This window comes from Lissotriton vulgaris, chromosome 12 (genome assembly GCF_964263255.1).
Source record: "Lissotriton vulgaris chromosome 12, aLisVul1.2, whole genome shotgun sequence".
NCBI lineage: Eukaryota > Metazoa > Chordata > Amphibia > Caudata > Salamandridae > Lissotriton > Lissotriton vulgaris.
The window spans coordinates 79,927,689-80,046,910 of record NC_141700.1 but is presented as its reverse complement, the minus strand read 5'-3'; the positions used below and the strand labels follow the sequence as shown (position 1 = coordinate 80,046,910).

Here is a 119,222-nt window from a genome sequence, read left to right as displayed (position 1 = left end):
AAGTGCAAATAGCTTCAGGATGTTACAGGTTCATCCAATTCAGCTACTGAGAGAAATGAGAGAAAGGGGAAAAGACAACACCAGGATTTGTAGGGTAAGAAGGCAGCTTGTGGAACCTGTGGAAGCTAGAATATAAAATATCATAACATAACCTGTATTTGTAAGGTGCTCCAATACAACCTGTGAGGAAAGATACTGCTTGTCTTTGTTTAGTTTCACAAAACACACGGAAGCAATAGGTTTATATATGATTTACATTGAAACAAATGCTTTGGTCAAAGACGCACTCCCAGCAAAACATCTGCACCTTTGAAAAGTCCAGAAATATAAAACAATAAATTGTAAGGATCAAAAATTTGAGAAAGCTACTGGCCACAGAGTGGTGCACCTGGTGCAGCTTTTGTGGGCTAATGGTACAGTTAGTGCGTGCCAAAACCACAGGCTCCATTTTTGAGTAACAGAATAGAAACATTTTCTGTTCATAACATGGCATGTGGGTGCTTTGTATGCTGTTTTCCAAGCATCACAAAAAGGGCGAGGACTAGAGCAGAGTGAAGAGGCAGCCGGGACTGCGGGAGAAACAGGGAGGGAGGACAGGACAGAGAAGTGGGAGGTGAAAAAAAGGAGATAAAACAATTTTAAAAACCAAGAAAAAAGAGGATCTGTCAAAAGAGAAAATGGGGGAGGGGGTCCAGTGTTAGGTGGACGTGAACAAGCAAAATGCTGTCAGACAAAGTAAAGAGAGTGAGTGACTGAAGAGAGCTGACCCACTGGTCCATGCTGTGTGCTGCGGTAGGTGGAAGTAAAGGACTGATTAATAAGGGATTGGATGAAGAGCAAAGGCCGCTCTATGTATGTCTATAGGTATTTTTTATGTGCAATTGTTTGGGAAAAAGAACAGCCCTATGTTTAAAAAGTTCAGACCTAAAAACAAAGTGCGCCCATTACAAATATAAATCAGCGCCACGCACCACGAAGCGAGAAGGCCCTGCCAAGGCCGACCTGAGGAACCAAAAGCCACTCCATTCATCTCCTTGTGCAATCTCTCTTTCCATCCTTCCATTCTCTCTCTCTCTCTCTTCCTCTGCTCCCTCTCTGATTGCTTTCTCTCTCCCTTCCCCACCTCCCTCTCCTTCTCTTGAAGCTTCCTCATGCCAGCTGCAATAAACCTTGAGGACCTTGGGAAAGAGACAGCGGCACCAGAAGTTAACTAGGGGATTTCCCTGCGTGTGTCTCACACAGGGAGGCAGTGTTGACAGGCAGCAGCTGAGCCCTGCATGCCTTGGCTTCATCTCAGTAACCCTCTCTTCTCTATAGAGGGGAGCATAGTGGACTTGGGAAGTATGAGACTCATACTATACGGCCATTATTAGGCCTCCCGTGGTAAGTTGCCTCTGGGATGGGGTCAGGACACTTCAACTCCAATGGAGTCTTAAATCTGACCCCTTTTTGTTTAGTGTCAGCGAGACCCAGCCTTTCGCCCAGCCTATGAGGAGGTGGGTTGCGTCCTTGCTCTTTAATAATGGTAGGATTCTTTTTGAAGAATATACGACTAAAGAGCCAACCGATACCCCCTTGAGTGCCTGGGTATGTGCAAAACACAACAAAACCACCCCCCAAAGGAAGTAGATGGAGTTGAAGAACTCATAAGCTGCCGGCGTTAACAGATTTGATGGAATTTCTGAAGGCGGCCCTGACCCATCCTAGTCACTTCAGTGTCTGGGTCTTAATTCTCCAGTGACAGGAATGCAGGTAAACATCCAAAATGAATCCCCATTTGCAGATGCCGTGAGCCAAACTTTCAGTGTGAACATCAGAAGACATCCCCACCGGCATTTGGAGAATCTCCTTTATGATATTTCCATTATTTCCCCAGAATACTTACTGATGTTGATTTGCTCACAAGATTTCTCCTTGCTTCTAGCTTAGGCTAAAGCTCTCAAGTTTTTCCTACTTGTGAGTCCATCCTTTACTTTACATTCCAGCCAATGAATGGATCAGCAGTCCTTGCTGAAACTCTGGTCTAGCGGTAACTTAGTAGTGGCTAGGCTTGATTCTAGTAGAGATGTCCGCAAGAGGTAGCACTTGCCCACACACACCCCCCCACCCTGAATCCTGGAGATTTCACTTGTTCTGAAAAAAAAAAATCTTTCTGTATAATACCAGCAGCGCGATCTTTATTTTCTTTTTTTATTATGCCCTCTTTCCCTCTGAAAAACTTCTGCGGATGCCCATGCCTGCTTTATATTCCTAAAACTCTGCAATGAAAAGTTGACCTTGACTTAAAACTCCTGTTTGTTGGCTTTCCTCTAAATCCTGACAATGGTTCTGTTCCGTTGTATGGAAGCCAGGCATGGCCGGCACAGGTAACAGCGGTGGGGTGAGACGGGGCGGGATGAGATGGGGAGGGAAGTGGAGAGACAAAAGTATAGGGAAAGGGAAAATAAAATAATAAATAAAACCATTTACCTTGAACTCGCCGCATCACCGAACTGTGCCAGATTTTCAAAATAACCACTGACTGGAAGGAAAGCAAACCATCACTAAAATGTGAGTGGGGCAAAGGGGAAGTAGTGCCTGCAATGAGCATATTTTTCTCCGGGGAAGAAAAAAAAAAAGGAAATTGCACCATTGACCAAAGGAGCTGAATTTTCACAATGACTGGTTGTACAATATGCACAAATACACATTGTGGAAAAGACTCCAACAGAAGAGCAGATTTTGTGTGGCGCACAGGAACAAAAGAAAAACCAGCAGAAAATAAAGCATTACAAGTAAGTGCCCTACTAGGAATTTGGTAGACTGTGTGTATAGATTTGTATGGCTATCTGTGTATTAGTTCCTGCCTCTAATGCACCACCTTTATTCCTTCTCCGAATTAAGTGTTTGATTTGAAGCAAGCAAGGGTTCCATAGACCTTCTCAGTGTAAGCTGGAAGTGTTCACATATTTACTTATGTATATAGAACTAGTGTGGTCTAAATAGGAAAACTTGGTGTTGTGTGTGATCTACAGAGGACACTGGGTGTGTTGTTTGCACAATCAGATTTGCAGGTTTCAAGTAAAAGAAAAAAGTTGAATGCAACTTTAAAGTCAGCATGAATGTCAGTAGTAATTAAAAGTGATTGGTAGACCTGTTGATTAATACTGGTGTTTGGAAACAGGTTTGCTGTCACTGGTGTGGCTTTAGTATTGTAGAGTCTTTGTCTGATTTGGTGCATGTCAGGGCTTTACTTCTAGGATCACCTCGACTGATTCAATTCAAGTCAGATCTTGCATGAGAAGACGGTAGAGTGCAAGGATCTAGTGAAGGCAACAAAGGAAGTATTGTTGTTGGGTGTAAGGTCCCTAGAGGTGCTCCCAATTCTTCATTGAGATTGCATGTATACACGATTGTGCCATGAAGAATAGCTAAGGATGGCTTAGTATTGTTTTGATTCATACTATCACTGTTTCTTTTCACTTGTTCCACACTGGTGCAAACATGGTTGTTTTGTCTGACGCTCTGCAAGACAGAGCCTGGGTGCTTGGTTGCTTTGTTGGAATATGTGAAGAATTGAGTTACTGTGCGTAGTTTCTTCCACTCATTTTTTGGCAGTTGGGCAGCAGAATTTTCATTTTTCTTTGTATATGATACAAACATTCCCGCATACATGTGCATGGTCATAGCTCAAACAGATTGCGTTGTCTTGCCCACAATGTTATGTCATCGATGCACAAGCCACATACCCCATCATAATGAAGAAGTTTAATTAAATTGTGCAGTGAGGTCATAATTCTTCAGAAGTAACTGTGATATCATAATTCAATATAAATTGCAGTATAGTGATTACGACGGGGTTTAAACCAACGTTAAGGACACCCCTTTTGTATTCCTTTCTTGAATATATTTAAGTTAGTGTGTTTCCTCATCAGTCGGATGTTGCAATGTCTAGTGGTCTGAACCGTAGAAACAGCCGAGTCACGGCATTTCCTGAAACTTGAATCAACAACTAATATGGCTTCTTTAGATCTGAGAATCTTTAGTGGGTAGAGAGAGAGCTTTGTTACAGGGCGAGGAGGTCTTCACCATTCAATGTCCGGTGTGAAATCCTGAGAGTCATAGAAGAGATCTACTTGGCCACAGGATCTAGCCTCATGTGTGGAAGACATGTTGTTTTTTGCCGTGTTCTCTATCCATTCAATTTGCTCAAGACCATCTTAAGGATTACCTAAATAGATACCATTGGCTCGGTCTACCTGGAGAAGAAGAGGGGAAGGATTCCTTTAGCTTTGAGAGGAGGCCCATGAAGGATAAAATGCCTTTTAAGGTCCTAAGAAACCGGAAATATTATTTAACACATAGGGCAACGTGTGAGGCAGAGTGACGGAAACTGTTATCTGACTCACCCCTGCCTATGCGTTCAGGCATCCCTGTCACTGGTGGGATCCCACAGAAATTGGTTAAGACCTGCATAGGACTTATGAATAATCAGGAATAAAAAAAAAGAAATAATGCAATTCTTTGTTGAGGAAGTGTCAGTCTATAGAGCTTTAATGTATTTACACTTTAGGTGAAAACGGTTTAATAATAAAATACAAACTTGGATTGGCTGAAAGTAGAAAAGCCATTGACATCCATGCCAGTGAATCCATTATGGCTGTCCCTGGTTTAGCATGGTGAAAGATGAAGGGTCAGGATAGTATACCCAGAGGGTGGAATTGTTTTGCCTCAATTCAAGTGGTTGGGGGTGGAGCTCCAGCCACTGGAGTGAGTAGGATGGCAACAGAGCTACCGTTCTTCCTAAACCTACAAACCTACCTAGGAGGAGACACTGACCATTAGGAGAAGCTCAGTGTGGGTCAAGAGCGTGGGGTGACCAGAAAGCTACTGAAGGACGTTTAGCTGGTCCTGACCCAATGACTGTGTGGTCCTCTAGCCTCCAGTGGCAGCTCCCGATGCGAGCTGCACAGAGGAATATTCACCACTGTGTCACCATAGACGTGCACCACCTGCGTCTGCCTCCATTGCACGTGCAGTGCACCAGCCTCCGCCTGCATTGGCCTCTTGGACCGCAACAACCAGAGGTTTGCATATGCCTGCTGTGGCCTCCAGGGCCACACTCAAATACTCCCGGGCCACACTCAAATACTCCCGGACCACACTTAAAAACTCTCGGGCCACACTCCAATACTCTCGGGCCACACTCAAATACTCAAGGCCACACTCAAATACTCCCGGGCCACACTTAAAAACTCTCGGGCCACACTCCAATACTCTCGGGCCACACTCAAATACTCCCGGGCCACACCTGCTGAAACCGCCCATTCACCTGCATCGGCCTAAAGGGACTCAACTGCAAAAAAGTGGACCTACCTACATCGGCCTCTAAGACCGCAACTTGCAGTGTTGAACATCTAAATGTGCTGTCCCTAGTGCTTAATGTGCAAAATAATGAGTGCCAATACACAAATCTCTGCTCAAAAGCTCACGTCCGGTACAATTAAATGTTGGCACTCGTATACCGCATTTCATTCGATATTGTAAGGGATATACTACTCTGAGCCCCCTTTTGAAATGTGCAATATTTCGTAATGCTGTGCAATTTAAAGTAATTTTTTAGGATAAAAGATAAGCCCTGGACTGAATAAAAGTTTGGTTGTTTTTGAGTTCTGAGCTCTTGTCCCCCACTCTACCCGCCTGAGAAGTCTGTAACTGCTCATCCCCTGCCCCCCACTCTGTGAGTCAAGTTCAGAAAGGGTTAAACCTGACCTGGTGTGCACAGCCATAGTCGAACAGTCCCCTAGACACCAGTGGTGAATGACTTCAGCACCACAGTTCGGGTCCAGTAGCCGCTTTGTGCCCAGAGGTCACGCAAATGTGGCCTGACAACATGATAGCTAAACAAGTACTGGAATAAGTACTCAGGAAGGCACTGCAATGGGAGTATTCATACTCACTGCCCCGTTCCTAGGTCAGTTCTGCTATCACCGACACCAGCACTCGAACTCTCCACCTAAACACTATATCCCATGGCACCTTCGCTGCACGCACACCTGACCCACGGATATCAGTCTGTGGAACAGCAAGAGTATCATTGGCCCAAGGGTGCCACTGCACCAGCTGCACAATTTATAGCTTCGATCTCAACCATAGTTTAGTCTCTTTTTACCAATGTCCACCGAACCCTGCAGCTGATTTACCTTTGTATTAAAGTTTACATTTCTTCCAGAGCGGAGCTACTTTGTATCAATGTTCACATGAACTCCTTGAGTCTCTTTGTATCCATGCTTTCATTTGCACAGAGACTGTGATGACTTGTGACAATATTCACTGTTCCTTCCTGGGCTGAGTAACTTTGTATCAGTGCCACATTTCCTATTCAGGGCGGTTTCTTTTTTATCAAGATTCACACTTCCTGAAAGGCTGAGTCTCTTCACATAAGTGCTCACATTTCTGAGTTACTTTGTTATAAATGTTCAGATCTCTTCCCCGGGTTACCTTCTTTGTAACAAGCTCCACTCCTTAATGGCAGCCTTTACATTTACAAAGCTCAGTTATTTTGTGCTTGGTCTTATCTTAATTTAAACTAGCGTAAACCTTAGAAGGATGATAACTGCAGGCTGGGGCTGAACGTTTAATAAGTTGCCAACATACATTTGTATGATATGAACACAAACTTGTACTAAGTTTTAAATGTGTCTATAACATAACTCCATGACAACAGAGAATATCAGGCAGCCGCCCTCTCTCTCTCTGGACTCTAAACTCTCCACCACCCCAGTTCCTTTCCTAGAGCTCTGATGTCATTGTGAGCTATCATGCAGCGCTGTACAAAACTCCCTAACAAGTAATTAAATATGTGAACTTATTTTATTTTCATTAGTTCTTTATTTTACCCCATTTACCCATAGACTCCTCTCCTCTGATCGTAGAAAATTCAGATTATTTACACCCATTTGTTGAAAATTAAAACAAATACTGATTCTGGTAGACTTTCTTTTTTAGTTTTATATAGTGCGAACTAGACCCTAAGGTATCAGAGCGCTTTACAGGAGTACCAGTTGTGCTACAGTTGGACGCATTCATTTTGTTTTGTTAGGCACCGGGAGATTAAGTGATTTGCTCAGAATCACAGGATGTTGAACGTCCATGCCCAGACTCGAACCCGGTTCCCCAGCTTCCAGGTCGACTGCTCCAGCCCTTATACCACATCCTGAAGAACCAGGGTTTAAACCAGCGGCGTCAGGGGCCCGCCTAAGATCTTCGAGTTCACCTGTCTTGGTATACAGAGACACGGAATACTTCTGGATGGGATCAGAGACCAAGTTTATTAGCTGCAGCTAGTAACAGTGATCCTAGAAATACATCACAGTGTAAATTCTCAGGAGACTGCTCATTTTACTAAGGCGAGACGTCTCCTTTTATACCCAATATTCACATTATAAATGTACACCCACTGCACAAAATTCTAGCCAATAAGGTACATTTTCAAACAAAGTATCACATAACAAAAACTCAATTTACAGTATCCCAACCCAAAAGTTAATTATTAGGAATGTCCCAAATTCAATCTCCACAAGCCGGACAAACCTATAATTGAAAGCATAACCCATGTAATGAAGAAACATAAAAAAGAAACAGTAACAGATGCTGAACAAGATAAGGCGTGTGCAAGGAAACTAAAAGTTAACGATGTCCTAAACATTGATTGGCAATCTCAGACAAAGATCGATCAGGGAAATTGGCTTTGCGAGGTCAGTTTGAGGTGAAGAGGTCAGTTTCTTACAGTTCATTTCAGAGTCAAAAAGAAACCTAGTTAATGTATACATGAACTAAGAAGGCCAGGCCACTTCGTTCGCCAGGCTACCTTCACAGGCCTACGTGAGGGCAACACAAAATGGTGGCACATAACAAAATGGAGTCAGAATCGAGAATTACAGAACCTCAGACCCTCCTTTTGCCGTTACGTAGGCAATAACCTAAGACTCATGTTAATCTGAATCTAGGTCTATATCGATATTCATTAGGTCATCAAGGTGTTGCTGTAGCATCATCTTATTATTCTCTACTTCTCTCTGGACAGGTCTCCGAACACACATAGTAGCACAAAGACTACAAATGGCGGGACCACACTGGATGCAAAGACAACAAGAGAAAAGGATGGTTAAAACCATACCACGGAATGTCAGAGTCTTCCATCCCCATTTGGACAGCAGTCCCCAAAACCATCCTGTCAATGACCAGTCTCCTTCGTCTACATGGATAGACTCAGAGATTTTATACAACCTAGAGATGGCTTGGTACACTGTAGGGGCATTATCTGGTATGTAAACACAGAAACTGGATCCAATCAATTTACATACTCCTCCTCGATCTGCAAGTATGATGTCTAATACCATACGGTTCTGCAAAGTCATAAGGCGGTCCGCTTGAAGCTCAGCTGTAACATTACTAAGAGCACCTTCTGTCTCATTAATAGTAGCTTCAACAACGTGGACAAGCTGTCGAATATGCCTACTATTGACCATAGGACCCCAAAAGGGCAGGAAGCCCTTGAAGAAATCTCCTACTTCGTGTGCTGTAGTATCTTCCTGATTGAAGACACCTCTACCATATCTCGTTCTATGATAGTCTGAAGCAGTAGTGTATGTAGGGGGAAGCAGAAACGCCACATAACACGTTCCTGAAAAATCAGGTGGCAACCATGTGTAGGCTCTGTCATGACAAAAAAAATATGTGCCTTTAGATGGCACAAACAGTGGAGAAGTCCGAGATGAATAGACATAGGTTTGAGCACACACACTCTTGCCTAGCTGAGCTTTCGGAATCCGACCATTACCTTGCAAACAAAAATGGCCTCGGTGGGGTACAATCCAAATAGGGGGAGACCTTTTTCATCTCTTCTTCTCTGTCAAGCTGGTACTATATCCAGTCACGTTCCAACCAATGTAAGCCTGCACCTCATCCTTAGGGATAGCATTATATGCATCAATATCTCGGATCATAGCTACTATTCCACTTATCAAGGCACTATTGCTCGAGTTATCTTTAAGGGAACATAAGAGGTGTACCTCATTTGCATAGATAAACATGGTCTGAAAAGCCCACACAGACCCATTAAAAGAAAAAGGCAAAACCAAATCTGGCATACCTTTATCTGTGGTATGAGGCATAAGACCACAAACCCAACAATTAGTGGTATTTACTACTAACTGATGCTGATGCAACAACTGTATGAACGAGTTGTTGACAAATTCTGATCTCCTTGTCTGTTCATGTTCAGGCAACGTATAAAACTGGTGCAAAGAAACAGTAGTGAAAGAAAGCATAGGTTGGGAGGTGGGAACAGATGTCTGTTGTGTAGCATAGACAGTCCAACCCACACAAGCTAACGTGATACTTAAAAACTTCAAAAAGCACAATATTATAAAACATTTGCTATGTATCAATGTACAAAATCTTGTCTTAAGATCTATTTTCTCAACATCTCTTTCAGTTACAACAGACTCCATCCTCTAACATGCTGCTCGCGGCAATTTTCCTTCTTCACTCAAGTGTGCGTCCAGGCGTCCTAGATGTCCCAAGAACCGCAGACCTTTCGTCAATACGTGGGCCACCCCTTAAGTCTTATACCGCGACCCTACAGCTGAACCCAGATGGTGGTTCGAAAAAGGAAAATAGTCTCTTGTCTGAAAGAGTGTAATTCACAAAAAATTCAGATTTTATTTGTCCTTTTTAGACCTTAAGTTGTAGCGTTCTTTACCAGGCACAGTTTGATCCTGAAAGAGTGTCTCTGGGTGCGTAGTATCAAGTCTCAAACATGGCGGCACAGCTTCTTGCAAGACTTCATCATCTGCATGTTCTGACTGAGTCCATTCCAGATGTGCATCGCTAAAAGCTACAAATCTCGGAACCCTTTCCCTCTCGGAATCGGCAACACCTTCCCGGACCCACTTATCGTACGGTAAGGGCAAAGGTATCTTCCTGCAATGGGTACCATGTACCCAGTTTTTCTTGCCGAACACCTTAATAGCAGTCCGAGTTGTTAACAGGATTTGGTATGGACCGGTCCACTTTGGCTCCAAGTTCTTTGACCTCTGGAAATTTCTGGTTAGAATCCAGTCGCCAGGTTGAATCGTGTGGCCTGCGTCTACAGAAACTGAAGGCAAAGTGTCATGGACCTGTTGGTGAAGAACACGCAATTTAGCAGTCAAATCATGTAAGTAGTCAACCAACATAGGGTACTCGATATCACTGTACTTCTTAGGCCTCAGCACACCCCAGACATTCGCCAGACGTCCAGAAACAATCTTGTATGGGCTAAGTCCCACGCGAGAATGTACTGTCGTTCTCGTTGACAAAAGTGCCAATGGTAAGGCATCGGGCCATGTAAGACCAGAGCTCGCTTGCACCTTGGCCAACTTCAGCTTCAGAGTGCCAGTATAGCACTCGACCAGGCCTGCTGACTGGGGGTGATTCGCAGTGTGAAATTTCTGTTTAATACCCAGACCCGCTCATACTTTCTTCATAATCTGACCCACAAATTCACTTCCATTATCACTCCATACCATCCTCGGCAAGCCATATCTGGGAAAGAATTATTTGAGCAAAACCTTGGCTGAAGACAAGGCAGTATTATCCTTTAGGGGGTAGGCCTCTATCCATCTGGAAAAGGCCCAAACATCCACAAGGACATACTTCAAGTTATTGCATCCTTCCATATGAATGTAGTCTTTCTGCAGCACCTCGAACTGATACGTTGGAGGAGCAAAATGACCCGCTGGAGTTGGGGTTCCCTTTCCAGGATTATGCATCAAGCAAATCATGCAGTGTTTAACCAAATTCTCAGCACACCTAGGAATTCCACAATTCTGCCATACCGGAGCCAAAAACTTACATATCCCTTTTGAACTAATGTGAGCCAACCCATGAGCCATAGTAACCACCCGAAGCACATATGCATCCGGCAACAACCATCGCTGGTGCTCTGACAACTCAACCCAACAGCCTGTTGAATCCAACATTCCTGTACTCTCTCTCCACATACTCAATTCTTTCTCAGTAGCTTCTGCCTGAATCATCTTCACACTTTCTGTTGTATCTTCACACATTCCTCCTTCCACAACCCATCTGGCAGGACCTGCAACATACATCCGTCTCATCTTTTGCCGTTTCTCTCGCTACTTCATCTGCAAACGCATTCCCTCGACCCACATCATCCGTAACCTTCTTATGCGCACTACACTTCACTATCACAATTTGGGTCGGCAAAGTAAGTGATTCAAGAAGTTCACTCACTAATTGTCCATGCTGAATTTTCGTACCATGGGAAGTAAGAAATCCTCTCTCTTTCCACAAGCGACCAAAACTGTGAGCCACGCCAAATGCGTATTGGCTATCAGTATAAACATTCACTCTCTTTCCTTTTGACAACACACACGCTCTAGTCAATGCTATCAACTCCGCTGCTTGCGCTGAATTCTGTGCAATACGTGCTGTTTCAACAATTGTGTGCAAAGTTGTGACAGCATATGCTGCAGTCCCCTCTCCATTCCGAAGCTTAAAGCACGAACCATCTACCCATAGGGTACCATCAGGATTCGAAAGAGGAGTGTCTTTCAGATCAACTCTACCCTTCGTTTCCTCCTCTATCCGGAGTAAACAGTCATGCTGTCCCTGAGCATCTATCTCTACAAAAATCGGCAACAATGTAGCTGGATTCAATGTGTTGAACCGCTTGATGTGCACATGGCTAGCCAAAGGCGTCAACTCATAACCTGACAAACGCGCACTGGTAAGATGTTGAGTCTTCGTTCTATTCAATAGGGTATCCACTGCATGTGGGAGCATCACAATCAATGTATTATCTAATACCAAACCAGCAGACTGTTGGATAGAAATACCCGCTGCCGCTGTAGCTCTTAGACAACTAGGCAACGCCCTAGCTACCGGTTCTAAAGTAGCTGAAAAATACGCACATGGGCGCTGCTTGTCTCCAAATTGTTGCGTCAATACTGACAACGCACAACCTTCTCTCTCGTGTACATAAAGTGTAAAAGGTTTACTGTAGTCGGGGGTACCCAACACCGGAGCAGAACACAATGCAACACGCAATTCAGAACAAATCTTCTGACATTCGTCAGACCAAGGAAGAGGGTGTGGTGTGTCCTTAAGAGTAAGTGCCAACAAAGGTTTCGCTAGCAAAGAAAAATTCGGAATCCACTGTCTACAATACGAGGTGATACCTAAGAAGTCATGCACCTCTCTCTGTGTGCATGGCACAGTCATTTGGGCAATCGCTTGAATACGCTCTGGGGTCAATGGTCTTCCCTCCTTCGACAAGAGATGACCTAACTAGGTCACTTCTTGGAGGCAATACTGCAACTTCGAAGGTGACACTTTATGATGAAGGTCAGACAGGTGTCGCAACAAAGAAAGAGTAACTTCTTTACAAATCTCTTCATCATCAGCAGCAACCAACAGATCATCAACATACTGGATAAGAGTAGCACTAGAAGGCAATGCAAGAGTATCAAGCTGAGTTTTCAAAGCCTGACTATAAATGGAGGGACTCTCACAATAACCTTGAGGAGCGCGCTTAAACCGGAAACTGCGGCCTCCTAAAGAGAAGCCAAAAATATCCCTACTTTCCTCAGCAATCGGAATACTGAAGAAAGCGTTCTTCAGATCAATAAAAGAAAACCAAGCAGCTGAGGCAGGGATCATAGTCAATAAAGCAGTAAAGTCCGGGACAACAGGAAACTGTGGCACAACGATCTTATTGACCTCTCGAAGGTCGATCACAAACCGATACACAGGTGGCTGAGAAGAGTCAGTACGTTTAAGGACAGGCAGAACAGGACTGTTACACACATTACCTCTCGTTTCTTCAACCACACCTTTCTCAACCAAATTATAGATAATCGCTAAAAGAGCTCTTTCGCCATCACTGGAAATTTTGTACTGAGGAATGCAAGGTAATTTAGCATTCGACTTAAGGGTAACAACGTAGGGTGGAATCTGCAAGAGACCAACATCATTGGGACCTGTAGCCCAAAGTGTATCAGGGAGAGAACGCAGTTCCAGTGGAAGGCGATCCTTAGACAGATACATCGGGGAAATCACTTTCTTACCCACCGTAAGATGTACTCCCGAAGGAGAACAATGTAATGTCGCATGCAATCTTTTCAACAAGTCTAAGCCCAACAGATTCTCGCCACAGCCAGTCGTTAGAATAAGGGGAGCCTCCAATTCACAGGGACCAATAGAAAGGGGCAAAGGACAAGAAACCGGGTTACGAACTGGGGCACCAGAAAATCCTACTGAAACATTGGTCAAGCCAGACAAAGGTGCGCCAGGGAGTTTAGAGTGCATGATAGAACTCTTTGCTGCACCAGTATCCAAAAGAAAAGGTTCTGCCACACCTGATGTAATCACTTCAATATAAGGTCCACTCTGGTCTACTGGAACTGACACTACTCCCTCCCTTTGTCCATGGCTGTCCTAACTATCACAACCAGCACTCTCACTTCCAACATAATAATCATCAGTCAGACCCTCCAGGATATCGCGATTTCGCGGTTAGCCGCGTAATCGGCACTTTTGTAAAAATGCAGCGATTTTTACAAAAGTACCCACGAAATCGGCACTTTTGTAGAAATCGCGCGGCATTTTTACAAAAGCCGCTATATCCTGAGGGGGTCTGAATAAGTTCAGGGCCACTGCACTGATTGACGCTGTTCACAGAGCTCTGAGGCGGCGGGATGCTAAAAGACGCGTTATATGATTGGTCAAAACTATAGGACCCGGCAAAAAATCACAGCTAGCTTCAGTGTGATTCGTTAACGAGAGAAACTTTTACCAATAGTAGTCCTCTGCTGAATGTGCACGGATTGAATCTGTGACACGATTGGACAGACGGGAACGGTTGCGCTAAAGAGACAGTTGTGTTTGAAAGAGTTAGTGAGGAAAACGCCTTAGCAACGTGACGTCAATTAGAAACAGAAGCAGAATCCGGTGCCTTTGGTAGTCAGGGGCTCTATTAACTGTTTTGGGGGAATGTTATTTTGCCACATTGTTTGAAGTAAACATTTCCCCCAGTAGCAAAAGAATTAAACGCTGGATTGCGATTTCCGCAAGTAACATGACTGCCCGAAAGAAGATAGTTTGGATAGAAACTAGAAGCTTATAGAAAATCGTCTGTATGAATTTTCAACATGGCCTTTCTCTTTATTTACTTGAATTATCAGCTAGGGATCAAAAAGCAACAGTACAACACATTTTAAAGTGCTTTCTTATTATATTTACTATTTAAAGTATGTATTGAAAGTACAAAAATACCAACTTCAAATGTTTTTCTTCATTTTGGGAGCAGTTGGGACAGTAAAATACTGGTTGTGCCAGTAAAAAAAACAGCCAGTTGCCACTTATCCACAATAGCAATTCAAAGCAATTGCATCATGTTCAGTTTAGTTCAAAAACACGTTACTCTTGCAACTCAGGAGGGTTCCATTTCCTTGTCTCATATTATACGAGCTCTGACTTGCTAGGTTTCAAAGACCTAAAGTCTCACTTGATGTGATTGAGGATCACACATTGGGAGGTCACGCTGAGCTTTTACTCACATCAGTCTAAATGTCACACGTGGTGAGAATGGCTAGAACATGAACTCTAAACGTGACTCTATACAGATCTCTGGTGTGAAAAGTCAGAACCAGGAAGCTGTGCTCCTTTTCCTGATTGCTTCATGAAACACATGAGGAGCCCTCCTGCAGATTTCTTCACTGGATTGAAGGGTCACTTTGACGCATTAGGATCCTGCTCCACCACTTTTGTAAGATAGGCAGGTTTCCTCTCGGCAATCTCAGACATTTGTTTGTCAGCAATGGGATTATGTGGCTAAACAATGTATACTGGAGGCGTGTTTGCAGAACAAGCCTCTCATTTCGCCTGAGATTACAACCTTCTGTTGTTTCTAAAAATGAATGTGGAGAGTGTGGCTTGGGTCCAGAAGCAACACGCAGCCAGCACTTTAAAGAGGCCTAGCAGCTAATGAAGACATCAGAAACACAAGTATGGCCTTTTACTTTACAGCTATCTCATGTTTAAAAGGCCCAGAAGAGTAACATTCGAGAGAATGTGTGCAAACGTTGATGTTTAACCAAAACGTTATCTTCCAGTGGTGTGAGCAGAGCTCTCTAGTTTACAAGCCCATAGGTGAGTGAGTCATACATACCAAGCTTTTTCTTTGGGTTTTGGAACTTGTAGTTCGTTTACCCTATTATAACTACAGAGCTAAAAATTCCAACATGCAAAGTGAAAATCTGGACTAGTTGATAATTCAAGCACGGACCTGGAAACCATTTGAGCCCTGATGGGACTTGTGGTCCCAGGGTGCACCACCACTGAATTGGGCACAGCTGCTGCATTGGGGAGGAGCTGACACCGCGATATAAAGCACCGCCTTGCCGCACGCAACGCGGGACGCCTGTAATGCGGTTTTGCTGCCCTGGGCTGCTGACGGGCAGTCTTTTGCTTTTAGAGGGAAAGAAAGTGTGTACATTGTAAATAAACCAAATATGCATAGCTTCATGTTGTTAAATAACTAAAAAAACTAAGATATCTGTGTTTGTTGTAGGGAAAATGGCCAAATAAAATGCCGCAAAATTGCCGCTAAATTTCCATATTTGTGCCGCTAAATTTCCATTTTTGTGCCGCTAAATTTGCTAATCCATGCCGCTATATCCTGGGGGGTCTGAAATGAGCGGACTGGACGGTCGGAACATTCTGTTGGTCAAAATAATTCATAGAATTCTGAGGGGAAAAGGAACGTTCATTCTGGGGAAACGTACCACGTCCCCTACCCCTAGGTACTTGTTGGAAACCACCACGACCTCTCAGACCAGACATACCATTCGCACGCTGTAGCAAGATCGGGCAACTATTCTTGAAGTGACCTTCTTCTTTACAATAAGCACACTGATTAGGGCCTAGCGGGAGTCCCAAAGCAAAAGACTCAGACTTCTGCCACAGTTTCTGAAACTGTGGGGGTTGCTGAAACTGGGAAGGTTGCTGAAACTGACGCTGATTAGGGCGAGGCGGATAAGCCTGCTGCAGAAGAACTTTCGTTTTTAATGCTCTAGTCTTCTTCTCTACTTTATCCTTCTCATCTTTATCTCTATTCTCATAGTATTGTGCAGTAGCGAATATCTGGGCCGAAGAAGAAACAGCCCATGAACTCTCAGAGTCCTTGGACTTATTAGAAAGTTCAGGAAGTAAATTAAAAACAAACTTATCTACAAACAACCTCTGACCACCTTCTGTACTCATGTCCTGACAACTATGATCAATGAAGGTTTCCTCAAACCTAGTGAAGAAATCAGACACACTCTTGTCTTTCTTTTGTTTGCATGCTGCTAACTTGTCCCAATTCACCCGCAGAGGAGGCATCATAGTTTTCATTAAATTAATAATCCTACCAGGTAGTTCTGCAACTGAGGGTTCAGGTTTGGCACCTCCTACCTGCCGACCATCTGCAGCAGTAATATTAACCCACGTATCTCCTAATTCTGGTGCGTGATTCTCGTGACGGATCTTCACCCACAAGGGTTGAGAAACTACATTACCCATCAACATATCTATGTCAGCTAAATTCATAACACACGCATCAACTGTCTGAGACAACTCCTTGTAATAACTAGCAGGATTTTTACATGGTTCAGGCAAGGTCTGCTTAAGATCCAGGACCTCAGCTCTCTTCCAAGGGACATGCACCCACAATAGCTGAAAATGAGCCGGTGCAGCCGCAATACCATGAGCGGCATCAGCGACAACTGCCTCTCTCCATACAGGGGGAACCTCTCTCATAGGATACTGCTTCATTTTTCTCCTAACAGAAGGGTCAGGTTCGAACAATGACTGAGGTGGAACTCTAGTCCTAAAAGTGAGTAGTGTCTCTACCGCTTCCTCAACATCGGAACCCACTATCGTTCCTTTAGCAAATTCAGACTGAACATTAAGCAATTCCAGTGGAATTGAACCCAACTCATTATCTTCCCACTCCTGATGAAGGAAGGTACACATGACATCAAAAACATACCTTTGTTTTGGTGCCTCCCACTGTAGGAAGATATCCATAACCACTTGTGGACTGTACTTGGAGGTATTCGAAACCCATCTACTAGCAAGGAGATCTAACACTGCCCGCTCTTCGGGACCAGGGAGCTGACTACGTCTCTGCTTACGTTCAGAAACAGGGGTCATATTCAGTGACCCAAAGAAAGGAGACAAAAGACTAGTGACAGTCTCAGTCATTCGTTGCCGAGCAGAAGGAGAAGAAGTTGACATGAGGACAGGAGACAAAGTGTTTTGATGCGACAGAGACGTAGGGACACAAATAAGAGAAGTCGAAGATAAAGGAGTTTAAGGCAAAGGAGTTTGAGGCAAGGCTGGCAGCCCTGGAGAGGGCTGCGCCGGGGGAGGAAGAACCACCTGTGAAGCAATGGGTGACTGAACAACAACAGGGGGTTAAACAACAACAAGGGGTGCAACAACTGGAGGTAACGGAGGTGCAGTAGCACCCTGCACATAAGGGGCTGGTAATCTCAGTAAATGTGACATCACAGGATCCTTTTTAGGGTCTTCAGTCACATTTGAAAGGGGGGGTGGCAAAGCTGGGTAACATTTGTCAATGGCCATGTAATGTTGTCTATCTGACACTTCAATCGCATGATCTTCTTCATCTTCCTTAAACTGCCTAGCAGCTTGCATTACCGATATATTCCTTTCCTTCCTATCTCTCTTAGCTTGTTTAATTTCTCACTGTTTGGCTTCCTTACACCAAAGGCGGAAAGAGTAAAAACATCGCCGGCCGGGCTTTCTTCTTAAATAGCGCTTCTAGGTTATCTAAAACATCTGATTCAAAACTACCATGTTGGGGCCATCGTAAAACACCATCTTTCCTTGTATAACGGACCCATACTTCATTAAAGGTAATGGGACCTGGGGGAGGAGCTTCGCGGGCAAGCAAGATGGCTGCGTAAGCTCGGAGCTCCGCAGACCCTCCGACCCTCCGCATATATCCTGTAAGAAATCCTGATCCACGGTTGTGGATTCCATTTGGCGAGTGGTCGTAGACACGGGACCCGCTTTCCGTTTCCAAATCCGACATTTCCTGGCGGAGTTATGTCGTGTTGAACTCTGTGCCAGGGATGCGCCATTGTCCCGGAGACGGCCGACGGTCGAGACGACGCATAGCATGATCGATATGCTGAGTGAGCGCCTCCAGCTTCTGTTGGCGGAGTGAACGTAACGGCGGAGTTGCCTACTGTTGACTTGCATTCTGTGAGGCTGCGCTCCGCGCCCATCTGAGGGCTCACGGCGACATCGTCCCGCTGCCCTTTGTTCTGCCCGGACCCAACATGGCTGGCAGAGGTGATCCCGACAGGACGGCGAACCGGGTCAGTAGGAAGACGATCCAGCCCCAGACCAACAAAATCGACCGGTACGCCCAGCAAAGGACCTCGCCCACTGTGTTCGCTCAATCTAAGGACTCCCTACGGGCGGGCTCACCCGAGGGGTCGGAACCCACTCTTCCCGACATCATGGGGGCGATCGCAGGCATCAGGACTGAGATGCATAAACAACATGAGGTCCTGACACACAAGGTGGACACCCTGGCTATCGATCTCAATTTGATCAGGGCCGACCTGGGCAAAACGAATGATCGAGTGAAATCTCTCGATATCAAAACCTCCAGCCTCACTACTGATGTCTCGGACCTGCAAGCGGAGGTCCGTACCTTGCGGTCGGTTAATGACATGTTTTCGAGGCGGCTGGAGGATTTCGAAGGACGTGCCAGGCGGCAGAATGTTCGCATTATTGGGGTGCCGGAGGGAGCGGAGGAAGCGGCCGTTGACCTCTTTGTCGAGGACTTGGTTAAGACTTATCTCGCTCCAGCAGGCCTTAGTCACTTCTTCTCGGTTGAGCAGGCCCACAGAATACCGGGCGGCCCTCCGAAGACGGGCGTCGCACCGAGACCCATCATCGCCCGATTATTCAGCTTCAGAGATCGAGATGCGATCCTCCAGTCCTTGAGGCGACATGGGCCTCTCAAGTTTCAAAATGCAGACGTGAACTTTTACCCGGACTTCACCAGGGCTGTTCAGAGACAGCTTCAAAGTTTTGCGGGGGTGAAGCGGCGCCTCAGGGACTTGGGGCAGAAATACTCTATGTTGTTCCCCGCTAAACTGCGCATTGAACGTGATGGCCGCGCCCTGTTTTTTGATATGCCTGAGTCTGCGAGCGACTGGCTGGACACTTTGTCGCATCGGCGGGAGGAGCAGGAGGAACATTCTGAAGGCGCATCTGGTGGCCCTGATCCTCAGGAATAGTACTTCTCGCACTACCTTTGTCGGTTGGTGTGCCCGTTGACTATGACCGATAAAGCCAATGCTGTTGCACTTTAATGGGACTATCCTTTTCTCACATGGAGGATGGCAGGGGGGACTGCGGGGGTGCCTTACTCCTCTAGGGTCTTTTTGTAGCTTAGTTTATGGGGCGACAGGCACACTGCTGGTTGGGGGGGCTTTTTAGTCTGCTGCAGGGGTGCAGGGTGGGGGGTGGTGTTGGGGTTGGTTTTGTGTGCTTTCTTTGTTTCTTTCTTCTTTCTCTTAGGCAATGGTTCGTATGCTATGCTTTTTTTCATGTATCGGTGGGGCCTCTGAGGGCTGGTGAAGGCTTGAGACACGATGATGGGGGGTAGGACATTGAAAGTTCTTTGTTGGAATGTCAATGGCTTGGGTGATCGTATTAAGAGGGGGGTGGTATTGCAGCTGTTTAAAAGACATATGCCTGATGTTGTTCTTTTGCAGGAGACACACTTGGTGGGGAACACGTGCCGAGCGCTCAACAGAAAGGGTTACAAGATGGTGGCTCATTCGGGGTTCTCTTCGGGGTCCCGGGGGGCGGGAGTTATGGTGCGCACGTCCCTTCCTTTCGAGATTGAGTCCACCATTGTGGACGAGAGGGGGCGGTACGCAGCCGTCGCAGGGAGGTGGGAAGGGCGTGTCTTGACACTGGTTTTGGGTTATGTTCCTCCGGGTTTGCAAGATAACACCTTTCAGGACCTTGGAAGCGCCATTTTGAATCTGCCATCTGGGTTGCTTATTGTGGGGGGTGACTTTAATTCTGTATGTTCTGGATCCTTGGACAGGCACCCCCCTAGAGACCTCCGTAGCTCGCAACTGTGGCTGCCCACTTTCCTAGATACTATGGGGTTGGTCGACTGCTGGAGACTCCTCCATCCCACCCAAAGCCAATACTCCTTTCATTCTGGCGCACACGGTAGCCTCTCAAGGATTGATTATGTTCTCGCCTTGGCTGCTCACGCACCGGCGATCTCTGAGGCCCGATTTTTGGCGAGAGGTATATCGGATCATTCCCCGTTGTGGGTCTCATTCGATTTTAATATTGTTGTAACGGAGCGACCGGTGGTGGTCAATCCGTGGTACTTCCGGAACCCAAAGACGCGTGGTCGTTTGGCCAAGGCGATCGAGCTCTACTTTACCGAGAATGTGGGATCGGTTGCATCGGCTGCCACCTTATGGGAGGTGTTTAAAACGGTCTTGCGGAGTGAGGCCTTTGCCTTCATAGCGGAAGCTCGTAGGAACAGGGACGCCGATATGGTGCACATTGAGGCAGAGATTATGGAGTTTGACTCTCGATTGGAGGAGGGCCCTGAGCCCGAGCTGCTACGTAATCTCTCCCTTAAGCAATTGGAGTATCGAGACCTGGCCACCGACGCTGCTCTTGTCATGGGCAGGGAACAACAGGGCCGGATTTACGACGTGGGTGACAAGGCGGGCAAGCTACTAGCTTGGCTCGATAAGAAAGAGAGGGCCAGCCGCGTCGTCCCGGAGATATTGGGTGACAACGGTTTGTTGGTTACTGACCCGAGCGCAATCGCTCAGTCCTTCTCGGATTACCTTCGGGCGTTTACTCCTCGGTCTCGGACCGATCTGAGGCCGACTCGGGCGCTCTCCTGTCGGACATCGACCTCCCATGCCTGTCGGAAGCGGATCGAGACGATCTTGACAGGGACAAAACCGCAGACGAGGTTGCACTCGCAATTCGCTCCCTGAGATCTGGCAAGGCGCCTGGCCCTAACGGTATTCCGGTAGAGCTTTATAAAATCAAGCCGGATATGGTTTCCCCGCACTTGCGGAACATGTTCCTTGAGGCGCGGGAGACTGGTTTACTTCCCCACGACCAGAGGTTGGCCACCATTGTGGTTATCCATAAGGAAGGGAAGCCGAGTGATTTGTGCCGATCATATCGCCCCATCTCTCTGTTGAACGCGGAGCCTAAGATTCTAGCCAAAATGCTCGCCAACCGTTTGATTGGCGTTATCGGCGACTTAGTGCACCCGGACCAGTCTGGCTTTATTCCACACCGCAACACTGCTCTTAACCTACGTAGACTTCATGGCGCCCTGGCCAGGGCCCATACGCTCGAGGAGCCGGCTGTCCTGGCATCGTTGGATGCCGCGATGGCTTTTGACTCCCTTGAGTGGAATTACCTGTGGGCAGTGTTGGCGAAGCTCGGTTTTGGCCCGGAATTTGTAGGATGGGTCAAACTCTTATACGCTGATCCGCTGGTTAATGTAGCGGTCAACGGTCGAGTTTCAGCATCCTTTGTTCTTCAGAGGGGCACCAGGCAGGGCTGTCCTTTGTCACCCCTCCTGTTCGCTCTTGGACTCGAGCCGTTGGCGGCCTGGTTACGCAGCCACCCCAACCTGCATGGTATTCGGTGGTCCCCGGACTTCGAGGACCGAGTATCACTGTATGCAGATGATATTCTTCTGTACCTCACTTCCCCCTGCAAGTCCCTCATTGTGGCCTGTGACGTATTGCGACTTTTTGGTCAGTACTCCGGCTTAGTTATTAACTGGTCTAAGCCACATTTGTACGTCCTGAAAGGGGGAACGCCTCGCCTCCCGAGAAGTTGCGGCATACAGGTGGCGAGCCAGGGCTTTAAATATCTAGGGATCTACATCTCCACTAACTCCAAAGCGCGCTATGAGCATAACTTGCTTCCCCCTCTTCTCCGCCTTCGGCGAGACGTGGAGGGGTGGCGTAAACTACCGCTCTCTCTGCAGGGGCGCGCGGCGTTGTTTAAAATGATGTCCTTGCCCAGGTTCCTTTACGCCCTCCAAAACACTCAAGATCCGGTCCCAGCCCGTTACTTCAGTGAGATCGAGAGCATACAACGCGCCCTGCTTTGGGATGGTCGCCCTCGCATCGCTATCACGAAGCTCACGCTACCGTGGTACGATGGGGGGATAGCTTTGCCTGATGTGCGGAGGTACTATTGGGCCTCCCAGCTAGCGGCCATTAATCATGGTTTATATGGTCCAGTGGACAATCGGGGGTATGCCATGGATCGGTGGTTGCTGGGTGGAGGGAAGTACCATAGGGCACTCTACTCGAGGTCTCTTGACAGGCGGATGTCTGGTCCAACGAAAACCGCCGTCCATATCTGGAGGGCGGTTACAAAGGGATGGAAAGACAGGCTAACAAAGATGACCCCACTCTACGACTCGGACATACTGGGTAGACTGTGGCATACCAAGGGCTTTGATAAGTGGGATCTGATTGGCATCTCCAGGGTGGAGGACATGTTGTTGCGTGGCGAGGTAAAATCTTTTGCCCAGTTACAGGCAGAGTATCAGCTGGGTGGAACAGAATTTTTCCGGTATGCTCAGCTGAGGCATGCACTACTGTCCGCCATGCCGGAAGATGAGGCGGTTCCTGATAGCTCTCCCTTGGAGGATAGGGTGCTAGATGGCCACATGCCAGACAGTGCCATTTCATTGGCATATAAGAAGCTTATCAACGTCCGTACAGACCTCCTTCTAGGAGTGAGGGACCAGTGGTTGCGAGACGGGATAGAGATTGACGACGAAGATTGGCAGAGTGTGGTATCTTCTCCTAAGGAGGTCGCTATCTCTTCCCGTCTTCGGCTGGTGCCGCTTAAAATCTTGCACAGAGCCTATGTCACTGGCCCCAGACTCGTACGTATGGGACACTCTGTTGATGGCCTCTGTAGGCGCGGCTGTGGTGCCCTCGCCACATTCATGCACATTATATGGGAGTGTTCTGCAATAGCTTCTTACTGGCGGCATGTACACTCGATTATGAGCGAGGTAACTGTAGTGGAGGTGCATGCTAAAGCCAGGAGATGCCTTCTGAACATATGGGGTCCGACGGACCATACCATGGCTCAGACCCAATGGGTGACCCTGGGTAATATGGTCGCGAAACGGGACATTGCACAGATGTGGGGGGCTACAACGGCTCCGAAGGTTGTACAATGGAAGGCCAACATGGATTGGTGTATGTTCCGGGAAAAGACTGTGTATGTTGCCAGGGGTAAACCTAAAAAGTGCCAGAAAATATGGGGGGCTTGGAACGAGTACAGAGGGGACATTTGCATACCTCCGGAGTCCGCTCCACAGGAAGAACACTTATCACCATAGCCTATGACTCCAACTGGAGATTTACTATTCTGCTATCCTGTGTTTCCCTCCCCCCACAATCCTAGTGTTTCTACTACACTGATTATTACTGTGTTCACTGTGCTTCCCGGCCCTTCCACTACGCCTCACTGTCCTTTGAATTTCATTGCCTTCTTCTCTGCGCCAGTTTCGGCGCTTCTTCTTCTCTTTTTCTCTTTCTCACATCTTTTTAAAAAGTTTAAAAATTAACCTTTACTCGTTCTGATGTAATGATTCTTGCACTCGATTTACTTTGCTCCGTTCTGCTGCCTCGCCTCAGGGATGTAAGGCTAAATAGCTGTGTGCACTGCTTTGAAATAAAGGTTTTAAAATTTAAAAAAAAATAGTAATGGGACCTACACCATGCTTTGAATAGAGCTCATAAGTTGGAGTTCTAACCGGAGGTATCGGACACGAGTCTTCCAATCGGGAATCTCTATTACAACTTGGTTCTGGCGGGGAGGAGGGGGGACCGGGGGCCCGTATTGGGATGTCCTCCTCCAAGTTTTACTACATTTACTACCTAGTTAGTTGGGGCGACAGGCACACAGCTAGTTGGAGATAGGGCGCAAGCCATATGCTGGGGTGCAGGGTGGGCGGTGGGGTTGTTTGTTTAGTCCGTATTTGTAGTTTTTGTGTTTGAAATCCTTCAAAATCCTGATATAGGTGGTCTTATTGAGTAGCGGAGTTGTGTTAAGGGATATACGGGTTCTGGTGGGGATATCATTTGCGTTAGTCAGTCAATTGCTACGTAATTTATTACTGTGTTCGGTATGTGGATGTAACACTGTAACCTTATTGTCGCTGCACCCTTCCCCCTCCCTCCTACTCTGGGCTTTTACTTAATGTTTATCCTGTTTTCTTGGGGTGGTGGGGTTGGCGGTAGGCGGCTGCTTGACTATCCTGATTGTAGCACGGCCACATTCCAGATGTAACTCGTGATCGTACATTATTGATGATTCTCCGTTTATATCCCCTGAATGTAAATTATTGCTCCTGCATACTACGATGTGAACCACCTGTTATTGTTTTTTCCCTGTTTTTTGTCTCTTCAATAAAAAGATTTTTTTTTTAAAATAAAAATAAAAAAAAAATTCTTTTGGGGAATTTTAGTGTTTTTTATCCTCTGAAAGAAAATATATGTTATTTGCATTAGAATACAAATAATGTTTTGTAAGAGGCAAAACTAAAATCCCCTAAAAAAGTCAGATTGGTCAAGCATCTGATATGTGTGTTTATGTACACACCCACACACACACACACCACCCCATTTAGATATGCAATATTAATGCAATTGTTCCCAATCTTATTACTAGTCATTGAGTATGGTCATGCTACTACCTGCAGATGAGAACAACACATGGCAATGTTACTGCTTTTCTATGTTTTTTATGTTATCGCCCTTCTTTAAATGAATGACGCTAGGATGCTATCTCCAACCCAGCATAGCAGCTCAGGTTGGATACATCTCAGTGAACATGTCTGTTTGGCCGTCCTAAAAAGGCCAGCTAAACTGACGTGTGAACTGACAGCAATGCCCACCACTCCCCCTCCGTCACTGTCATCGCGATGGCCCCGCCCCCAAGACTCAGCCCTTAGAAGAAAAGTAAAACAATAATACTGTTTTAAAATCGTTTTATTTTTCAAGTTTTGCGTCCAGACCTGCTGGAACAGGTTCGAATGATCTTGTGATTCTGGGCGAATTACTTAATCTCTGCATTTCTTACAAAGACACGTGTAATGTAATCTTGTTTTCATGTTAAACCCGCTAATGACCTTGGGCCAAGTTTGCACTATATCAAACTCCCAAAAAGAAAAAGAAAAATATTTGACACTACACAGAAGCCCGTCTATGTTTATGTAAGTAATTCTTTATTGCTTGATTAATAAAAATCTTAGCAAACAGCTGCATAATAAAAACACTTATATTACTAAAACAGCACTTGTTCCGATCCGATAAAAGTTCCAGTAATTCTATAAAATACAGAAGGATACAAACTTACATATAATAAAAAAAGGTACAAATATGATTATGTGACTATGAAATTAGATGTAAAATCCATACCAGTTTAGTGGTGAGTCTAAAATTGGTCATTCCCAGTGAGTAAATGACAGTAAATTACGAACAGTCTAGATTACTAGTCAGTTTGTTGGGAGGTTGCTAAAATTAATTTTGCTTTTACTACGTTCATGAATCGAACAAAGCTGTAGCCTAAACGGATGTCGCTCCCCTCAAAGCAGGCCTTCACCACCTGTCTGCATGATCCTATCTGATTTTCATTCAGACGCGGCTTTTACAAAGGCAAAGTAGATGTAAAACATCCTCTTTGGGGATGCCGCATAATCTGCAGTGGGTGTTGGGTGTGTGCGTTTCCACGGCGGTAAGTGCGGTTTTGCCAGTAAAATTCCCAGCCTCATAGCCAAAAGGTTTTCCTTCATACTTTTCGAGAAACTTGTACCTAAAAATGACTGTGGTGTGCATTTAGAATAGCTCTGAATCACAAACCAACTGTGAGACCTCTTGTTTTGTTTTTTTAAACATCTTTTTATTGACAACAATAAGACATAACACTTTACAAAAAAAAACGACCAGAGTACGTTGAGTGACTGCTGATATTTACAGTGAGAACATAGACCTCCAATAGTTATAATTTAACAGAATACAAGTGTAAAGACTGGGTTTAGGTGTCCTCCGGTTCCACATTGTCTGGATCTACAGCAGGTGGGGTGCAGATATCACCCCTGAAGGCATTCCAAGCTCCCCAGACTTTGCCCCACTTGCGAGGTCGTCCCCTCGACACATACACGGATCTCTCCCGAAACATACACCAGTCGAGGTCTTCCATCCATTTTCCAACCCGAGGAGCTTGAGTCACATCCCAGAGCTGTGCTATGTTACGTTTAGCTATCGCACAAGCAAGGGTGACCCAAAGTTTGCCATGAATCGAGAGATCGGAGGGCTCCCAAACATTCAACAAACAACGGCGCGCCTCAACCTAGATCTGCAATCCCCAGACTTCACTCATCTTCAAATGTATCCTGGTCCAAAAGTCACGGACCCTCTCACACTCCCATATAATATGAAGGAACGTGCCAGGCATTCCACACCCTCTCCGACAATCCCCAGAAGCGGCCAACCCCATCTTCAACAATCCAGGGCCTGTAGTGTAAGAGCGGTGAAGAATCCGCAACTGGACCAAGCGGAGTCTCATCGGGACCGCCACTACTCTAGGGGAGGAGACCACCTCCCTCCAATCTTCCTCGTCTAGGACCAAGCCTTCCGCTGCCCACTGCTCCATTAGTCGCACCAGGGGGTCCCGAAGTGATTAATAACGTTCCTGTAAGTCAGCGATATCGCCTTGGAGGGTAAATAACCATCTAGCAATCTATCCTCCAACGGGGAGGCCACTGGTGGCGTTACACCAATAGGAACCACAGCATGAATGGCGTGTCTGACTTGGAGGTATCTAAATCATTCCGCTTCGTGCAGCTGATACTTGGCCTGCAGCTCCTCAAACGTCAATACCCCATTCTTACCCCACACTTCTCGCACTTGAGTGATTCTAATCAGATCCCACCGGTCAAACCCCTTTGTCTTCCAAAGAGTACCCAACTTCTCCGAGCTCCATAGCGGCGTGGCCAGCGTTCTTTGCCCCCCCCATTTGAGGGCCTTGTAGGCCTCATGCCATACCCTCGTTGCTGTCAATGGAGGACCCACCAAAGGGAAACGACTGCACCTCGCGTACAAAACTCTAGTATACTCGCCACTGGGTACCTGGCCACGATCCATAGCGTAACCCGGGTCATCCGGTAAGCCATAAATGGCATGATTAATAGGAGTCAGTTGAGACGCCCAATAATTTTTCCTGATATTAGGAAGACCAATGCCTCCATCATACCAGGGCAACATCAGTTTTGATAAGGCGATACGCGGTCTCCCAACCCACAACAAGCCGCGCTGCAGGGATTCCACCTCGTTGAAGTATGACGGAGGCACCGGGTCAAAGGAGTTTTGTAAAGCGTAAAGAAAGCGCGGGAGGGCCGTCATCTTGAAAAGAACCGTGCGTCCCACCATTGAAATCGGCAGTTCCTTCCATCTGGCGACATCACCTCGCAATCTGACCAACGGGGGAAGCAGATTCATGCTAAAACGCACCTTGGGATCTTTCGAGATGTGGATCCCCAGGTAGCGGAAACTAGTCAATTCTATCTTTACTGGGCAGCTCTCCGGCACCCTGGGTGGATCGCCACTTAACACAAAAAGGACCGACTTCGCCCAGTTAATGGCGAAGCCGGAGAACCTACCAAAGATGGCAAGGATATCCATAAAGACCACCAGAGAGCTGCGGAGGGAGGTCAAATACAGCTGAATGTCGTCTGCGTAGAGCGAGATTTTGTCCTTCCACTCCGGTGTCCAGCGCAGCCCTCTAATCGAGCGGTCCCATCGGACCCAAGCGGCGAGTGGCTCGAGTGCTAGGGCGAACAATAACGGTGAGAGGGGGCAACCCTGGCGAGTGCCCCTCCCAAGTGGAAAGTCACGATATTTGTGGTTGTTAACGACTACATGTGAAAGGGGAGCAGAGTAAAGAAGGCGGACCCACCCAACAAATACGGGGCCAAACCCCAACTTCTCCAGTACCGCAAATAGGTACGGCCACTCCGCTCTATCAAAGGCCATCGTGGCATCTAGGGACAACAACACAGCAGGCTCGTGAATACGGGAAGCTCCCGCCAGCACCCCGTGGAGCCGTCGAAGATTGAGGGCCATGTTCCGACGCGGCATAAAGCCTGACTGATCCGGATGCACCAGCGTCGCAATGACCTTCACCAGGCGGGTGTTAAGCAATTTAGCCAATACTTTGGGTTCCACATTTAACAGGGAAATCTGACGATACGAAGAGCACTCCAAGCAAGGTTTGCCTTCCTTATGAATAAGTACGATATTAGCTATTCGTTGATCATACGGTAATTCACCCCTTTCCCTGCTCTCGAAATACATGTCTTTCAGATACGGAGACAGACGGTCGGCATGGAGTTTAAACAATTCAATGGGAAGACCGTTTGGGCCCGATGCCTTGCCGGAACGAACCCCCCTAATGGCCATCGCTACCTCTTCGTTTGTGATGTCGGAATCCAAAAAATCTCTATGCTCAGCCGATAGCACCGGCATCGGAATATCACGAATCATGTCGGCGTTTTCTCCCTCTGTGAAGTCCCCCGGAGAGGCATAAACCTCTTCAAAATAACGGGCGAATTCATCTACTATTAATTGAGGGTCCAACGAAACCGCCGCACCCACAATACGCAGCTCCGGAACCAATAGAGATCCCCAATCGCCCTTTTCCAACCATGCAATCAACTTCCCGGCCTTGTCACCATGTTCATATATTCTACTCTGCGTGGTGGCGTATTGCATCTTTGCTCTATCACGTGCCAGGGTCTTGTACTCATCTCGGAGCAAACCGAGGCGGTGCCCCGCCCCAGGGTCCCCCCCCCGGAAGAGACAGCAGCCTCCAAAATCAATAACTCCGCCTCCACTCTATCTATCTCCGCCCTGTTCTTTTTCTTCTGCCCAGAAACAAGGGATAGGACCTCCCCCCTTGCAACAGTTTTGTAGACCTCCCACAGGGAACACTTCGATGTAACCGAACCCACGTTCTCACTGAAATATTGATCTGTAGTACGCACCAATCCCTTCCTGATAGAGGGGTCTTTCAGGCGCCATGCGTTAATGGGTGCCACTCTACCAACATCACCCTGTCCCATCCTCAATCAAAGCCATATCGGTGAATGGTCAGACACTCCCGTGCCAAGTGAGTCACTTCCTGAACAAAGGCCGCTTTAGACGCCGGCAACAAAACATAGTCTATCCTGGAAAGGGAGTGATGCGCTGCCGAGGCGTGCATATAGCTAGCATCACTGGGGTGCCTAAGGCGCCATTCATCCACCAGACCAGAAGCGGAAGTAAAATCTGCCAGCCATCTACGGGAGGGCAACAGCACACGGGAGGGATGCCTATCTAGCACACCATCTAATACTGAATTGAAGTCCCCACCCAGCACCACAGTCCCAATGGGCAAAGTCAAAAACACATGGCTCAAATCACGGAAGGTATCAACCTGCAATGCTGGGGGAACATATATAGACCGAAGGGTGACAGTCCTACCCTCCCATAGCCCTGAGATTCCAACATATCGGCCCCTGTTGTCAGACCAAGTAGACTGGATGGTAAGGGGAAAGGAGTTCTTGACCAAGATTCCCACTCCTCTTGAGCCAGACATGAAGCCAGCGTGGGCCACTAGTTTGTAGCCCCCTCTGTGAAGTGCCATACAGCGCTTACCCATGAGATGGGTTTCCTGCAGAAGCACCACGTCGGGCGAATGTCTTCTGATCAGTTGACTCACCATAGTGCGTTTGATCTTATCACCCAGGCCATTCACATTCCAACTTAGGACGGAAAACCCCAAACCCAAACTAGTGGTGGCCATTCCTATCTCGTAAAAGGTACAGGATAACCTTAGGCACCCATCCCAAACTCTGGTCACACAGAACAGACAACCTAACAAACAAACCCTCCCAAACAAAGTCCCCCAACCCCCGTCCCTGCACCCCTGCATGTACCGTTCGCACATCCCCAACTCGCAGTGTGCATGTCACCCCCAACTAACTACGAATATCTAAATGTAGAAAATGGAGGAGGACCTTACAACAGGCCGCCTTCCCCACCACCCCAAACCAACCATTGTTCCCCCATTCAGCCACGTACAAGTGAAATCCACGGATAATAGTCCAGGAGGGAAAAATGAAAGTAACCCCAACCAGCGCCCCATGTCACTAGTAATGAAAGTACAGTGTTACGATAAGTTATTGTTCCTCCTCATCTGTCCGGGCCCGACCCACAGGGTCCGAGCCCACGATTCGGTCCAGCCAGTCCGCAGCGACCTCAGGATTGCCAAAGAACCAATTTTTCCCCTCATGTTCAATCTGAAGATGGGCCGGAAACATCATTGAACATTTCATCTCTCGGTCCCTCAATCGACGCTTGATGGCCATAAAACTTTGCCGCTGCCTCTGCACCAGCTGGGCGAAGTCCGGGAAAAACGATAGTGATGCGTTCTCATAGGCCAACGGGCCCGTTGATCTTGCTGTTTGCAGGATCGCATTGCGGTCTCAAAAGTTCAGGACTCGGGCTATCATGGGACGGGGGGGGACCCCCCGTCTGCGGACGGCCACCAGGGACCCAGTGGGCCCTCTCGATCGTGGCCCTTGGGCTTAAGATGTTGCATGATGAGTTCCTCCACAAAGAGATCCAGTGTCGGCCCTTCCGACCTCTCTGGTAGTCCCAGTATACGGACGTTATTGCGGCGGGCCCGTCCTTCATAATCATCGAGCTTTCGATCAAATTGCCTCCGTGCCGCCCTTAGGTCACGCACCTCCTTCTGCAACTCCGAGACATCCTCGATAAGGCTCGTTGTCTTGATCTCCAAGCCCTTAACCTTTTTCGCCGTTTTGGTCAGATCCGCACGTATGAGGCCCACCTCAATCGACACTGAGTCCAATTTCGTGTCCATTTTATCCAGGGATGAGTGGACCCCGGTGATCGCCGCCATTAGATCTTTCATTGTGGGGTTATCAACGACCGAATCAATGTCTCGACTGCCAGTCGGAGGACGCCTCGCCTCCACCGGGGACCCCTTGGAAAGGGCATATTTGTCGATTTTGTTGGATTGGACCTGCCTAGTAGTCTTCGATGTTTTCGACTGGGACTTCTCGGAGTCTCCTTTCGACGCCATCGTCGCGACCGATAAGGTCTCTGCCACTTCTTCAGCGACGTGACCCTAAGCCAATGTAGACGGAATCAGGGCATCCGATCGAGACTCTCCCAGGATAAGCAGGATCCGCTAGGCCGCTTCCGGTCCCCGCGGCCGATGTTGTTGCACTACACCTCGGATCCCAATAAATTCAGGGTTCCGGCTTTCACTTCAGTAGGCCACAGAATTGCAGACAATGATATTCGGCCACCAGAGCGTCCAAAAGAGCCAGAATTTCACCTAGTGACTCAGGTGCTGGCCCCCCACCTGTTGGTAGGGACGGGTGACAGGATAGTATGCCGGATGGCTAGTCAGGATGCGGCGGCCGGCGGAGCCGAGACTCAAGCGGCCATCTTGGTCGCTGGCGCGGCTCCTCCCCGAGCCCTCTTGTTTAAGTCTGTTTTATCTTCTTCTAAGGAAACGATCTTTACCGATTTGTTTACCAAGGTCTTAAAACGGTTGTAAGGAAGGCCACAAGTATTGGAAAGTAAGCAACCTCATACCTGACTGAAGATAAACCATAGCGGGGCAATCGTTTTTCCTTGTCATCTCTTTCCACAAGTATGAGTTTAATGAACCAGATTTAGCACTCTTTATTTTATACCAACATTTGGCGTAAGCGCCCTTCTGTGCTACTTGCTGCTTTTGTAGGCCTAGCTCTAGCCTTATTTGTGCTGGAGAGGTGTATTGTGGAAGATTAAATATTATTCTAGCAGCTTTGGCAAACACCTTATCCAAAATTATTTAATCTTTCCCTCTCATTGATTCGCTCCCTTACGTAATTGTGGTAGAAGCTTTGTTCGAAGTACTTCCAATAGAGGGATAAGATTAGGACCCGTTATTTGGTGCGTGATGTTTTTTAGCATAACAGCCAGTAGAGTTCCTTTTCCTTGGATCGCCACTTTTTGTTTGTGATACGTACCGATACTGGCAAAAATGATTCCCAGGTATTTGTAACTTTTAACTGTCTCCAGCTGCCTACCCCCCACTAGCCATTTGAATTGATTCTTGATGCTTCGCTGATTGAATACCATAATTTTAGACTTCTCCTGGTTTATGCTTAATGCAATCTTTTTGGTGAAATTGCTCATGAAGTTTATCAGATGCTGTAGGCCGACTGGGGTTCGGCTGAACAGTATCAGGTCGTCGGCATATATTAAGTTTTAAAGTGTCAGACCACCCAAGTTCGGGCGTGGTGATGACAATTATCCAGCTCAGTTGAGAGGTCTGACACAAAAAAGTTAAACAAGGTTGGGGTAAGAACACAGCCCTGTTTTAGCTCCTTTGTGGTTGGAATCCTTCTTGACAGGCTTTCACCGCTAACCAGCTTGATATGGGCCCATGTTTTAGAGTGAAGTAAGTTTAGCTGGTTCAGACGGGTTGGGGCTATTTTCCACCCAGCTAGCTTATCCCACAGTTTCCATCTATTAACGCTACCAAAAACAGCTTTATAGTCTATAAAACAGACACATAGTGGTTTGCTGATTGCTTTTGTGGCATCTATTAAAAGTGAAAGAGTGAGAATGTTTGTAGTTGTTCCCATATTTTTTTGAAAACCTGTTTGATTGACTGGGATTAGATTGTTTTCCTCTGCCCACTCGTCAGTTCAGCCAGTAGTAGGCCGGCGTAATATTTGGCCTCAATGTCAATGAGTGCTATGAGCCTATAGTTCTTCGGTTCGTTCTTGCTGCCTTTCCTATGGATAGGCGAGATGATCGAACCATTCCAAGAATCTGGGATTCTTCTGGTTTCCTAAATGTTGTTACAAAGTGGTAGCAATGCTCCTTCCCAGTAGGTTGGGTCTTGCTTGTATATAATTGGGGGAAGGACATTTGGCCTGGGTGCTACTTCATTTTGGCCTTTTGAAATTCTATTCACAATCATTTTAATTGAGAAGAAGGATGTGGGCTCTGGACCTTGATGTTTTAAGGACTGTCGTTCACTCTGGCATACTTCTATGTCTTGTATGTTTTCACCAGCTTCCAGGCTGAAATAGCTCTGTAAATATTTTACCCTGACATTCTCTTTTATGTGTGAATTAATTCCTGGTGTTGTTGGGTTCTCTGTACTCTTGACTGTATGCCAAAACCTGGCGCTGTGTTTTGATTTCACATCATATAACAATTGTGCCCATTGCGTTTCAGCTGCTTCCTTTTTTATTAGCCAAAATATTTTATTTTTCTGGGCCCTGAGCTTCCTTAGTTCCAGCTGTGTGTTGTCCACAGTGCAATTCTGATGAAGGCTACGCATTGCTCTGTTTATTTCGCCGCTTATTTGTCTTAATTCGGCATGATGAATTGCTGATAGATGGATTTTTGATTATTTGCTGGCCTGCTAAATGGTTCCTGTTGGATATTTTGCTCAGCTGTCATTTAAATTTGCGTTAGGGCTGGGTGGGCCAAAGTTTTCAGTAAAGCTTTCCCAGGCTGTTAAGATGTTGTCATACAGTAGTTTGTTATCCTCCCACCGTTTTTTTGAAACAGCCAATAGTTTTCCTGGGTCAAGTGTATTATATTTTATTCTCCTGTGGTTAAATGTGATGTCGGAGCATGAGTCTGCAGTTGAGTATGTGAGCGCATTTCCTTGCGTAGCAAGTATAAACTCTTGTGGTTCATGGTCACTGTAACCTAGCAAGCCGATCCAGAAATCGTTTATCAAGAAGTAAAGCTTTAGGGATAAAAAAGTATAATCTATTGCGGTGTCAGCAGACGCATTGTGGAAAGTTGCAGCTTGGGGGCGATCCCCAGTCAATTGACCTCTTAATGCCACCAAGGACAAGCTTTATAGATTCAGTAGTTCTTTGGAGATTTTAGTTGGCTTGCCCCACTTACACTTACCCTGAAGTGGAATCCCCCATGCTGTTAGTTGGTCGTCTGCCAGCCTGTCTAAATCTCCACTCCATGTAAGGTGTTATGTACAAATCTAGGACCCTAGTGTAATTTTCCAGATTCATGCCCATATATAGGTATAAATCACCCAATCCTTATATAGACATAGAAATCATACCCATATTTAGACTGAGCCTATGCAGCCCAAATACGACATGGCTACTTCCACTAAGTTCCAAGAATCCACACCGATTTCTTAGAAAAACCCGCCTTCAGCAGCTAGGGACTTCCCCTTGCCTGAATACTAATCTATCTAGGAAATCATGGAGTTTTCGAAGAATTGAGTCTTTGATGACGTTATTATGTCCAATCATACGTCAAACTCGGCACCTTCAAGGTATAAATATGCCTACATTTGCCCAGATAAACACACAGTGGTTTGGAGCAGATTGACTATGTACTTGCCCAACGCGCCCTGCTGCAGTAAGTGCCGAAGGAAGCCGACCCTCCGGCTGACGCACTGAGAGACACTGTCTTTTCTCCTGCCAAGAAATCCAGCTCGAGTGTTTCCAGGCTACCCTTGTGGGTTGCTGGGAAATCGAGACCTGAGAGAGAGATACAAGACCTCCTTCATTCTAAAACCAAGGTACGGAGCTGATTAGACCCGTAGAGAATTATTGGCAGAAGAAATACTAAACTTAAGCTACACCTCGTACTAGACTTAGGATAGGTACACCGGGGTAGGCGTATTTTAGAAGCAACATTTAAGTACTTTTAATCATTATTTTATCACTGTATGTATTTTATATATTTTAGGCATTTTATGGCTTAGAAACCATATCATGCTCTTACAGTACTATTTTTATAATACTCTTCGTATTATATGCCTTGTACTTTATAACCAGTATTACGATTGTAGCAGTACATTTCTTATGCTTGAGAACGAAGACTATTCAATAAATACTTTTTATTGAAAACGCCTGTCTCTCTATTTTCTCAGTACCTCTGGTGAAACGAAGCATGCACGATTGACTGAGTAAAATAGCCATCCATTGTTTCTGCGGCTCTAGAGATTGATTTCTTATTCTTGGGAAACAAAGTTGTCATGTTTATGCGGTTGTCAGAAACGAATCCCTTCTTGTGAATTCGAGAAAGTTTCTAGTGACCTCTGAGCTAGCTGGCACTCACAATTAAGTTTAATATATTCGATAGAGACCTAGTCGACATCAGTCCTACGTCTACACTATAGTATATATTATTCCAATGAGCAGAGCCTATTGGGAATATAGGAACTACACTACATGGCGCCCAACGTTTGGTAAGGCGATAATTTGACGCTAGATACTAGAGTAACTCAGTCGTGCTTTTCACACAGACCTTTTTTCCGTAAAATATTCCAATAGACGTCTGGAGTGGGTAAAAGGATAGTATCCGCCAAAACTGAGTAAGACGAAAATCCTATGTATTCGTTTTTGGTTTATTCAACGTTGAAGGATACAGTGTTCCAAAATATTGTGCACCTAATCTTTGTTTCCTTGAAACTTGCTCTGCAAACTTTCGGTCAACAAAATGCAGGATAGTGACGACGAGAGAGAAAGAGTAAGAGCTGCAGCAGCAGCACAAGCAGTTTTAGATTACAGAAATCTGCTACAAAATGACCCGGAGGTTATAATCCTCCCGGTAAATGTAAGAAAAACTATAACTTACAAACTCATAAATAATGGAGTATCATCGAGAGGTGGTAAAGTAATCTTTGTTATAGAGGCACATGAATATCAGCAGACAGAAGTATTCTATTCATGGATTCATTATCCTCCAGCAGATGGAGGGACACACGAGTTCCACTACTACAAAGTAGAGGAACCTCCAAAGGAATACGTTCCTTACGAGGACGTTGAAATTCCATTAACTTACCAAGAGCATCAGCTCTGGTTTACTTTAAAGGCACCTACAACATGAAAATCACATAACCAGGCTCGGTTCACTAGGTAGACCAGGAGCAACATGGCCGGTACTAGTCAGCTATACACCACAACCTGACATTGAAAAAATGACAGGTCCAGAACTGTTATTACAGCTAAAACAGTTCATTAAAATTCATAGACAATTGGTTGAATATGTCATGCGGACTTTAACAGTCCAACCTACTGTAAGGATTTCACAGCACACTCCTCACCAGGGGAATACAAACAAAATCACACCACAGACTATACAATCAGTCATTGGTAAATTGCCCGCAAAAAGGGAACAAATTCCTTTTTGGCTAGCACAAAAAATCACTCAGATAGAGGCAGAATTCCTTGATAGTACACCTCATGAGAAACACAGAATTCTGACAATCTGTTTACCAAGGGGGATAGCACCACATGTGGAGGACTGTGACACTTGGGGTACAGTCTTTGCTTCAATCTACACAAAAACACACCGTTTTCGGTCCATGGCGGTAATACCAGACGTTCTGAAACAGATTCAAAATGAATACGGACCAGAACCTGCCTTAAATCTTGGTATGAAATCACTAAAAGATTTCAAACAGGTCACGGCTATACTGTTAGCCAACATTAAAGGTAAAGCAGCATCCGTGGCAATCCCCCAAAAACTAAAAGAAACAGATATAACAGACCAACCATATGAGCTTGCAAGAATTATTGAAAAATCATATGAAGAACTAGGTAGAGATAGTTTGGTTGGGAAACCATTAAAACTAAGCCTGGGCGTAGTTCGCGTAGCCGCACTCCGCGGAGCTACGCGAAGATGCACTTGCACTCCGCGAACTACGCATAACTCCGCGAACATGCGTAGTAGCTTGCTTGACCTGTTCGCGAGCCGTTTTTCGTCTTCGGGAGCGCTGTGGAACTCTGGAACTTGCTCGACACCACATCTCCAGACGTCGCCTTCCTCACGGAAACATGGATGAATGCCTCCTCAGCGCCCGACATCGCCATCCCGGACGGATACAAGATCACCCGGAGAGACCGCGTCAACCAGATAGGAGGAGGCATCGCCATCGTCCACAAGAACACCATCCGCATCACGACCAACTCAGACGACACCCTCACAGCCGCCGAACATCTTCACTTCCAGATACACACTGACCCCAAGACCACACTCAGAGGCACCCTCATCTACACACCCCCAGGACCTCGCACACAATTCAGCGAAGACATCGCAGACTTCATCAGCCCGCACGCCCTCGCCTCCGCTGACTACTTCCTCCTAGGGGACCTCAACTTCCACCTGGAGAACAACAACGACAACAACAGCACCACCCTGCTGGACAACCTCGCCAACCACGGACTCAAGCAACTGGGGAACACCCCCACCCACTACGTCGGACACACGCTTGACCGAGTCTTCTCCTCCAGCAAGTACATCTCCTTCAGCCACTCCACCGGACTCCACTGGACAGACCACAGCTGCGTCCACTTCAGCTTCAGAAAGACCACGACTCACCACCACCCGCAACAGGTTCCCAGCAGGAGCTGGAACAAGATCACCACCGACCAGCTCACCACTTCACTGAGCCAGAACCCTCCCGCCAGCTCAACGGACCCCAACCAAACAGCCAACAACCTCACACAGTGGATCACCAACTGCGCTGATGACCTTGCACTTCTGAAAAACCATCCCAGTAGGCCCGGCAGCAAGAAAGCCTCCTGGTTCAACGATGACCTCAAGAACTCCAAGAACTGCCATACCCTCGAGAAAGCCTGGCGAAAAAACCTAACTACAGACAACATGACCGCCCTCAAGCACGCCACCCGCTAACACCACCAGGTGATCCACACCACCAAGAAGACAGCATTCAAGGAACGTCTCGACAACAACACACACAACAGCAAGGAACTCTTCAGCATCGTCAAAGAGCTCTCCAACCCCAGCGCCCGAAACAACAACATCACTCCCTTGCAAGACCACCGAACCGACACCCCCCACGACCACCCTCCGCGACTGGACCCCGGTCAGCACCGAAGACACCATCCACACGATGAACACCATCCACTCTGGATCACCAACCGACCCATGCCCCCACCACATCTTCAACAAGGCCGACTCCGTCATCGCACCCCAACTCCGGGACATCATCAACTGCTCCTTCAGCACCGCCACCTTCCCGTAGAGCTGGAAGCATGCCGAACTCAGCGCCCTCCTGAAGAAACCATCAGCGGACCCCGCCGACCTCAAGAACTACCGCCCCATCTCGCTCCTCCCCTTTCCTGCCAAAGTCATCGAGAAGACCGTCAACAGACAGCTTGCTGCCTTCCTCGAGACAAACGGATCCCTCGACCACTCGCAGTCCAGCATCCGCGCCCACCACAGCACCGAGACTGCCCTCATAGCAGCCACTGACGACATCCGAGCCCTGCTCGACAACGGGGAAACAGCGGCCCTCATCCTCCTGGACCTCTCCGCAGCATTCAATACTGTCTGCCACCGCACCCTAGTGCAGCGCCTCAGCAACATCGGAATCCAAGAGAAGACACTGGAGTGGATCATCTCGTTCCTCACCGGAAGATCCCAGAGAGTCCGTCTCCCCCGTACAGATCCAAGGCCACCGAAGTCATCTGCGGCGTACCACAAGGATCATCACTCCGCCCCACCCTCTTCAACATCTACATGAGCCCCCTCGCAGCCATCGTACGCCAACACAACCTCAACATCATCTCCTACGCCGACGACACCCAGCTGATCCTCTCCCTCACCAATGACCCAGCCACCGCCAGAACCAACCTACACGAAGGGATGAAAGACGTAGCCGAGTGGATGAGGAACAGCCGCCTGAAACTGAACTCAGACAAGACGGAACGGAAGTCCTCATCCTTGGATCATCACCCTCCGCCTGGGACGACTCCTGGTGGCCCCCTGCCCTGGGCAGCGCACCGAAACCAACGGACCACGCACGCAACCTGGGCTTCATCCTGGTCTCCTCCCTCTCGAAGACCAGACAAGTCAACGCCGTCTCATCATCATGCTTCAACATCCTACGCATGCTCCGAAAGATCTTCCGATGGCTTCCCAATGAAACCAAGGAAGATGGTCACACAGGCATTCGTTACCAGCCTACTGGACTTCGGAACACCCTCTATACCGGAACCACAGCCAAACTCCAGAAAAGACTCCAACGCATCCAGAACGCCTCCGCACGACTCATCTTGGACATCCCCTGATACAGCCACATCTCCGGACACCTGAGAGACCTTCACTGGCTCCCCGTCAGCAAGAGAATCACGTTCCAACTCCTCAACCACGCACACAAGGCCCTCAACGACCTGGGCCCCAGGTACCTCAACAACCGCCTGACCTTCTACACTCCCACCCGCCAGCTACGATCAACCAGCCACGCCCTTGCCGCCGTGCCACGCATCCGAAGATCCACCATGGGAGGAAGATCCTTCTCCTACCTGGCAGCCAAGACTTGGAACTCCCTCCCCATCCACCTCCGCCTGACCCAAGACCACCTCTGCTTCAGTAAGCAACTCAAGACATGGCTGTTCGAGCAGTAGCGGACCCCCCTCCCCCTAGTGCCTTGAGACCCTCCGGGTGAGTAGCGCGCTATACAGATATCCTGATTGATTGATTGCCTGCATGCTCGGGATGTGTAGCGCGCGAAGTTACCCGTGAGGTTTGTCCCGCCCGCTCGCGTCCCCTTATTTTCGGTCACTACTAACGTGTTCGCGAGTTATTCTGTGCCAGATTGCAGTTTCTGCATGTTCGGCAACTCGATCTTACCGACAAGCATCCTCGCGCACGCGAAAATGCTATTGAGCGTGCGAGAACTACGCTACGCAGCAGTTTGCGGAGTATTCGACAACTTCGCGTTCTCCGCGGAGCGCGGAGTTGCCGAAACTCCGCAAACTCCCCGAACGGAGCGTAGTTCTTCGCCCAGGGTTAATTAAAACCCCAACTAACAGAAAATCCTGAAAACGTTTTTATTAAAAATAATCTCACTTCTCCTAAAAAGAAGTGGGAAAATACTAAACAGAACCTTTCTGAAGAGAAACGTTCTCAGTCCAGAGGAAGATCTCCCCAACGGGGAGGTAGGTCACCACAACGGGAGCCCTCTGTAAAAAGATATAACCTGAGAAATAGGGATAATCTGAGAAAACCTGACAGATATCAAGATACTGATATACGTTCCTCTCGTACCTTTCAGACTTCCTCTCAGAAATCCGAGAGGAGAGGACGATCAGAACAAAAAGAAGAACGCGTGAAGTCCAAAGACGAACGGCACGTTCCAAAAAATAAGAAAACTCAATTCACCAAGAAGAAGGTAGCAAGCGTAAAGATCAGACATGCCGAGGATCTTGAGGACACAGCTCAAGAACGGGGAATGGGCCCAGACAATGCTAGACAGTGCAGCAGAAGTAACCATAGCTTGCAAGATCTTGAAGGATCATCTGAAGACCGTGGACTTGAATGAATCCATTCAAGTTGAAACTGCCAACACTAGGGTTAGTGTACCCCACAAGTTATATGAGATAACACTCCGGACGGAGGGGGACATACCTAGAAAAATAAAAGCACTCCTTTGGGAGAAGCTATCAAAGGGTTATGACATTCTTCCAGTTGAACAAGACTGGCCACCTGAATTTGTCAGGGAGTGCCCACATGGTAAGGAGATAATTATGCCAGCCTTCTCAAATCACATTCCAATTCATAAAAAATACACATATGCCAGAAAATGGGCAGTAGCCCAAGCTCCAGCATTATATAAAAATCATGCAGCATGGGATGAGGACTCTCCTCACCATAAAATCCAGTTAAAAAATCAGCCTACTGCACAAAGGCAATATCCTGTTAAACAGGAAGCGAAAAAACAAGTCAGGGAGATTTTAAATCAACTTTAATACCAAGGGGGGATTGAAACATGCACCTCGTCAATGAACAATCCTTTGTTTCCTGTCTCCAAACCAGACAATTCATATCGTCTAGTTTTGGATTACAGACATTTAAACTCCTGTTGCAAAACATTTGCAGTACAAAATGCACACAGTGCAGCATTGATGAATAACATCGTGCGGAAAAAATATAAAACCACATTAGATATTTCAAATGGGTTTTTCTGTCAAAACATTGCACCTGAAAGAAGGCATTTGACCGCTTTCTTAATAATGGAGACACATCAACAATTTTGCCGTCACCCCCAAGGATTCAAGAATAGTCCAGGGTTATTTTTAGCCAGAGTAACAGAGTTACTACAAATGTATGATGATGAGGCATTATCTTATGTCGATGACATCTATCTTACAGACGATGATTTGGAGGTACACTTGAAAAGAGTGAACACCATAATACTTGGGTTCGCTTCTGAAGGGTGCAAATTCAATTTTAAGAAATTACGAATTGCCCACCTCAACGTCCTATTCTTAGGATACAAACTTTCAAGTGAAGGCAAAAGTCTGGCAGCTAACTTTCTAGAGAAATGTGCGCTGCTCCAACCTCTAAAAACACTGAAAAACTTACAATCAATTCTAGGTTTCCTGAATTTCGGAAGAACTTATGTTCTAAATTACGCAGAAAGGGTTAAACCTCTCTACGAACTAATCAAACCTGATTTCAAACCAACAAATTGGACTCAAAACCATACAGAAATGTTGTGTTCAGTGCAAACAGACATGTTAGCAAAAACACAGATCTTGTGATCCGAATCATCCCATGGAGATGGGGATTCACATACCTGACCTTTAATGAAGGTGAAAAGGTACCAATAGCATACACATCACACTTGTACACACAAGCTGAAATAAAATTCACTTCAACAGAAAAAATTCTGACAGCGGTTCAAACTGCAGTAGCAAAAGAGAGTGCTCTCGAGCAGGGAAAACGCATAATGATCATTACACCTGTACCTGCCTTAGAGGCAGTGATGAAAGCAAGCATTCCCAATGCTAAGGCTTTACATCCGACATGGATAGGATGGGTTAACTCTCTTGTTGCAACAGACGTTGAATACATCTTTGAACCCTACTTGAAGACGCAAGAATTCCTACAATACAAACACAAATGTACTCTGCCGACCGAAATTCTGCCTCTAGAACATTACGGATGTATAATCCATACAGACGGATCAGCACAGCCTGCAATTCGGGGTAAACAAGCCTATAGTGCTGCATGCGCGATTGTTAAAGGTCGCTGGCACAAAGGTAAATTTAGACCGATGGTCACTAAAACTCAATCACTCGGAGACTGTACAGCTCAGCGAGCTGAACTACAGGCTTTCAAGATGACGCTTGAAAATACTGATCGCGAATTCCCCACACTGATAGTGTGCGATTCGTATTTCTGTGTTGAATCTTACAACGAGCACTTGCAGAACTCGGTTTGAAGCAGTTTCAAAAATACAAAAGGTGGCACAATCAAGTACAAAATGCTTTGGGAACAAATAGTTCTTTCACAGAAAGAACTACAAAAGACTCACGTGATTCACACATTGAGTCATCAGCGTGATGGCGTTCACGTTGCAGGGAATTCATTGGCTGATGAAGCCACAAAGGCAGCTTTACAAACGGCTTCCGTAGCTACAATCGCTCGCTCAAAAAGAGTAATAGACGGTGAAACGTTACTAGGGGTAAAAGCCTCAATGGAAGGCAACTATGCAGTGTTACCTCTAAAATATCCACTCACGTATACATACATAATTGATGCAAACTCCGTTCCTTTTTCTCAAATCCCTGGAGTAGGGGACAGAGTATTTCCAAACAGGAACCGGAGAGGTGCTTTGGTTCAAGAAGCACATATGGGGGAAGGTCTGACACATCAAGGGATCTTAAAATCTCTAATAGAATTAGAAGAGATGTACTGGTGGCCAGGAATGAGCATCCAAGTTTACGAATTTGGGATAAACTGTGATACCTGATACAGATATCATAGCTTTGAAGATCACCAGATACCTGACTACAGTGTAGCCAGCCCAGTTCAGACACCATTGTTAGACAGCATTAGACTATCTACACGCAGACGTCACCATGGACAGATGCGGTCCCACAACTACTAGACAAGATTTATTTGGATGTGAACCCAGCGCTCGGCTGACGCCAGAACTGTTATAAAGGATTTGCGATTCTTTATCGGCACATACGCAATCGGCACGCTACATTCTGACCAGGGTCCTGCTTTTAGCTCTCGAGCTTACAAAGAGGCCATGGCTATCTTTGGCTTTGCATTGCGGTATTCTAGTCCCTTCCATCCTGAGGGTAATGCGGTAGTGGAAAGAAAAAACCGTGACACAAAGCAATCCATAACAGCTAAGGTATTAGGTTCGGGTGATGGGTGGGTCAAACAACTAATAAGTGTCCAACGTAGTCTTAACAATCTGCCAAGGAATTCTCTTGGTGGAATCACTACATATGAATTACTGTTTGGTACTAGAATGATAATCGAAGACCTCGATTGTCAAACTTCAGTGGTGGAACAAAAACCCTTTGATGTCAAAGATCGTTTGGCTGTTTTACAGGACTTAAATGAAACAAGAAGAAGTCTGAGTAACACGATACAGAAGCCAATGATCACCGAAAAGAAACCACCTGTCCCAGCAAGACCTATCTGGATTCCAAAGATTGGGGATCTAGTCAGGGAAAAGATCGCTGTAAAGAAGGAATTTGGGCCTTCATACAGAAAAGCAGTACCTGTCTTAGCAATCTACGGAACAAGATCAGTATTACTACCACCCCTTGCTGGTAAAAGGGAGAACAGAGTTGTGTCCATCGACCTGGTCAAACCACATCATGTGGCCTATAATAAGTAGTAGGCCCAGTGGGCTCCCAAGATGTAGCAGATGACCAAATCTTGCTACAATCCAAGAGGTTCAAACTGAAAGACGTATCACCTTTGATAAACCTGCAGTAAGAAAAGAAGGACTATGCATGCAACAAAGCCATGGAACTTGTGCCTCTTGAAACCCAAATAACAGTTCATCAAGAAACTCCTGTCTACAATGATGTAGCCTCTGACTATACAAATATGACAAAGGAAGAAGCAGCTACAAAGATTAATAACAATCCTGATGCAATTCCAATAATTGACAGAACTGCCTCTGGCTATTTCATCAACTTTGATACATTTTCTGAGGATCCAAGTGAACCTGAAAATACGCCAGCAAATAAAACTTTCAAAGAAAAAAACAGAACTCTTTCATCAGCTTAAAAAAACATATCTGGTTTCACCATGGGTTGAATTTTGGATTGTGTTAGGTGTACTGTTCCTCCTGCTCTGGCTCATACTAGTGTTAAGTTTGGGAAGAATGATAGATGGAAAATACAGTACAATGGACACAGTGTGGTAAATATTTAATTACCGTCCTAATTTCTATGCAGGTAAGTACTAAAAACAAAATAACTCAATCGGAAAGAAAGACGCAGAGTCTGTGGTGTTAGAGTTCTTAGGGGTTTTATTCCTTAAAAAGGAATGGTTCTTGAACCGGATATCGGGTTCCTGACACCACTGGGGTTCAGGAAGGGATAGAGCAATGCTTTATTGACAATACATAACTTTTATACTCAAATCATATAATGGAAACCAATACAGTAGGCGTAACAGCTGAGAGAAACAAGATAAGAGCACACACGTGTTAGCAATACGTAATCAGAAGGCGTGAACTAGGCGTGAACTAGGCGTGAACACAGAGGTGTGTGCTAGAAACGTCACATGAAAGTGTCACAAGTGGGTGGGTACATAGCAGAATCTTGCAATGTCAGCAGAAATCTGAGATCTGGATGCGCGCGCAGCTGCATGACGTGTGATTGACGTGAAGCTGGAGGGTACAGGGGACTTGACATTTACACTAGAGGAAAGAGACAGAAGTCTGGCATGTCAGATCAACTCGTTCCTATATCATATCTGATATCTGATGTTTGGGAACCATATTATCTAGAGGGAAAGGTCTCTTGGGCAGAGGCTATTCTATACTGACTGTGAGTGCGTGTATAAGCGTCTACGTGTCTGCATGAGATGCGAGGGGGCATGGGCCTACCATGGTAACAGGAGCTATGAATTACTTGCACGGAGACAGTGAGGCCGGGCCCTTTGCTCTGCAGCTCGAAGGATGTTTACTTGAACTAGTAGGCAGGAATGTATTTTTGAGGAGCGGAGCAGATAATTCGAAGGTTGAATACAGTCTTGGCAGGCAACAGGCTGAGCTAAGCGCCGTTAGCCGCGCAGGGAGTAAGGCAGAGGTCACGGGTACAGAGGCAGGCCCAGGCTGAGGCAATCAGAGTCAGAAGGCAGGAAAAGGCTCAATGGCAGAATTCAGGGCCTACTTCGCCTGGGCTGAAAAACGTGTAAAGTACACCACAAAAAGACATTGGCAAGGCATACTTAGGAACGGAATATTCAACCCGCTCAGGGTGGATCTGAAAGAGGACATGTTAACGTTGGACGCAAATGTATTTGCGTCTTCATAGCTGGCACAGGAGGGAAGTTACATGCACTTTAAGCTCGTACATGGAGACGGTGGGGTACACGTTAGGGAACATTTCTTGACCATAAAATTTATATTTCCTCATTTCCTCCTTGTTCCCTACGGACCCTTCATGATATATCGATCCTCATGAATCGATCAGTCTGTTCATGTAACATCATTTGCTCTTCTTTCTTCTTTTCGCGTTTTGAGTGGAAACTTGAATGCGGAATACATGATGTGGCGCACAGACCACAAATCGCTGGCCCACATTGTAGGCACAGGCAGCAACTGAATACTATGACAAGGGCAATGCCTAGGAAGGATAGGATCTTCCATCCCCAAGCGGTCAACGTTGTCCAGAACCAACCGGACCAAGTCCAGGTGCCTGGATTCTGATGTATCAAACTTGCAATTTTATGAAGACGTGTGATAGCTTTATATACTGTTGGTGCGTTTTCTGGAATGAAAACACAGCAACTCGACCCGATGACCTTACAGGCTCCGCCCCTATCTGCTAGGATGACGTCAATAACAAGACGATTTTGAAGAACAACAACCCGCATGGCAGATTGCTCCTCTGTTAAGTTGCCTAGAGCGGAAGTAGTTTCATTCACTACTGCTTCGAGGGTTCTAGTTAATTTTCGTATCAGTTTACTATTAAAGACAGTACCTAAATAGGGGAAGAAACCTTTATTGAAGTCTGTGTATTGCTCCCATGCCGTTTCAGTATAGTCGACAATCGGGAGATCTCTTTGGAGTCTATTGGTTACTAGATTTGTATTTCTGTGATAATCAGGAGGGGCTAGGAAAACAGGTGGCAGAAGGAATGCAATGTAACAGGTACCATCCCAATCTGGAGGTAAGCGTATGTATGCGGTATGGCCACAAACAAAGTAGGAATGACGAGTAGCTCTAAATGTAGACTTGCCTTGATCACTGAATTCGACCACAGTAGTACATTTACTATGACCTAAGTGTACTGAACCCTTCTTTCTGACACATAAGTCACCCGTGACTGGTAATACTGACATAGCAGGGAGAACTGGTGCAGCTTCGGATTCAACAGTAAGAATCATGAGGTTAATTGTATAATTACCTAATCCATATACTTCATTTTCTAGATCAGTTCCTGTCCTAGTGGGAAGTCCCTTCTTGTCAGGGTAACAGGCTTTAAGCAGAACTAAGTTCAGGTTTCCCCAAACCCAATTTCCTTCGAAAACAGCAATATCAGAATCTAAAGAATTAATTAATCTAAACCATGCTCCACATGAGCCATTGTGAGTGAACGGGTATGGAAAGAGAGGCAGAACTCCCTTGTATTTCTGATAGGGAGGGAGTCGGCCACATATCCAACAGTTTGTAGCATTATTAGTCTGATGGGAGTGATGTAACATACTAATGAATGTGTTGTTGCGCAGCGCAAGTCTGTAAGATAACTCGTGTGGCGGTAATTCACTAAAAGAATGTTCGGCAGTGACATTGTAAGCAGATTGGGTACGCTTGAAGATAGGGTAATATATATGCAACAATATACTGGCAGCAATAATCAGAAGGCTTAAAAAAAACATAACCAATAATGTCACTATACAGTGACTACGAAGTGATTTACAATATGCACGTTTCTTGAGTTGTCTCTCTCTCTCTCTATCTCGGTCTAGGGGATACATGTCAGAAACTAATTTAACCGATTCACCTAGGGGAGGACTTAAACAATTAAACTGTCTGACTTGCTAGACCGCAACTTTGATTTATACTCCTCTTGCGTAGTTTTCTCTCTCTTGGGAACTTTAAAGTCACTAGAATCGGGGCAGTCCTTTGAGGGGGTGGAAGAGTCAGTCTCTGGCAACAGTTCATTACACTTTTTAATATGACTCGTATGAATCCACCCCTTTCGGCCCTCAACCTTGATTGCAGTCCTCGTGGTCAGAAGGACGAGCTTCGGCTCCTGCCAACGGGGCTCCAGCGGACTCCTCCTATCGAAATTTCGTATCAGGACAGTATCTCCAGGACGGACATCGTGTGGCTTCACATCAGTGTTGTCGGGAAAGGCTGCGGCAACCTGTGAACGACATGATTGGAGTGCAGACATCAAGGAGGCAAGGTAATCTGTCAGCATATTACAGTCAACATCGGTTATTTTCTTAGGCATGGGCGTCCCTCACATATTTGGTGGTCGGCCAAAGACCACCTCATACGGGGATAGTCCTGATCTCGAATGTGGGACCATTCTCATGTAGAATAGTGCAACTGGCAGGGCGACTATCCAGTCGACCCCTTTCTCTTTACATATTTTGGCGAGACGTGTTTTCAGTGTCTGATTGTGCCTTTCTACAAGGCCAGCTGCCTCGGGATGTCGGACGCAATGGAATTTCCACTGGTATCCTAGCAGAAGTGAAACCTGCTTCATGAGCTCGGATGAGAATGGCTGTCCGTTATCTGAGTACACGATACGAGGCAAGCCGTACCGTGGGAAGAATTCTCGAACCAGCTGCTTGGCAGTGGTCGGGGCAGTGTAATCTGGGACTGGATATGCTTCGGTCCAACGGGAAAGTGCACAAACAACTACGAGGACGTACTTGAATCCTCGACAACGTTCCATCTGGATATAATCCATCTGGAGGACTTCAAAAGGGTGATCGGGAGGATGAAATCCACCTTGCTCTACAGGGACGCTTTTACCTGGATTGAACTGACAACAGATCATGCAAGTACGTACTTTCTGTTTTGCTGCTGCTCGTAAATGTTTGTTGTACCAGAGATTCTGTAAACTGTCTAACATAGCTTTTTCTCCTAGGTGTGCTGGACTATGTGCTGTATTTATTATGACTTGAACCATAGAGTCGGGGAGAAACCATGTAGATTTTCCCTTCGTCATCCATCCCTGATCTGTCTGAATCCCTCCTAGTTCAGTCCATTTCTTGATTTCATCTGGAGTAGCATGTGTCTGAATATCGATTACATCTAGTGTGGGATCCCTAACTGTCATACAATGTGTCGGCACTATGATCTTTGTTACATCAGTTGTCTGGGTGTGAGTCAATGCTGTATGTTTTGCTGTTTGGTCTGCCAGGTCGTTACCCTTGGAAATAGAGTCTGTAACTTTAGTATGTGCTTTACACTTCATGATAGATATGCCTGAAGGCAGATGTATTGCTTCTAACAGTGCTTGAATGAGGGGACCGTGTTGAATCTTGGCACCGTGAGAGGTCAAGAAACCTCATTCTTGCCATAACACTCCGAAGTCGTGTACGACTCCGAAAGCATAACGTGAATCAGTGTATATGTTAACATTTCTGTTCTTGGCTAGTATACAGGCTCGGGTCAGAGCGATAAGCTCTGCTGCTTGAGCGGACAGTGTATCAATACGATGTGTTTCTTTGACTTCAGTTTCAGTGGTCACTGCATACGCGGCCACCAATTCTCCTGTGTTTGTTCTCATACATGAACCGTCCACGTAAAGTGTCAGGTCTGGATTTGTCAGTGGAACATCTGTTAAGGATCGTCGGGGCTTTGTTACTGCATTAATGATCTCTATACAATCATGCGGGGCTGAATCTGTCATAATCGAAGGTAAGAATGTTGCAGGATTTAGAATGTTACAGCGTCTGATTTCTATGTGTGGCTGGAATAACGTTAATTCATAACCTGTCAGTCGTGCTATAGTCAGGTGTTGAGTCTGTGTTCGGTTTAGAAGGACCTCTACAGAATGTGGAACTTGTACTGTCAATGGATGTCCTAATACTATTGAGTCGCTTTGTCTGATTGCTAGGGCTGTCGCTGCAACTGATTTTAAGCACGCAGGCAGAGCCTGGGCCACTGAATCCAATGTACTTGAAAAATAAGCACAAGGCTTATGTGAACCTGCTTGATCTTGAGTGAGGACAGACAACGCTGTACCATCACGTTCTGTAACAAAAAGTGTAAAAGGTTTGCTGTAACATGGTGTCGCTAAAACTGGTGCTTGACATAAAGCTTTCTTTAATTCCTCAAAAGCCTGTGTATGTTCCTGAGTCCAAGGGAGGGCAGTCGAAGTCGCTGCCTCCTGTGTTGTCAACTGAATGAGTGGTTTAGCTAGAAATGCATACTGAGGAATCCATTGTCTGCAGTACGAGGTGAGGCCTATAAAGGCCCGCACTTCCTTTTGTGTCTGGGGTTGTGGCATGTTTACAATTAACTGGATGCGGTCAGGAGTGAGCTGTCTCCCCACTTTGGACAGCAAGTGACCCAGGTACACAACTTGCTGAACACAGAATTGTAGCTTCGAAGGAGACACCTTGTGTCCCTTGTCGGCCAGAAAATGTAAAACTGTCAGTGATGCTTGTTCACATTCGGGTTCACTTCGTGCGGTGATCAGCAGATCATCGACGTACTGTAGTAAGGCAGTGTTAACTGGCATTTGGATACAATCAAGTTGTCTTTTCAGTGCTTGGCTATAGATGCTGGGGCTTTCTGTGAATCCTTGAGGTGCGCGTGAAAATTTGAAACTTCGTCCATTTAAACTGAATCCGAAGAGATATTGGCTCTCTGGATCAATGGGTACACTGAAGAAGGCGTTCTTGAGGTCAATTACAGTAAAGAACGTCGCTTCTGAATCAATAGCAGTCAATAAGGATGAGATGTCGGGAACCACAGGATACTGTGGAACAATGCATTTATTCAGTTCTCGTAAATCAATCACCAGCCGATATACTGGCGGTGCATTGGGATCAGTACGTTTAAGAATCGGAATGATAGGGGAATTACAGATATTGGAGTCGGTTTCTACGACCACTCCTTGGGCAATGAGCTCTTCAATGATTTCCAGTAAAGCCACTACAGCATCGGGTGGTAACTTGTGTTGTCTGATTCGTGGTAAAACAACTCCTGGTTTGAGTGTAACACGGTATGGTGTGATGTGCATGCAACCTACATCGGTTGGGCCTTGTGCCCACAGGTGTTTCGGTACATTTTTCAATCTGACATCAAACTCTCGTAATACATAGTGACCCTTAAAGTCACGTAGAAAAAGTCTAACTCCTTCCGGAGAACAACATATCACAGCTCCTAGAGCCTTCAATGTCTTGATACCTAGCAAGTTTTCTGGACATGATTTCGTGAGTAACAAGTCTGTAACGCGTGATAATGGACCTACTGCTAGGGGGACTGGTTTCGATACTTCATTTACAATAGGCTGTCCTGAAAAACCAAGGGAAACATTCTGTGAGCCTGAGAGGGGTGCCCCTGGGACTTCATCATGGCTGATTGTTGTGCGGCTTGCCCCTGTGTCAATTAAAAACTTTCTATCTTTTCCCAATACTTGACTGTGTACATAAGGACCCTCTTGATCTACAGGAATCTCAATAAGAGGCAAGCCAACCTCCCTCTCTAGGCTGTTTCATGTGTATCGCTGATAATGTGGATAATCAGATTGGGCATACTGGCACATCTGCCGTGAAACTTGCTGGTCGCGGCAATGGGCTGTGGCTGTGGCTGTGATACCGCTGCGGTCTGTACTGTATGTGGTGGAGCATGCATAGGCTGTATATTCTGTGAAGTCTGTTGCTGGACCTGGTCTTGTCTAGGCTGACGCGGTTTTTCTTTAGTTTTACCTGTTGATATATTGTGTTTCAGGACTGGACATTCATGTACGTAGTGACCTGGCTGTTTGCAATAGTTGCATGTCCGGGAGCTGCTGAATTACCTGTCTGGGTCGCACCCTTTCTCTGACCGTCGGCTGGAACCGACTGGGCCACTAACATTTTCATTTTCGTGTCTTTCATACGTCTCTGTTCGTGATCCTGTTCTTCTCTAATTCTGTTCTGGTGATATTGTAACATCTGTAACATCTGGGATGGCGTATTTGCTTGCCATGTACTTTCAACTTTATATACACGGTTCTGAACTTGTGTCAGGGAATTCTCGACTAATTTTGTTACAAAAAGATGTGGATATGACTCGCTACCTGGTTTCAGGCCACTATTAATAATGAAACATTTCTCGAATCTTGAATAGAAGTCACTAGTATCCTCATCGTGTTTCTGTTTACAGGCTGAGATTGCGTCCCAGTCTTCCTTTTTAGCTGTCAATAATCTTGGCAAAACCTGTACTATTAAACCTGGTAATGCTTTAGCTTTGTCCCCAAGGCCTAGCCCTGGAGTACAAGCTTTTTCCTCGTCTTCTATTTCAGTCCAAATAATCTTTTTATCTCCCACCTCCCATTCTTTTTCCTTGAGTTTCTCGTAAATGCCGGTGGGCAGCAGTACTTTTAACAATTTCATAATATCCGTATACGTGTAATCTCCCATGAGTAACATGTCCTTAAGTTCTCGGTGAAAACCTGCAGGGTCTTTATCATGACAGGGTACTAGTTTCTTCATTTCTAACAATTCCAACTTTGTTAAAGGTGTGTACACAAACACACGTTCCAAGGCATGATCGGCATTCATAACTGGGTGTACTTCTCGTAAAGGATTCTGCCTGTCAAAATGAAACATTTTTCTTTCTGGGGGCGGAGCTGAAACATATTGTGGGCCTAAGAAAGCGTTATATCTGCGCCGTTGTTCTAGAATTATTTGAATTAACTTGGTACTTAGGCCTCTCCATCTATTCATAAGTAGTGCTTCTAATGTATCAGGTAAGGGACCTGGATCAGAATGTTGTTGTCTGTATAACGTGATGAGATGCTGAATCATGTACACACCAGCTAATTTCTGCTCGTCTGGGGAAAGGTTCAGAAATGTCTGTGCTACTGTATCATCATTGTATGTGCTAGGATTGTCAGCCCATAGTACTGCTGACCGGGCTAGTTCTTGTTCATCCATAGAATTGAGTACATGATACCCCATTCGTTCTTGAAGAATTTTATTGGTACCTTGAAACAGATATTCAGGAGAACTCGGTTTTGATATGCCAGAGAGAAAAACTCTCTTGCTTTCTGGACGAATGCCTTTCTTAAGGTAATTTCCCTTACCCACATACGCTATCATTTCTTTAGCCGTGTCATGTTTTTCAGGTCCGTCCTCCTCGGAGGAGTCATTCCTGTCACTTTCTTTTTCTTTTTCTTGTTCTTTTTCGTGTATTTCTATTACTGCTTTTCTGATTTTCTTGTACATACTTGCTATACAATTCAATTTCTCATGGTTTCCTTCGGCTATATTTTGACCCCACCTGTTTAGTGCTTCCATCTCTTCCTGGTCTACTCCAGGCCTGTCTCGTTCTCTTATTAAGCAATTTATGAAGAAACGTAATATACAACCTTGAGTGTCAACTTTCTGGTGAGCCAGGGCCTCTTTAATACTTTCAGGATTTTCCCCAGTCTGGATAAAATGATATATTCTATCTAGGTGTTCAGTCATTCCTGGAAATAACACTAGGTAATCCGTAACTTTTCGTAAACGTAGTGATGCTAACAACATTCTATCGTCTTTACCGGGTACTGGATCGTATCTGCAAATTGGAAGGGGATCTTTAAGCATGTCGAAACGTGGTGTTTGGGGTGTACGTTGCTTCATTATGTCCCTAAGGTTTAATCTGTGTGTTAATGGCGGAGTCTGGAGACCTCCTGTCGCACCTCCTGTGGCGGAGGCTTGAAAATTGTGTGTCTGTGGAGTCGGTATCTGTACCTGAACTTGTCTCTTATTAGGATCAGGCGCAAACGGATCTAGTATATTAATCTTAGATGTGGGAAGTGGTGGAGGTGGAGGAGCAGGTGGAGCAGGCTGTCGAACGGGTGAACTTTGTTGCGGCAATGGCTGGACATTGTCTTGGAGCGGGTTGCCACCTCCGTCACCGTCAGTAGGCGGTACGTTGGCACGTGGATTGGTGTAAGCGGGAGCTACATCGTCTAGATAGGAAGCAAGGAATATGTCTTTGGTGGTCTTGTGACTTACTTTAGTTGGAACCAATGGTGGCGGCAGATCTTTCGGTATTTCTGAAGTGGCTTTAGGCAAACCCTCGGCCACAAAGTACATGCCATTTACAAGAGTGTTTCGCATGCGGTCTACTTGTTCTGCTTTTACTCGGATCCCTTCATTAACTAATTCGTTTTCTCGGACTTCATCCGACTCTTCTCTATGTTTATCTTCTTTTCGGAGTGCTTTTTCGGCACGTTTATGTGATTCTTTACGCCACAATTCTATGGCATCTTTCTGGCATTGTCTGGCTTTCTTTTTCCATAGCGCTTCCTCTACTCTCAGGATGCACTCTGCATCCCATGTTCCTGTAACGGGCCACCTGTGTCTCTCCTCTAGGTGCTTGGTATAATCGGCCCATAAATCTAGGTACAGTATGGCATCTAAGCCATGCTTATGGTACATAAAATTTCCAGGAGTGTCCCTAGGGGGGACAGGAATTTCTTCCTCTAGTATCCCTTTCCTAGTTCCTATCTGTCTTAATTTATTGAAAAACGGCATCTTGTTACTTAGTACTGGATACTCGATACTTGTTACTTACTCTGAACACAGCTAGTTACACAAAAACACAGTAATGTACATCAAACAGTCACTCATACCACGACATTAATCACATGAAAACATTTTGAACACATATGACTACCCTCGATACTAGATGTACTGCTAAACAGTACAGATACACTGTTGAGAACAGTGCAAGAACTTGAATACCTGATGTACTGCTAAACAGTACAGATACACTGTCTAAAACAGTGCAGACCGTGTTTGTGTACCCAAACCCGTCTTTACCGGATACATAATAATGCACCCGTCTAGATGCGTCCCCAGCAATGGTACTCACCGGGAAGCACGGAACAGAAGGCCTCGGAAAACTCGACTGGACTGGACCGGACTGGACTCGACTCGGCTCGATACGTGAATACTTCGGAACTGGTGGGCCTCTTGACACCTCGGACCTTGCTTCTTTCGGCTAGGCTCTGGTCGGGATCCTCCGCACTCCTCACCGCCTCGTCTGGGTGCTGATCGCAGTCTCCGTCACCTCCGTAGGCCTGAGGGAGATACAGGAAATCCTGCGGGTACGCGTAATTGTCCGTCTTGACTTATGGCAGGGGGCAAAGGTTGCAACGCACCAACCGGCGCGTGGGGTGGGGGAGGGGTCCCTATTCGGGCGCCAAAATAATGTGGTAAATATTTAATTACCGTCCTAATTTCTATGCAGGTAAGTACTAAAAACAAAATAACTCAATCGGAAAGAAAGACGCAGAGTGGTGTTAGAGTTCTTAGGGGTTTTATTCCTTAAAAAGGAATGGTTCTTGAACCGGATATCGGGTTCCTGACACCACTGGGGTTCAGGAAGGGATAGAGCAATGCTTTATTGACAATACATAACTTTTATACTCAAATCATATAATGGAAACCAATACAGTAGGCGTAACAGCTGAGAGAAACAAGATAAGAGCACACACGTGTTAGCAATACGTAATCAGAAGGCGTGAACTAGGCGTGAACTAGGCGTGAACACAGAGGTGTGTGCTAGAAACGTCACATGAAAGTGTCACAAGTGGGTGGGTACATAGCAGAATCTTGCAATGTCAGCAGAAATCTGAGATCTGGATGCGCGCGCAGCTGCATGACGTGTGATTGACGTGAAGCTGGAGGGTACAGGGGACTTGATATTTACACTAGAGGAAAGAGACAGAAGTCTGGCATGTCAGATCAACTCGTTCCTATATCATATCTGATATCTGATGTTTGGGAACCATATTATCTAGAGGGAAAGGTCTCTTGGGCAGAGGCTATTCTATACTGACTGTGAGTGCGTGTATAAGCGTCTACGTGTCTGCATGAGATGCGAGGGGGCATGGGCCTACCATGGTAACAGGAGCTATGAATTACTTGCACGGAGACAGTGAGGTCGGGCCCTTTGCTCTGCAGCTGGAAGGATGTTTACTTGAACTAGTAGGCAGGAATGTATTTTTGAGGAGCGGAGCAGATAATTCGAAGGTTGAATACAGTCTTGGCAGGCAACAGGCTGAGCTAAGCGCCGTTAGCCGCGCAGGGAGTAAGGCAGAGGTCACGGGTACAGAGGCAGGCCCAGGCTGAGGCAATCAGAGTCAGAAGGCAGGAAAAGGCTCAATGGCAGAATTCAGGGCCTACTTCGCCTGGGCTGAAAAACGTGTAAAGTACACCACAAAAAGACGTTGGCAAGGCATACTTAGGAACGGAATATTCAACCCGTTCAGGGTGGATCTGAAAGAGGACATGTTAACGTTGGACGCAAATGTATTTGCGTCTTCATAGCTGGCACAGGAGGGAAGTTACATGCACTTTAAGCTCGTACATGGAGACGGTGGGGTACACGTTAGGGAACATTTCTTGACCATAAAATGTATATTTCCTCAACAGCAAGTAAGAAAATCAACTTGCTCCTGAAACCTCACAAATCATCCCATCATGAACGAAGAGACCTCTCATGAGTGAACATCACAGCCTTTCCTATACTTGGTGGTATAGCATGGGACAGAACTGATTATGACATCTATGGCCCGGTGGAACTGCTGAAGATTCCACACCAATTCAAGGTTTCTTTGAGTGTCTTTGTATCACCCAGCACATTTTCTGATGATTGGGACTTTGAAACTGTTAATAACATGATGACAGACTTAGAAATGTCAGCTAAATTCACAGAACATGATAACTTAGAAGGTTTATGAGATCATGAACAAATGTATTGTTTTAATCATTATGCTCACCATTATTTGCATAAATCTGCAAACTTTAGAAATGTTTTTACTTTTAATCAATGCGAACATTGTCCAACACCACCAAAGGGTAGCTCAAAAACATTTTATGAAAAGTTTCCATACTTCTCAGGGTTTCATGTTATAAATCCAGAAACATTTTTATTTCAAAAATATGAATAAGACAGGAATGAAAACAATGTTGACCAATACAAAACAAATTTATTCTGCAAACTTTTATGCTCAGCTGTCTACATTAGGTTTTGACTTTTGGAAAGACAACATTGAGACAAAAACTGTCTGGGGCACAAAAGACTGGCAGGTGCAAGGTTTAGAAGCCCTGTTCAGAGCCTGCATTATACCAGAACAAATAATGTTTTTAAATGACACTGTTCAACAAACTTCTTGTCTTGGCCTGGCTAAGATAAAAGATTTAAATAAACCGTCTGTACCTAAATCCACATCTGACAGTAATGATACTACAGAAGAGGAGATAGACGTACCCTATATTTTAAAACAAAACAGAACTAATCCTGATTGGAAAAAATGGTTAATCTGACCCATAGACACGAATAACTGTCAAGATAGATTCCTGAACAAAACACAAGGGTTCACAGTGAATAGGCCAGATCCAAGATATTCCCAGAGACAACATCCAGGGATAGTAACTACTTACAGTGCAGGAGAGCTATGCCTTGAATGGCTACAGAAATCTACACTTCCAGAAATCAAACAACACTTATCTTTACTTAAAGAAGGCAATGATTTGCGAGATTTCTTAATGGGGCCTCGCAAACCACGTCAAAAACATTTCATATGTGCCGGTATATACACTGCGTACAACAAAGCTTGGGAAATAACTCAAATGGAAACTGCAGAAAGAATACGAGAAATTGATCGTATTAATTTAGAGAAAGCTCTCTCTCTCTAGTGGACAATGGGTTAACAACTCTGTCCTCCAGAATATATTCTTTGGACAGCATTGTATCCTCTGCGATTGACATAATAGAGCAGGACTTGCTGATGTTACAACATGGCCAGTCTCAATTACGTTCTATAATGCAGCTAGGCTGGACGTTACAAAATCTTCGTTCAGGCTACGTACCATGGCGTTTAATCAACACAACGTCATTATTTGCTGCATTTAACCTTACAGATAAACAAATCTCTTTGTCACAAAGTGGAGCAGACTATACGGTGCTGAGCATTGAAAAACCAGAAAGATTACCATTGACAGTTTCTGAGAAGCCTGTCATTGAATGGATAAATGCAAAAACAACAGTTGATGGACAGAATGCAGAACAATGTCATACATTCACCCCAGTACAGAGATCTGGGCCTAAATCCTTCGTTTTTTGGCACTCTACACCCCCCCAGTTCAGACATGGCCATCTGCAAATTAGCCTTGACCCTGTGCCTCATGGGAACAGTCAAGCCCGAACTGCCAAGCCATGTCTTTCCTGGGCCGGAATCAAGCATCCTAGGACCGGTTTATGGCTATCAGCTGTCTTCAGCAAGGATAGCTTGACTCCAGTGGTGTGGGGAGCATGGGACTCACGTCTGAGCATACCCATCCCACTCGAGTTTACAAATGCAAAAACAACAGTTGATGGACAGAATGCAGAAAAATGTCATACATTCACCCCAGTACAAAGATCTGGGCCTAAATCCATCGTTTTTCTGCACTCCACACCACCCCGGTTCAGACATGGCTATATGCAAATCCGCCTTGACCCTGTGCCTCATTGGAACAGTCCAGTCTGAACTGCCAAGCCATGTCTTTCCTGGACCGGAATCAAGCATCCTAGGACCGGTTTCTGGCCATCAGCCGTCTTCAGCCAGGATAGCTTGACTCCAGTGGTGTGGAGAGCATGGGACTCACGTCTGATCATACCCATCCCACTCGAGGTGACAAATGCAAAAACAACAGTTGATGGAAAGAATGCAGAACAATGTCATACATTCACCCCAGTACAGAGATCTGGGCCTAAATCCATAGTTTTTTTGCACCCCACACCACCCCAGTTCAGACATGGCCATATGCAAATCAGCCTTGACCCTGTGCCTCGTGGGAACAGTACAGCCCGAACTGCCAAGCCATGTATTTCCTGGACCGGAATCAAGCATCCTAGGACCAGTTTCTGGCTATCAGCCGTCTTCAGCCAGGATAGCTTGACTCCAGTGGTATGGAGATCATGGGACTCACGTCTGAGCATACCCATCTCACTCGGGGTGACAAATGCAAAAACAACAGTTGATGGACAGAATGCAGAACAATGTCATACATTCACCCCAGTACAGAGATCTTGGCCTACATCCATCGTTTTTTGCACTCCACACCACCCCAGTTCAGACATGGCCATGTGAAATCAGCCTTGACCCTGTGCCTCATGGGAACAGTCCAGCCCGAACTGCCAAGCCATGTCTTTCCTGGACCGGAATCAAGCATCCTAGGACCGGTTTCTGGCTATCAGCTGTCTTCAGCCAGGATAGCTTGACTCTAGTGGTGGGGAGAGCATGGGACTCACGTCTGAGCATACCCATCCCACTCGGGGTGATGAATGCAAGAACAATAGTTGATGGACAGAATGCAGAACAATGTCATACATTCACCCCAGTACAGAGATCTGGATCTAGATCCATCGTTTTTTGCACTCCACACAACCCCAGTTCAGACACGGCCATGTGAAATCAGCCTTGACCCTGTGCCTCCTGGGAACAGTTCAGCCTGAACTTCCAAGCCATGTCTTTCCTGGACCGGAATCAAGCATCCTAGGACCGGTTTCTGGCTATCAGCTGTCTTCAGCCAGGATAGCTTGACTCTAGTGGTGTGGAGAGCATGGGACTCACGTCTGAGCATACCCATCCCACTCGGGGTGACGAATGCAAAAACAATAGTTGATGGACAGAATGCAGAACAATGTCATACATTTACCCCAGTACATAGATCTGGGCCTAAATCTATTGTTTTTTTGCACTCCACACCACCCCAGTTCAGACATGGCCATATGCAAATCAGCCTTGACCCTGTGCCTCATCGGAACAGTCCAGCCCGAACTGCCAAGCCATGTCTTTCCTGGACCGGAATCAAGCATCCTAGGACCGGTTTCCGGCTATCAGCCGTCTTCAGCCAGGATAGCTTGACTCCAGTGGTGTATGCCAGCATATTCACTAGGTTTCCGGAGCCCTTGTAGGCAGTTGCATCTGCAATTGCAGCTGGCGTTGTTAGTGTGGAAAGGCGACTTTTGGTTGAATCGGTTGTTTCTCTTAGGATCTTGTTTTTCTTTTTTCTGTTGTTGATAACATTTGTTACAGACTGCCTCTCCTTCCCAGACCACATGGTCACCTATATACTGTCTGTGTTGGAGACGGTTTGTTTTTGTCGATGTTGTTACTTTTGTTGTTACTGTTACTGTTACTGCTGTTGCTGTTGTTGCTATTTATTGTTTTATAGTTGTTGCTATTATTTGTTTATTTGATGTTGTTTGTTATTTGATTTTGTTGTTGTCTGATTAACTTTGATTAACTTTGATTAACAGTTCTTAATGCTGATAGATTAGTTTACTGGTTGATCCGCAGTCCCTGCGGTCCCCACGTTCCGATGCTCCAACGTGCAGCTTCACAGACTCGCATCTGGGGGTAGTGGAGGAGAGTAGTGGAGAGGGAGAGGATGAAAGGCTGGGCAAGGGCAAGTGCGAGGACTTGGACAAGCGGGACTCACAGTGCTGTCTTGCAGGCTGCACCTGAGCTGGTCGGGCCGCCTCCGCAAGATACCAAGGATACACACCTGCGGCGGCCGCCCTCTAAAGGGCAGCCGAGCTTATCTTCAATGAACACTATGCCCTCTGTCGCGAGCTGCTTCTAGCAGGGTCTTTACTAAGTATGGGCGCAAAATCCGCTCCGCTCGCGAAATTTGTGAATTTTCGGCAATTTCGCGATCCGGGAATCTGCGAAATTGCCGAACAATTCACGAATTCGCGAGCGGGCGGATTTTTTTTTTGGGTCCACAGGAAGCACAGTTAAGGCAGGTGCTTGAGTTGAAGCTAACTTTGTAACCATTTTAGAATGGCGCTGGCAAACTGCCAGAGTGCTTGCTGGCACCATTCTAAAATGGTTACAAAGTTAGCTTCAACTCCGGCACCTGCCTTAACTCTGTGAATGCTTCCTGAGGGCGAAAAATTAAACCTCAACAGGAAGCACTTACAGATATAAATAAAGCAGGTGCCCGAGTTGAAGCTCAAATTCAGTAACGTTTTAATCAGCCCAAAACATTAGTGAGCACGCTCGAGGCTGGGCAAGTGTGCTTTAACCCCATATCTGCCGTCGAAAATTAGCTGTAATTCCCGAGGGAGGTCCTTGCATCCCTGAGTTTCTCGAGCGCAATCCCCGTTCCTGTGACCAGGAGGATGCTTTCTCCTCACCTGCTGCCCTGCTCACTCTCTGACCCTTTATACACAAGAGGCATGTGAACAAGCATAGAAGCCCTGCACCATACACTAACGGTATCAAACGTCTTCCCGCCCTTTCCCAACTATGATGGACAGCTCACTCAAGGGGCCTCAGCGCCTTTTGGCGCTGTGGCAAAGTTACAGGCACAGATGGTCAGTGGAGACAAATCTTCTGGCCCTACGCAGCTGCAGTGTAGGAAAAGCACTATCATTTACCAAACGAGGTAGCACTTACTGGATTAGCCAGTAGAAAGTACTCCAGTTGAGTAGAGGTATTGCACAAAACAGTGGCATCTTCGTGGATAACTATGCAAGGCAGGATTCATTCTGGAACGACGCTCCTGTCACAAAAATTAAACCTCAACAGGAAGCACTTACAGATATAAATAAAGCAGGTGCCCGAGTTAAAGCTCAAATTCAGTAACGTTTTCATCAGCCCAAAACATTAGTGAGCACGTTCGAGGCTGGGCAAGTGTGCTTTAACCCCATATCTGCTGTTGAAAATTATCTGTAATACCCAAGGGAGGTCTTTGCATCCCTAGTTTCTCAAGCGCAATCCCCGTTCCTGTGACCAGGAGGCTGCTGTCTCCTCACCTGCTGCCCTGCTCGCTCTCTGACCGTTTATACACGAGGCATGTTGACACGCATAGAAGCCCCGCACCACACACTAGTGGTATCAAACGTCTTCCCGCCCTTTCCCAACTATGATGGACAGCTCACTCAAGGGACCTCAGCGTCATTTGGCGCTGTGGCAAAGTTACAGGCACACATGGTCAGTGGAGACAAATCTTCTGGCCCTACGCAGCTGTAATGTAGGAAAAGCACTATCATTTCCCCAATGACGCAGTGGTAGAAGTGGGCGGGGATGGAAGGGCACGGCATGACCCTACTTCTAAAAATTAATTCAGTCCGTTCCCCTACCTCTTACTTTCAAAAAAGCATCCCGGGACGGTAAGAAAAGTCCTACTTAAAACAATACCTTTTTTCTTTCATCTTCCAGGGGTTGCTCGCACTTCTCTGTTGAACTCCAGAGGCTGCAGCAGCCCCTCCCTGAGCTCGCACAGGCCGAGGGCAGGCCCATTGTCATTCCCATTGAGGAAGATTATCCCATTTCGATTGACAATGCGCCCCCTCTGCCTTTTAGCATATCAAGTGTCAGTGAGATTGGAGTTTGTGATTACAGAGGAGCTTTCCCCAAACAGAGTACTGTGGGGAACTTGACACCTTGTGTAATTTGTCAATGTTGTACACAGAGTAAACTGAGCAGGAGCAGTGACTGGGCAGAAGAGACGACAGGAAAGGAGAGGTACTAGGGCAGGAGAGGTGACCGGGCAGGAGAAGTAACGGGCAGGAGAAGTGAAAGACAGGAGAAGTGACGGGCAGGAGAAGTAACGGATAGGAGAAGTGATGGGACAGGAGAGTTGACGTGTCAGGATCAGTGACGTGACAGGAGAGGTGACGGGGCAGGAGAAGTGATGGGGCAGGAGAAGTGACGGGGCAGGAGAAGTGATGGGGCAGGAGAAGTGAAGGGGCAGGAGCGGTGATTAGACATGGGCAGGAGCGGTAACCGGCAGGAGCAGTGAACGGATAGGGGCAGTGAACAGATAAGAGCAGTGAACGGGGCAGGAGAATTGATGGGACAGGAGAAGTGATGGGGCTGGGGCGGTGATCGGGCAGGAGTTCTGACTGGACAGGAGCAGTGAACGGGCAGGAGTAGTGACAGGCCAGGAAAAGTGATGAGGTAGGAAATGTGATGAGGCAGGAAAAGTGACGGGGCAGGAGAGGCAACAGGATAGGAGAGGTGACTGGGCAGGAGAGGTGACTGGGCAAGAGAGGTAACTGGGCAGGAGAGGTGACGGGGCAGGAGAGGTGACGGGGCAGGAGAGGTGATGGGGCAGGAGAGATGACAGGGCAGGGGAGGTGATGGGGCAGGAGAGATGACGGAGCAGGGGAGGTGACGGGCAGGAGACAGGCAGGAGAGGTGACGGGGCATGAGCTAGAATGGTAACCGGGCGGGAGCGGTGAAAGGACAGGAGCGGTGAACAGATAGGAGTGGTGAACGAGGCAGGAGCAGTGAATGGGGCAGGAGCACTGAATGGGGCAGGAGCAGTGAACGGGGCAGGAGCAATGAACGGGGCAGGAGCAGTGAACGGGGCAGGAGCAGTGATGGGGCAGGAGAGGCGACATGGCAGGAGAAGTGACGTGGAAGGAGAGGCAATAGGGCAGGAGAGGTGACTGGGCACAAGAAGTGACGGGCAGGTGACATGACAGGCAGGTGATGTGATGGGCAGGAGAGGTGATGGGTAGAAGAGGTGGTTGGCATGAATATACAGGAGCCTTTGTGGGTTTCCATGAGTCTAGATTCTACTGAAGAGTCTCTTTCTCTTCTGAGCCCTGCTTAACATATGTGTACAGGAGGAGCCCTGTACTCATGACGTCAATGTTTGAGACAAAAAATAATCATGGATTTCTGAACAATGAGAGTAAAAGCATTAAGGTAACATGTTGTTCCTGCTTATATTTCACACGCTTTACATAAACCTGTAGTCCCCTATGAGTGTTTGATTTTTCCTGAATTAAACCTCAAATAAACATGTTTATCCATTGTTTTAATTACATAACGTTATAAGCTGTAACTGGCCAGTGAAATGCTAAACGTACTAAAAATTGATATGGTTTGCTATTTCTAGCCACACTCCTGACTCTGCCCACTGATTCAATCTTCGGTTATTCCCGCCCCCTGATTCTCCACCCACAGTTCCCCTACTTTTTTCCCACTTCGACCACTGCAACGAGGTAGCACTTACTGGATTAGCCAGTAGAAAGTACTCCAGTTGAGTAGAGGTATTGCACAAAACGGTGGCATCTTCGTGGATAACTATGCAGGGCAGGATTCATTCTGGCACGAGGCTCCTGTCACAAAAATTAAACCTCAACAGGAAGCTCTTACAGATATAAATAAAGCAGGTGCCCGAGTTGAAGCTCAAATTCAGTAACGTTTTAATCAGCCCAAAACATTAGTGAGCCCGGTCGAGGCTGGGCAAGTGTGCTTTAACCCCAAATCTGCCGTCAAAAATTAGCTGTACTACTGAGGGAGGTCTTTGCATCCCTGAGTTTCTCAAGCGCAATCCCCGTTCCTGTGACCAGGAGGCTGCTTTCTCCTCACCTGCTGCCCTGCTCGCTCTCTGACCCTTTATACACAAGAGGCATGTGAACACGCATAGAAGCCCCACACCACACACTAGTGGTATCAAATGTCTTCCCGCCCTTTCCCAACTATGATGGACAGCTCACTCAAGGGACCTCGGCGCCTTTTGGTGCTGTGGCAAAGTTACAGACACACATGGTCAGTGGAAGTGCTTGTGATGGGATCTTCAATATGGTACTGATGTTGAGTAGAAGGAGCTCGCCACTGCTTCTTTCATTCCCATGTGGCAGGTGGTAGAGGATTCTTGCTACAGTGATGGTCCAAATAAGGAGCCACTATCTTTAAATCTTGAAAGAGCAGGCCTGACCCAGACACTTCATCACCTTGAACTATAGAAACTGCAGTCACATTGCTATCCCTGCAGTCCACCAAATAGCGGTGCTCAGAATGCACTAATATGCAGTCTGTAGCTAACAATGTTTTCATGGAATTTCTAAAGTTAGCCCTGTCTACATCCTGATGACGGGTGATGCCCCAAAAGTGGTCCCAGGTTGCTTGTTTCCGGTCAAGGGAGGACCTGGCTTGGCAGTTCAGGCTGGACTGTTCCCATGAGGAACAGGGTCAAGACCGATTTGCATATGGCTGGGTCCAAACTGGGGTGGCGTGGTGAGCAAAAGAATGATGGATTAAACCCAGATCTTTGTGACTGGGGGTGAATGTTTGCATTGCTCAGCTTTTCGTCCATCAATTGTTCCTTTTACATCCTAGCCACTTCAATCTATGGGTCTCCATTCTCCATAGGTGGGACTTGAGGAGTAGATGGTGAAAGATTTTAGAGGTAGTTTTCATGGGGAAGTTGAGAAATAGGGTGTTGGCTGGCTCAGAAGCCATGAGACATTAAATCTGCAAAATACAAAATGTACAACTACAAAGTGCTAGTACTTTTTAAGCGTTGCTCCCATTGTAAACCAAAACACATAAAAAAGAGTGAGAAAGTCTCAAGACTGATTTGCATATAGCTGGGTCTGAACTGAGGTGGCGAAGTAAGCTAAACAATGATGATGACGTCAACCCAGAACTGTGACAGGGATAAGTGTCTGAAAAGTTTCAGCACTCGTCCATCATCTCCATGTGTTTGCATAAAAAAGAGTGAGCCAGGTCCTTTCTGAACCGGAATACAAGCAACCTGAAGTCAGTTTCACCGTGTGTTTTGGGTCTTTGGCTGCTTGTGTTCTGTCAAAAAGGACCTGCCGTGGCCGTTCGGGCTGGGCGGTTCCTATTGGAGTAGGATCAAGGCTGATATGAATATGGCTGGGTCTAATCTGATGAAGCATGTTGAGCAAAAAAATGATGGACTGCAATGCGACCCAGAGTAATTTCCAATGGAGGAGATGAATTCAAGCATTCCATTCATCACTTTTTTGTATTTTCATTGTGACCACTCAAGTGTGATTAGTCTGCCCAGATGTGAGTCCTGTGCTCACTATCCCACTGGGACCAAGCTGCATCCCACGGAAGATGACAAATTAGTTATGTCCAGACATGTATCCTGTGCTCACTATCTGACTTGAACCGATTTGCATCCCACTGAAGAAGCCAATTTAAATTTGGATTTGAAAAAACTTTAGAGTGATTTTATTATAAATTCCTGGAGCAACAAAAGAATATTGATGTACAATTCGAGATGAGTTGTGACTTTTACTCCTCTGGGTTAGACCTTTCAACCTTCGGGTGGTCTTTCCCCAAATGTTTTGCCTGCTTATCTTATCTTGTTGCTCAATCTTTTTGTTGGCCTTTGGACTCTGAGCACTTTACCACTGCTAACCAGCCTCCTGGGGAATCCCCAGCCCCTGTCACTCTTAAACCAGACAGTCAATACACAAACAGGCCAAGGCAAACAGAATGGGCAGACAAGAGAACAGCAACCTTCTAAAAGTGCTGTTCTCAAACGCAGGATTTAAAAACAACCTTTCCTAAAAGGTGTGTTATTAAATTCTGAGTTCAGGGATACTAGACTTGTATGTCCTATCTTGTTCCTATGGGAAGATATGCTGGTAGCCACAGTAGCCAGCATCCCCCATGATAGCCTATGGAGCAAGATAGCCTTGCAGCAATGAAAAACGAAAATGGCTGTAATTCACTACCAGAGCATGTCTCCTGCACAAGTACATGCTCTACCTTTCACATACACAGCACACTGCCCAAGGGGGTACCTTGGGCCTTCCATAGGGGCGACCAATGTGCACAGAAAGGGAAGGGTTAGGCCTAGTCAGTGGGGACACTGACCAGGAGGACATGGCAGTTCACAGACTGCACACAGGCACTGCGGTGGCAGGCCTGAGACACCATTTTGGGGCTACTCCTGTGGGTGGCACAATCAGTGCTGCAGGCCCACTAGTAGCATTTGTCATCACCAGCCCTGGCACACCCAGTGCACTTTACTAGGGACTTCTAGGTGATACAAATATGCCAATTATGTATATCCAATTACAATAACAATTTACACAGAGAGCATATGCACGTTAGCACCGATCAGCAGTGGTAAAGTGCCCAGAGTCCTATTGCCAACAGCCACAGGTCAGGAAAAATAAGGGAGGAAGAAGCAAAAAGTTCGGGGATAACCCTGCAAGAAGGGCCAGTTCCAACATCCACCATCCATGAGGCTGGCCATTCCCAATGGGGTCACGACTGGCTCATGAACATTGATGAGCCTCGCATTTTGCGATCCCATTGGAAATCGCCAACAGTGTCTCTGACACTGTTGTACATTGGATTTAGCGTCTCACAATTTCCAATGGTCCTACATCTGCCCCAAAGTTTTTTATTGTTATTTTACTACAGTTCCTAATTTTTAAACCTGTGAATTCTGCTTCTGGTTAAATACCTGTATTTCTAACTGATACATGTGATAAATGACGTGGTCAAAACATTACATGCAGATCCCCTGCGGGTAATATGCTATTGATCACAATTGCTGGTGAAACAGAGGGGCTCCTGGAACCAATCAAGGATTTAATTTACCTTAGTCATGGCCCCTCACACTCAACAATGGCCATGCACATCGCATTAGACTCTTCAAAAAAACCTTAGCAGGCAAACAGTGAAAGGGTACCTGATTTATGTGTAAGGAACGGTTCTGAAAGGATGCAAGAAAACAAATGCAAAGCATCCCTTTTGGGGAATTTGGCCTATAGTAACCAACTAATAGACACATTGTTTTGTTTTCTTGCCATGAGAAAGACCTCGTAGACAGAGGATAAGAAGATGCTGTCAACAAAGAAGCTGGTAGACGTAGGACTGGTGATCAGCCTACTGCTGGTCGCTACATTGATTGCCCGCATAATACTCTGTAAGTAAGATTTGCTATCTTTGAACACTTTCTAAGAGAATTGATGAGTTATTAGGAAATTAATGAAAAAAGATGGTGGAGCTCGCACAGCTGAGATAAACCAAAGTGGGAGTTGTGATAGGTTGTAGTGTGCAGCGGGGAGAAGACACTGTCATGCCAGGCAGTGTATGGTATGCAAACTGTAGAAAGGCTCTCCCGCCTAGGAAGAGAACCTCCCTGCGCACAACTATTCAATGAGACCAGCCGGTCTAATGATGTAAACAAAGATTCACAAAATTCTGTTCATATCCGAACTTAATCAGATTTCCAGTATTTATTCCAGTTCAAATTTCATGTTTCACCATTTATAATCCATATCAAATGCGTAAAGAATTCAGGCGTGTTATGTCATCACACTACCCAATGCATTTCGGGCATGGCCCGTCATCAGGGGTTAACTCTACAGACAAAAAGAAAAACAACCGCTGTAATGATCTGATCTAAGAATACCCAAAAAATAACGTAGTCTCAGCATGATATAACGTGACACACAGTGACTGTGTAAATCCTGAAATAATAAAATTGTAGCGCTAATAAACTGATAACCAATAAAGTGTTTCAAAGTTCACCATAAATAAAGATATCAAGTCAAGAAGTCATGCAGGTGTAGTAAACCTAGTAAGGAAAAAACGCTGTGAGCAGGAGATAAAAAAACGCTGCCAAACGTGATAGATACCGCGTGTAGATAGAAGGCACCAAGTGAACGAAACGTCTAAATGTTAAACTACCCTGTGAGGGATAGAAACGGCAGGTCCCCGGTAAAGGGTACTTACATGCGTGATGATAAAGCGCGGACTCCGCGGAGTTCCGTGAGTGTGAGCGGAGCGAAGAGCAAAGGTGAGGTACCAAGTAAACTCACTAAACATAAAGATAGGACTGCAAACCCGAAATCAAGTGAGTGTGGGCGCCATCTTTAAAGGTGCAAAAATGAAGCAAGCAGTGAATCAAGAGAGATAAAAAGACACAGTGGAAACGAATGATAAGAGCAGTAAACAGATCACAAATAACATAAAAATTCAATGCGATCATTTAGACCCGAGGGGGCCATCGTGGATAGAAAACGAATCCAAAAATTCTCCCTTTTCAGCAAATTGTTCTTATTGTTCATTGTAATCGGAACCTGTTCCAGTACTTGAAATTTCAGTTGAGCCACTGAATGTCTATTCTCCAAGAAGTGTGTGGCTACACTAGATTTTTGGTTACCAATGCGGATGTTGCTTTTGTGTTCCAAGATCCTAGTGCGGATCTTCCTCTCCGTGTGTCCCACATAACATTTGCCACAAGGGCATTTCAGTGCGTATATCACATTTTTGCTATTACATGTGGCATTCACTTTCAATTTTATAGGATGGCCTTTCATGGGATGGTTAATCGAATTGCCTTGGATGCAATTATTGCAGTTACTGCAATTGAAACACGGTTTCAGACCATTGTAAGTGATTTTAGTCTTGGGGCGATTGGTATCGCTCAGGATCTCCTTCAGATTTTTTCCTCGGGTGAATGCAAAGATAGGTGGTTCTCTGAATAGTCCTTTGAAATCTGGTTCTAATGTCAATATAGACCAGTGTCTACGTATAATCCTTTGGAATTGTGTGGATGCTCTGGAGAACTTTGAGACTACTACCATTCGGTCGGATGGAGTCTTCAGCTTGGGCTGTAGTAAGGATGCTCTAGTGCATTTCTCGCTCCTCTGTATGGCTACATCCAGTATAGGGGTAGGGTACCCCCGTGCTCGTAGACGTTCCAAGGTGGTGTTGATCTGGATTTTGCTCTCATCTGCTTTGGATACTATTCTTTTTATCCTGAGAATCTGTGCATACGGTAAATTGTTCTTGAGTCCCCAGCGATGGAAACTCTGATAGTGTAGAGTAGAGTTCCTGTCGGTAGGTTTTCGAAAGATCGTAGTAGACCATTCCCCAAGTTCTCTCACAATTTTTACGTCCAAATAATGGACGCACGATGTACTGTGATCCCATGTAAATTGAATTCTTTGAGTTATTTGATTCCAAGTGTTGAGAAAAGTTATGAGTGTTTCACTGGAACCTACCCATAATAGAAAAATGTCATCAATGTATCGGAGGTATAACCTCCCGTGTTGTTGCCATAAGTCTTGGGAGAGGATATGATTTTCTTCAAAGATACGCATGAAGGTATTAGCGTAGCAAGGAGCAGCCGAATTTCCCATAGCCGTACCATTCAACTGTAGAAACCATTTGTCAAAAACAGTGAAGTAACTGTGGTATAACGTAAAAATGGTAAGTTCCATCAGAAATACTTTTAGGTCCTGATCAAGATCTGATTTAGCCAGGGTTCTTTCAATGGCATCAATCCCCCCGTCGTGAGGGATTGATGTATACAGGGAACTGACATCCACTGTACACATTATGATGTTGGAGTCTTTCAGTTCATTCATAACCGGTTCCAACTTCAAGAGAAAATCGGTAGTATCTTTAACAAAGGAGTCTGATGTGATGACAAATGGCTGGAGGTATTTATCCAAAAATTTACCCACATTTTCGTGAATGCTGTTTCTTGTCGACACAATGGGTCGAAAGGGAGGGTCAGTTGGATGTTTATGCAGTTTCGGCAACATGTATAATGTTGGTGGCTTAGGATTGGTCGGTGTTAGATATCTTTTTGTTCTGTCATTAATGGTGCCGTTGTCAAATGCCCTGTTGATGATGGTGATCAGGTCGTTGGTGTACTCCCTCGTGGGGTCCCCAGGTAAGACATCATAGGTGTTGGTATCCCCAACATGAGATGTGACCTTTCTTTCATAAAAGATGGTGTCCATGATGACCAGGGCACCACCTTTGTCAGCATTTTGACAAATGATCTCCTGGTTATCCGCTATTTTTTGAAGAATATTTCTCTCTTTGCGAGTGAGGTTCCCTCGTGTCGCAGGTTGCATGAAAGGGAGTTTCAATATTTCTTGTCTGACTAGGTTTTCATATGCGTCAATGATTTTGTGACTCTGAGGTGCTAAGAATGTACTATGAGGTCGTAGACCTCTGAGCATATCCTCATCCTGTATTGTCATAGGACAAATGTTTTGAAAGTAGTGTTTCAAACGTATGTTACGTATCAGTTTGAAGGTGCTCACTTCAAGTTCCAAAGTGTTGGTACCAATAGTAGGAACAAACGATTGTCCTTTCTGTAAAACCTGGATCTCTTCCTCAGACAAGGTGAAAGAAGAAATGTTAATTACTAGGTTGTCATCCTTATTTAACGTCTTCCCTTTGCTTTCTTGCTTTTTGCTGGCGGAGTTTTTTCTGGTTCCTCGGCGGGTTTTTCCCCCCCGGGGTCTCCTTGTTGGTTGGAGCCTGGCTCTAAAAAAGGAACCGCAGTCGTTGTTGAGGTGCTGGGAGTCTGAACGTCACCATCTGGTCTTGTCTTTGTAGGTCCTGCCCTTTGATCATCTTCAGAAGATGAAGTCTCATTAGCTGAGAAAGGGTTGTACGGCTTGTTGGTGCGTCGGCGGGCATATACCTCTGCCCAGGTATATACCTCGCCGAGTTTATAGTCGATGGTATCCCTTTTAAATTTTCTGAATTTTCTCTCCTGTGTTTCGCGTGTGTGTTTGTCCAATTGTATATTGATATCATCCAACATTTTTTTTTTTTTTTTCGAAGACGACCTGAAAAAAATGTTGGATGATATCAATATACAATTGGACAAACACACACGCGAAACACAGGAGAGAAAATTCAGAAAATTTAAAAGGGATACCATCGACTATAAACTCGGCGAGGTATATACCTGGGCAGAGGTATATGCCCGCCGACGCACCAACAAGCCGTACAACCCTTTCTCAGCTAATGAGACTTCATCTTCTGAAGATGATCAAAGGGCAGGACCTACAAAGACAAGACCAGATGGTGACGTTCAGACTCCCAGCACCTCAACAACGACTGCGGTTCCTTTTTTAGAGCCAGGCTCCAACCAACAAGGAGACCCCGGGGGGGAAAAACCCGCCGAGGAACCAGAAAAAACTCCGCCAGCAAAAAGCAAGAAAGCAAAGGGAAGACGTTAAATAAGGATGACAACCTAGTAATTAACATTTCTTCTTTCACCTTGTCTGAGGAAGAGATCCAGGTTTTACAGAAAGGACAATCGTTTGTTCCTACTATTGGTACCAACACTTTGGAACTTGAAGTGAGCACCTTCAAACTGATACGTAACATACGTTTGAAACACTACTTTCAAAACATTTGTCCTATGACAATACAGGATGAGGATATGCTCAGAGGTCTACGACCTCATAGTACATTCTTAGCACCTCAGAGTCACAAAATCATTGACGCATATGAAAACCTAGTCAGACAAGAAATATTGAAACTCCCTTTCATGCAACCTGCGACACGAGGGAACCTCACTCGCAAAGAGAGAAATATTCTTCAAAAAATAGCGGATAACCAGGAGATCATTTGTCAAAATGCTGACAAAGGTGGTGCCCTGGTCATCATGGACACCATCTTTTATGAAAGAAAGGTCACATCTCATGTTGGGGATACCAACACCTATGATGTCTTACCTGGGGACCCCACGAGGGAGTACACCAACGACCTGATCACCATCATCAACAGGGCATTTGACAACGGCACCATTAATGACAGAACAAAAAGATATCTAACACCGACCAATCCTAAGCCACCAACATTATACATGTTGCCGAAACTGCATAAACATCCAACTGACCCTCCCTTTCGACCCATTGTGTCGACAAGAAACAGCATTCACGAAAATGTGGGTAAATTTTTGGATAAATACCTCCAGCCATTTGTCATCACATCAGACTCTTTTGTTAAAGATACTACCGATTTTCTCTTGAAGTTGGAACCGGTTATGAATGAACTGAAAGACTCCAACATCATAATGTGTACAGTGGATGTCAGTTCCCTGTATACATCAATCCCTCACGACGGGGGGATTGATGCCATTGAAAGAACCCTGGCTAAATCAGATCTTGATCAGGACCTAAAAGTATTTCTGATGGAACTTACCATTTTTACGTTATACCACAGTTACTTCACTGTTTTTGACAAATGGTTTCTACAGTTGAATGGTACGGCTATGGGAAATTCGGCTGCTCCTTGCTACGCTAATACCTTCATGCGTATCTTTGAAGAAAATCATATCCTCTCCCAAGACTTATGGCAACAACACGGGAGGTTATACCTCCGATACATTGATGACATTTTTCTATTATGGGTAGGTTCCAGTGAAACACTCATAACTTTTCTCAACACTTGGAATCAAATAACTCAAAGAATTCAATTTACATGGGATCACAGTACATCGTGCGTCCATTATTTGGACGTAAAAATTGTGAGAGAACTTGGGGAATGGTCTACTACGATCTTTCGAAAACCTACCGACAGGAACTCTACTCTACACTATCAGAGTTTCCATCGCTGGGGACTCAAGAACAATTTACCGTATGCACAGATTCTCAGGATAAAAAGAATAGTATCCAAAGCAGATGAGAGCAAAATCCAGATCAACACCACCTTGGAACGTCTACGAGCACGGGGGTACCCTACCCCTATACTGGATGTAGCCATACAGAGGAGCGAGAAATGCACTAGAGCATCCTTACTACAGCCCAAGCTGAAGACTCCATCCGACCGAATGGTAGTAGTCTCAAAGTTCTCCAGAGCATCCACACAATTCCAAAGGATTATACGTAGACACTGGTCTATATTGACATTAGAACCAGATTTCAAAGGACTATTCAGAGAACCACCTATCTTTGCATTCACCCGAGGAAAAAATCTGAAGGAGATCCTGAGCGATACCAATCGCCCCAAGACTAAAATCACTTACAATGGTCTGAAACCGTGTTTCAATTGCAGTAACTGCAATAATTGCATCCAAGGCAATTCGATTAACCATCCCATGAAAGGCCATCCTATAAAATTGAAAGTGAATGCCACATGTAATAGCAAAAATGTGATATACGCACTGAAATGCCCTTGTGGCAAATGTTATGTGGGACACACGGAGAGGAAGATCCGCACTAGGATCTTGGAACACAAAAGCAACATCCGCATTGGTAACCAAAAATCTAGTGTAGCCACACACTTCTTGGAGAATAGACATTCAGTGGCTCAACTGAAATTTCAAGTACTGGAACAGGTTCCGATTACAATGAACAATAAGAACAATTTGCTGAAAAGGGAGAATTTTTGGATTCGTTTTCTATCCACGATGGCCCCCTCGGGTCTAAATGATCGCATTGAATTTTTATGTTATTTGTGATCTGTTTACTGCTCTTATCATTCGTTTCCACTGTGTCTTTTTATCTCTCTTGATTCACTGCTTGCTTCATTTTTGCACCTTTAAAGATGGCGCCCACACTCACTTGATTTCGGGTTTGCAGTCCTATCTTTATGTTTAGTGAGTTTACTTGGTACCTCACCTTTGCTCTTCGCTCCGCTCACACTCACGGAACTCCGCGGAGTCCGCGCTTTATCATCACGCATGTAAGTACCCTTTACCGGGGACCTGCCGTTTCTATCCCTCACAGGGTAGTTTAACATTTAGACGTTTCGTTCACTTGGTGCCTTCTATCTACACGCGGTATCTATCACGTTTGGCAGCGTTTTTTTATCTCCTGCTCACAGCGTTTTTTCCTTACTAGGTTTACTACACCTGCATGACTTCTTGACTTGATATCTTTATTTATGGTGAACTTTGAAACACTTTATTGGTTATCAGTTTATTAGCGCTACAATTTTATTATTTCAGGATTTACACAGTCACTGTGTGTCACGTTATATCATGCTGAGACTACGTTATTTTTTGGGTATTCTTAGATCAGATCATTACAGCGGTTGTTTTTCTTTTTGTCTGTAGAGTTAACCCCTGATGACGGGCCATGCCCGAAATGCATTGGGTAGTGTGATGACATAACACGCCTGAATTCTTTACGCATTTGATATGGATTATAAATGGTGAAACATGAAATTTGAACTGGAATAAATACTGGAAATCTGATTAAGTTCGGATATGAACAGAATTTTGTGAATCTTTGTTTACATCATTAGACCGGCTGGTCTCATTGAATAGTTGTGCGCAGGGAGGTTCTCTTCCTAGGCGGGAGAGCCTTTCTACAGTTTTATTAGGAAATTAGACTTTCCCAAAGTCTCCTCTGATTCTACTGTTCAGCAAATGTGATCAAATTAGCGTCATCAAATGGCATTTTCTGCCCATTTTGTCACTGCACTCACTGGACTGTTTTCAATACCATTCTATATGTAAGAGAACAATGTGAAACTTTAAGTGAACAGTACTATTTTCACCCCTTTCCTAATTCAATAAATGACAGTGTGTGCCTGTACTTCCTTTTTAAGTACCAGAAATGAAACATGAAATAATATCCCTTTAAAGACAATTCAGTTCAAGTCACTGTTACTCCTTTCTCCAATCTTCTTAGATTCAACAGTTACTGCCAGAGCCCAGCTTACCCAGGAAAAGTTGGCACAACTGGAGAGCAATCTCAGCCTGGCAATGAAGTACATCGGGTGCAAAGAGAGAACTTCTGGCACTGATTGTGGGCGTAAGTACTCTAGCATGGACCAGTGTTTGTACTGTGCTACAGGCAGACGAGAGGCACACGCAGGCCTGGACATTTCTAATGCCAAATCCATATTGAAAATCCTTTCGATAGTCCTGGTGGATGCTGGGATCATTACAGATCCTCTGTGCCGGGATGAAATTGGCCCTTGCTCTGATTTTCAGTTTTGTACTTTAGACTCCAGTCTGGTGGTGTTCTGGGCAGGGCGTGCTGAGATGCACTGGGCATAGTGAGCTTCTCAGAAAGATTGTTCGTGGGGGTGAGATGATATGCTCTTATTTCTTAAGTCTCTTGATAAGTAGTGTTTTGGTGTGAGGACTGCCCTTGGTGTCAGTGTGGCAGTCTGTGGAGCAGATTGTTGCCACCATCCAGACACCAGAGGGCAAGGGCTTGACCAGTAGTTCTGAAGTCACCCTCTGGGAGGAAACATTTCTCTTTGTTTAGATTAGAAGAAAATGCTGATACTAGACACTTTTTGACTCCTGGAGCTTTGACTTCCTTGTGGGTGAGGTGCTGGGTATATCAGAGTGACTTGGCATTGAGTGACACTTGCTGTATAAATACGTCCCAGCTCATGTCGTTGACCTGGGTTTTTGCTAGTTGATGCATGTGTTGTTGGCAATAGAGGAATTCCATTTTTAAAGGGCTTGAGCTTTCGGGACGTGTGGGTTAGACCTAGCGCAAGGAAGGTGTTAATGGTATTTTTCCTGAGTACAAGTAGAAAGGAACTGGTACCTTTGGTTATGTTAGATGGTATTCTGAGCAGGAGCAATCCTAAAAAGCTAAACCAGTAATGCAGGGACAGGCCGCTGAACATGCGGGGCCACTGTAAAGAGCAACTGCACAAATATACATTCAGGCCAGTGGGTGGTGAAGTTAGAATCTCCTATGCTTAGGCTCAGGGCCCTAGAGTCACCCCCATCAATAACAGAATGTGGCTTGAGTTCCCCATTAGAGCACCCTGGGGCCTCACGTCTGACACAACAGAGGTATTGTTGTTGGTTGTTCTCACTGTACCTTTGTCTTTCAGAGTTCTTCTTCTGGGTCTGCCCCACAGATTGGCAGCCGTACAATGGGAAATGCTATTTCTCTTCTAAAAACAAACTCTCATGGGACAAAAGCAGATTAGAATGTCAGACAAGTCAGGCAGACCTGGTTATCATCAATGACAGGATGGAGCAGGTGAGTTAAGATTCGTGTAATGCTTTGTTGTGATTGCTTAAAAGCATATTCGTGATGTATTTCTGCTTGTAAAGTGTTGTAGTCTACACCAGTGTAACCTTAATTGTATTTCAAAATGATTCTTTTTGAATTTCAATCTATATATCAATTGTCAATATATCTGTTTCTCCACCAGCCTGTGTGTCTCTCTATGTAGGTACATACATACATATACTGTTGAAATAGAAGGCCTTGCTTGAGTCTATTAGGGGTTGGAGATGGCTGAGGCAAGGTTATGGGAGAGAAAATATGCAAAAGAACCATAACCCGAGGCAATTGTTTTGACGCTGTATAGTGACGACATGATCTCCAGTAACAAACTCATATTATGATCAGTGTTTCAAGCTCCATCAGGGAAACTGCAGTATAAATGTTTTTCAGTAGCAGTGAAAGGTTCTTTAAAGAGACACAAATACATGAAAGCGCAGAACAGTCACAGTGTAAGCTTTCCTCCCACACAAAGATCAAGTACTGCACTGCATCAACAGCTCCATCTTCTCTCGCATAAAAAACACAGCAGCAGTGGGAGCTGCTCTCACAGAGACGCAGAGCAGATCCCAGCTGTAACTGCAGTGCAACCTTCAATCTCACAGTACAGGTGCATCAGAGATGGCTGCAGTGCATACTACACTCAAACAAAACATATGAAAGCGGGATTGTAATGTTGACACACAGTCACTCACACACACACACCAGGGGCGGCTCCTCCGTATTGGTGGAGAAGCGTCGCCCCATTCGTCAGAGACAGAAAAAATAAAATGATAATAAAACATCATTTTATTTTTTTGTGACTGGTTTAGGCACGCCTGTAGGGCGGGGTGGGGGCGGGAGGAGTGGTGGACACTTAGAAGTGCGCATGTAAGTTTGGCCGTCCGTCTTAGGCCGGCCAAACAGACAGGTGCATTTCTATTTCTCCAACCCAACTGTGCTCACAGCCATGTTGGAGAATGATCGCAGGCTCCCAGGCTCTGCCTGAGCGCTCAGACCAATCCTGGTGCTGCTCTCATAGTGAAAGCGATTCAGAAAAGGGGGTGGTGATGAACAGAGTGTCTGAATTAAGCAGACCACTCTTACCCAGTGCAAAGATCAGGGCTTGATCCATCACCGTTATTTAGCTCACTGCACCATCCCAGCTCAGAACCTGGCTATATGCAAATCAGTCTGTCCCTGGCCCAGTGCATCATGGGAACAGGGCAGACTAAACTACCAAGCCATTTCTTCAGCAGAAAGGAGACAAGCTTCCGGGGACCGGTTTCTCATAGTGAAAGCAGCATCTGGATTGGGCAGGGAGCCTGTTTTTTCAAAGACTGCTGGGAGAGCACCGAGGCAGGCATCAGAGGCAGTGGCAGCAAAAGGAAAGGTAAAACATGTTTTAATTATTATTTTCCCCATCCCTTCCCCATCTCTTCCCCGTCCCTCACCCCCGTCTGTCCATCCCCTGCCCCCACTTTTATTTTATGGCAGCCGCCACCGACACGCACTGCGGCTGTTAATGCTTCTTGCACACACAGAATAGTTTCAGCGCAAGCAGTCGTAGAAGAAGCTTTTCTCAAAGTAACAGAATAGTCACTTACAGGTGTCAGCTACAAAAGCCCGGGTCATACACAAAAGGTAGAGAAGCAGCAGTCCAGACTCCTATGTATATGTACTTCACATACACCACAAGCAACAGAGAGCGGACAACCTCCTCCCACACAGAACAGGGACAGGATTGGCAGAACAAACGAGCATACAACGCACACATGCATTGCTGAGCACAAAATGTACAGTAAAATAAGTGTTGTCTTACTCTTTCACACACACACACGCACACACACACATACACACACACACATGCACATGCACAGAAGCACACACAACAGGTACGTTGGAGGCAGGCAGCGGCCATGCAAGTTTACAGCCTCAACATTGAGAGCAGTAGAGCAAGCTCCCAGCACAAACAGAGCAGGTGCAGCTCATGCAGCAGTAGGAAGGGCTTCCATAGACAGCAGCAGAAATGTCTTATGCCTGTACAGAAATATTCACCATCAGTGAAAGATCCTCTCCCACTGAGAGCTAACATTGCAGTAGTAGTAACAGTGCAGGCTTCAGCCGCTCATAGGCCCAGCACCGGATGCTGCAACTGAGCAAGCTTCTGGTACACACACTGAACTGGCCCACACAGACACCAGCAGTATACATACACTCATGTTCCAAACATGTACTGCATAGGAAGAAGCAATGTACACAGGATAAGTACAACCAAGGCAGCATAAGTGCAAGCTACTCACAAACACAGCTGATGTAGCACAAGGAGTAGAAAATGTTTACCACAACAACATTTGTTCAGGACAAGTTGTAATGGTCCAGGGAAACCTCACTCAGTGCACAAGTACATTAGAGCTGACAGCTGAGCAAACCTCTTCTCATAAAATGATGTATGGAGATGGTGTAGGGAGAGCGGGGACAATGTTATCAAATCTAGGAAGTGCAGCATATGCTGCACCTATGCAAGCAGTGCACACCACTCTGCTTTGACATTGTGGCACAGTCTGATAGAGGTGGCGATGATTACAGGCCTGAAGGCATCCAGCAGTGTTTTGATAGATCTCAAATCATAAAGAAATTGAATTTAAGGTGTATCCTAGTGAGAGCGGTTTCTGCACCGCAGGTCAAAAGACCTGTTACTCCCAGCGGCTATTTTTCCATACAAAAGGTTTTGGTCAGTAAAGTTTCAGAATCCTTGCGTGCACCCAGCTCTGTTGAATCTAAGAGTTATCTAGCATCAAAAGTGGCAACCTGGGTCTGAGACAGGTCACAAATACCCCAGGTGCTCTGAGATTTGTGATCTTTTGCATAACCTGTTCCCTTTGCTCTCCTACAGCTCTTCATCTCAAACACGGCAAAGCAGGATATCCTCTGGATTGGCCTGACGGATAGGGATCAAGAAGGTGTCTGGAAGTGGGTGAACGGTCTCCATTTACAATCAGAAGCGTAAGTCACCTTTCTAGCAAAAAGTACATAATTTATATTTCTGTATATTATAGTTTTCTATTTGTACCTTTTTTTATTTACCAAACCACCGAATCTAGAACAGTGACGTGTTAACTAAAGGTAATAAGCAGAGGCAAGTCCAGTAGGTCTCGTTTATTTCTAAAAGGGCATCTTCGGTCCTTGGTGAGTTTGTGCAAGCAATAACACATCTTACATGCTCAGTCATTTATCCTTGAACTCATACATCCAATCAGCTATCACATGACTCATTCTTGTATCATTGACTTTGTCAAAATTGATGTTGTCAAGAATGGTAGTATGAAAGGAACAAAGGAGTACATCATATTAAATAAATGAGTTAAACTCAGAAGCTAGTATTGATAGTTTTAGATGAACTGTGTGATAGAAAACATGGGAAATTGCATCCAAATAGGAAATGGCTGAGCAAACACATGAGATCAGAGATGTAATTTCACAGTTGGGAGAAGAGAAATAGAATAGGATCACATACAATTGGGCCCCAATTTGGGCTTGTTTACATATTCACCCAGAGAATACTGACTCCAAATGGGGAGGTATTCACCTGATGTACAATTAGGGGCCCATTTTTGATGAAGCCTATTGGAATTGAGGATGATGTACTAATAGGGGAAGTTGTTTACCATACTACGGTCATCAAAGAGCACAAGGGCCCTTTCACCTAATCAGATTTTAGCAGGTTGTACTAAAACCCTGGAGTGCACAATTTGCTCCCTGGTTAAATTCCTGAATTTGGCTGCATTCAGGAGATTGTACCCAAATCAGAATTGTCAATGGAATGAAGGCGTAAACTGTAAGTGGTAGACGATGAAGGGAAGAGAAGAAGTGGAGCTTTGTATTCTTGCGAAAGACTTTTCACACAAAGACAAAGCTCAGGAAAAAATGTGCAAGGGTAAATTGAGGACGGATAAGGATAGAGGAAAGAAGATGGTCAGTAGCAGAGAAGAGTGGGAATGACTGAGAAGAAGAGAACAAAATAGAGGAAATGGGAAGAGTCATGACACAACCAGGGATTGGCAGACAGATAAATCAACGAGATAAGCCAGGCGATTTGAGTCAAAATCTTTAATCAGCACAATCTCATTGGAACATAAAAGAACAAAAAGCATAGAATTGCTACAACAAACAAAAGTAAAAAAAATCTATTAAAAAAGACAGGAGAGTGATTGTTCAATAGTAGTAGAAGCTCAGCTAAAGAATGTTAGCTACAAATAGCACCCAAGTGGCTTCCCCAGCATAGAATTACTCCAGCAACACAAATAAAAACATTTTAAAAAGAAGGGGTAGTGAACCTACAATTATGATAAACAGCTCGTCTAAGAAACATCATCCGCAAATAGCACCCAGACAGGCTACCACAATATGAAAACAAACTATGCACAGCATTAATGGGAGAACCATCTAAAATAGGCAAAAACTATGTGTAACTAGATTTGTGTTTTCTAGTTTGAATCACACTCCATATATAACAGGCTATTCTAAAGCATGTAGTGTGATCTAATGCACACAGGTACCGTAAAGCAACATTATGATCCCTGATACTATTTTTAACAAAGATTTTTGTCAAGAAAACTTTCCTTGGACCGTCATAGCAACGACAGAATAATGTACAGTGCTGAATGCTCTGCTTCGAAACACCATCACATGGGCACGGTACTGGGACCCCATGCCAGTGATTCATAATGGGGAAGTTAACAAGGTGGTATTCTATGTCCAGCCACCGCCTTGTAAGAACTAAGTGGTGTTGAGTGTTGCTCACCCGGGGAAGATACAGTTGGAGGCCCTTGGGTATAGGGCCTGACAAATAAGAGACACTGTCAACTTTTTGGGCTCAACAAGTTCCCTCTTTTCCTTCCTAGCACCTAAAAATGAGGCCTTAACCTCACATTTGTGTAAAGCAGGGTTTCTGTAGGGAAATTTGAGCATGGAGGTATCAAACAATGATTTAGAGACTTTGTTAATCTAGGACAGCCACTGTATTTTAAAGACATGGTCTAATGCTAGACAATCCAGATTGATGAATTTCATAAAAGCTGTTTTGGTTTTTGCCCAAATTGAGTGCCAAAGTAAATTGGGTTTAAGCGGGAGCAAGTCCCCCAAGCGGGTTAGCCCCACTTCCTTATGCACAATAGTGGATGGTGTAGAGGCAGGGATAAACAATAGGCATCTAAGGAAAAGCATTCTCTTCCACCTGAAGAGGGCAACAAGATGAATAACCTCCTGGCCCCCTCCGTACATAGCAGCAGAAAGGGATCTTACTTTGTAAATATTGACTATTTCCCTAATGGGTCGACTTCCAAGTTTACGGGAGAACCTAAAAATTCCCTCGCACACTGTACTCATTTTGGATCAAGTGATTTATATATGTTAAGTCCATAAACCATTATTAGTGAAAAAGATATCTAACTACACAAATGAATTGACCTTCACGATGGGAGAGCCCTTGATAAAAAATCAATCAATCAATCAATCAATCAAAACATTTATATAGCGCGCTACTCACCGGGTGGGTCTCAAGGCGCTTGGGGAGGGGGGGTCCGCTACTGCTCGAACAGCCAGGTCTTGAGCTGCTTCCTGAAGTCGAGGTGGTCTTGGGTCAGGCGGAGGTGGATCGGGAGGGAGTTCCAAGTCTTGGCGGCCAGGTAGGAGAAGGACCTTCCTCCTGCTGTGGCTCTTCGGATGCGGGGGATGGCGGCGAGGCCGTGGCTGGTCGATCGGAGCTGGCGGGTGGGAGTGTAGAAGTTGAGGCGGCTGTTGAGGTATCTTGGGCCTTGGTTGTGTAGGGCTTTTACACTTCTGGCTGTTTCTCTCACAGGTCATCGAAAATGTTTTAGCTATAGTGATCATTAATTTCCTAGCCTCCATAAAGTCCTCAAAAGTGTCTATCAGTCTCTGCAGACCGACAGCACCCCTACATCTTAGGACCATGTCATTTCCATTCAAAAGCCCTGGGGCTGAACTTCCACAAACTATAGACAAATTGCCGGCAGAGCCTGCAGGGCACTAACCACTGCATTGATGAAAAAGGGAAAAAAGGAATGGAGCAGGACGCAGGCCTGCCTGAATCCTCTCTTGATATTAAATGAGGGAGACCATTCTTCATTCCAATCCAATCAGGATTTATAAAGCGCGGCTAATCACCTGATAGGGTATCCAGGCGCTTGCAGGTCCCAGAGGCTTATTCGAACAGCCAGGTCTAGAGGGCCATTCAGAATTCCGGAATTGAGGTGATGGTCCGGGGGCTGTTCCAGGCCTTTGCTGCTATGTGGGCGAAGGAGCGTCTTCCACTTCTGCTTCGGTAGATGCGGGGAGTATGGGCAAGTGAAAGGGAGGTGGAGCATAGTCTATTTGATGGTTTGTGGAAATTCAGGGGGTGGTTAATGTAGGCAGGTCCTTGGTTGTGTAGAGCCTTGTGTGCATGTGTCAGCAACTTAAATTGCCGCTCTTTTGTATGTGGAGCCAGTAGAGTTTCCTGAGGTGGGGTGTGATTTGGGTTTGTCGGGGAAGGCCGAGGATGAGTCTGGCTGCAGCATTCTGTATGGTCTAAAGTCTCTGTAGGAGGTGTGCCGCGATTTGTACTTTGATGGTATTGCCGTAGTCCAGTCGGCTGGTGATGAGGGCTTGTGTTACGGTTTATCTTGTGTGTAGGGGTAGCCACTTTAAGATCCTACCTAGCATGTGCAAAGTGAATTGGCAGGTATAAGAGACGGCGTTGATCTGTGATTTCATGTTGAGCTTGTTGTCAATGATGATTCTGAGGTTTCTGGCGTGGTTGGAGAGAGTGGGTGTGGGTCCTTGGTCTGATGGACACCAGGAGTCGGTCCAAGTGTTGCTGTTGTTGCCAAGGATCAGGGCTTCCATCTTGTCTGTGGTCAGCTGCAGGCAGTAGTTCTTCAGCAAGTCAGTGATGTTTGTCATGCATCCGTGGAAATTGTCTCTGGTGGTGGTGGGGTCGTCGGTAAGTGAGAGGAGGGGCTGGGTGTCGTCTGGCCAGGAAATTATGTTGAGACCAGGTATACTGACCATGTGGATAGCGGAGTTATATATGTGTGGCCATAACAAACTTTTGCAGATAAAATATCATACAACTGGGACAGAAAATGAACAATATTCTCAGGGACCCCAAGAGAGAGCACTATGAAGGTGCTGCTAAGGTCAGCAAGACACAGATGAATGGAATCAGACTTAGCCTTCGTATGTTTACCAATAAGCAGATCCCAATTCACACACTGCTCCACTGTCCCCATACTGGGCCTTCAAAAGAAAAAATACCCTGCCAAGCAACTTTGTGGTGGTATCAAGGAGGGAGATGGGGCGGTAGCACTTGGGATCGTATCTGACCCCCTTTTAAAGATGGGCACTATAATGGATGAGGCCCGGCTAGATGGTATCATGCCATCAGCTGCCGCATTAAGCATTCTGGTCAAAATGGGGGTCCATTTCTCAACCAGGGCTCTAAATTCATCAACCAGCACCCATTAGGCCTGGGACTTTGACCCAGTGTGCTTTTCTAAGGCTAAAAGGACCTTGTCTAACGTAAATGCAAGGGTCCCACTAATTATTCGGGGAATGCTCTTACGTGCGTCCACTAGTGCCTTTTGGCGGTTCTCAGAGTCTGTGCCCACAAAGGGATAAAAAGTCTTTAAAAAATGGTCGACCCATGCTTGAAGAGAGACAAATTAGTTCTGGGGGTGAATCGTTTTTTTAAAAAGGTGTGTTAACCATGCCCCAAAACAAGAAAACATTGTTCTCAGCTGCCTGAGACAGGCCTCTTCCCTAAGATCTTTTTTCATGAGGGGGGGCGCCTTGTTATACTGCTTTCTCAGTTGCTTAATGGCTAGAAAGTCCCTCGGAGAGCTATGCAGGGCTATCCATAACAACTTGGATGCAACCTTACATGAATTGTTAAACCAGCCTTGTCTTTTGGAATTCCTAGGTCTAATAGGCCACGTCAGAAAACAATTAATTGACCTGGTGATTGTTTCAAAAGCTTGAATCAACCAATCTTGATCCACCTTGTTGCCCTGGCAGTAGTTAATCTAATTTACATTTGTGGCTAGTAGCTTTTGTGTTATGTGCAAAGGATCAACCCTGTCCATTTGATGAGGACTCCATTTTGCCTTGCATGGCTAGTGACTGTCGAACCTTTAGCTCAAAGGGACAATGATAAAACTAATGGGTTGTGGTCACTCACAGCATTTCAGGTTACACCAAAAATAAAAGCAAGGTGACAAATTGAAGAAGTAATTAGATACATTTTGTTATTTGTACCTTTACTAGCGAAAGAATGGTTCTGCACACTAATTGAGGTTTTCCGATTCTTTAAAAACAAAAGGTTGAATTTAAGCATTAAGGAATGACCAGGAAATTGATTGTCAGGGGTAAGATGCGCACGGTGCAGGTGGAGGTAGAAAAAGCCCAGTGGGAGAAGCTTAATATTTCCGGAATTAAAGAGGCGAGATTAGGATATCTCACCCGCAGACTTAGAGTGTTTAAAATTAATAATAACCCAATCTCCCTTAAAGGACTTGTTAGCTGGGCCACTCCACCCAGTCCTTCGTGCCAACAGATTGTGACCAGCTTTAGAGACCATAAAGATATACTTAGCCTGAAGCCAGTGGAGGACTTTGTTCTTTAACTGGTCTGGGGACTCAGTGATATGCGGTGACCGGGGAGGGACGTTCGTCATTATCACAACATAGGAACAGCAGTCAGGTGGTAAATTAATAGTGACACCATTCTAAAATATTCTAATCAATAGAGGGAGGAAGAAGCTCTGATCCATTTGGCTTCCTGTCGAAGTTAAACAATCAAAGGGGAGAATGGATCACTTGTACCTTTAATACCAGGGTCAGGTGTGGTAACCAACTTAAAAACCCTCATTCACGTACAGGAGCGATGGAGTGGTATATCTTGGTTCTCCACTTCTCTTAAAACGTGAAAGCTTCATCATTGGGTCTTATTTTGATAGGATGCTTTCCTCCACCTGGAGGTTGAACAACTGGTTTTGACAGTAGTGATCAGGAATAGGGTGAACAAAAGTGAAGTGTTTAAAAATTTCTTAACTCTCCTTCCCAAACAAACTTTATTCGGTAGAAGAGATGGCAAGGGTAAAAAATATGGTGGTGCATGTGTAGAAGTGCTATTGTTCTACAGCACCTTGAAGTCCAAGCAAAAGGTCGACATGTTTCAGCCCATAGAGATGCCCAAAAGGTTGGGGGGCTTTCTTCAGGACCTACATCGAATGTTAAGGTGCTAAGCTGTAAGCATCCTATATAGGTAGATAATTAACTCACCCTTCTTCTTAGCAACAGGTCAGTAGTACCTATAGCTGGGAAAGAAAATCATACATTACATGCTCAATTAAACTCTTTTAATTGAACATGTAATGTATGTATTCTAAGAGAAGCGGAGAAACAAGATATACCGCTCCATCGCTCCTGTACATGAATGAGTGTTTATAAGTTAGTTACCACACCTGACCCTGGTATTACAGGTGCAAGTGATCCATCCTCCCCTGTGATTACTTGCCATCATTCTGACACCCCGCCTTTATGGGCTAAGCCCTCATGTTCCCCGATCACCGATCTCCGAATTGAATTACCCAGTCGGGCATAAAGTGGCGTAATGCAGCTGGTAATGCTAACTGGGTTATTTACGGCAGCACTAAGGGGCTCTGTGGATAGCTGACCTGCTCTGGCCCTAGAGGCCTTACCCAAAAGTGAATCCCCCCAAGGCCCTCCCACACCACTTGGCCCATAATCTACTAGAGATTATTGATTTTCTAAAGAGTAGTGGTGCGAAATGGGGGGGTGGGTGGATGTGTGTCTGTCCACAGAATAATTGGGTAGGTAATAGTGTTAGTTTGAGGGCAACTCAGGGCAAAAGTTCAAAGCCCCGGGTGCCAGAGCGTGAGGAAGTTGATCAGGTATACTATTAGGAGAGGTAGGGAGACTTGATGTAACGCTGTAGAAATTGTTTTTGACAGCTGCCAACTGCACAAGCACTGGAGAAAGCAGCGATTCCACCTCCCCTCACAGAATCCAGTAATTTCCACTGGAAGAGTTCCAAGTCTACGGCAATAGGCACAGTAGTGCTCGCTGGGCTGGTATCAAAAGCACGGGTTGACGGATGTAATGTAGGGGGCATCGTTCTTGATCCCTGGCATCCTTTACGTTTAGCGGGCGCCCATGTTATGTGGAATAGTTAAATCCACTCCAACATTCCACCCAGGGAATAAAATAAAAGATGAATTAGGTCTGGACTTAGTGAGAATCGGGGTTTTGTGTTTTTCCATCCAGGGTGCTGGGGGGCAGATCAAACAAGCAATAGCAGATCAATAAAGCAATAGCACCTCCAGAAAACTGGAACCAAAAGGAGTGACCCAGCCCAGCCTCAGGTTGCCCTTGGCTTGGGCACAGCCCGGCTGCTTCCTACACTGTGGGATTCAAAGCGCTGCCCTAGCTTTGCTGGACCCTGGGTCCTCCTCCTCAGTAATCCATGGCAATATGGGACAGGTAGTCGCTGGTGGTACAGTACAGCTGCAAAGCATCTTCCTGGCTTTATATAGCTTGATAAGACCATGGGAGAAGATTCACCCAGAAGGAAGCCAAAATTGTGGAGATATGCTTCCAGGCAGAAGGCAAGGAAAAAAAAAGGAACAAGTCAACCACAGAGTTCTGGTCAGAAGGAGCAGGAGGTGGGTAGTCAAAGTCAAGGCAGAAATGAGTAGAGGAGGGAAGGCTGCAGAAAGAGAAGAACAACAAGTATTGGCATAGCCAATAGGTCTCACCTTTGGGACCTTATGTGTTTAGGCCGAATTTATGGCTATGTTGTAGAGTATTGTGGCTGTTGTGCATTATGTCGAAAAGTTATAATAAAAAGTGTTAATCATTTTTGTTACTTTTATAGAAATGAAGATGACATTATATATAACTGAAAATCCTTATTAAAAAAAGATTTCAATGAAAAAATGTCTTCTATTTTTTTGTACTTGTATGTGGCGTGTAATTATGTGTCAAAAAAAGGGGGGGAGAGGAGTAGTTTTTTAGGTTTAAAGCATTTTATTAAGGCATTACAGAAGAAAAAGGACACGGGAGGCATAGGGTTTGAGAAATACAAGAAAATACAAGGCATTAGCAGTTGGAGCGTAGTGGTAGACAACGGCTGTATCATATAAAGTTCCTATGAAAAGGGTCTTGATGTGTCTGCCATTGTCAACGAGATTGGAAGCCCCAAAAAGTAAACAATAGATTGAACCCCCTCCCTCCTTGATCCCCCTCCCCCTCCCCCTCAAACTCCCTCAACTTCGCCCCAAACTCCCCCCCCAACTTTCCTCCGTCCAGTGCTTGGCCTGTTCCTCCGCCCCGCCCCCCCTCCCCCGCCCCACCCATTGTGAGCCCCCCCACTCAATGTCTGTTTAAGCAATCGGTTCTAAGGGTGGCGTTAGTCTCAGTAGCCTAAGGTATCTCGGACAGGTAAGTTCTCTAAATTCTGTGGTCAATAACGCATGAAAGGGTTGCCACAACTCATCAAATTGTTCCACGTCCCCCGCCACCGAAAGCGATAGTTTTTCCATGCCCAAGACATGCCAAAGTCTGTGGAGCCAACCCGTGATGGAGGGGGCCGTAGTGGTGCGCCAGTGTATAAGTATGTTTTGGATCGCCGAACCCAGTGCTATCGCTATTTGCCGACCCCTACGGGACTTCAACGGGTACATTAGCCGATTCGGGAGGCCCAGCAAAATGTACGCCGGGAGGCGCGGCAATTCTGTGTCAAAGTGAGCGTCCACCTCATCTATAACCTCCTTCCAGTAATCCTTCAACAACGGGCAATCCCAGAGCACATGTGTGAGTGTCCCTGTCTGCCCACATTCCCTCCAACAAACCTTCCCAATGTTCCTATTCATTTCATTCAACCTCTCAGGGGTATAGTACCAATATGTAGACACCTTTGTGAGTGTTTCGGTGAGCCCCGTGTGGTATGCCGAGTGTCTCGCGCGGTACGAGATCTGATCCCATTCGTTACGACTAAGCAGTGGCGGCTGGTGACATTTGAAAGTGGTGAGGCGTAAAATGAAAGTCTTACTGCACCGTAGCTGTACGCCTCTGCTCACAACACATTATAATTAAAAGCACCAATGCGCAAGGCACTGCATTCCTTCAGAACTGATATGAGAGCAAACAGGTGTGTGTGAAAAGCCCACGACCCTATACAAGGTGACCCCAATAACAAGGCGAAAGGATGTAAGGAAACATGAACTATTAAAAGTTCCTACAAGTGCCTCGTGATTTTGGTCTTTTGACTTTTACAATGACAGGAGTCGGCTCATGAGCCTGCCGCCTCCCATGCACCCCTCCCTGGTGAGCTCTGGCACCTGTTACTTGGGCACAGCCACCCCCATCGCATCAGATAACATTTCTGCACTTCAACTGTTGTTTCACGCGCTACACATTGGGGCACCTGCAATGGTCATGCCTCAGCCTGTTCTGGCAACTTTGCAATCTGTATTTATCTTAAAATTTTATCGCCGCGCGCCGTTCGAACTGCGTATAAACAATGAGTACAGTTTTTACTGAATGCCTAGTTCAAGTGACTGATTGGCTTCTGACTCATCAGCACCCTGCTTACTTGTGCATGCAGCCGGGGTCAGGAGCCGGGCCTGTGAGTGTCTGATCTGGTCACCTGATAGCGTTCGGAGCGCACACACAGCGGGACCCTCCCCAGAGCGCAGGGCTCCCGAGGTGACACTGGACCTTGGTGTTAATTGATCTGGAGGTGTGAGGGTCCCCCCTCCCCCCACAGACACCCCCACCCCACTCTAATCCCCGCGCCAGGTGGGCCGCCTCCAATCCCTTCAAACAGATGATGAGCAGCAAATGGCTTCCACTAGCCTTAAGGTCACAAATGCTGAAGAGACGTGTAATATCTAATTGAGTGTATGCAAACTAAACTTCCATTCTGTGTGTTTTCTGCACCATAAAAATATGAACGAATGTTATCATTAAATAATTGTGAAATAAAGTAATCGGGTTGCCGACGACTTCCATCATTTCTCGCCATGGCCACGGGGTTTCGAACCAGGCACGATGCCGGCGGAGGGACATCTCTGGTATGTGTCGAGGGGGGGTGGCGAGCTGGCTATCCAACATTCCGCAGCGCGTGACTCACTCTGGCATTGAATATACACTTAGAAATGCTACCGATGCCGCGCGAGGCGGAATGCTTGTAAGTTGTATTCATGAGAGATCGAGAAGGGACTTCAGCCGAGAGGTTTTAAAAGGTCCAACCATTAAAAAAATAAATTATGACGGTTAAAAGACATGCATGCTCTTGTACGGCGCATATATGACTCTTCAGATCGATGTACACAGTTTATACACGATTTGAAACAGAATTCTACTGTTTTGCATCAAAAAACTTTTGATTCACATTTTATAAACCAAGGGTGAACAGCCTTTAATGGCGGGCTCTAATTCGCCGGCATTACGGGTTGGGGGGATTGGAAATGGGGTACGACAACCAATATATTTTAAATAAAATAGTATAAACTTACCAGAGACTCCGTCCCGATTCCCGCCGTCCTCGTTTTCAAGTCCTGTCCTGCGCTGCAGCACGTCATCAGGAAGGCGGCGCGGCAGGCAGCCTCCCTCTCCACTGCCGCAGATTGATTGGTGCGGCCGGCTGCCCCAGGTGACGTAATTTTCTGTCGTATGCTGCTGCTGCAGCATACAGAGAACAGGGAGAGTTGAGGCCAGGGGGGGGGGGCTTGGGGGAGTGGCTTTCCCACTGTAGTTAATACTGTCTGTTTGGGCGCCGGCCTCAGGCTGTCCAAACAGTCAGTATTAACAATAGTGGGCAAGCCACTCCCCCAAGCCACTCCCCCTGCCCTCGAGTAACACACTCCCACTGTAAACAAGGAAACTGTTCTGCTTTCTCGCCGTGCGAGAAGGCACAAACAAATGCTAGTTATCATATTATATAACTTATATAATATGATAACTAGCATTTGTTCTGCCTTCTCGCACGGCGAGAAAGCAGGGGGGAGCGGCGCCCAAACGCCCCCATGTAAGAACCGCCACTGCGACTAAGCGTCCTCCCCAGCTCCCTATTCCAGCGCTCCCTACCAGGATTATAAAAGTGAAATGGGGGGGGTTGCAGCAACTTATATAGGTCCGAGATCAGCTTAGCTTAAGAGGTGCGAGTCACCAGCCACCTCTCGTACGGCTTCAACTTACGGTCCGCTGTCTCGCGTACCTGCGGTTGAAGCGCCCAATGTCTAACCTGCATGTACCTCATTCTCTCCGTTTCGGCCAGCTGGTATTCCTGTCTAAGGTGCTGAAAGGGGACTACTCCCTCCGCGTCGTACATCTGGAAGAGCGCACGGCAGCCCGCTGCTCTCCAACGCGCGAATGCACCCGGTTCTAGACCCGGGGTGAAATCAGGGTTCTCTGCTATCGGCGTAAATGGCGAGGGGAACGTGGTGAGATCGTGAACCTCGTTAACAGCGTCCCACACTCTCATGGGAACTCGCATAACAAAGGACGCGTACAAATTGGGGGGGCGGTGGACCCGTCGCAAGAACGGTATCTCCTGTAAGGGACGTCCCGCCACGGCTTGGTCTTGAAAGAGCCAATGCTTGTCAGATTCCCATCTGTTCCATTCCACCAGGTAGCGCAACTGCGCCGCCTGAAAGTATTTCCGAAGGTCCGGGATGCCAAGGCCTCCCGCCTCCGGGGCTAGTGTGGAGAGAACCCTCTTCATTCTCGGCTTACGGCCCTGCCAGATGAAGCGTGCAATATCTGCTTGCGTCTGTCTGATCCATCCAGTGGGCGGCTGAAGCGGCAAGGCCCGAAAGAGATACAAAATCTGGGGTAAGACCGTCATCTTAACCGCAGCTATTCTGCCAAGCCAAGACAGCATCCCTTTACCCCAGCGGCCCAGCTCCTCCTTGATTTTCATGCCCAGGGCTGCGTAATTGGCCGCCACCATCGCTGATAGCATAGGTGCTAAGAGAATCCCCAGGTAAGGTACCAGGGTCGATGACCACTGCATAGGGAAAAGCCTCTGCAGGTCTCTTCTCATGTCAGCCGCCAGAGACACATCCAGGGCCGCTGACTTGCCCATGTTCATCTTGAAGCCCGCCACCTTCGAGAAGTCATCCAGCTCCTTAATGCATGCAGGGAGAGCCCTCATTGGGTCATCCAGGGTCAATAGTACATCGTCCGCGTAGAGACTAACTGTGTGGACATATTGCCCCATCTTCACCCCTATCGCATCTGGGTTCTGGCGTATCCTCTGGGCAAACGGCTCCATATAGAGGGCAAAGAGAAGCAGAGAGAGCGAGCACCCCTGTCTAGTGCCCCTTTCTATCTCGAAGCTGCGGGAGCTACAGCCATTAACTCTAACCATCGCCGATGGGGACTTATAGCAGTTACAAATCATCTAGCAGAACTTCTCTCCAATACCCATCTTCCCCAGCACCTGTTCAAGATAAGGCCAATGCACGCGGTCAAATGCTTTCTCCGCATCTACCGCTAGCAACATTCTCTCTCCGGGGATCCGTGAAGCTTTCTCCAAAATGTGCACCACCCTCTTGGTGTTGTCGACTGTTTGCCTTCCCGGGACAAAACCGGCCTGGTCAGCCTCCACCAGGCCTGGCAGATGAAGAGCCAGTCTGGACGCCAAAATCCCTGTATATAGTTTGAGGTCGGCGTTCAGGAGGGAGATTGGCCTGTACGAGCCACATTGGGTCCGGTCCTTTCCTGGTTTAGGAATGACCGATACCGTAGCTCTCAGAAGGTCAGGTGGGATAGCCCCCGGTGCAGAGAAGGAGTTGAAAAGGCGGGCAAGGATGGGCGCCACAGCCGGGCAAAAGGTCTTATAAAACAGGGCTCGTGTAACTGTCCGGGCCCGGGGCCTTCCCATGCTTGAGCCTGGAAATGGCGGCGATCACCTCCTCCACATGGATATTACATTCCAGGTGTTCCGCTTGTGCCTGGGTCAGGGCCGGAAGGGCCACCGATTCCAGGTAGTCCGCGATGTCCTGCGGCGAAGGGGGCTCCCCTGCGTAGAGGTCCGCATAGAACTTACGGAACACCTCCGCTACAGCTGCGTCTTCAGAGACAGCCACCCAATCAGAGTCCAACAGTTCCTTGACCGAGTTCCGCTGGTGCGCCACTCGAAGCCTATTTGCCAGAAGTTTGCTGCATCGATCACCCCCCGTGTAGTACGCATGTTTCAGGCGTAGCGCCGCATATTCTGCCCTATCCATATCTAACGCCGACAGGAGTTTTTTAGCTGCCTTCAGTTATTTCCATATTCTAGGGGCTCCAGTACGGCGGTGTACGTGCTCCAGTTCTCTAACCTTGGAAGTCTACTCCTCCCTCTTGCGCTGTCTTTCCCTATTCTCAGCCGAGGAGATAGAGATAAACTCCCCTCTCAGGACCGCCTTCAGCGCCGCCCACTGAGTCGCCAATGATGTGTCCTGGTTACCGTTATGTGTCTGATACTCCCGGATTGACTCCTCAATGTGTTTCACTACAGATTTCTTATGTAACAGGGTGTCCCTGAGTCGCCAAACACCACGGGAGGGAGAGACCGGCGGCAATGTAAATGTGCCCGAAACCGGCGCGTGGTCTGACAATGAAAGGACCCCTTTATCCGCCGCCGTGGCCAAGGCACACATTGGTCCGCTGACCAGTAGGTGGTCCAGCCTCGCGTACGTCCGGTGCGCATGCAAATAATAAGAGTAGTCCCTATCAGTGGAGTGCAATGTGCGCCAGAGGTCATGTAGGTCTAAATCAGTTAGCTGAGCCTTCCCTGCCTGTGAGAGTTCCCCAGTTTGCGGGTATCTCTGTGCGGACCTATCTAGTGTGGAATCAAAAACCATGTTCAGGCCCCCCCCCAAAATGATGTGTCTGTCTGGGGAAGCCGTCATATCCACTAGTGCTGAGTCTAGAAAGCGCTCCTGGTGTTCATTCGGGCTGTATAAGGAGCCAATGGAGAACGTCATGCCCCCCAGCTTGAGTCGGTACGCTAACAGCCTCCCTTTCTGCTCTGCGAGTTTGTACAGCACCTCTCCCCTGAAGGAACTCGATAACAATATGGCTACCCCCGCCGTTTTAGAAGTAGTTGAGGAGAAGAACTGCGTGGGAAATTTGCGAGAGCGCATCCTGTGACAGTCTTGTGCTAACAAGTGGGTCTCCTGCAGGAGACAAATGTCCGCCTGTGTTCCCTCCAACAGAGATAGAATTGCCCTTCTTTTAACTGGATTATTTAACCCCTTGACATTAAGGGTCACCACCTTAAGTGTCGCCATGGTTGTGAAGGTCAGCGTTCGCTAAGCAGCGGGAACCCACCCGGGCAGGACAGGTCACGGGGCGTCAGCGCAAAGGTGCTCGAGTGAAAAAATGCAAGAATGTATAAAGCACTGGACAGTATCCCCCCCTCCCCCAAACTCTCCCCGAACCAATCCCCTGGCAACTGGCCAACAATCCCACTTCCCCCCTCCAACTTGTGCAACCCAATGTCCCAGTCATGTCCTGAAACGGACAAGTCAGTGGAAAGTACTTAAAGTGGACGTCCGGCCACTCGCTCTTCCCGCCTCCCCCCACCCTCCCTTTGGCCCCAAACCTGCTGTCCTCAGATGCTATGTCCTTCTCCCCCCGCAGCGTTTCTACGCCATCAGGGCCACGCCATCCGTGGCAGCAGCGTCCCTGGCTGCCTCTCTCAATGCGTTGGCCATTTCGGCCCTGATGGTGGGAGAGTCTGGACTCCCGGCGCTTGCCACCTATCGCCTTCTCGTCGCTCTCCACCTTCCACTCCTGTCAGAGCGCCTCCGGCTCGGCGTCGCGCTGTCCTCCTCCGTCGCTGTGAGTCCCAGGACCCCACATGTCTCCTGCAGGGAGCGCAGTTGGTGTATTGTGCCGTTCCATCGAAAAATGAGGCGAAAGGGATGCCCCCAAGTGTACAGTATATCCTGCTCCCTCAGGAAGTCCGTTGCAATCTTAAAGGCCCTGCGTTTTTGCAACGTGATGGCAGACAAGTCCTGAAACAGGGCGACGGAGCGCCCCCGGAAGCTCAGAGGTTGCTTTTTGCGCGCCTCCACCATTATGCGCTCCTTCACAGGGAAATCAGGCAGGAAGGCCAAAATGTCCGGTGGAGGCGCAGTCGGTTGTCGCTGACGGCCAACCCTGTGGGCCCTATCGATCCGGATCGGGAAGTCCGCCGGCTCACCCAGGATTTCCCTGAACATGTCCCTCAGGTAGCCGGCAATATCAGCCCCCTCGTCGGCGGACGGGACCCCCCGGACCCGTATGTTGTTCCTCCTCGACCTTTTCTCCAAGTCCTCGTTATGGGCCTGGAGGTCCACGTGCTGTTCTCTGAGGCGGAACACCTCCTGTTGTAGGTGGACAATCTCCTCGTCCCTCCGGAGCGCCGCCGTCTCCACCGTCTCCATGCGCTCTCCCAGGCCCTCCACTTCTCTGCGTACCTCACGCACCTCGTTGGCCACCTCCTGTTTCAGCGTCTGGAAGTCTTCTTTGACCGAGCTAAAAAGGGCCTCCATGAAAGATCTCGTGACCGGGGGTTCCCCCCCAGCCGGGTCCCCTGAGCCTCTGGAGGAGCTCAGCGACGGTTGTGCCTTATCCCGTTGTTGCTGGGGCCTGCTGAGCATGTCCGGGAGCGTACGTTCCCCCTTCTTTCCGCCCCGGTTACCCGCCATCAGCCCTCCATGGGTCGCAGCTCGTTGCTCGATGGAGAGAGGGGTCCAGATCTCCAATAGCAGGCCCCGGTGTCGTGGGGTCCCCACGTGCGAGGTGCCAAGACCTCAGAGCTTTGCCTCCTCTGTCCCCTCGAGGGCAAAATGGCGGCCGGGCGTCTCCGTGTAGTCCCTCCTATTCCAATATCCAATGTCCAAACTTCTACACAGTCCCAGGGCTCCAGCAGTGAGTCCGCTTTGAGACCTCCCGATCTCTAGTAGTGCCAACCGTGCTGTACTCTCGATCCGCACTCCGTTTTGAGCTTCATTCGGGGCCAGGGGGCGTGTTGCATTCTAGGCCGCGACTTCAGGGTTTTGTCTCCTCCGTCCCCTCGAGAACAAAATGGAGGCCGAGCGTCTCCGTGAAGACCCTCCTTCTCCAATGTCCACTGTTCAAGCTTCCACACAGTCTTAGGGCTCCAGCAATGAATCCGCTTTAAGATCTCCCGGTCCGTAGTAGGGCCAACCGTGCTGCGCCCTCGATCCGCACTCCTTCTTGAGCTTCATTCGGGACCGGGAGGAGCGTTGCATTCTAGGCCGCAGCCGCGGTCTCGAGTTCCGCAACCCCCATTCGGCGACTATCTCTCTCCGCTGTGACCTCCACGGGTTTCTCGTCTGTCTCAGCGACTGCGAAGAAACAGAACCGCCGCAGTGTGGCAATCAAACGTGCCGCAGTCCAGTCGAGGCTTCCGCGCCAGGGCCTAGCTATGGGGCACCGTCCTCGAGTCCCCGCCTCCTGCTGCTCACGCCTGCCTCGGCTCAGTGGTGCCTCGCGGTCAATCTTCCAACGACCAAAGGGCCTCTTATATCAGCACCCGGGACCAAACTTCTCCACCAGCTCATGCACCAAGGTCTCCGCTACCCGTCCCGTGACCGCTGTGCTCAAGCGGGGGGAGAGAAGCTGTCGAAAAAGGGCTCGGGCCTAGTCGAACCGGAGGAGCTGCGAAAAGAAGCGTCCGCTCACTCCGCCATCTTGGCCACGCCCCCAGGAGTACACGTGGCTCCTATATAACTATGCTAAAGAGGGGTGTGCACTTCCTAACAAAGGGACAAGGGAAAGGACAGGTCTTTCTTCGTGATGCCCTTACACCACACACCATGAAGGATGTCATGTTGCATCATCGGGCTCTGCTCCTTGGCCAGTCGGCGCTGCAATGCCCGACGGGCTCTCGTAAACGGGGCTCTTTGGTGGAGATCTTTTGAAGAAGCCGTGGGGTGCATGCGGGTAAGAGGGCAAGGACAGTGTAGTGCACAGGTAGTGAGTTTTAAAATAAGTCTGGAGCAGTCCTGTTCAAAAATGTTTTAATGGTTCAGGTAGTTCCAGCTTAGTTAAAAATAGTGTGGAAGCCCTGTGTGGATGCAATGTTCCTAGAGGGCTATCGCAGTATAATGTGTCGTCATGTTTCGTGCCCTAGTCGCTCCTAACAAGTCGTGTGGCACTTCATCAGGACCTAAGTGAGTAAATGGTGCACTACTAGAGGTCTGGTTCCCTAGGTGTGGTATGGTATCCAGACACAATAGAGTGAAACCCTAGTAGACTTATACTGGGCTGTTGTAGGCCCCCACTATGGAAGTCTACGGCCTTACAGGGGAGTGCAGAGCACGTCGTTGCTCTGATGGGCTGGGTGGCAGGCAACTAGCACAGGTCCTACCCTTGCTCTGGGCCCAGTGAAAATCCCTATTAAAAAATAATTTAATGAAAAAATGTCTTCTATTTTTTTTGTACTTGTATGTAGTGTGTAATTATGTGGCATTTCGTGGTATTATTTGTAGTGCATGTTGCATTGAATGCAGTGTATTAATGTAACATATAATTATGTGTCACTGAGTGGTATTGTTTGGAGTTTATGTTGCATTGAGTGTTGTAGTTATCAAGAAGGGGAGAAGGTGATCAATAGATCCGCAGGGCACTAATTACCACTCAAACGAGTGGAAGGTCCAGTTTCAGCCTGTGTCCCCACCAAGTCAATGTAAACAAAAAGGGTGGCTGAACCGTTCCTAGTAGAGAAGAAGCTGTGTATTAGGCGTGACCATGGGTGTACATGTGGCACCCTTGGGCATCCATTATGTTGGAAATATTTGCCTCACACACCCGAATGGGTGTCATGCTTCATCATCGGCGTTGCTCCTCGTCGGGGAGGCGGTGCAATCCCCGACGGGCTCACCTCAAAGAGGGGCTCTTTGACGGAGATCTTTTCTTCCAACAGCCTTATGGTGAAGTGCGGGTATGTGGGCAATAGAGTAAAGGAACTAGAAAGGGATTTACAATGTAGTAGGGGGTACCGAAAAGTACTACTTTATTCTGGGGGTCCCCCTCTACGGTTAAAAATGTGAAAACAACTTCCTAAGTACCACAGAGTTAAGTGTGGTGGGACTTGGTGAAGTTGGATATTAACATGGTCAACATGTTTCTCGCATAAGGAATTTTCCGCGATTCTTCAGGACCTAGAGTGTGTACTATGCAGTAAAACAACAACATGCAGGTGTCATGTGTGTAAATGCAAGCACTGTCAATATATTTTACCTCTGTAGTAATATACTCTGCCTAAAAGTCGGGGATTGATTACCGCATGAGTCTTCGGCGATAATAGAACATCAGGGGAGAGCCATAAGGTGTAGCTCCATCAGCCCGTGTTCCTGCTCCTTGACCTACCCGTTACCGCCGAGCTCGGATAGGTCCCCGACGAGGAGCAACGCCGATGATGAAGCATGACACCCATTCGGGTGTGTGAGGCAAATATTTCCAACATAATGGATGCCCAAGGGTGCCACATGTACACCCATGGTCACGCCTAATACACAGCTTCTTCTCTACTAGGAACGGTTCAGCCACCCTTTTTGTTTACATTGCATTGAGTGTTGTGCAATTATGTTGTATATAATTATGTGGCACTGAGTGGTATTGTGTGGTGTGTATGTTGTATTTAGTAGTGTTTAATTATTTGGTGTGTATTTATGTGGCATTTAATGGGGTTTGGAGTGTATGTTGCATTGAGTGCAGTTTAAATATGTAGCATTTGTGGAGTGTATGTATGTTGTATTGATTAGAATGTAATTATGTGGCGTGTACCACCTCAGGAGGAGATGGGTCACCTTCTCCCAGTCTAAATTTTGCGATGCGCTGACTAAAGGGGGGAGCCCTGGGGTGGATGATGCAGATACGGCTAACACCAATCTATGTAAGCGCATCAACAAGGCGCTAGATTGTACAGCTCCTCTCTCAAAAGCCAAATCAGGTGGCCGGGTTAAAAAAACTGCCCCATGGTTCAATGATGAACTACGAGTCATGAAAGCCGCACTGAAGAGAGTCGAAAGACAATGGCGCGGGGCTCTTTCCAAAGAAACTAGAGACGCCTACTTGATTGAGAGGCGACTTTACCATGGGCTAATTAGGAAGTCCAAAACAGCATATTACACGACCAGAATTAGCGAAGCTGGTAACTCGATGAAAGAGCTTTTTTTGCTCTACAAAACTCTCTCGAGTGGAAAACTAGCCACTGCCCCAGATGACTGCTCGCCTGAATCCTGCGATAGGATCGCAGATTTCTTTGCTGAAAAAATATCCAAAATGTATTCAGCATTTCCGATTCAACCCATTAATGGGACAGAATTTGTGGAAAGCCCTAGGGAATGGGGGAATAGACATAGATTAACCAACTTTGTCACCCCGCCTCCAGAAGATCTCTTAAAAATCTGCAGATCTGTGAAGTCGGGATCTCCGCAGGACCCTACCACACCAAAACGTCTAGCGGATAGCCTAGTGGTATTGGAACCTTACATTAGACATCTACTAGACGTGTCCTTCAGCACTAAGACCGTGCCCAAAGACTGGAAAAAGGCGGTGGTTCTACCCCTTAGGAAGAAACTTAATATCAGTTTTGATAAACTGGAGAACCTCTGGCCAATTTCCCTTCTACCCTACCTGGCCAAAGTGGCTGAAAAAAACGGTCAATCTGCAATTGATGGATTTCGTGGAAAAGGCTGCCTTACTACACGATACCCAATTTGGCTTCCGTCCCCGCCATTCAACGGAATCTGCGCTCCTGATGGCGGCGGAGACCCTACGTCAGGGGGAAGATGAGGGTCATACTATGGCCCTTATCCTATTGGATCTGAGTGCAGCATTCGACACTGTAGCTCATACCACCTTGCTACAGTGTCTGAACAGTGGAGGAATATCTGGAGCTGCACTCCAATGGATCCAATCCTTCCTGACTGGGAGAAGCTTCCAAGTCCGCCAGGGTGATCACTACTACAGGGACATAGGATTGGGCCAGGGCGTTCCCCAGGGATCGTCCCTGAGCCCCACCCTGTTTAATCTTTATGTCTCCCCAGTGGCTCCGATCGCTGTGGGCCATGGGCTGCAAATTGTGTCCTACGCAGATGACACGCAGCTGGTTATCTCCCTTTCACGTGCTCCCGGCCTTGCCATGGACAGTTTCAGGGCTTGCATGCAAGATCTTGCAACCTGGATGTCCACTAATTGCCTTAAATTAAATGGCAACAAGACCGAGGTGCTCGTGGTGGGGGGGAACCCATCTGTGTGGTCGTCGGCGTGGTGGCCCCCATGCTTAGGTGAGGTCCCAACACCTCGTCAGGAAGTCAGAAACCTTGGGGTCTGGCTTGATGCTGACCTGTCTTTTGGACCCCAGATAGACCGGGTGGCGGGTGTCTGTTTCAGCATTTTAAAAAGCCTTCGGAAGGTCCTAGTCCTCCTCCCTACGTCCGCCCGTAGAACGCTGGTGCATGCCCTCGTCACATCGCGTCTAGACTACGGCAACCTACTGTACCTGGGAGCAACCTGTAAGGCAATAAATCGCCTTCAGGTGTTACAGAATGCGGCAGCCCGCCTCATTTTAAAATTCCCCAAAAGATCGGCCTCCAAAGCTGCCCTTCAGACCCTCCACTGGTTGCCAGTAAGGAGCAGAGTTGAATTCAAAGCCCTCTGTACTTGTTATCGCATCCTTGCTGGGAAGGCGCCAGCACCACTCTAGAACCTAGTCACCAGGTATGTACCATCACGCGCTCTGCGCTCCTCACAAGGAGGCCTATTAAAGGTCCCTAGGGTGAGAAGGGCCCGCATGGGAGGAAGATCCTTTCGCTACTTGGTAGCGAAGAGCTGGAATGCTCTACCTCTTAACCTCCGCCTGGATCCATCTGAATCTAGCTTCCGGAAGAAACTAAAAACATATCTATTCTCAAGATAACCGGGCCCACTCCTTACTTCTGTTTCTGAGTTTTTCAGTTTCAGCGTGGGGACATGCTTTCGAGCGTAACCAAGCGCTTTATAAAATTCCCTTATTATTATTATTATTAAATATGTGGCACTGAGTGGTATTATGTAGAGTGTATTTAAGTTGCTTTGAGTAGAGTGTAATTATGTGTCTTGTAGTTAGGTAGTATTGAGTGGTAATATGTGGAGTGCATTTAAGTTGCATTGAGTAGAGTGTAATTATGTGGCTTGTAATTATGTGGTATTTAGTGGTATGTGGAGTGTATTGAAATTGCATAGAGTAGAGTGTAATTATTTGCTTTGTAATTATTTGGTATTTATTGGTTACCTGTGGAGTGTATTTAAATTGCATATGTGGTTTGTAATTATGTGGTACTTTGTGGCATGTGGCGTGTATTAATGTTGTATTTATTTTAGTGTCATTATGTGTCGTGTAACTATGGCACATTGAGTGGTATTATGTGGAGTGTATATATATGTTGGATTGAGTACAGTGTAATTATATGTTATCTATTTATGTGGCATTGTGTTATGTGGAGTGTTTTTATGTTGTCTTTAATTGATTGTAATTATGTAACTTTTTTGTGTTTGTGTGTGGTATTATGTGGAGTGTTTTTATGTTGCATTGAGTATAGTGTATTTATATGGTGTGTAATTATATGGTTGTTCACTGTATTATGTGGATTGCATTTATGTTGTATTGAGTAGAGTGTAATTATGTGGCTTGTAATTATGTGGTAGGTAGTGGTATGTTGTGTGCATTTATGTTGTTTTGAGTTGAGTGTAATTATATGGTGTGTTACTATGTTATAGTGAGTTTTATTATGCGTAGTGCATTTATGTTGCAGTGAGTCCAGTGTAATTATGTGGCGTGTTTTTATGTGGCATAGTGTTATTATGTGGAGTGTGTTTATGTTGCTTTTACTAGAGTGTATTTATGTGACATGTAATTTTGTGGTAGTGTGTGGTATTATGTGGAGTGTTTTTTATGTTGCATTGAGTTTAGTGTAATTATATGGTGTGTAAATATGTGGTACTGTGTGGTATTATGTGGAATGTATTTATGTTGTATTGAGTAGCATGTAATTATGTGGCTTGTAATTATGTGGTACTGAGTGGTAATATGTGTAGTGCATTTAAGTTGCATTGAGTAGAGTTTAATTATGTGCTTTGTAATTAATTGGTATTTAGTGGTATGTGGTGTGTATTGATGTTGCATTTATTTTTGTGTAATTATGGGGCCGATTCCGATTCGGGAAAAACCATCTCTGAATAGCCGTTCGGAGCATTTTTCCCGTACGAATCGTACCCTGCAACGTCCCCCGTACGTACGACGAAGTACGATTCGTACCAAGAGCTATACTCTGTACGAGTCGTACAGAGACCGTACGACTCTAATCTCCGTATGATTCTCCCTCGGAACCCGCTGTACGCGACATCTGTACGGTTCGCGGCTGGTTTTTACGACTCAGCAAGTACGATACGTTTTGGGTACGCACCGTACAAACCTTTTTCTACGGGAGCTGAAAACAGCCGTAAAAGCAGAGTTCGCGCCAAAACAGGTATGGAACGCCCCCCAGCCCCCGGGTACGGTGCGTACCCCCTCATGATCGTACATGGTGTACGGTGCGTACACCCATCGTACGTGGGGTACGGTGCGTACATCCATCGTACATGGGGTACGGTGCGTACACCCATCGTACATGGGGTACGGTGCGTACAAAGCAAAACAAATGGGGAAGATGGACGGAGCGCTTGAGCAAATCAAACACTCACCCCCAGTCAACTGATCTGGGTTTAATCCATCACCATTCTTTAGCTCACTCAGCTACCCCAGTTCAGACATGGCCATATGCAAATCAGTCTGACCCTGTGCCTCATGGGAACAGGCCAGCCCAAACTGCCAAGCCATGTCTTCCCTGTACCGGAAACAAGCATCCTGGGACCGGTTTCGGATTCATAATCCTCATCAGCCAGGCTATCTTGAATCCAGCGGCCAAGTGAGCAAGGGACTCCCGCCTGAGCATACCCTGCCAACTTAGGGCGAACAAAGCGAAACAAAAAGGGATGATGGACGGAGCGCTTGAGCAAATCAAACACTCACCCCCAGTCAACTGATCTGGGTTTAATCCATCACCATTCTTTAGCTCACTCAGCCACCCCAGTTCAGACATGGCCATATGCAAATCAGTCTGACCCTGTGCCTCATGGGAACAGTCCAGCCCGAACAAAGCCCTAAGTTGCTAGGGTATGCTCAGACATTCGGGCTGGACTGTTCCCATGAGGCACATGGTCATGCCTATCAAGACAGTGCCAAAGTTTAATAAATCTGAGCATGGTTTAATGGGCGAGCACTTAAACATTAATTTGAGGCTTTGGTAACCAGAAACATGGATGGGTGCAAGGAAAGATGGAGGCGCGAAGGTGTGGATGGTAGATTGCATGGGATGGCTGGATGCTCTGGTGAATGAATACATTGATGAATTGGTGGATGCCTGTATAGAAGAGTTTTGTCTGGGTCTGGAAGTATTGTTGGATGAATGAATGCATGCTCAGAATAATGGACAGATGGATGGGTAGGAGGGCGAATGGATGGATAGATAGATGAATGGATTGAAAATTGAATGAGTATGAATAATGTTCTATTGAATGCATACATGGACGGGTGGATAAGTGAAAGCCAACATCTGTCTAGAATGATGGATGGATACCTGCAGGACCAGACGAATGCCTTGGATGATGGAAACAGTTGAATGTATGGATGTATAGATGATTGATTCATGGGCAGTTAAATGGTAAAGTGAGTGCAGAGGGATGGATAAATGCTCCCTGACTTTGCTTATTGGTGGATGCCTGTATAGAAGAGTGTGTCTAGAAGGATGTATGGATGAATGCATGCTCAAAATAATAGACAGATGGATGGGTGGGAGAATGGATGGATGGATGGATAGTGAATGGATTTAAAATTGCATATCTATGAATGATGTTCTGGTGAATGCGTACATGGATATTTTGTTTTTAAAAAAAGGTTCTGACGCCCAAAGTCACAACATCGGTTAACAATATTGTTGCTGGCGGGTAAGTCGCATAACAGGTGTGGGACCTCAATGCTCAAAACAACACATGCTAAAAGGTCACAGGGCCTTTGGGGTGGGCTCACGGTCAGGATGCAGGCTGGGAAAGTGATGTTTTCTCACTACTCTTTCATCATCCTAATGTAGCTAAATAAAAGTGTTCTTTGGGGTAGAAAAGTAAAATGTGCACATGTGCTAATATTACTGACATTTGCCTGGGTAGATTGCCAAAGTAAAATAGGAAAATCCTGGTAAGTCTGGGACGCCTGGTGTAGTCTTCATTTTCAAAGACTTAGCCCAAGGCAGTGTTCATAGCTGCCACGAGGTTTATTCTTAAGTAAAACAAGGAAGAAACGCAAGCACCATCTGTTTCCAATTAATGCCAACGCGATAATTGGAAACAGGTGGCATTAATGCTCGCTCCCGAGCACCCTAGGCCAGGGAACAAAGAAGGCGGGACAATCACCCGCCTTACACTAATTGTGTGCTGTCTTTTTAAGAAAGACGCATTCACAGGCCAATTGTGGGCTACTAACAAAAAGCACACACACGAGCATGCGTTCAGAGCTCAAAAGCCCTTACTAAATGCCTCACAGCGCAGCACATGAGCGCTGGCTAATGCGAGGCCTAAAAATGGTGGGTTGTGAAAATAAGTCAAATTAGAGGAACGGGGGAGATAGAGTTCTGTGGTGATAGATTTGGCTGAGCCTCTAACAATTTCTTCAGGCTTTCCTCAGTGTTCTGTGTAGTGTTATAGTTACATTGTGAGGAAGATCACTCTATCAACAGGGCTCCTTTCTTGATTTCCTCAATTTTGCTCTCTCTCTCTCTCTCTCTCTGTACTTTCTAAATTCATCCCTTTTGAGACATCCTAGAGTTGTCTAAACCATAACATGACATCCTGAGCAGGAGTGAAATGTAAAACATAATGCAATGCAACACAAAAGAACACAACACATAAGATAGAACAACAATGCCCAATACACAAATCACACAGTAGTTGCCACATAGCATAACATGGCTGGCTTATGCGGGTGAAAGTGTTTCTTCAATTAGGTTGACCTGTGGCAATACTGTGGGGTGGAAAAACCTCTTAGACATCAGGAAATAGAAAGAATGAGACTTAGATATCTAAATCAGAAGTGTACATCTCGGAACAAAACATCTTTTGTACTCAGTAGATGTAATGCCCACTTCTCTTCAGAAACCTGGGTTTCGCCTCATGGCCACAGGTTTGCATCCCATTGGGTTCACTCAGCCTTTCATCCTTCTGAGGCCGATGAAATGGGTACCGCTGGCTAGATGAAATGGGAACCGCTGGCTAACAGGCAGATATTCCAACGTTTTCGTAAATTGAAACAAATTTCTTGATCCTTATGTTTTTTTAGATTTTGGGACTGTAGGCAACCTGATAACTTTGGAGCCGTAGAGGATTGCGCCACAATGGGCTCTATAAGACCAGCGTGCAGAGGAACTTCGAGTCTCTGGAATGATGACCTCTGTGTATATGAATACAAATTCATCTGCGAAAAAGAGGCGGAGGACAGGAAGATGGATTTCACCCCATGAAATACTGAGCCAGACAATGGATCGCTTTTAGTAAAGCCCTTTTATGTTAACAAACAACAGGCCACATTTACATACAGCGACTGAATGCACAATTCTCATGGGGCAACAGGGGTTAGTTTGCCAAAATGTTAATAATAGTGACGCCTAATTCCCATGTATATGAGAAAGAGAAATATTTTGCTTTAGTAGATTTCTAGAATGTTTTCATTTTAATTTTGCGTTTTTAGAAACAGTGAATGCAATGTATTGTAAATTGATGAAAAAAATGTTTAAAAGAAAAGTCTTCTAAAGGCCAGAACCGGTGATAGTGTAAACTATGAAGAAAAGGGGTGGAATTGAAAGAAAAGGCCCACTGCAGTAAGTTAAATAATTTGCAACATTTATGATAAGAAGGAATTCTTCAGGAATTATTATGTAAAACAGTACAGTACAAGAAAGTGTGTTATCGTGGGGGTGGCAGTCTCAATGTACATCTGCAGTGTATGTACTTGGGCCTCCTAAACAATCATTTCACAGTCCTCGAGACTTAAAATTTACTGTGCTTTTACTACTTTTGAGGTCTAGCCTGGGCAGCACATGTGCTGGTCTGCGGCATGCTGTATTGGAGTATGGAATAGAATTCCCGCCCACTCTCCACCCATATTTGTCATTGGCTTGTGTCAGTGCCCTTCGTAAATGCTGGCTTCTGATTCGTTAATAGGCTTATTAGTCTGCTTGTCTTCATTTGTAACCTCCCATGAGGACTGGCCCTTTAACTTCGGTTGTTACACTATACAACTTATTTAGTCTGAAAACACTAAAGTTTCTCCTACTGCAGGCACGACCTGCTTTCCTGCAACATTCAGGGCGCCATGAGTGCTTTCAATTTTCGAGCAGCCCGGGGCAATGGCGGCTGTTTCTTTGAATAGGTCTTGCATTAACAAGAGTTTGAGCTATTGGCATTGTAAATGACAATGCCTTTTAATAATGTGCTAATTAGCAAAACAGATACATATAAGGCATTGTCGTTCACAATGCCAATAGCTTAAAGTCTCACAAATGCGAGACCTATTGCATTGCAAATGCTTGTTCCCTTTGCAAATGAGAAGGTTTGTGAACGTCAATGGTACCGCGTCGATCTCCATGTGTAAATTCTGAATTCAGAACCGTTTTCTGTGTCAAATTCCAGGTTTGAACACTTCTTGTATTAGAGCATGGAAAACTACTACTTTTCATGTCATATTGAATCAAGCTGAATTCCTGTTGTGACCCAAATCGCATAACAGTGAAACGTAGAACTAGGCCTGAGTACTTGGCAGTGTGAACATTGGTACAATTGGACATTGTCAGCAGTATGGCCGTATACCAGCCATCTTTGTTTGGCCTGTAACTGGGCTGCGTCTCACGCAAATAGATATAGGTTATAAACTGAGATATATTTATATACCCGTGTGTCGATACTAAACATCTCTGACAATTTCTAAGTAACTGTTATCCAAAATAAAAACAAACACAGAATATGATTTTAATATTTTCACTCTAAGGCATAACCTGTGGAAGAGAGAAGAACTTCATAGGTTAGATAGTCTCTGTGGCGCAATGAGAATATTCTTAAAACAGGCCTGACTAAATCATCAACTGGTTATACAACAATATGAAATATATGTCTCTTTGCTGAAGTGACATTGGGTCCATGCCTCTTAAGAATGGATTACACCTGAAAGTTACTCCCAACAGTTGTCTTTTGATGTTGAATAAGTGAACACTGACCATCTGATGCTTGAGAGTCATGACCAACCCGTCTGTGGCAATGATTACTATCATCAGTAAGTACAAAAAGAGAACTGGAATTAAAAATGAGTAATCATGTGTGGTAGAGCTGGGAAAGCTAAGATATTTTATGAAGCCTGTCGTCCATAGAAGCAACGCAGGAGAGTGTTTAACCAGTTGAGAACATCCCAAGTAAAAAGATTGAACAAAGAAAAATGCAGGACTTATTCGCTTTTCTGTCTTGTGAGGAAAAGAAGAAAAACTACATTGTAATATTGTGCTTTGCACATGTACAGCAAGAAGTATTTAGGAAGGGGTGTAGCGTGCTCTGAGGCATGATATCTGGCAAAATAGGTCAGAGGTGGACATCATTCTGCTTGACAAAAAGACAATGTAGTGAAACACAAGAAGCACAAGAAAGGAAGACAGTGAAGAAGAACAAAAGGAGGAAAGAGAGAGTGAGCAGCAGGAGGAAAAGAATGACAATAAAGAGTGTGAGCACTAGTAAGAGATGAAGGTGAAGAAAATGGAGGAGATGAAGAGAGAGAGAGAGAAAGAGAGAGAGAAGGGGAAAAGAAAACAGGGAAGTTGGAGAAGGTGGAAAGGGAGATGTGGAGTGGAAGCAGGGTGAGGATAGATTGAGAGGCAGGAGGAGAAGTCTGAATGTGAAAATGAGGATGGGTTACAGAAGAATAAAGAGTATAGGCCCAATGTAGACCCGTAATAGACAAAAGAGAAGGAGGAAAGTGGAAACAGCAGATGGGGGGGAGGGATAAGAAGGAAGGAGAGAGGGAGAAAGAAGAAAGAAAGAAAGAAAGAAAGAAAGAAAGAAAGAAAGAGAAAGAAAGAAAGAAAAAAAGAAAGAAAGAAAGAAAGAAAGAAAGAAAGAAAGAAAGAAAGAAAGAAAGAAAGAAAGAAAGAAAAAGAGATACATTAAGAAGAACATGGCAAGGGAGAAGGAGGCACAGAATACTGAGAAAAGGAGAGCAAGACAAGAGGAGGGAAAGACACATTGAAAAAAGGAGGAGAAATGGAGAAGGAATAGAAGGAGGAGGGAAAGATAATAGGAAGGATAAAGAAAAGACTGCAGAAAAGTAGAAGAAGCAAAAGGAGAACGTTGAGATGGAAAAAATACAGAAACACGTGTATACGGAGTCGGAGAAGGAAAGGAAGGGTCAGTGGAAGAGAAGCCGGAGACGGGTGGAACAATAAGGGAATGGAGCAAAAGGAAGGATGGAGACACAAGAAGCTTTCACTAGATCACAGAAAGTGACAATATTTTGGTTTAGTTCATCAACTTTCATGATTGTAATGAGCTGAATAGTAAAGATGGTTGGACCACGGCCACCTATTGCAGTAATGGTGAAAGGACAGTGTCTGTGAATTATCAAGAATATATTGAGAGTTAAACTACAGATGAAATCATAAATATGTATTTCCATTTGATAACTGGTGTGGTGTGACATGTCATGGTCAAATAAGGTTGCTGTTTATTTTTTAACTTTAAGGAAGCATCAAATTGCGCTTAAACATGTGTCATCAGGTTAAGAATTAATTTCAGTCAAAAAAGTTAGTAATAATTTTATTTTTGAAGCGGCTGGTCACCAAAGAGATCTCATACCGAGCATTGATGTGAAACTCCTCTTGCATTGCAAAGTTCATTTTGATGGTAAATCCATAATGGGGCTGTACCCCCCTCATGTAAATAAAATAATGTAACTCTCATGAATGTTAATCACTTTTTCCTCATCTTCTGGTACATAATGTAGATGAACCTGAATTGAAATGGAAATTTGCTAATTCAAATGTAACACAATTGAAAATATTTCTCAATACCTACAGACCTGTGGATATCACGGTTTTAGTGTTCTAATAAAAATATTAAATGATTGAAAAAAGACAATGCCTCCAGTTTTCATCTGTCTCCATTACAGGGTAAGAGGCCTCTGAGTTTCAGAAGGGGCCCCCTTGAATCCTGTGACTCAAAGAAATTACCTGATTTGTCTTGAAGGTAAACTCTGACCTGGAAATATATTGAATGTGGGTCAGGGGCACAGAACACTGAGCTCACAACTCTTCTTTTTAACCAACCTATGAGCAGAAACTCAAATTCAATTAGGCACAAATCATTTTTTGCTCTTTTTAGCACTTGCACCGCTTAGAAAGTCGGGGGATGATTGTGCTTAATTGATCCATGATTCCACCACCATGACGCATGATCCTATGACATTTGTATTGTGGTGAAGAGGGCATGTCGGGTGTGTGAGAGGTAATCGGAGGATAGCGTATTGTAACTGGTTCTATTCTCTCTGTGGTCATGAATCCCAAAAGCGTTTTCCAGATTTGGCTGTGAGGAAAACATACATTTTGCTCAAGTGCTCATCTGCAGAAATATTTGCACTTGTTTGTTAACTGTTCTCTTTGTCAAGCATCTGCCTTTGGTGCATAATGCGTGAGTGTGCAAGTGTTGAGAGTGGGAAGAGGTGGAACTCAGCTCGTTCCACATTCTTAGAAGGAAGGGCTAAAGTTTCCACCTGATTCCACAGCATCTCCACTAGGGGAGGATTGAACAAACACAGGGTGCTGAAAAGGAAGACACAAGTAGACAGGGGGCAAAACAAAAGGTCCTGTCTGCACACCATATTCCACTGCTCATGAATTACATCAGCGGGGAGAACTGATTTACATTCCCACCGTCATTTATTTGTATTTTTGTATTAGTATGTGGTATTTCAACAACGCAAACCTATCTGAAAGCCAGTGGATCACTGTACAGGGTCAAGGTCAACGAGTGATGGCGGGCGTTAATGCATTGTAATGTAGTATCCTTTACAGAGGTGCATCTTCATCTCTTTCCCTGCTTGGTAAGATCCAGACTGATAACTAGTCTTTGCCCAGGAGTCAGACCGAATTGCTAGGTCTGAACTACGGGGGTGATTAATATCATGTGGAGTGCGCTGCATGAATGATTCAAGATTCAAAGTAGCGAGCACACATTTTAAAAAAATTGCACCTGATGTATTTTAACTGTGCATAAAACTTGAATACCTGATTAATTTCCACCGATTAATCGCCGATTTGCTCCCCGGTCCACCGCAGCTGGTGCTGTTTGTGTGGAGGGAGACAGCACGGCACAGAGGGAGCGAGCATCCTCACTTCCTGGGGCACACTATACGCTGCCATCTTGGCTGAGGCTGACGGTCTAGTCGTTTGCTAGAACCGAGCCCAGCCTCCTACGTAGAGCACCTATGGCGACGACGCACAGCGGGCGCACCGATGGTGCGCCGAAGGTGCGCCAAAGGTAAGCCCAACTGCGCCCTTCTGCGCTCCGGCCGGGCATAGGGCCATGAATGCTGTTAGCCCACAAAATATCGTGAAATATAGCAGGGATGATTTATTATTACTAGACAAAAGCTTCCATGCCTGTCAGCACTTACTGGAATTATCCTCATGGAAAGGCCCGGTCAGCTGCCTAGATTGCAAAAATTCTTTCCCGTACTCGCGAATCTCATCTCATCAGTCTCAGATGGCAGCAAAGAATTGAGGGGGGGGCTAATTAACGCAAGGTCAATGTCTAAACACGCATTGCACATCTACGATCTGTTAATTGAAAGTGATCTGGACTGTCTCTTTATCACAGAAACATGGCTGAAATCATGGAGCAACACTGACATAGTGAATGCTTTGCCGCCAGGCTATCTTATACAAAGATTGGATAGAGGGGAACAAAGGGGTGGAGGATTAGCAATTATCCATCCGGATACCTTGAATTGCTCCATAAATGAGCTTCAGGATATCAAAGGAGCAGAATGCTTGGGCTTTCGTATTAAGATCAATGACACCTTTACATTCGGAGGGGCTCTGATCTATCGCCCGCCAGGCCCAAATAAGGAATTCCTTGAAAGTATTGGGGAGGTACTCAGTAATCTGGCACTTAGATTTTCTAATTTCACGCTACTCGGGGACATTAACATCCACCTGGACTCCTCTACAGATCCGGCAGCTATCTCATTTAGAGGCACTATGGATGTACTAGGCCTATCAATACTTACTCAGAACACTACTCACAGGGCAGGACATATACTAGATTGTATCGGCTCCAACCTCGTCACGCTTAAAGTCAACTCCCCTAGGGTCCAGACGTGGTCAGATCACGCACTGATCCCTTTTAACCTTACATTGGAAGGGGATGAGAAGGGCAAGCAGCTAGGAAAAAGTACGCAGGCCAGAAATCAGGGATGGAAAGCCATTATTGGCCACCCGGACTTGATCTCGATGGCCACTGATTGTAGGCCTTTAATGACAGGAAACCCGGAAATGGATAATAACCGGTTCGGGGAGTGGATGTTCGCTCTCAAGGGCAAAGCTGGTCCTGCTAATGTTAGGAATAGGCCATGCCATAAGAAAATATCCGCCCCCTGGTTTAATCAGACACTAAAAGAAAAAAACAAAGAGAGGTACGCGTGGCTGAACGAAGGTGGCGAAATGAATATCGAGATGGGGAACGCTGCAATTACAAAACAGCGAGAAGTCAATACCATGCACTCATTAAAGAGGCCAAAATCAACTTCTACACAACAGCAATAGAAGTGGCGAACAATAAACAAAAATCTATTTTCAAAATAGTAAAGGGCTTTACCAATCCTAAAATACTGTTGCAGGAAATTCCACCATCTGAAAAACTCTGTAATACAATAGCGGACTTTTTTGAACAAAAAGTACGGGGCCTCACTAAGGACTTTGTCATCCCCGATAAAGAATCAGGGGAGGAAAGAAGTACGTTGAGCACGCCTTCAGACAGTTTGGCAACTTTTCGGCCAATTAGTTTGGAGGATACCCGCCAGGCCATACTGGCGACCAAATCAGGGTCGCCATTCGATCCATGTCCCCCGATGCTTCTACATGCGCTTGTAGATACTGTTAATCCTGCAATTAACAATATCGTAAATGCATCATTGGCCACGGCAGGTATCCCCTTAGAATGGAAACTTGCGGCGGTCAAACCATTGCAGAAAAAACAACTAGCCGACCCTACCACTCTGTCTAATCTTCGACCGATTTCGCTGCTACCTATGCTATGCAAAGTAACGGAATCCTTCGTAAATAAACAACTCACTAAGTTTCTTGAGTACAATCACGCCTGGCACTCAAACAAATCAGGTTTTAGAGCTCAACACTCCACAGAGTCAGCTCTCCTGTTCACTACCGATACCATCCGAATGGCCCTAGATCGGGGAAAGAAGGGTGTCTTGATTCTTTTAGACTTGTCGGCAGCCTTCGACATGGTCTCACATGCCATCTTGATTGACCGGCTAGCAGCATCTGGCTTAATAGGAAAGGTATTGGATTGGATCAAGAACTTCCTAAGTGACAGGCGGCAAGTGGTCACCTTGGGTGACTTCTGCTCAAAGGAAAAAAACACTTATGACTGGAGTCCCACAGGGATCTAGTCTAAGCCCAACACTTTTCAATGTTTACACCACCCCTCTGATCAGGCTTATATCGTCCTTCAGAATAGATGTTGCTGCGGACGACACACAGCTTATCCTAGTCCTTGATAAAGACACCAAGGACTGGGAAGAAAATCTTAAATGTTGCCTGACGGCCACATTTGATTGGATGGGAAAGAACTATTTGAAATGTAATACGGGCAAAACAGAAATCATGTTAATGGGGCCACAAAATGACTTTGTCCCGAAGTTATGGTGGCCAGAGAACGCAGAGGTACCGCCACATACAACCAATGCGGCACGGAATTTAGGCATCCAGTTTGATGCCGCCCTGTCTTTCAAACAGCAGGCACTATCAGTGGCAGGCACCTGTTTTAATGTCATCAAAGGACTAAGAAAATTATTTGACCTACTTCCTCTGGCAGCCAGGAAAATGGTAGCGGTTGCTCTTGTAACCTCAAGACTCGACTACTGTAACAGCTTATATGCGGGAACTAATAAGGTGGTCACTCACAGGTTGCAGATGGTGCAACACGCAGCCGCCAGGCTGGTGTTGAAATGGCCAAAGAAATCCTCTGTGTCGGCCGCATTAAACACGTTGCGTTGGCTACCAGTGGTTAAACGGGTCCTCTTTAAGGTCCTGTTAATTACCTTTAGGGCCTTTCATTCTCAAGGACCAAAGTATATACAAAGAAGGTTCTCCCGATACCATCTTTCGCCCACGCTGAGGTCATCCAATGCTAACCTGCTGACTGTCCCGGCTTTCAGACTCAGTTCGAGAGGCGGCAAATCCTTGCCAGTCCATCACCACCCCCTGTTGTTTAATTATTTTGTCCACCATAAGCGTGGAAGGGTATACTCATACGTGAGTCCCTTGCTCATTGCACCATCAGGATTCAAGCAAGCCGGGCGGAAGACGGCTGTAATGCCAGAAACCGGTCCCCGGAAGCTTGTTTCCTTCCCAGTGAAAGAATTGGCTTGGTAGTTTGGTCTGCCCTGTTCCCATGATGCACTGGGCCAGGGACAGACTAATTTGCATATGGCCGGGTTCTGAGCTGGGATCGTGCAGTGAGCTAAAAAACGGTGTTGGATCAAGCCCTGATCTCTTGACTGGGTGAGAGTATTCTGCTTAATTCAGAAACTCTGTCCATCACCACCCCCTGTTGTTTAATTATTTTGTCCACCATAAGCGTGGAAGGGTATACTCAGACGTGAGTCCCTTGCTCATTGCACCATCAGGATTCAAGCAAGCCAGGCCGAAGACGGCTGTAATGCCAGAAACCGGTCCCCGGAAGCTTGTTTCCTTCCCAGTGAAAGAATTGGCTTGGTAGTTTGGTCTGCCCTGTTCCCATGATGCACTGGGCCAGGGACAGACTAATTTGCATATAGCCGGGTTCTGAGCTGGGATGGTGCAGTGAGCTAAAAAACGGTGTTGGATCAAGCCCTGATCTCTTGACTGGGTGAGAGTATTCTGCTTAATTCAGAAACTCTGTCCATCACCACCCCCTGTTGTTTAATTATTTTGTCCACCATAAGCGTGGAAGGGTATACTCAGACGTGAGTCCCTTGCTCATTGCACCATCAGGATTCAAGCAAGCCGGGCCGAAGACGGCTGTAATGCCAGAAACCGGTCCCCGGAAGCTTGTTTCCTTCCCAGTGAAAGAATTGGCTTGGTAGTTTGGTCTGCCCTGTTCCCATGATGCACTGGGCCAGGGACAGACTAATTTGCATATAGCCGGGTTCTGAGCTGGGATGGTGTAGTGAGCTAAAAACGGTGTTGGATCAAGCCCTGATCTCTTGACTGGGTGAGAGTATTCTGCTTAATTCAGAAACTCTGTCCATCACCACCCCCTGTTGTTTAATTATTTTGTCAACCATAAGCGTGGAAGGGTATACTCAGACGTGAGTCCCTTGCTCATTGCACCATCAGGATTCAAGCAAGCCGGGCCGAAGACGGCTGTAATGCCAGAAACCGGTCCCCAGAAGCTTGTTTCCTTCCCAGTGAAAGAATTGGCTTGGTAGTTTGATCTGCCCTGTTCCCATGATGCACTGGGCCAGGGACAGACTAATTTGCATATAGCCGGGTTCTGAGCTGGGATGGTGCAGTGAGCTAAAAAACGGTGTTGGATCAAGCCCTGATCTCTTGACTGGGTGAGAGTATTCTGCTTCAATTTATAATCTTTATTCGGTTCTTAAAAAGACACCATAAAAGCACAGATACAAAGTACACACATAAAAATGTCTTTAAAGAAAAACGTCAATAAATTTTCCGTAAAAAGGGTATAAATGTTAAAATTATTTTACACTCTGGCAAAGTACGGGAATCCTTGATTTGAATGTTCGTGCATTTTAAATCGTCAGGGGAGCAAGCAAGTGTTAGGGGTCAATTTTCTCTGGTATTTCTTAGTCTTATTGCTACACGGATAAAGTTTATGGTGCAAAAGAGAGTGTATGCATCCTCCGCTTCCTGTAAGAATCTCAAAGCCGATCTTGCATGTTTGAATTTTAAGTCTTTCAAGATCCCCACCAGGAACTTGCGTCTTGGCATGATATAAAATGGGCACAATAAGACGAAGTGAAGGGTATCCTGTGGAGACCTGTGGTCGCAGCCGCAGGTACCCTTCTCCGCCAGTGTGTGGGTGAACCCAGCCGGGACCGCGAGGATATAATGCAGCATGTTTAGTCTGAAACGTGTCATGACAAAGCGGTCCTGGGCATTAAACATGACCCTTAGATAAGGTTCCATGCCATGCTTTGCTGTAAGTTCATTATAGGTGGAATTTGTAGGTTTACAATTTTCTTTTTCTACTCTTGTTAGCTTAAGCTGTGCCAAGAAGAGATTCTTCACCAATGTCCTGCTCTCGGGTGTTATGGAGTCTGGGGATGTGAAAAAGTTAGTGCAATCGATTTCGGCTAGAGATTTCTTCACATAGTTCAGCCAAGGGATGGTATCACCTTTGTCTTTTTTGAGGCAGTCCCCAATGATTTGTCTTGTGAGGGCGGCCTCTGGATTAGTCCATATTTTAACCCATGCCAGGAGAGGTTTAATTTTGATGTTATCTTCTATGAAGAGTTCTCCTAGTTCTTCATGGATAATGTGGGCCGATACACTCTGTGGGACTTTCAAAATTCTCCTCAAGAATTTATTTTCTTCAGTCTGTATCTGCTGAGCTTTGTTATCCAGAAAGCCCCACACTTCTGCACCATAGGAGACTTTCGGACAGCAGATTGACCTATACAAATTCAAGATTTGTTCCGGAGACCATTTTCCCAGTCTTTGCCCGTATCCCATATTGGCTCCCACTGAGGCTGCAAGTTTCGTGGAATGCTTTTCAACCAAGGGTTTAAAAGTAAGGTGATGGTCGAATAGTACCCCCAAGTATGAAAAAGTCTGGACCTTGTCGATTTTGTGTGACCCGATGTGAAAGGAGAAAGATCCTTTTGTTGATTTTCCAGTTGACATAATGTAAGATTTTTCCAGATTGGTTGCCAGGTCCAGTTTATCCATGAACCTGACAAACCCGTCAATCAGTTTTTGTAGACCTAGGGGGGTTCTAGCGAGCAAAACCGCGTCATCGGCGTAAAGTAGTACAGGTACAGCACGATGACCGATTTGGGGTGAATCCACCTTGAGTTTAAGCAGGTCTTTTTCCAGCGAGTTGATGTAAATGGAGAACAAAAAGGGCGCGAGGATACATCCTTGCCTTACTCCACTCGTGCAAGTGAAGGGGTCGATCTTTTTACCCTCTTGGCTGTACCTCACACTTGCAGTGGTGTTCCGGTGGAGATTTTGCAAGGTGTCCACTAGTGGTTGGTCCACACCTAGTTCTAGTAACATACTCCAGAGCTTTCTCCTGTTTACCCGGTCGAAAGCCGCTGAGAGGTCCATAAACCCCATGTGAATGGACCCCTTCCCGGCGATGGTGTATTTGGCTATCAGGAGGTATAGATTTAAACATTGATCGGTGGTAGATCTACCTTTCCTGAAGCCGTATTGCATTTCCGAGAGGATTTGATGTTCCTCGGCCCAGTCTTGCAATCGCTGTAGAATGACTCGCCCTAGTACTTTTGCAGTCACATCTATAAGCGATATGGGTCGGTAGCATTGGGGGTCATCACGGTTCCCTTTCTTATAGATTGGGACTATGGTCGCCGTTGACCAGGACTGAGGCAGTCCTGCCACCACAGCCTCATTTAATACCCTGGTAAGCAACGGTGCCCACAGGTCAGGTTGACTTAGATACAGGTCTGGTGGGATTCCGTCCGGACCCGGAGCCTTATTTTTACTCAGCCCAGTTATTCCCATTTCGACTTCTTTCAGTGAGAAGTCTAACTTTGCCGGCTGATGATTCCTCAGTATATCCCCCAGGGATAGGTGGCTTGGGTGGTTGTATAGGCTCTGGAAGTGAGTCTGCCATTGTTCCGGTAAGATGATATTTGTGATTTTTGGTGCCCCTTGGTCCTGAAAACATGGGGAGTTAATCACTTTCCAGAAGCTTGCAGAGTCTTTTCTTTCGGCAGCGTCACTTAGGTCCTCCCAGGCCTGATTTTGTAGGCTTTGCTTGCGTTTTTTCAAAGCCTTTTTATACTCGGCTCTGTTCTTTGTCACCGTGGTCTTGTCCCTTGGTTTACAGTGGAGGCTGTCCTTCAGTTTTTTGAGCGCCTTGGTACAGTTCGCATCAAACCAACGGGGATTTGAGTCCATTTTGTTGGGTCCCGTGGTCGTTAATGAATTGTTTACATGTCGCGCGATTTCTTCGAAAGCCTTAACCACCCGTTCCCCACACACTCTTGGGTCTAAACATTTGTCGATTGCAACTGAGGCCTCTATTAATAATTTTTTGTAAAAACTATCCCCGTCGATTTTTGCCCATTTGATTCTTCTTCCCTGATCCCCAGCTTTTTCCACGATGTCAGGTTTCTTTGGGCACGTGTTAAAATCAAAACCTTCAATTGAGATGATGACCGGGTTATGATCACTAAAGCTGCTGGCCTCAATTTTAGTGTTGTTAATGTTTATTTTTAGAATGGGCGAGACTAGAATAAAGTCAATGTAGGAATGGCACCCTCTTCCTTTGCATATAGCCGGGTTCTGAGCTGGGATGGTGCAGTGAGCTAAAAAACGGTGTTGGATCAAGCCCTGATCTCTTGACTGGGTGAGAGTATTCTGCTTAATTCAGAAACTCTGTCCATCACCACCCCCTGTTGTTTAATTATTTTGTCCACCATAAGCGTGGAAGGGTATACTCAGACGTGAGTCCCTTGCTCATTGCACCATCAGGATTCAAGCAAGCCGGGCCGAAGACGGCTGTAATGCCAGAAACCGGTCCCCGGAAGCTTGTTTCCTTCCCAGTGAAAGAATTGGCTTGGTAGTTTGGTCTGCCCTGTTCCCATGATGCACTGAGCCAGGGAGAGACTAATTTGCATATAGCCGGGTTCTGAGCTGGGATGGTGCAGTGAGCTAAAAAACGGTGTTGGATCAAGCCCTGATCTCTTGACTGGGTGAGAGTATTCTGCTTAATTCAGAAACTCTGTCCTTCACCACCCCCTGTTGTTTAATTAGTCCTAGGATCTAAGGCATGGAATAAACTCCCCCCCACATCTCCGTGCCATGGAACGGGAATCAGAGTTCCGAAAGGCACTGAAAACCTGGATCTTTAATCTCCCTGACACCTGCGCCAGAGCACTAGTATGAATTTCATTACAAGAACGGAGGCTACATTATGCATTAATCCTTTAATGCAGTCCAAGCAGCCGCTTACATCACAATATTAAAAGGTTCCAGAATAAGACAATAGCAACACATGAAAGGCATGAGCCATCAACAATCTGCCTCTTTTAAATGCGGCTCCTGGCAGATAAGATCATTTTCCTTCATTACCATTATTGATTTTTATCTGTATTTTGAAGTTCCCTAGTGTGTGGCTTAACCCCACCCCCCCCTTCCTACTGCCTCTATACCGATCTCCAAATTACGGAGATCTCCCTACACCCCTTTGCCTAGTCCCATCCTTCCGTGACTGATCAGATTAACCTGCCTTTTCTTTCAGCTTATGTACTATTTCTAATGTTTGAATATATTTAAAGATTTTTAGATGTTTAATCGAACCTTAATATTTTGTCTTTTGTGTAAGCGATTATTCTTCAATTTCATCCTTGTTCTACTTCCTCATGCCATAATGAATTTCCATAATGTCGTCGTTTAACTCCTATTTTTCACCTCTTTCCATCGATGCAGGCTGCGCACTCCAACGTAGCTCTGCATTGCTACCTTTTATTATTTCGGATTTCATCCGCAAGTTGTTATTGTTTTACAAACTTATTTATAAAAAAAAAGAGGGGATTTAGCAGGAAATCCTCATTTAAATGGACTTTTCAACATTCTATAATAAAATTAATTATAATAAGAGAGGAATTATTCTCTTGGCATTCCTTCATCTATAAATCTTGCCACTATTAATAAAGGAAATCCTCCCTAATTATCTTTTATTAAAGGACTTTACCACTTTTTACAAGTTAACATTTCCTATATACCATGTCTGACTCTGACTCAGACAAGGCTTCTGCCCCTACTCCTAACATAGACCACGAAGCCCTGCAAAAAATCCTTCATAAGGAATTGAGGTCCTGCATGTTTGAGACCTTAAGTCAGATCATGTCCTCTAAAAGGTCACTCCCAGATGAGGACAAAATCTCAAAAATTCCAAACCTCTACTCTGACAAGATCACTGAATTAAGGGGTAAAAGACTTAAGAAAAGTAAAAACATTGATAAGAGCAATATAGGAGGTCCAAGCACCTTATCAATTCAGGGAGGTCTTAGCACCTCAACTTCTAATGGAGGTCCTTGCACCTCAAACTCCCAAGGTGTCCCTAGCGGCACAACTTATCTGGGTGTCCTTAGCGGCACAACTTATCTGGGTGTCCTTAGCGGCACAAACATCTGGGTGTCCCTAGCGGCACAAAATATCATAATGCTCTTTACATTATGGGAGATAACAAATCTAATGGTATAGAATCCTCAGACACACCTGATGAGTATGTCCCTGATCTTGATGAAGATGATCAAGAATTTTACAATCCATAAGAGAAACTCCCATCAACCTCTAAGGACATTATCCTTGACCCTTTAGGGAAAGAAATGTTTTCCCCATTAAATCTGAAACACCCAAGAAGTTCTGAGTGGTTCCCTCAGGACCACGTCCCAAAATTCAAAAGGAAATGAGATCTTGTAGTTTAGATACATTTAAGGAGGGTATGTCCTCTGAAAGATTCCTCCCCTTTCAAGACGAGCTCCCCGAAGGGCCAACTTGTCTCAACCCCTCAGTTATTAACCAGGGAAAAAAAGAAAAAAATTATAATTATTATACTAAGAGCACCATGGGAGGT

General features: G+C 46.0%; 1 protein-coding gene across 1 annotated transcript; it reads left to right on the top strand.

The window, feature by feature from the left end:
- Positions 1-2,695: 2,695 nt before the first annotated feature.
- LOC147673376 (hepatic lectin-like) lies at positions 2,696-104,915 on the top strand. Its single transcript, XM_086947235.1, has 6 exons — positions 2,696-2,774; positions 67,040-67,148; positions 74,626-74,748; positions 75,797-75,948; positions 78,851-78,960; positions 104,455-104,915. The coding sequence occupies exons 2-6, from the start codon at positions 67,064-67,066 to the stop codon at positions 104,633-104,635; spliced, it is 651 nt and encodes a 216-aa protein (XP_086803361.1). The 5' UTR covers positions 2,696-2,774; positions 67,040-67,063; the 3' UTR covers positions 104,636-104,915.
- Positions 104,916-119,222: the final 14,307 nt, after the last annotated feature.

Bases quoted from the DNA above. Each gene is read 5' to 3' on its own strand.
- LOC147673376 (XM_086947235.1), top strand. From the start codon at position 67,064: ATGCTGTCAACAAAGAAGCTGGTAGACGTAGGACTGGTGATCAGCCTA. The intron at 67,149-74,625 runs GTAAGTAAGATT...CAATCTTCTTAG, and splicing joins GATTGCCCGCATAATACTCT to ATTCAACAGTTACTGCCAGA. The intron at 74,749-75,796 runs GTAAGTACTCTA...TTTGTCTTTCAG, and splicing joins TTCTGGCACTGATTGTGGGC to AGTTCTTCTTCTGGGTCTGC.